Source organism: Ambystoma mexicanum, chromosome 4q (genome assembly GCF_040938575.1).
Source record: "Ambystoma mexicanum isolate Mex_15411 chromosome 4q, UKY_AmexF1_1, whole genome shotgun sequence".
Taxonomy (NCBI): Eukaryota; Metazoa; Chordata; class Amphibia; order Caudata; family Ambystomatidae; genus Ambystoma; species Ambystoma mexicanum.
The window spans coordinates 293,855,430-293,999,608 of NC_090928.1; positions in this window are offsets into that span (position 1 = coordinate 293,855,430).

Here is a 144,179-nt window from a genome sequence, read left to right on the forward strand (position 1 = left end):
AATACCAATCCAATAGATGAAAGTCACCAACAGTGCACAGGAACATTAATGCTTTGCTATTAAAAATGCTATGCGATTATGAAAACATGTCCAACTGGTTGCACAATGTAGACCAGTGTAGACATGTAATAATGTTACAGTAAAGCATGTCAGGCCACATTTAGACATACCTAGACTGGTTGCACCAAAATGCCAATTGAAGCAATTACGATCATCAAGAAGAGAACACAAATTCAAGCCTGTGGCCTCTAACAACATGGCCAAGCTCTTTAAAATCTGCAAGGAACTGGTCAATCCTTTTGCAGTCTTTACCTCTCCTGTTCCCAGGCCCTCTGTATGGCTCTGTCATCTCACTTCTCTGCTAAAACTCAGGACATACTGACCTCCATCTCCTCTTCCTCTCTCGGACCCCCTTAGGCCATCTCTTCCTCTCTTCCTCCTTTCTCCTCTTTCTCTCTGACAACACCTGACGAGGTTTCTAGACAAGTCTGATCTATGAAAGTGTCATCCAAACAGGTGCTCCCCTGCTACTCCAGAACCATCAAGGACCATATTGAAACCCTCGCTCTAGCCTTGGCCGATTTCTGTAATCATTCTTTCGCCACTGAAGTGTTCCCTTCTCCCCTTAAGCACTCTCATATGCACACACTCCACAAGAAGCTGTCTGCCAATCCTGCCTGCCCGGCAAACTATCACCCAATCTCCATCACCCCTTTCCTGGGCACACTGTTGGAAAAGCTGGCCATCTCCCAGCTTACTCTCCACACGGAATCTGTTGGTGGTCTCCATGACCTTCAGTCTGGCTTAAGAGCAGCCAGAGTCACGGAAACTGCTCTCCTGAACACCCGTGAAGATCTACTCTCCAACCATGATTCCAGCATTCCTTCTGTCCTCATCCTCCTTGATCTTTCCTCTGCTTTCGAAATGGTGAACCACGCCATCCTGATAAATCGACTCCATGAGTACCTGGGCATCACGGATCAGGCCCTTGAGTGGCTGACCTCTTTCCTCTTGGACAGCCCCTCCCAGGTCCAACATGGTGCCTTTCTCTCTGCTCCATCCTCTCACCCTGGTTTTTCAACCTCTACTTGGCCCCTTTGGCCCACGTGATCTCTACATTATCCTCTAACTTTCAGTGTTATGCAGATGACACTCTGCTTTCCTTCAGGCTCCCCTCACACTCCTCTCCTCTCTCGCTCATTCCTGACTGTCTATCTGCGATTCAGGATTGGTGTGCCTCCAACGATCTCTGCCTAAATGTCAGTAAAATGGAGATCCTTCTCATTTGGACTCCTGCAGCTGCTTTCCCTCAGCTGCTTTCCCTCTCTCACTCTGGCCGCCCGCCTTGGGCCCTCTACCTTTTCCATCCTGTGAGGCAAACCACCTGGGTGTCCTCTTTGACTCCACTCTCTATTTCTCTCCTCGCATCTCAGATGTGGCCAAGATGTTCCACTACCAGCTGCTCCTCCTCAAAGGGACTCTTCCCTTTCTCACTTTCCCCCAGAAGCTCACTGTCTCCAGAGCCATGGTTCTCTCTAGGCTAGACTACTGCAACAGCCTCTTTCTCAATCTGCCTTCCCCTAATCTCCACCTCCTGCAACTAATCCAGAACAGGACTGCGAGACTTATCCTTGGCCTCAAGCCTAGGGATCCTATCTCTCCAGCCCTGAAATCTCTCCACTGGCTCATACTTGCTGCAAGGATCAAGTGCAAGACCCTTTGCATTGTCCACATGGCTTTCTGGGCCTGGGGCCCGCACTACATCCAACGCTCTCTTCCAAAATATCTTCCTTCTCGAGCCCTTCGCTCAGCTACCTACAACTCTCTAAAGGTTAGACGCTTCTCCAGGCAGAGAGTGGGGGGGGTGGATCTCTCTCCTCTGTAGGTGCCTCCCTCTGGAATAGCCTCCCTGCCACTCTTAAACTTGAGCCGGACCACCTGAAGGTCAGGAAGCAGCTCAAAACATTCCTCTTCTCCTCTGCTTTCTCTCCCCCCCACCCCTGCTGGCCTACCTGACCTACCTGTCTGCTGTACCGACTGGTTGCTTGGCTACCCTCAGAGTCTCACTGAGTCCATACTCTTTCTTAATCAGTCACCCTTGCACTGCCTCTGGGCCTACCATGCACTTAGGGGCTGTAACTGTAACCCTACAGTCCCTTGTTCTCCTTGCACTACCTAGAGCCGCGCTGCCCTGGCTGCACTTAGTCAGAGCATTGCTGCCCTGTTTTTCCCTCCCCTCTCCCTTGCACTTCTCCCCTCCCTTTCCCCTTGCACGTCTCGTTCTCGCACTTGCACGATCCGAAAGACACAAGGCCTAGTAAGATCGTTTGTCTTGTCCTCCCTCTATCATCCCTCCCTCGAACACTTGTGTACTGGCGCATTATAAATGACATATCATATCATTTGATCACAGATGCCCAGAAAAATATACAATGCTGCAGTAAGAAACGGCTAGACTGGCAGCACCCAATTGGCAGTCTAGCCAGGTAATTCACTTAGCAGGACTACTTTATCAGAAATGCCCAGTTAAAAAAAAGTCATACCAAACTGAGGAATGACTAGACTAGCTGCACCAAACTGCCTCTCTAGCCATTAATACCACATATCATGCCTGCTTAGCCTGGACATGGACAGCCATTAAAATTTGTTGCACACTCCTGCCCTCCCATACCTCCCCTCTCCCTCCCAACCCTACCCCAACTTCAAAAATCAGCTCCTGGGCCCAGAATTACCTTCACGTCCCTCTTCCTTGTCCCAGAGTTTACGTATGAGGCTCTTTGCCTCATAAGTAAGTACTGGGATGAGGAAGAGTGGGACTAGGAGTAATGAATATTACAGGTAGCTAAATCAGGCATTACCTCCATGTACCTCTACCTCATCCCAGTTCTTGTGTAGGAGGCAGAGGGCCTTATACATAAGTATTGTCTCATACACACTGGGACGAGGAAGAATAGGGCTAGGAGTAATGAGTAATCAAGGCAATAAACACAAGTATTGGTGCAACACCATTGAGTTGACTGGGATTCAGCACTCCCGTTCCCCCCCGCACCCCTCCTGAAATTTTGGGCAATGTTGACTCGACCTGACTGACCTTCAAGCAGTTGCCATACAGAACAGGACACAGATGTTAAATGGCACCTGGGTTTCTCTGTTAACAAGAGCCCAGCAATTACTAACATAAAGCATTTAACTGTTAGTACCTGCATTCAAATCCCACATTTTTTAGGCAATTAAAATCTTGATGTGGGTTTAATACTTGTATGCCAGGGGAGGGATTGGAAGGGTAGAGGGGGAACAGGAGACCACTCATTCTTACAGCAGTCCATAAGTGGGTGCTTTCAACCTTAAAGGAGAGAGTTAACTGCTTGTAACATTGAAGCTACACTAGAATAGTATCATTAAAATGCGTAAAGAAATGAAATGCCCCCAAACAAATACGTTTGCCCCTCCCCCGCCACCCATGAAGTTAGTGCCTCTCCCAACATTTGAAGGGTTAGCCCCCCGAATGTAGGTTATGTTGCACCCCTGAACGCAAGCACACACACCATTCACCATACACACACACGCACACCCAGCCATCCATACATTTAAGTGTGCATTCTTTCACCATACAGGCACACCCAGAGAGCCGTCCATACATTTAAGTGTGCACCCTTCCACCGTACAGGCACACCCAGGCAGCCACTTGTACATTTAAGTGTGCACCCTTTCACCATACAGGCACACACACCCAGGAATCCACCCATACATTTAAGTGTGCACCCTTTCACCATACACTCACACAGGCAGCCACGTATAAATTTAAGTGTGCACCCTTTCACCATACAGGCACACCCAGGCAGCCACCTGTACATTTATGCTCTCCGACATTATTTAGGAGTGCATCCTGGGTGGCCTTTCCTGATAACTCGATTAGAGACCAGGAATCTCTTGTTCTCTTTCCACTTAGGCTTCTGAACATGGCCTCAGAATCTTCCTGGTGTAAAGCTAATCTGTTGTGTTTCATCCAAGAATTGTAAGATGTAATCGCCTGTTTTGCAGTAGCCTTTTTTTTTTTCTATCGGCCAAGCTTTTGCAATTCTTCTTTTTGTCTCATAATTCTACTTTATCCCACCAGCGTCTGGTTCCTATTGTGTAAGTGTGGTTTGATTTTGTAGTTTTTCTTCCACCAAGTTTGTTGGTATTGTTGAAGTAGCAGACAGTAATCAATTTTTGCTAAATATAGTTTGTTTGTTGTATCGCATTTTTCTTTGTGATATTGAGCTGCGATGTTCTTTATTGCAGTGCTAGTTAGTTTTAACCTCGAGCCCTGGGTTGCTAATTCGAACTGGTGCTCCATGTGTTGACTTGTTATTTTTGTTGGTACAGCCCAGACTGTAATTAATATATTCTGATCGCTGTTTATTGTGCACCTGACCTCAAGGTTAGTGGTCTCTGCAAGTAGATTCCTGGAGGCAAATATATGATAGATGTTCGCTTTCATGCCTTCCTGTTCCCATGTCGGGATATTTTGGTTGTCTTTTGGCCTTATGGAGATTATGGAGGTCTCTCGAACACGTGAGGTGATTCCATAGTTTGCCGCTGTGGAGGACGTTTTAGCGCTGTATGGGTCGGTTATCACATTACCCAGTGCGTCCTATCCAGTTCCACTTCTTAGGATTGAGCAGCTTGCATTTAGGTCACCACAAATCAGGGTTTGAGAGATGTCATGCTGTGCAGTAGCTTCGTCGATGGTTCAGTTTCAGAAAGGTCTTGTCAGTCTGTGCTTTAGGATTACAGTAGGTGTTAATTAGCAGCAGGAGGGCTTCCTCCTCTCTTCTTCCTGCTCTTGCTATCTGGTTTCCTGAGATCGTCAAGGCTAAGATGAAGGTGTCAGTCCTCAGGATTGCCTCCATCTGGAAACCACTGCCTGACAGTATGGCTGTGAGTAACCCTGCTGCCGGTCGACCTTTGGGACCTTTTGTAGCTGATGAAGTGATAACTTCAAATCCGTCCAAAGTCGGTGGTTCTAATAGCCATGTCTCTTGCAAGCATAGCAAGTCGAAGGCTTCTAAGTTAACGTCTCCTGATTGTGTAAGATGAGAGAAGCCTTGAGTGTTCCAGGATCCCAAGTTCACCGTACTAGGTTTTGATGGGTTTGGAACCTTCATTTATCCAATGTGGTCGTTTCCTGGTTTTATTTTTCGTGGCTAGGATCGTTCAGCGTTTGAGGCCTCGGGAATCCATGCCCATCTTTTCAGCTCTGTATCTTTTGAGCTTGCCGCGTTGTTTTGGCTAGTTTCTTTAGTTCTTAAGTTCTGTTGATCCTGGGTGATGGTGATGTTCCAGTTTGGAGGAGGCCCCTGAGGGAGCTGGTCTTTATCCTTGTCGGATACAGATAATTAGTTTCAGTGTTTCCTTGAGTAGCGCTGCTGGCGTAGGTGTTCCATTCTTGAAACATATTTAGACTTGTACTCCTTTCTTCTGGGAGGGAGGTTGTCCTTTAAAGGTCTGGTGTTGTTGGTTTAGTATTGTCTGTTGTATCGATTCGCAGAGCGTGACTTGTCACCGTTTTCTCGGGTATAATTCTCGTTACTGGATGAAAATCTTTGTTTTGGTCGTGCTTGATTGTCTCAAGTGTACAAGCTGGCCCTTTAGTTGTGAGGATAGTGCTGCTCTCTTCCACTTCTTGGTTCGTGTTGTTTTGATTGTCTCAGAAACTTGCTTTCTGTCGCAGATTCTGGGTTCCGTTTTAGGTTGGGCATTGGGCTCAGATCATAGCCCACTGATCTCAGTTTGTATGTTGCCTCTAGCAACATTAGTCTCACCCTCGATGAGGAGATGTGGAGGTAAACACTGTCCGTGTGGTTGTTGTCCACAAATTCGATAATATCGAGGTCATCCGAGTTAAGGGATTTCAAACTGTGAATATGAGTTAAGAGCTTCATTGCTGTTTTTTCTGTTCAGTATGACGTTATCCCCTTCTGCTAGGAGTTTTTCTAGTTTGAAGGCGCGTTTGCTGGTTGTCCTAGAATTTCTCGTCATTTGGGCTCTTTTGGTCTCTCTATTTTTATTTGATGTTTGTCCGCTCCGATCTTTTTTTGGGTGCCTCTGTGCTGCAGTGGAGATCGAATTACCTTTTTCCGAGATTGAGTGGCTTGTTACTTTTTTTGTATCGGTCCAAGTTTGCAGGCTGTTTCAGCTTTTTGTCATCTTCGATTTCCAATTTGGACTTTCTTTGGCTTCTTTTGTTCCACATGGTTGCCATGTACTTTTCTCTTGGCGGCTATTAGCCTTGTATTCGTCTGGTTTATTTTACTACCTGGTCCTTTTACGCTGGGGATTCAGGTTCCAGGTTTTTCAGTATGTTTTCCGGCGTGGTCCCCAATACTTTTTTAATTATATGGTCCGTCTTTTTGTTTTCCTTTTTAGTCTTGTGTAGTTTGTTTTCAGACGACTTGATGGAGCATTGACTAATGTCTAGTAGGTCGGTGACCGACCCTTTGCTATTGCTTAGAGGCATGTCACTTTCACCAGGTGAGTGGGGTCGTTTAGTACTTTGTTCAGGTTCTCCGAGTGTATGAGTGGATTTTTGAAAAGATCTTTTTCCTCTTTGTGTTTGTGTATTGTGGCCTCCTTCGTTACTGATGTTTTTTCTGCCATTGGATTGTCAGTTGTTTAGCCAATGGAAGAGCCTTGTACCCCTAATTTATCCTATTTGGTTCACATCTTTGGCTACTTTCAAAACCGGTGTTGGATCTGGTGGTGGTGGTTGTGGGGGCCTGACTTCCCGGTACTTTTGCTCGCCTTGAAAGGGGCCCCTAGGGTTCCCTAACGTCTATGGAAACAATGCGAGTCACCACACACGATAGATACGCCAGACACGATGTTGTATTCCCAAAGCCAGGGTTTATTGCAAGTAAATGTCTCAGTTGGCCAACTCGGTCTCACGCCCCGCAACGTGTATCTCTAGACCTCGAGGGACGGAAGAGTGTGAATTACGTACATTAGTTACATATATACAAAATGCATATCAAACAATCAGCTATGACATGTTTAACACCCCCCTTTTATTGGGTTTCTTTGAACTTGGTGTGATGATGGACATCTCCGACAACTATGACACCTTCAAACATCTATTCTAGTAACAGTTTTCAATTTGTGAGTGCGGAGGCATCTTTCAGTTGTTTAATAGAACACAGCGCTTCTGTTCTTAGAAGCGAGCTACATACGGGGGGAAGAGTTGTATTCCAAACCTTGCTATCTATTAGGTGCTATTCATGTCCTGGGAGCCGACACGCTCTAGCGGGGCTCAGCAAAGGGGGGCCGTAAGAAAAGCATAATTCAAGCCTTTAGCTGTATTATTCTAACATATTCTACCATATAACGAGACTGGCTGGCAGCTGCAAAATGATTAAATGCCCAGCAGCTCTGCTTCAAGGCTACATTCGGGAGGGAGCCGGGCATTCTTCCTGCCGCTGCCTACGGTTGTGTTTCAACAAACTCTTGTTATCCTCACGGCCCTGCGGCCTTGTCCTTTTTACGTGCAGACAACAATGTTTTACAGTCGAGCAGTGTAAGCAGAAAATATACTGCGAAGCAATAGGAACAGAAAGCAACAAGTAATGGTTAGAAAACAAAATGGCGATTCTTGTTACATTAAAATGGCCGTTCATTGGCAAACTCGAAAACTTATATTCTGTCATATCGTGCATGAGACGGTTGGCCCACGGCCATCAAAATACGTTTGCGGTCACAAAGTAGAGGTATCCATTTTTCTAGAATGACAAACCCTCCTTTGGCCGTATGCCAAACGTCTCATCTATTTATTGAAACCTCCTCTAGTGATGATGAGTCTGAAGTACTTATGTCTGAATTTTGCATGCTATCGTAAACATCATCGTCTTCATCAATATCTATTGCCATCAACTCTTTTACGGTTTTCATCTCACTTGGGTCTTGGTCAGATCGACCATGAGGTTGTTTTTTCTTCGTCATCATATGCATACATCCTTCCGTACATCCCTCAGTTACCTCAGCGCAAACTATCGGTAGGCAATGTATGCAACAACAGCACGTTAGGAATATTCCAAACACCACTACTAATATTGAAATCAACTTCCATCTCCAAGAACGTAGTATTCCCCAAAACCAAGATCCTATTCCCCAACCCCCTTCTTCAGTAGGCAGTTCAGAGCTTAGGACATGCATTTTCTTTATCGCTTCAAAGATCGTAGGGGAATAGTCATCGACATAAACGCAACACGCTGATCCCACTATTTTGCAAATTCCCCCACGATCAACCAGGATCACATCGAGAGCCATTCTATTTTGCAGCGTCATTAACCTGATTCCTCTTTCTTCCAACGTCATGTTAAATAGTATATCTGTTGTTGTGTTTATGGTATTTTTTAGAATTCTGGACAGCTGCCTTATATTATAGGAGTTCACTATCTGCCTTAAGAATGGAATGAATGATTTCGCTACATCATTTGCTATTAAAACACCCTTGTCAGTCCTTTTGACTCTAGTTCTGGATAGTCTGGCGATGTCTGCTGTTTCTAAGAGGAATACTCCTGGGAACAGTAGACCTAGGTAACATGTACCTCCCCAGTTTCTGGGCAACCAAGGATATGCTTTCTCTCCACATATAAAATAAACTGGATCACCTACATATACTGGTTCTATTTCCCATTTTAATACCACTGTATTCATGCATCCAGTATATGTTCCGACTGAAAAAGAGCCTTTCTTTTTCATACAAAAAAGGACAGTTCTTGGGCTATAATTCACCGTGTAAGATGGGGGGATTGCATCTTTGTCCCCTTCTGTTCTTACACGAAACGTCATTACAGATGTCTTTTCTGATGGGGACAATCTATCTCGTCTATTTTGTCGTGTTATCTTTCGTGTACTTTTCCTCATGGGCTCTGGGGCTATTACTTGTGCTTTATGGAAAATGGAACAACCCACAGGCTTCATTATTATCTCCTCAAACTTATTTATGTTGGTTCTGTCTAATTGACCCGTACTACTCTCATTCCATTTCCCATAAAACATTGCACCTAAAGATGCACTACATGCAGAACTTAATGGTAATGGCTGTACATACCACCCTATTCCTTTCCCAGCATGCTGTGGTAAATGGGCACATACCCAGCAATTTGTTTTCTTCAGAATTGCATGTGTCATGTTCATGATCAACAGTAAAGTGTTATTTCCAAAACCTTCCCTGTGTTTTTCTTCCATTGGGGGCAGGGTATAAGTGATCACCTGAACCGGGCTTTCAGTAGTGGATATATTAATTATTGGTAAAAACATTTCTAATGGGTGTATCGCTTCCACATACCATAATATTAGGGCTGTCGATATTGGTGCTACCACGCTCATAAAGCACATTATTATTGTCAGTGCTAGCATACAATTCGCTTTACCATGCGTTTTTCTTAAGCTTACAGTCTTTATAATTGACTCATTCTCATCAATGGTGGTGTAGGAGGAGGCTGGAACCGGTCCTGGGATGTTTCTCGTCGTCCTTCTTCTTCCTTATCACAGTTCATCGTGGATACCTCTCTTCGTCGCGCTTGCTCTGATGTCAATAAATTCAACGGAATTGTCACAGTTCAGTTCTGCCAGTCCTTTATAGCCTGGATTTGTTTATTCGTTTTTAGGCAAGATCACTTGTCCTTTCTCATACTGCTCAGAGGACCTTTGATCAGTTATCTTATTGCCTTAGTACCATGTGCGCCCAGCTTGTCCGCTCTGGTTCCTGACACATGTACTTTTATGATCGCACCGAGGAGCCGCGAGTCTTGAATTGTCCGGCTTGCACAATTCTCACGCTTCTCTCCTCTACACCTCTAGTTCCTTCTCCGTCCATGAGCTGAACCAGAGGTTGACATAAACACCAAAAAAGAACTGCGGATCACTTTGTCTTTCGAGGCCGCAAGTTGTATCCCCTTACTCCTGGTATCGTGTGATCCGTGAACAGTGCCGATGCATTTCCAGATTCAGGCTCAAAGTCAGCCTGTGGCGCTATTGCAGGTGCTGGTGTGCGCCACGCCAATGACGCAGATCCATTCTTTGGCGTGCTGGCAAGTGCTGGTGGGCGCCAAAGGGGTAGACGATTTGTTTCTGCTGGTATTTGCAAGGCAGATTTCGTGTCGGCCAGCAGTGATGTCGATTCTGTTCTGCTGGGCAACGTTGGGGCACTCTTTGCCCTTCCCCCTCTTTGGCAATCGTCTCAGGCTTCGTTTCGAGTTTCACTTCTCGTTTTGGCAGATTTGGTGGCTGCTTACTGGCAACAGTTTCTTCCGTTTCTGGGACCGCTGTCTCTTTCCGGTCATCAGGGTCAGGCAAGTCTTTCAGTGAAGTTAGAATCTTCTTGGCAAGGGTGGCATGGATCCACGACTTCCTTCCATCCACCCGTATTGCCGTCTGCGTTGCCAAGAGTACTTGATAGGGCGCGCCCGACCTGGGTGCTAACAATGACTTTCTTTCAAAATTCTTTAGCAGCACCCACTCGCCTGGCTCCAGCGCGTGCCCCGGACCGGTGTATCTCACTGGTAATGCCTCCTGCACCTGCTGATGAATCAAACGCAATTTCTGCATTAAAAGGCCACAATAAGTACTAAGCACAGGATGTTCTACTTCACTAAGTCGTTTTGGCTGTGGTGCGCACCACACATTTGCCGGCCTCCCCATTACGATCTCGTACGGGGAGAGCCCAGTTTTAGCCTGTACAGACGTACGCATGCATGATAGTGAAATTGGTAATGCATCCACCCAACTCAACTTGCTTCCCGCACAAATCTTGCTAATCTTTGATTTAAGAATCCCGTTGTGCTTCTCCACAAGACCGGCAGAACTCGGATGCCTTGAACTATGGAATCTCTTATCAATCTGAAGACCAGCACATATCTGTAACACCACTGCGCCCACAAAATGTGGTCCATTATCGGACCATAGGACACGGGGCAAGCCAAATCTGGAAAAGTATTCCTTAAGCATTACTTTTGCTGTGCTCATTGCTGTGCAGTCCTTCAAGGGATATGCCTCCACCCACTTACTGAATGCACAGATCACCACTAAGACGTATTTTAAGTTTTGGCACTCTCCATCTCTATGAAATCAAAATGGATCACCTCAAATGGCAGAGAGGGCGGGCCAAAACTGCCTATTGGAGTCACTGTTCACTTTACTACATTGTGGTGCAAACACGTGCTACAGTTCTGCACCAACCTCTCTGCATTCTTTTTTATGTTTACATTCTGCCATACTGTAGAAAGGTGCTGTATTATCTTTTACGCACAGATGTGAGTAGGGCTGTGGGCCATTGTGACCATTGCAGTCACATACGAATTTGGCAACATCCAGTTTCTAGTTCCCTTGTCCACCCAACAACCTTCAAGATCTAACTCAACAGAGCCCTCTGCCCACCCCTGTATTTCATCAGCCGTAGCTTTGGCCTGCATTTCTTTGACAGTGGCAACTCCATTTTCTATCATACAGGGTACTTCCTCTGTCTGAACCGTCATCATCTTGGTATTTAAATCAGTGGCAGTTTGTTTCGCAATTCTGTCTGCGAATGCGTTTCCCTCTCCTACTTTGCATGTTACCTTTTTGTGTGCCTCGCATTTCACTATTGCTAGGCGCTTTGGAAGCGTGAGTGCAGACAGCAATTGTACGATCAAAGGGCCATGTTGAATTCTGGCGCCATGTGATGTCAAAAACCCTCTCTCAGCCCAGAGTCGACCAAAGTTATGAACCACCCCAAAAGCATACTGGCTATCAGTATATATATTCACATTCAAGTGTTCAGAAATCTCGCAGGCTCTGGTTAATCCTATTATCTCTGCGGCTTGTGCCGAATTGTAGGGAATTCTTTTGCTTTCTACAACGCTCTCTATGGTAGTGATAGCATATGCAGCAGTTGTCGTGCCATCTGGTAATTTAAAACATGAGCCGTCACAAAATAACTCTCCATCCGGCTCTTTCTTTGGGATATCACTTAAATCAACTCTCCCCTTGGTTTCTTCCTCAGTGACCATTAAGCAATCGTGTGGGGTGATTCATCCTCCCCAATTTCTTTAATGGGTAGTGGCATTAATTCTGCAGGATTCAAAGCGCTACACCTCATAATTTGGATATGGGGCGCGAACAAGATAATCTCATAACTTGTCAATCTAGCAGAGGTGAGGTGTTGCGTCTGTGTCCTATTTAATAGAACGTCTATGGCATGTGGCACCATCAAAATTAAAGTGTGCCCCAATACCATCCCTTCCGTTTGTTTCACTGACGCAGCAGCCGCCGCGACAGATCACAAACATCGTGGTAGTGCGCACACTACAGGGTCCAGCGCAGAAGAAAAATAGCTTCATGGCATATTTCTTGCACCTTGTTCCTGTGTCAAAACCGCCAATGCACATCCTTCACTTTCACACACAAACAGTCTAAAAATCTTCTCATAATTTGGCGTACCCCAAACTGGAGCCGAGCATAATGCAGTTTTCAATTCATCAAATGCTTTCTGACATTCCTCATCCCATTGTAAAGGCATAACCGCATCTTTTTTAGTTAAATTCACCATCGGCTTTACAATTAACGCAAAATTAGCAATCCATTGTCGGCAATATGAAGCCATGCCTATTATGGCTCTGACTCCTTTTTGTGTCTTTGGAATAGGCATACAAGAAATACTTTCTATGCGTTCTGGCGTTAGTCTTCTCCCTTCTTTCAAAAGTAGGTAGCCCAAATAGGCCACCTCCTTTCGATTATATTGAAATTTCTTCAAACTAGCTTTATGGTCATGTGCCGCTAAGTGTGACAATAGTAATACAGTGCTTTCTTTACAAATCTCCTCTATGTCTGCAGCTATCAATAGATTGTCTATGTATTACAAGAGTACACAACCCACTGGTAATTCTAGCATGTCTAGCTGCTCTTTTAATGCTCTACTGTAAATACTTGGGCTTTCCGTGTAACCTTGTGGAATGATGTAAATGTAAATGATCGTCCTCCTAATGTGAAAGCGAACAAATATCTGCTGTCCTTGTCCACTGGAATACTGATGAACGCATTTTTCAAATCCACTACACTAAAATATTCTGCTGAAACAGGTATCATTGTCAATATTGTAGTGACATCTGGCACTAGAGGAAATTGTGGATCTACTACCTTGTTCAATGCGCGCAAATCAATTATAAAACGGTATGGTACTTCATTGCCTCCTTTTTTTATAAACTGGAAGAATCAGGCTGTTGCATGCACTGCCTGTAATTTCCTCGATTACCCCTAGTTTCACCAAATCTGTAACAATACTCTTCAATCCTTTCTCACCTTCAGCTGAAATTCTGTATTGGGGAATTTGCGGTAGGGTAACACCTTCTTTCAAAATGATCTTTACTGGCTCTATCTTTAAGCATCCTACATCATTGGCATGCATTGCCCATATACAGGTTGGCACTTTACTTAATTCCCCTGATAAAGTTTGAATTCTGACATAGGGGCATCGTGTGGCCAAATCGTTAGGAACACTCCGTCTGCCGTGCAATGTATAACGGAACCTAATTTTTTCAACAAATTTAATCCCAACAAGTTCTCCCCACAATTTTCTGTTAAAAGGAAAGGACAATGTTCAGTAAATGGTCCTATTGTAACTGGGACTGGTTTGGACACTGGATTTATGACTCGTGTACCTGCAAACCCTACGGAAACATTATTTTGCCCTGACAGTGGTATATCCGGAACCAAGTCTATTGAACACTTCTGCGCTCCTGTATCTACAAGAAAGCGGTGCTCCTCATTCCCGACTCTCATTTCTACGTAGGGTCCTCTCTGATTCACGGGAATAGACACTGGTTCCGACCCCTGTCCTGGGCTGTCCTATTGGGGAAATAACACATCGTCCGATGTGTAATCATTGCTGTTACTGTAATACGTGCTTGGCTGTGTATCGAAAAGATTCCCACTCTTTCCTCTATTTCCCCCACTCTGGTTTCCATACTGTTGGTTTTGCTGTCCCTGACTCTGGTTTGGGGCATTTTGGTTTTGGCCTTGGTTTTGATTACCTCCGTTATTGTGATGCTGCTGCATACTATTCCTATTTGGTCCATTCGCTCCTAGGTGTCCTCTATGCTTTCTCCTCTGTCCAGACCCATTTCTATTCTGCAGATGCGGACATTGCGCTCGCCAATGTCCTTCCTCCTTACAATACGCACACTGATTTGGTCCCACTGTACCCCCATGCATATTCAAATTACTCCTTCCTTGTGCGTTCCCTCGCCCTACATTATGTCCTACTACTTGCTGCAGTAGTACCTGTGTTCTCAATAGACATTCTTTCAAGTCTGCCCCCATCTGTTTTAGCAACGATAATTCGTCCACCATCTCCTTCTGCCTCGGTGATGGTAACTGCTGCCGTTTATTATGTGACCCCTTTTTTTCCTTCCCATGTCTCCCGATATCCTTACTCCTGTACCCAGGTGTAGCAAACATTTCGGCATAATTATTATCTAATTCATCTTTAAGTTCAAAAAGTCCATGTACATGTTCTCTCACTTCTTCATCCCTCTCCCTACAGCGTGCTAATGCATTCAAATCTAACAATCGCTGCGGTGGTAATTTCCCAATTAACTGTTTCCATTTCTCCACCAAATATTCACCCATGCATTCCAACACTACCTGTCTTTCGTTGCTTCTTCGGAAGTCATATATCAAAGCCAATGTTCTCGTCCCATCATTTCCGCCTTTATACAACTCTGCCTGTTGCTGCAATTCCACCTTCCTTTCTTTGCTGATCGCACTGCGAGTTACCCTCGTGCATCCCCGTTGGTCAGTCCCGCCTCCTGCCCCCGCGGTTTCAACTTCAACCCGGGGAGGAACGGACGGTACCGAGTCTGTGTATGAGGCGGAAGGTGCCGATGGGACAATGGGAACAGGGAGTGTCTGTTGTGGGCCTGGTTGGCTAATAGGAAGTGCTGCGTGCGCGGTCTGTGGCTGTGGGAGGGCTTGAGCTACCGGAGGGAGAGCTTGGGCTACGGGCGGGGTTTGGGCAATAGCTACTGACGTGTCTGGCCTCACTTCTGATCTTGGGCCTTGTTTTGTATGGGTCAATATGTTTTCTATCAATTCATCTGCTATGTGTAATTCTCGTTGTGGATATATCTTTTCGATATTCAACTGGTCACGCCTACCTGCTCTTCTTAGACTCTCAGTCCACTCCTCCTCTTCTTTCACTTCCGCTACTTCACCTTTCTATTTATGCCTGCGCGCATGCTTCACTCTGCTTTTAAATCAGAGCATTGCTTCCCTTCTCCAGTCTTTAATAGTTTCAAATCCTGCAGGACGTGCTTTCTTTCTTATCAACACCCTTTCCAAGTGATCTATTCTCGCTTTCTCAAAACTACCATTAATCGGCCACTGATGGTCTTGTTGCTTTCTGGTTTGCCTATGCCAAGTCTCACAGAATATTATCGCACCCACTCCATACTTCACATACATCTCATACGCCGGCGTTCCCCCAGGTGGTACAATTTGGCCATCTTCCAAAGATTGTCTACCAAAGCGGAAAAACCCCGCTACGGTGGACAATACCCCAGGCATGTTTCAACCTTCCCCCTGGTTAATAATCAACCTTACCTAGGGCGTTTGATTTTGCAAAGTCAGCTCTCAACCAATATCAGGATTACTTTGAATCGGGGAATGACTCACCTGATAGATCAAGTCGTCTGTATACTGACGCACCAAATGATGTTGTGTCTGTGTTTCTTGGCTTCCGCCTCGTTTCGGGACCCTCACCTCCTTGTTCTCTAGCCAGGCACGTCGATCAGGGATCAGATGTGTGCAGATCTGCAAAGGAGTCTCTCATCACTTTTACAGGTCGCCTCGAACACCTCTTGATCCCGGTTCGATCGTCCCGTCCTCGCCGTTCTCCGCCGTACTCAATTACAACGTTATGCGATGGAACAAGTGGGGGAGGGTCCCTATTCGGGCGCCATCTTAAAAGGGGCCCCTAGGGGTCCCTAAGGTCTATCGAAACAAGGCGAGTCACCACACACGATAGATATGCCAGACACGAGGTTGTATTCCCAAAGCTAGGGTTTATTGCAAAGCAAAAGTCTCAGTTGGCCAACTCGGTCTCACGCAATGTGTATCTCTAGACCTCGAGGGACTCAAGAGAGTGAATTACGTACATCAGTTACATATATACAAAATGCATATCAAACAATCAGCTATGACATGTTTAACACCCCCCTTTTATTGGGTGTCTTTGTACTTGCTGTGATGGTGGACATCTCCGACAACTATGACACCTTCAAACATCTATTCTAGTAACAATTTGCAATTTGTGAGTGCAGAGGCATCTTTCAGTTGTTGAATAGAACACAGCGCTTCTGTTCTTGGAAGCGAGCTACATACGGGGGAAGAGTTGCATTCCAAACCTTGCTATCTATTAGGTACTATTCGTGTCCTGGGAGCCGCCACGCTCTAGCGGGGCTCAGCAAAGGGGGGCCGTAAGAAAAGCATAATTCAAGCCTTTAGCTGTATTATTCTAACATATTCTACCATATAACGAGACTGGCTGGCAGCTGCGAAATGATTAAATGCCCTGCAGCTTTGCTTCAAGGCTACATTCGGGAGGGAGCCAGGCATTCTTCCTGGCGCTGCCTACGTTTGTGTTTCAACAAACTCTTGTTATCCTCACGGCCCTGCGGCCTTGTCCTTTTTACGTGCAGACAACAATGTTTTACAGTCGAGCAGTGTAAGCAGAAAATATACTGCGAAGCAATAGGAACAGAAAGCAATGAGCAATGGTTAGAAAGCAAAATGGCGATTCTTGTTACATCAAAATGGCCGTTCATTGGCAAACTCGAAAACCTATATTCTGTCATATCGTGCATGAGACGGTTGTCCCACGGCCATCAAAATACGTTTACGGTCACAAAGTAGAGGTATCTATTTTTCTAGACTGACGGCCTTTCAGGCTTTTGTATGTATTAGGTACTATGTCGTGTGTCCCTTTGGGCTGATCCTGCACTAGGATGATCAGCCTAACCTTTGTTGGCTGTGCCATTTTCTGAGATTTATCCACTCTTGTTTGGCTTTTTGTTCCAGTTCTAATTTCTTGGGTTAGGTCTACATATGAGTTAGTGCTGGCCGGTCTTACTGTTTCTTCCTCCCGTGGCCTAGTGTTGTTGTTGAAGGGTAAGTCGGTTTCTGAGGCAACCGTCAAGGCCATTTTGCTATTTTCCTCATATGTGTGAGTCCCACAGTCTCTTGTATTTTGTTTGTAAGCCTCGAGTGACATTAAGTAGCCTTCCAAGTAGATTAGTTTTGTTTGCATGAAGGCAACCATTGTTGAGTGGTCCTTGAGAGTGTCGTTGATCGCTTTGTATAGTTTACTGAAGGGTGCCATTGCTATCGTCACCATAGACATTACCGCCAGCAGGTCTGGTTTTTTGTTAGGGGATTCTTTGGGTACTGAGAGCTGGATTTCACTCATTTGTTTGTTTTTTAAGGGTGTGGTATTAGTATATGGAGGTGTTGTGGTGGTCTCTTTTGACTTTTCATTATGCCATTCCTGGTGGTCCATTTTGGTCCTTTCATGTAGGTCTAAATTGTGCGTGCCAATGTCTCTTTGTTTTATTAGAGTGTTTTGTATTGGTTTGTTCATGCTTGGATTTGGTAAATTCGGATCTTGAGTCTGAGAAGGAACTTTATTGCTTTTGGATTCCTTGTGTTTTCTTCATTTCCTTCTTGTTTTTTTGACTTGGTATATTAGGGTCACCCCTCTAGGTCACTGGGGTGGTCACCAGAATCGGATAGTTGTATGTTACCCACCAGGTCATCTTTGGCAGTGGTGACCAGCACATGGGGTTTCCCAAAATACCATCTGACCATGGTCAAAGTATTTGTTCGTTTTGTGCTGTCATGTTGAGCTATGTTTTTTTGATTTTGCTCCACATCATGGTTGTGTTGAACAGATGGTTTCATTGGGGAGACCATCGCACCTTCAAGGATTTCTGCATCTTCAGCTTGTGTAGAGATGTTGGCGTCTGTTTCATGTGTTTGTAGAAGAAGTTGTCATGAGGCCCAAGTATTCTTCCAGGTGGTTTGGTGAATTTTGTCCAATCACAAGGGTTGCTAGGCCAGTGGCAGATTTCTTTGCACACAATTGGCGAAGGTTCCTGGTTGTGCGCCTGGTCTTCTGCGGCCTTGCTCTGTTTAATTCGTTGGCGTAGGGTTTTGGGCGGTAAGGGGTTTGTTCTGCTGTTCCTTTAGAGGCCCTCCCAGTCTTTAGGCCTCTGTGATTCTTTTTTGGCAGGTGTAAATTATTTTGGCCATGGTCCCTGGAGAGGTGAGCATTTGCTACAGACACCGACACTTATACCTGTTGGGTGGTTCTGGCCATCGAGGTTTCTGATTCTTCTTCAGTGGAGTATGACATGACCATTTCCCCAGTCGATGTTATCGAGTTGTTAGGATCTTGGAGGGGAATGGTCAAGTCTGCCATGGCCAAGACTAGATGAGTTTCAATTGAAGTTTTTGTTGACTTAGGCAATGCGGTTGACAAGTTTTTAGGTCCTTCAGGCTCTGATATGAAAGGAAGTTTCCGATCGTCATTTCGGTTCTCTTCCTTATCACACTGCTGTGGCGGCGGGAGGCTTGATTCCCCTGCCGCTGTAGGCAAAGTGGAATTTCCCAGGCTGACGTTTGTTGGTGGGGTTGGCCCAGGCGGCAGAGGGTTGTACAGCTCTGCCTCCGGGAAAGTGAATATTTCCGCTTGGAGGAGACAGTAAGAAGGGACCAGCGTGGGTTTGTAATGAGGTGAGTAATTAATCTTGTCTCTGTTTCCGGTTGTTATGAGCATTCTGTGCCCCGCCCCCATCCATCTCCTTGTGTGGCTTTTTCTCGCTGAGCGGGTTTAGGAGGGCCATTCGGTCCGCTGCCGGGCTTAGGAAAAGTCCCTCTCGTGTTCCCAGAATAGGTGGAGCTGAGGCAGGTTCTGCCCTCATCAATTCACGTGGCTCGAAGGTTATATGCTGGTTGGAGGATTACTTACCTTGAGGTTTATGGACGATGTTTACGGGGGGCTAGTCTCCATACTAACATTGGTAAATGGTGGTCCGGTTGTTGAGCGTTCTAAGTCCGGCTCCATTATAGGTGATGGGCCCGTCGTATCCTTCCTCAGTTGAACGCTGCATAGGGTGCGCAGGCGGCTCAAGGTATCTTCCTCCTGCAGTGGATCCAAGGCCGGGCCGGGTCCACCGTCCTCGCCGTCGTTGCCGCAGAGACTGCAATGACTGCAGAACTCTGCAGCAACTCCGCTGCTGCTCCGCGGCCTTGTGGGGTTTAAGAAGTGTCCGCCCACAAAAAACAGCACTGGTGAAAAGACTCACGTCCTCAGAGTCTACCAGCTACCAGCACACTGCAATGACTGCAGAACTCTGGCTTACTTTGGAGTTGATTGGTCCCACCAACTCAAGGGGAGAAGTCGTCCTTGAAGGGGCTTCTCTGTCGATGCGAACTTGGCATTTCAGCACAGCAGCAGGGCTTCACCGGGCAAACCAACAGTCCAAGCGTTGAAGCAGGCATCCTCTTCAAGTTCTGTTTCAGTTCCTTCATCCAGTGGTCGACTCTGCCTTCCAAGTCAAAAGACTTGCCCTTTTGGTCCCAGCATATTCCGTGGTTGTTATACGCGGATGACGTTATACTGATGTCGCACACTCCAATTGGTTTGTAGAATCTATTAAATGCACTAACTGACTTTGTTAAAGCAAATTATTTGGATCATTAACTTGGAAAAAAGACAGATTCTTGTCTATACAAATTCTAAAAAACATAGACAGTCTAAGTATGTATGGCATCTGCAAGATGTTCCGCTTAAGGTTGTCAATGAGTACAAATATTTAGGAATTAATGTTTATAATAATCCTTCATACATGTTGTACCATGATACCCTTAACATCAAGATGAATAATTTAATATCTCAAGCCAAGATTCTGAATTACAAATATGGTAAGTTTACATGTAAACATGTGGCATTATTTTACGAGCTGAAAGTTATTCCTATAATGCTATATGGAGCAGAATCAAAATTAAACACGCATACAAAAGTATGAAATACTCTTGAAGGCCGTTTTTGGAAAACACTTTTGCATTTACCCAATTCCACTCCATTGCCAATAATTCGACATGAACTGGGTTTAGTGTCAATGGCAGCTTGCTTAAGCTGGCGCATGTGTAATTTCTTTCGTAAGTGTATATTGGGCCTTGAGGACAACAATATTCTAAGCACAACAGCCCATCACCTTATAACTTCAAAGAATAATTTCCCAAAGAAATGGCGTGTAAATGTCCTAGAAACCATGGCTAAAGCTGACATAACTCTTTCTCTATTACTCGAGAATCCTTCTCGCGCTAAGGTGAAATTGTATCAGTGGGACTGGATTCAAAATCAATCCATCTGTATGACCTACAAAGATTTTGACACTAACTGGTTTGGTCACAAAAAGTTGCGGGCCATGATTTTCTACCTGCTAAAATGCCCTTCCAAAACTCTGAGGCAAAAGTTTCCAAGGTTTAGGCTAAATCTGTGGCCTACACAATAAATTCTAACACGTCGAATGAAAATTCCATCAAACCTGAATTATTGTCGTTTTTGTCACAATTACTAAAAGAAACGCTGCAACATCTAATAATAAGGTGTCCAAAATTACTTTCACAGAGAATGATATACTTTAAGAACTTGGTTTGTATGTATGGTGACAAAAGTGATGATGACATTTGGCGGGTGTTATTTTCAACAGATAGACTAGCACTTATGAAAGCTATAACACAGTTTTTGGATTGTATTTTACCAGTGGAAATCAAAATCTAGTGAAAGAATAATGAAATTATTCATTTCTGTCCTTATTTACTTAATAGTGCTAGTTTTGTTTCATCTCATCATAATCATTTTCCTTTCAATTTATTTTTATATTTTTCCTTCCTTTTAGAGAATATTAACTGTTTTAATTATGAATGAACTAAATGTTTGTAAAATGTTTTGTATTTGAAAAGTTGTTTAATTTCAACTAAATCAAATTAAAAAAAATTAAAAATAAAAAAACTTGCCCTTTATATAGTTCTCTCCCTTTCATTCCAGCCTAGCTGTCAGTCACCCAGCAGGGTGGCTGTCCTTGCCGGACAGTCAGCTGACCAATCATCACAGAGTGCATTTGGGTCTCCTAGGAGACTAATCACATGGAGTTTCGGGCACCTCCCTCACTTACTACCTACCCCAGACAACCTGGAGCCAGAGGCGGGCTTCACTCTTGATTCCCGCTAAAAACAAAATGAACAAAGGGACCAAACCTGGTTTGGCGCGCAGAGTAAATCTCAAGAAGGACCTTTCCACAAAGAAATGGCAAAAAAAGAAGACCGGTGGCATTTTGACAACAATTTTACCCTTGGGTGCTTTACTGCAGCTGAGAACGCAGCCCGCGGTAAAAGCCCACCACGGTAGTAAAAACAAAACCACTTCTACAAGCCATACATTGAGGAAAGGGTAACATAAAAATGTAACATGAGAAGCTAGGCAAAACGGGGATACTAGGTAACCCTCCAGCAGCCTATTGTAAGATAGTGCGTGCTGGGTCTAGAAAGTTACAAATGTAAGTAAAGTCAATTTCACTTTACTGCTCTGGGAAAGGTATTACCCAAATTGGTCGTTTACAATTGTTCGAATGAACAATTGACCGAATTTAAAGGGTCACAATTGACCTTTTCACAATTGACCGAATATATATATATATATATATATATATATATATATATATGGGTTTTGGGGGGGTTTGGCATTGGGTGGGGGGTTGTGGGGGCTTTCCCCCCACATATATGGTACAATTGACCTTCACAATTCGGTCAATTGTGAAAAGGTCAATTGTCATTTGAGCAGTTGTAAAACGATCAATTTGTATACAACCCTGGGAAACAGTAGTTTAAACCATGGGGAAATGTAAGAGACTACCCTGTGTCACTGCACTAAAGGTGCTGTGTGCCACAATGTAAAAGATGATGCCTATGGAGTTTGTCAGACTCCGCAACCAAAAGAATCACAGAGTTCAGAAATCACATTAAAATACATGAGAGAGTGGGAAAAGGGTCTCACTCTCTCCAGGTTAAAAAAATCAAGTCCTCAAAATCCAGCAAAGTTGCTGGGGGTCTTTAAGATAGAGGAAATTGGCACATTTCTGAGAATTCTCCCCAACACTCGTGCCCCTCAGACTAAGGAACCGGAGGATTTAATCCACCCCTTGATGAATCTCCTTACTCCAGTCGGTCATACTTGCTGGAGAGACTATCAGCATTTTGGTGATTACACCTTGACCTGTGTTCAATGGTAAAATCAAGCCCCTGTAGGCTGATTGACCATCTTAACAATATAGGATTCTCCACCTTCATTTGCATTAACCATCTCAAGGGTTGGTGGTCTGTTTGAATTACAAAAGTAGATCCATGCAAGTATAGTCTAAACTTCTTCAAAGACCACACAATGGCAAAACACTCATGTTCTATGGTTGCCCACCTTGTTCCAGGGTCCTTCAGTTTCCTACTGATGAAGCAGATTCAGTGTTCCCTTCCTTTCCCATCCAGTTGACTCAGAACTGCACCTATACCTGCATTGGAAGCATCTGTTGTAACAATAAAGGATTGGTTGTAGTCAGGAGCTCTAAAGACTGGAGCTTGACAAAGGGCTTTCTTAAGTCCTTTAAATGCCTTGGTGCATTCTTCATTCCACCTGACCTGCTTGGGGAATTTGGCTGAGGAGATAACATTGAATGGAGAAGCTATGGTCCCATAGTTCTCAATGAAGTTCCTATAGTAACCTGTGAGACCTAAAAGGCTCTCACTTGGGTTTGAGTAGTAGGGGTGGCACAGTCATTTACAATGTGTACCTTGCAAGGAAATGGCCTTATTTCACCTCCTCATACCTCATGTCCAAGCTAGACCACTTTAGTCTGACCTATTTGACATGTACTTGACTTTATGGTCAGAGTGGCCTGCTCAAGAGCCTGTAACACATATCCTAGGTGATCAATATGTTCCTTCTAAGTAGGGCTGAACACTGCAATGTCATCCAAGTATGCCATGCAGAAGTCCTCCATCCCATTCAGAACATGATTGACCATCCTTTGGAATGTAGCAGGTGCATTCTTTAGTCCAAAAGGCATAACCTTAAACTGGTAGAGGCCTTCTGTGGTTGAAAATGCAGTTTTCTCCTTGGCATTGTCTGTCAGAGCTGTTTGCCAATAGCCTGATGTTAGGTCAAATGTACTGAGGTACTTGGCTGAACCAGGTTTGTCCACCAGCTGATCTGTCCTGGGTAAAGTAAGGGCATCAGTTGTGGTGACTGCATTAAGAGCTCTATAGTCCACACAGAATCTCAACTCTTTGGATCCAGCCTTTGGCACTAGCACAATTGGACTAGCCCATGGACTGGTAGAGGGTTCTATTACCCCAAGATCAAGCATATTCTTGACCTCTTCCTTTATGTGGGTTCTTACATGGTCTGACATCCTGTAACCTCTGCTTTTAACAGGTAAACAGTCACCAGTGAGAATCTCATGCTGGCCCCAAGGGGTTAAGCCTGGTGTCAGTGAAAACAGGGAGGAAAACTGATTTAACAGAGATTTGCCCTCCTCCTGCTGTTCCAGTGTCAGATCAGAAGAGAGATTAACTCCTTCAATCTTCCCATCTAAAGGTTTTCCCCTGAGGAGATCAGGTAGAGGTTCACTCGCCTTCTCTTCTCTTGAGCAGAGGCTAAGTGCAAAGCTCCCAGTTCTGGTCTAGGCGGTTGGTGTGAAAGACCCTGGGGGCCTCCTTAGGGTTGCCTAAGTCCACCAAATAATTGACCTCTACAAGTTTTCCCACAACCTTGAAGGGTCCAATCCATTTGTCCTGCAAGGCCCTCTGCCTTGCAAGCACCATAACAAGATCTAGCTGGTCTTGCGTAAACTCAATCATGTTGGCCTTCTGGTCATGCCAATGCTTTACAAGAGCCTGATCTGCTTTCAAGTTATCTGAAGCTTCTGTCTTAATGTGTGTCATCCTTCTTCGGAGACCTAACACATAGTTAGTGACTCTCACTGGCTTGTGGGAAGGAGCACTCTCCAATCCCTCCTTGATTAGGGCCAATGGACCTCTAACCGGATGAACATAGTGAAGCTCAAAGGGACTGAATCCAACCAATTCCTGAGGGACTTCTCTATAAGCAAATAGAAGGCATGGCAGTCGAAGGTCCCACTTTCTTCTAAGGGGTTCTTCTAAAGAACCTATCATGCTCTTCATAGTTCTGTTAAACCTCTCCACCAATCCATTTGTTTGTGGGTGGTAGGCAGTAGAGAACTTGTAAGTGACTCCACAGGAATATCATACTATTTAATAAAAGGCCAGAATTATGCCTGTCCAAATCTGTCCTGCCCGCTTTCCCTGTTATCACTGGTGGAGGGAGATGTTGCCTTATGAATACAAAAAAAGACTTCAAGTTCATTTTCCAGGCAAACAAAAAGTGTATTTCATGTTATCACCACTAAAGAGAGGTGTTGCATTACACATACAATAATAAGACTTCCAGTGTCTCTTCCAGGCGAACAAAATGTGTATTTAAACTATGATAACATACAATTAGCTGCAGAAAAGGTGCAAGACAGGGATTCCACTTTAACAGCACACTTCAAGTTGCATACACTAAGAAAATGTATACATTTAAAAAAACATACATACAGAAACTCATTTGATTAAGCACTATTTATCGAACAAAATGTACTGTATTATGTAATTATTCATTGTAATATTTATTGGTATGTATTATTAGATCAATAATATTCTTCATGTAAGTTTTAAACTTTATTTGACTTCAATTTACTTTATTGTATGATATCATGTCTACTTCGAATCATGCTGCATGTGAATTGTATTGCTCTGACATCCCTCAACATTATATATTCGAGTCCAAAACCCGTAAGTGGAATCCAAGACAATGAAGAGCAGATAAAACAATTGGCCATATGTACTATGTTTCGCCGATATTCGCAGCTTTATTCGAGACTAGAAAGCACTACCTATAACCGCGGGTATGAGTAGTTCCGTGCCCATGGCTATACATTTTGGGGTGTTAATTTTTATTTCTTTTTTAAAGTTATTTTTATAGTTTTAGTGTTGTTGGGGGTGAAAAATCTTTGGCCGTGGCCAGTGACATGGTAGATATTTGGGAGTCTTATCTATTTTGGCTGTGTGTTTACAGACTTTTGTACATGCACGCCTGTTGAGAAAAACAGAAGAAAATAGTTTATAAAAATTAAAACAAAAAGGAGCCACGCTACTCTAGTTTTAGATGCCCCATACACTGTATTTTAGTCTCTGTATTGTCACTCATGCTATTATATCTTGTGCCTATTAAATGTTTCCCTACCTAGTTTATTGTCATGTATTATTCTCCGCTTTCATTATCTTCAGCTACCTCAGATACATACATGAGCAGTGTTGTACTGTATTGATCTTTTAAGTTCTATTGTGTTATAAAACCTGAAGTGAGCCCCTCCCCCTTTAACTAATAATTTCCAACCACAGTTATAATAAAAGTCAATAAACAGTAGCCGTGGATATAATAAAACATGTTTCTGGTTATTATTTTATTGTATTTGTGTATTGATATGTGATAATAAGTCCTTAAAAGTACTGTTTTGGGGTACACTTAGTGTAGTATTTTAGCACATTTGGAGTACTGTTTTCATGTTATGAAGGAACACAGCATTTCCTTCATCAGTTAAGTGTACTGCATCATGTCTATAGAAATATGCCATGTAGAACTGTATTTTGTTGGTTGAAATCCAATATTGGTTGTGGTCTCTCATGAATGCTGAAACTACTTTATTAACATTTCTGCGTGATTTCTCAATTTTACCATTAAATCTGGTGATCCATCTCCGCTTTTGCCTCTGAGTCAAATTGGCAAAGATAAAGACGGTGTGAGGAAACAGTTACACTAGTTTTCCCATGTCTTGTTTCATCATTAAAATAATGGACACACCTCATACAGTCCCCAAATAATTGCCTCCGCAATGAATTGCTATGACGTCTGGCTGCCCTGTACTTCTCAGACTTAACAATTTTGGAGAAACTTTGAACCAACGCATTCCCCGCAATCCAAACCATTTAATTATAAAATCTCTCAAACCTAGGTCCATGTTAATATCTAGTTTCTCAAAGAAAGCCAGTAAACAAAACAGCCAACTGTCTCTGATCAGCCACACAGTTTTTAAACCAGCCATGATATCTGCAGTCTTTCTCTGTTTTCAGAAAAATGATTCCTAGGTTGAATTTCTAGTAGTTTGCATGGGCAGGGTATGTATGATGTGTGTGTTTTCGAGTTTGTAATTGGTTGATGGTGCTGTTGTAATTATGTGCGGCTATCCAGCAAGCACTCAGTGAGCAGCATTGCTACTGTGGGATGATGCGGTACCCTGTGCAGCCGTGGCTGTATTGTGTCAAATGGCACGTTGTGTGTTTGTGGACGTGTGGTAGCCGCAGCTATCCAACATTTTGGGTGGAGTAGCATCATAGATGCATTGAGTGTTGTGGAGGATTGGGGGAGACCAGGGGAGTGGACGAGGACCATGGGCAGTGGAGAGGAGCTGGTAGGCATGTTAGGGACACTTGTTTGGAGTTTGGGGGAGTGGAAATACATATTTACATTTGTAGTTTTTTAAGTATAGCCTCGGCTAACAGCAAACGGACCTGCAGGGCTTATCAATAACCGCGTCTATTGAAAAGCACCTGCTTAGGCAGTCAATGCTTGTCGTCATTTTATTGGTTGTACAGGTAATGTGCATTGTGGGTGCATTGTTCAAAGGGACCTCCTCAATAGTGTTAGTACTGTGATGATGAAGTGTGAGTGCAAGGGCAATGTGGATTGGTGGTACATAACTGTGAGTGAGCACATTGTTAGTGCAAGTACTGTGATGAGGAAGTGTTGATATAGGAGTAATGTACATGACTGTTTGAGCATATTGATAGTATAAGTACTTTGACAAGGAGGGGTGCCTGTAGGGGTGACGTGGATTGGGGGTACATAACTGTGAGTGACCACCTTGATAGTGTAAGTACTGTGAAGAGGAAGGGTGTGTGTAGGGTTAATGTTCACTAGGTGTGCATGGCAGTGAGTGAGTGAGTGCATTGATAGTGTGAGCAGTGTGATGAGTAAGAGCAGGTGTCGAGGTAATGTGGATTGGGGTGCATGACTATGAGTGAGTGCATTAATAGTGTAACTACTGTGATGAGCAAGAGTGGGTCTAGAGATAATGTTAATTGGGTGTGCATAACTGTGAGTGAGTGCATTGATGGTGTAAGTACTGTAATGAGGAAGAGCGGGCATAGGGTAATGTGGATTGCGGGTGCATGACTGCACCGGAGCACCTTAATATTGTAAGTACTGTGGCGAGGAAGCGTGAGTGTAGGGATAATGTGATTGTGTGTGCATGATTGTGAGGGAACGCACTGATAGTGTAAGTACGGTGACCAGGAAGAGTGAGCATAGGGGTAATGTGGACTGCCGGGTTTATGACTGTAAAGGAGCGCCTTGATAGTGTAAGTCATATGCTGCAAAAGAGTGGCTGTTGGGGTAAAGTCGATTGGGGTAAATGACCGAGTAGGAGCTTTAATAGTATAAGTACTGTGACGAAAAAGAGTGGGTCTTGGGGTAATGTGGATTGGGGTGCATGATTGGCATTGCTGGTTTAAGTACTGTGATATGGAAGTGTGGGACTGGAAATAATGGATATTACCCAAAGTAATCCAGTCATTCCTTCTTTATGATAACTTCACGGAGCAATGCGCTTCCACAGCCTAATCTTGTGTTGAGAGCGTTCCTTGTGCAACAGATTTTCCTTTCTGCTGTTGGTTTCTGGGCAGCATTACTTCTGTAAATCAGCTCTGCGCACAATGCGTTTGCGCGGCACAATCTTAGGACTTGCGCAAACACTTTGAGCAGAGCTTGTGCTTTTTCTGTGAATCAGGCCCTCTGCGTACACATTTTATTTCCAACCACGTATCACTACTTGCCATATGTCTGTATACAAAAAAATGAACACCACACATCTTTCCTCTGATTATAAGCTTCTCCATCATATTTTAAAGGGAAATATGGAATTATCTGTCTTAGGTGAAATAATGTTCAGAGGCATACACCTACTGAAGATGTAATTAGTAAATGCGCCAGTCACTTAATATTGCGTTATTCTGTTGGGAAAACAATATCTATATTTGACCACTTCATTGCGAGAAGGTGAACTGCCCAGTCTATAAAAATGGGTTTGTAGATAAAGGAACACTGAATTCTCAAGCAGTGTCACTGGTGATGTCTGTCAAGGTACCTTTCCTAAAGTATTAGCAGAAATCTGATTTAACATAGAAAAAATTGGTAAAAGTTAATTCAACTTCAGTTAAGTGCACTTTTCGTAAAAACGGCGGATCACCCCATACCGTGTAATGCACGAGTTCATAGAAATGACTAGCCCAGGAGGGCACAGGCCTTTCGTACACTGCCTTATCTGCAACATCTCCAATAAACCGTGTGCTGCGGAGGGGAACGTGTTTTCTACTGATGGGCTAGCTGGATGTTTATGGAACCATTTATCCTGTCAGCTGGGGTCAGGCTCGTCAGCACAGAAGGACACGGGCATGATGATGGCATTACTGGCTGAAGATTTGATCTTACATCAATGCCACGCTGGACAGCCGCTGCTTGCAAACTAAGTGCCTGCTGCGCTCTTCATTAAACCCCGGGACCTCGAACCTGTCTCTAGAAATCCACAAAGCACTAAAACCTCTGGCGATGGCAGAGCTTCTTAAAGGTATATACGCAGGTGCAGCTTTCTTGAATTACCACATGATTTAGAAATGCATAAAATCAACACTGCACTATTTCCCAGCATTCAAAATGATACATACAAGAAAAAGACAGCCAGAAATAAAGTTGAGATATTTAAAATGGTGTGTGTCATAATTAAGCACTACTGTCCAGAGCTGCGGTTAATACACGAGATCTTATGAGACTATGGGCCCGATTCATAGAATTATCTGCGTGGAAAAAAGGGTAGTTGCGCGCCAAACTGCGCACAAATCCGCATTCGTCAATTGATGGAATAGAATGTGCGGTGCTTTTCCTGGACTTGCGTGGAGTTCGCGCAGGTTCGGCACATATCTGCGAGCCGTCGAGGGTCATGCAGTAGACCACACGCAGAGCATGGCCGTGGCTTGCGCAGAGGGCTCGGAAGGGGGCGCAACACCAAAAATTGGGAAGAACTTGCAAAAAAGTGGGTATTCCGAGAGACGGCCTGCAGGCAGTCTCTAGCACGCCCAGAATTGCATAGCAGAGACGTATTCATGGATCCAATCGTGCAATGTCTCGGTTCGGAAATGGCAACGCAAGTCCATCATACTATCTGCCACCCGAAGGCAGCCTTAAGTACACTTGTGTGTAGGATTCGCAGCGTGGAGCCGAGGTTGCATGTTGGATTTCGGGTGGTGTGTATGCAGTTCAGCTAGGTGCAGGAATGGTTTACAGGGGTTTGCACCCAGATTTCCTGAGCAATTACAGAGTTAATTTTTTTATATACATGTTGTCGGGGTGCCAGATACAGTTACAGGGGACCCCATGCGGTTGCCCGAGATGCAAGCCTACTTGCTGGGGACCCCACACACTGTTTGAGGGGTGCGTGTATTCGCACCCACGGGAGTGTGCAAAGGTAGCTGTTCTGGCTGTTTTTGTTTTTCGTGTGGGCGTGTCGTGGGGCGTTCCGCTGCGACTTGCGATTACTTTTACTTTACACTGTAAATTCCATGAATATGCAGGGTGTGCATTTTCCTTTCTGCGCGCAGGTTCACGCAGTGTCCTGCTCTAAGCAGGCCCATGAAAGATTTCTGTGCACATTTCCATGAATCGGGTCCTTTAAATCCAGCTTATGGACCTGAGAGAATTGACGGCAAACATGGAGGTTTAAGGTATCATATGGTCCGGCATTGCTCCACAATTCCATGGCAATAAGAGCTTTCAATCCCTCTCTTTTACGATTGAAAAAAAGAAAAAATACTGTGATATGGCCACAGAGTGTCCGTTGCTCAGCGGCCTTTGGGTGGTAGTCATCTTTGTGGTGGTACAGCAGGCAGGGCAAGGAGAGGACAGAATGACTGTCCAGTGGCAGTGTGGTGTGCGGGTCCAGCAGGATGCAGTACAGGAAGCCGGTCAGACACAGGGGAGAAGGGAAGGCAGAAAGGGGGCTGTCAGTGAATGGAGACATGAGTGGGAGTGTAAAGGGATAGTGTTTGGCACCTGAGGTGTGAGAAGGTAACCTGCATCCCAAGAGGAACAAGGATAACACTGCTCATTATTGCCCAGAAGCCCTGATCCTGATTGACTTCTGGCATTCCATTATAGCACTCCAAGTGCTAATAGCCATTATAAACCAAAATATCACACCATCATTTAAGTACCAGGATCACCACAGGGCATCATAAGTAGATTGTCACTTTCTGTCATTGGCGTGGACAGTATTTATTCACAGTAAGGAAAAATATGGCATGGCACCAGCAAAACATGGGATCATGGAAGAGCAATGCTCATGTTTAGGAATGGGTGACAGCACATTGTGTCATGAGAAGGGATAGCCCAGAGGTTCAGAAAAAGGGGGATGATGCACAGGTCCAGGGTTGGGGAAGAGCACCGAGGCTCAGAAAGGGGTGCGAAAGTGTGCAAGCTCAGGTAGGGTGAACGGTGCACATGCTCAGGAAGGTGGGAGAGCATGCAGGCCCAGGAAAGAGGGACCAGTGAACACATTCATTAAGATGAGAGATATAATGGCGAGGTCCATTAGAATGAGATGTCCACCCCCATTGCATTAACGCTCAATGAAGATCATGACCTTAAGAGAAGATTGCTGCACGGGCTTATGCATTAGTCAGGGCCCTGAAATGATTGGATCACTGTTGGTGCATTAACACTAACAGGAAATATAATCCAATTTGAGTTCAAGTGACAACATGGTTAATGATACAATTGTGCAGCGTAGGGTTGAATGTCACAGGAAAGAAAACATTTCCTTAAACAAGGAAGGGTGCATTGCTTGAAACACGATGTTCAGTGAAATGTGTGACTGGGTAAGGAGGTGACAGATTCTTTACTTTGCCGTTCCATACTTGAATGATGAGGGACACGTTCAGTGTTGCAATAAGGAACGAATACGTGGTACAGGGAGCTGAAGAGGATAAGGCAAGAAGAGAGCGTGTAACGCAGATGCAGACAAGTTCAGGGTAATTTTTTTTTTTTTCTTTGCGTTTTGGGATTTGGGGATTTGGGACTTTTGGTTTATGGAAGTGGCTCTTCTGATTGTGGGCTTTTTACTGGTTCTTTTCCTGGTTTGCGGGACGTATACGTTGTTTGCTTGGAGGGCAGTGTACACAATGATGAGCGGGCCCATGCGTGCCTGGACAGGCCCCGCACTCGACAGTGAGCAGAGGGACAGGTCACTGATGCAGGACCTGTGACACACGCATACTGCAAACTGCCCATTTGAAAGTTGGATGTTAAGCCATTTCTTGCAGCTAGTATATCCATGCCCCTTTTTCAATTGGTGAAATATAATATTCCCTACAGATTGACATGACCACTGATTATTCAGCTGGTACCTCGGCACGATCCATTTTACCATGTTTGCTATATTTATTTGAGAGGAACGTTTTCTGCCTAAAAATGAAAAAGCATGCAATGTGGCTTTCCGTTTCAAGCATGAGCTTCATTCACAAGAGAAACAAAGAACTGCATTTCTGCGCTCCTGTGAACAGAGGCAAATATGCGTGTACTCATGTTGGTATCCAGCCCCTTTTTTATTTCTAGCAGCAGTGAAGTAATCAGTGACATGTGGTATAATGTTGCTTTTGTTCTATGCATCGAAACGGTTTAATGCAGGGATCTGCAACCTGCGACTCTCCAGGTGTTTTAGACTACATTTCCCATGATGTCTCACTGCTGGCTATGCTAGGTTGGGATGATGGGAGTTCTAGTCCAAAACATCAGGAGAGCCAAAAGGTGCAGTCTCCTGGTTTAATGTGGCATTAATCTAGTGAGAAAAAATATTGAATGCTTCTGTTAATTCAGGCTCCGTGGTACTCTTCAAGTTATCCTCCATTTGTAAGGCTGCATTATTATAATCAGTCATTTTTTTATTGTGCATTTTGGTTAACAAACACCTTAGCACAACACTTTATCATACAATATAAAAAGAAACCACAATTCCTTCATTTCCACAATGTCATATTATAAACAGAAAATGCAAATGCAACATCTGCTGATTTTATTACATGTTTCTGTTGTTTTGCTAACATCAACATTGCTTCATTTGACAATTTAAGAAGATATTGTTTATACCAATTGATTGAGTGTGATTTTTGGGTATCTCTGCGGGTTCGTTTTGCGCTATGAAGGGAACATAAAATGCGATATGGATTATGAGGCCGAGCCATAAGGCCTGAATGTACCAAAAGCTGAGGGAATTCATTTTGGTGAAAACAAGGGAGGGCTACATTTCCATACAGGGCACAGACCCAAACGTGGGAGAGTGAACAGGCCCAGATTAGGGGACACGATATAAACACTCAGAGTGGGGGAAAGTGCACAGGCCTGGTGGGGAGGAAAGCAAAACAGGCTCGGAATGGAAGTACTTTACAAGTTCAGAATGGCGGCAACATAGGCTGTAAATGGGGTGTACCACACAGGCGCAGGACGGTTGTGCAGAATGACAGCAGTAAGGAGTGGGGTTGACGGTTCTGAGGGAAACTGACAGCTCCTGGGAAGAATGACAGCTTCAGGTGAGAATCACAACTCCAGGCCAGAATGACAGCCGTGGTGTTAAACAAAAGGTCCTGGGAATAATGAAAGTTCCTTGGGTGCAGGGAGACGACAGTTCTGGGGAAGGATAGCCATTTGAAGTGGCGAATGGTAGTTGCAGGGGGAGAAAAACAGCTCCACATGGCAGTAGATTAAGGAACTGAAAATCCAGAGGGCATCAACATAAATGTCCAAGAAGATGGACAACCAGTTCAGGGGGGAGAGTGTGAGGGCGAGATGGAGGCCTTTGGGAAGATTCTTCCAAAAGGATTCTGGGATTCCTATGCTTAGAACAAAAAAGCACATTCTGGAAAGAGCAGTGAACTTGACAGTCAGGATTTAGCATGAAACAAAATGGATGCAGATCAGATGAAGGTTGCTGGGGTGGGCCCCTAGATCCATTTCCCAAAACCTCTGCATTCAAAACCCATGGCCCTTGCTTCACAAGCCCTGGCGGATCCTCTTTTCCATAGGTACACAGTCACCTACATGAGTCAATGTATTGCCAATTGACTTACAGGAAATGAGCATTCACAATGCCCTAGACCAGAACTTCTCTGGAAGCTGTAGACTGCTGCCTCACTCGTTAACATCCATCGTCTTTTGTTGGGGTACTGTATGAGAACTGGGCATATCGGGGTTAGCAGGTAGTGTCACGAGGCCCGAGTTGTGGGTAGCAGATGTGCAGTTGTACAGATGCATCCTCACACACGCTTTCCAGCCACCCTACAGCGGGTAACTCACTCGCTACAATTTAATGGCACTGAAGCCTCTTCCAACAGTGCTCAGTCCCAAATTAACTCCCAGCACATGGTTGTGGCGGAAGAAAATAATGTAAAAGAATGCAAAAAAGATTTAATGACACGTGTCATGTAGTAGAATCATCCTTCAGTATTCAATTGCATGTGGGGACAAAGGGGATACTTCTACGCTAGCCAGGATTGTCCCCCGGTTCCAAGAACGAATGGAGTCCTCTAGTGGCTGGAAGCCCTTTATTCCACTGCAATCAGCACAGGTGCTTTGGTATGGGACCAATAAGCCACCAGCAGATGCTGCTGAGCAGTGGTGGCATGTGAAGGCAGGCTGCAATGGCTGCTGTAGAAAGGAATGGACAGGAACTTTGAAGACTTCATCTCTGCTATTTGGCACCCAATGTGCCATGTTATGAATGTCTCCCTGCTACGTCACTACTGCCTGCAAATTGATTGACCACCGGAACCGGAAGTCTAGGAGAGACAGAAAAGTAACACTGCACTAGCAGCCTCCCCTCAGCGTCTCCCTGCTCCCTTTGGAAATATTCTCTTCTGTTCTGTGCAGAGCTAACAGAATGTTGCAGAAAACCTCTCTGCAAGGTGTCAGGCAGTAAGCTGAAATGCTGATAGATGAGGTTAATGGCATTGCTTGCAGTCCAATTTAGTATAAATCAAGTCATTGAATGCAACATTTGGTCTATTGTGTGACCAAAAGTACAACCAAAAAAGTGATGGGTGCAATCTGAAACACTGGCACTGCTCTGTGTACCGTTCCACACCCCGTTTCTTAGCCCAACTGCACCATTGCAAAAGGGATCCAGCCATCTGCAAAAGGGATCCAGCCATCTGCAGAGTTAATTTTTTTTATATACATGTTGTCGGTGTGCCAGATACAGTTACAGGGGACCCCATGCGGTTCCCCGAGATGCAAGCCTACTTGCTGGGGACCCCACACACTGTTTGAGGGGTGCGTGTATTCGCACCCACGGGAGTGTGCAAAGGTAGCTGTTCTGGCTGTTTTTGTTTTTCGTGTGGGTGTGTCGTGGGGCGTTCCGCTGCGACTTGCGATTACTTTTACTTTGCACTGTAAATTCCATGAATATGCAGGGTGTGCATTTTCCTTTCTGCGCACAGCCCGAATTGCTAGGCCATGTCTGGGTATACCCTCTCTCAAATGGAGACAAACTACAACCAGAAGAGTGATGGGTATAAGATTTTGAATGAATCTGAACAACACGCACTGCTCTGGCCAATCTTCCACGCCACGTTTTTTTAGCCCATCTGTGCCATTGGAAAAGGGGTCCAGCCATATATGCTAGGCTAGACCCCCTCTGCATGGAAATACAAGCAACCCCAGACATGTTTCGGTCTTGTTGGACCTCCACAGTGAGATGCAGCTCAGTATGGGTGGTTGATCTTATCAGTGGAAAAATATGGAAAAGGTGAGATAACACTTTTTCAATATGGTGGATAGGGTTACATTAGAGCCAAAGATTCAAATCAACCAGTAGTAGTAGAATTCCATATTTAATCTGGAAGACAATACTAGGTCACAGAATATTACAAAACTAATAATGAGTGATTTGTGTGCCAATAAATAAGGAGCACGTCATATTATTCAGGGCTATACACAGAGCAAGGTGCATGGGGAGGTGGCTTTGCAAATTGCAAAGAGAAAATGAATGACACAACAACTGTGATTTAAATATCAGTATCAAGCCTCCTCTATTTGATGGTCTATTGCAAAACACAGACCTATAATTTGCAGAAACAACATCAGTTAGAAGAGGGCTAGATGGCACTCATGCTATGTTCCTGCAATAAAACGATATCTGAATTAGTGTTGATAATATGAACTTGGATTGATGTCTCATTTTCTGGTGAAACATCCATTAAAATATACTGATTCTGTGGCCTACCCGAATGAAATGTGATCTTTCTGGGACTTGGAATGCAAACATTTACTCAGCATAGTCGAGTCTTCTGGCTCACCAAAAAATATCTGTCCAAATAAAACAACAAAATGAATAATTCAAATAATATCTTATTATAGTAAATACTTTTAAATAAATATTTAGTGGTTGGGATGTTCTAGATAAACCAAAACTTGCTATCATGCTCCCCATGGGAGTTGCTAGGTTTGGAAAAGACCCGGGGCTTAGCTGATGACGGAACTGTTTGGACTGGGGGCTAGCTACCCTTTTGGTTGTAGCTCCTGAGATTCTATCCGGGGCTACAACCAAATGATCAGGGGCTATAGCCCCTTTAGCCCCCCCTAGCAACGCCCCTGATGCTCCTCCTTCTCAAATCGAAACAAGGAGCTCCAGAGTATATAGCAAATTCCCCCAGCATTTCTAGACCTCCTTGCATTGGGAAATTGCTAAGATCAGCTGTTCCATGTCATTTCTTAACTCATGTTGAAACAGCAAACATTCTTGAACATGGGCAGGCTGGATTCTGCCCAGGCTTCAGTATGGAACTGTTGGTCATCTCAATGATAGATGGATATCAGATCTGGGGGATGGGTGATGGTGGCAGTGTTAGTGTATTGTCTTGTGGAATTTGTCGGCTGCCTTTCGACACCGCCGGCACCTTCATCCTTCTATGGAGAAGTGAGCCTTTTTACTATGTCAGGTGCAGTGCTTGGTTTGCTTAGATGTTCTTTTCTGGAACATACTCAATCTATGATGATCAATAGCTTTGAATATTCTCATACACAGTTGCCTTACAGAGACAGTTATTTCCCCAATGCTTTTCAACCTGAATCTGCAGCCACTCTCCAAATTCCTTCATTCTTTTAGTGTGAGATTTTATATATGTGCTGATGATAACTAGATACTTAAACATCTGAAGGAGCTTCCCATCACTGATTCCAATTGTTCTCGGAGTACAGCGGCAGTCAGAGGCTGGGTGCATAAAGCAGGATGACATTTAATACAATAAAAGGTGGGATTCTTTGAAGTGGAGTCACAGGCAATATTGGTGATCCCCCTGTTTGTCCTTCTGCCCTTTGCCAAAGTCCATTATCTACTGACCAGGTGCATAATCTGGATGTCACAGCTGACAATGAATTTGCACTGTTGCCCCAGATTAAAAGGGGATTGGAGTCTTGCTTCGGTAGTTTATGCCCCATTAAGAAGCAGTTGTCTCTTTTTACATTTATCACGTTCAAATGACTAATGCTTTTGTGTCCTCAAGTTTGGATTTCAGTATTGCGGTATGTATTGGATTGCCCAATTGGTTACTGGAATGCCTTCAAATAGTACAAAATGCACTTGCCTATATGCCACTCAAGAACCCTAGACAGGACATTCTGCATGCTTCTTCAGTTACATTGGTTGCCATTCAATGAGTGCATTACATTTAAGGAGTTGTGTATTGCTCACAATGGGTATTATTCCAGAGGACAAAAGGTTTAAAAGGAATACATTAAAAAAATATGTCCCTACTAGATTCTTGCACTCTACTAACGTAAATCTCCTTAAAGCATTCAAGCAAGACCTTATAAAATGGGGGACACAATCATTTTCCCATCAGGCCTCACAGATGAGTCATTCTATTCCTATGTCGTTCTGGAAAATTGGCAACCATTATCATTTGAAGAAAACATTTAAAAATGTGTGCCCTGGTGACCTTTGGGACATGATTTGCCCTGTACAAATGAAATGATATAAACTAATGTATGCAACAGAGTCAAGGACGTCATTTGGGGTTCGCCAGAGGTTGCAAGAGCGACCTCTGCTGTTTCCAGCGACCTCTGGAATAATTTTGTGACCTCTGGCCTGGACTGGAGCCTGGAGCTTGCGTTTTTTATAAATAGTTTGTTAAACTATTTATAAAAAACAAGCAAGCTCCTGACACCACCCCAGGCCTGGCCAGTGGAAGCACTAAGCAGCGAGGGACCGCGCGCTGCCGCCGGTGCCTTCATGTCGATTACGCAAGCTATGGTTGCTTAGCACCATAGCTCATCCGGGCCAGGGCAGGGAAGAGCAGAGCTGAAGAGCAGAGCGATGACTGCAGCAGCAGCTGAGGACAGTGCGCGGGCATGACAGAGTGAGCTGAGCTTCGAAGCAGTGTGGCAGGACTGGTGCAGCAGGTAAGGTTGGAATGTCCTGTAAGAGAACAGAGATCGAGCCCTGAACTACAGAAACCTGGCACAAATTCAGGTTCAGCTTTGCATGGCATTTGCACTAGGGTAAACATTGCTCTACTGCAAATACATGTTACTTTCGTGTAGTACTTTTGCACTTTGTACAATATCATGCTAGCCTGGCGCCAGTGCTAAGTTACCAAAATCACGTAGGATCATGAACATTAAGGCACTGACTAGGTGGAGTATGCACAGTGGTGTTGAGCAAACATGCAGAAATACTATTTTTATTCATAACCTCGTTGCCCTCCCGTTAATAGTTTTTTCCAACCAGCATATGGTAGCGCCCAGCAGTGACTCACAATGCTCGAACAGTCCAACCCAGGCAGAACTACCAGCTGTGCTGCATTAGTCATTTCCAGCATATTCGTTAAACACACCTGGTGCCAATTACTAATCTTTCATTTCAAGCCGGTGAGAGCTTTGCACTTAAGGTCTCCGTGGAATGTTGAAGTGGGACTGTGTGCTTTGGAGCACCACAAGGGGCTATGCATCTGGGTACGAGTTTGTTTATTAATTGCTTCTGGTTTCCGGAAAGGGGCCTTTTGCTTGATGTTAAGAACTTTTGCTCACAGCCTTCTATTGGCAGGACTGCAGTAGGTCGTTTGGGGTGCCCTGGGTGTGGTGGTTGCCCACAAGTGCTGTGAAGTGCTATCCGGGGGAGATATGCAGCTTGAGTCCATCCCTAATGCCCACCCTCTTGTGCTCAGTGCCCATGAGAAAAACACAGAACCAAGAAGGGAGGCCTTTTACCCCACTGCCATCACCTCAAAGAGGGCCTTAGCAGTAGAGGTATCCTCAGCCCGCCAAGCAGTACGACCACCATAGTTCTGGAAGCTCTGGCAACACACAAGCAGAGCTGACCTGAACATAGGCAGATCAATGCCACTAAGAAGCCGGTACGATAGCTCATTGGGTTGAGTGCAATGTATGTGTGATCTGCAGGTTGCAGGTGCAACTCCCAGCAAGGTCAAGTCAGCCTTTCATCCTGCTAAGTTTGATAAATGAGTACCAACACAGGTGGGGTGATATTGAATGTTTATTTGTTCTATAGGAAGCGCTTAAGCGTAAGTGCTATATTATAGCACATAATTTTCGTTTGGCCTGGGACGTCTGCTTGCATTCACAGTGATTTGGTAATATGGGCCTGTACGCACTGATATTAATGACACATATGGTGATCCATTTTTGTATTAAATGTATATCACTTTACAGTGATATCGTGACACAACACTGAAGGTACCTTGTCGAATCAGAAGAAAATGGGGTAAGTGCCAAAATCATTGCTGTGGAGGCCATCGAATTGAAGAATATATGTTCTCTGGTGAAATATTCTCCCTCTCCCCTTTTATGCTGGCTTTCCCCTATCCCTATACCCGCCTATCCACCCCTTCCCTCCCAGAATGTGATTTTGCTATCTAGTCCTGTTGAAATAACAGGGCGTATCCACACAAAAAGGGTATTTGGGTTCATACAGTTCCCATGGCAACATGGGCCTTGACACACTGCTACATATGATGATCCATTATTTTATGAAATGTCACAATACAGTGATATCGTACCCATATTTTTCTTAGTGCACTGAGGGGTAATGCTTTATAGCCAAATGAAATCACGCCCTGTGATATCACACGGGGTCGGGCTCACATGACATCACTACCTGTGATGTCACTCTTGGGGCGTGGCATTGTGATGTCACTTCCGCTACCCCTGGAATTTTGATGAAATGACGTCCCTGCACAGAGTGGCGATCAGGATGAGTTATTTGAGACAAATTGCATTGCATGGTACATTAAATATTTTCTGCTGGGAGTGTCAGACCGATTAGTGATTTTGCCTGGAAGCGTACTGGTGCGACGGATAAGACCGGCCTTCCTCACTGAGCGGCTTCTACATGCACCACTTAAATATCCATCCAGGAACCATCTGCAATCCATCTTTCCAAGATGGGCCATGGCAATAAAAGAAATTAAACAAACTTGACCCATTACCATCATCATGTTAGGGTATAAACAGTGAGATTTAAATGTGCATAACGCCTGGGTGTATCTCTTTTATCCCAGACTTAAAGCGGAATAAATGTGCTATCTACTGGTAAAATAAATTGCAATAGTGAGTAAAACTTTAAAGGTTAAAAGAGAAAATTGTGCAACTGAATTTCGATGGCTGGAAAGTTATGAATGAACCATAACCACTGGAAATTGCTCTGGGTAACCCCCAGGCCATTGTTTTCCAGCCTGCCATGCCATTGCAGAAGGGGAAAGACAATATATAAATCAGGTCAGATCCCATGCTAAAAGAGGCAATGCAGCCTGAAATGCTAGGTCACATCCCTTCTATGGGTAACCCCAAACCACCCAAGGCGTGTTTCAACCTCATTGGGCATCATCAACGAGGTGAAGACAGTCTCTGGAAGAAGCAGGCGCGGGAGCCATGTCTGGCCATGCTTCCACATTCAAGGTGACAAATGCAAAACTGCCCCTTATGGGTGAGAGCAAGCCCAGTTTGCAATTCTCATTCTGTAAAGGCATGGCGGCTTCACAAACGATGGTCTGGAAGGCTGTTTAAAGCAATGCCAAAGATTTTGATTAATTCGAGACTTCCAGTGACACTCTTCAGATGTTTTACCAGAGAAATTGACCAGTTATGCTCGTTCGGTTACACAACAGCACAGGAGTTGGTAATAACCTGCAGGTCATTCCATGCTTATATTCTGTCTACTGCACAGATGCCATGGGGAACAAACCTCCGTTTTCAGGTAGATTAGTACCAGGTCTGGGCTTTCATTTGATAGTGGTTTTACCTCAATACCTTCTATACATGTGCTTCAGTCTTGCAGAGAGATGGCTCCTTTTATAGCAGTTTGAGCTCATGGATGTGAACTTATATTTTTTCTGTCTTCCCAACCATCGACCATGATATGATATGATGTGATAAGTCATTTATAACGCAAATGTTTCTAGGCGCGACAAGACTAGGAGGAGGAAGCAGAAGGAGGACAATCAACAATCTTACTAGGCCTTGTGTCATTCAGATCGGGCAAGTGTGGGGGAGATGGGAGGCAGGGGAGTTGCTAGGTCTGGAAAAGACCCGGGGCTAAGCTGATGTCGGAACTGTTGGGACTGGGGGCTAGCTAGTCTTTTGGCTGTAGCTCCTGAGATTCTATCCGGGGCTACAACCAAAAGATCAGGGGCTATAGCCCCCTTAGCCCCCCCCTAGCAACGCCCCTGATGGGAGGAGTGACGCATCAAGGGGGGATGGGAGTTTAGGAGAAGTGCAGGTGACTCAATAAGTGCTGCCAGAGGGTGGCTTTTAAGTGCAAAGAGAAGGTACTCTAGGGTTACAGCTACAGACTCTTAAGTGCTGAGGGAGCCCGGAGGCAGTGCAAGGGCAACTGGACATCCCAGGGTCTGGGCTCGAGTTCAAGGGTGGCCAGGTGACCAGTGGATGGAGCTATCAGGGACATTAGCAGGGGAGAGGAAGCGAGAAGGTGGAAGCGAAAAGGAAGGTCTTGACTTGCTTCCGAACCAGCTGTGGTTCTGCTCAAGTTTGAGAGAGGCTGGGAGGCTGTTCCAGAGGGAGGCCCCAGCTGAGAAAAGGGATCTGCCCCCCATTCTCTGTTTGCAAAAGCCTCTGACCCTCAGAGAATTGGAGGTGGATGAGCTGAGAGCTTGAGAAGGAAGATGTTTAGGAAGAGAAAGTTGGAGGTAATGCGGTCCCAGGCCTCAGAAAGCCTTGTGGCTGATGCAAAGTGTCTTGAGTTTGATCCTTGCAGCCACAGCGAGACAGTTCAGAGATTTCAGAGCAGGAGAGATACAATCCCTGGGCTTGCAGTCAAGGAGAAGTTGCGCTTTCCTGTTCTGGATGAGTTTTACAGGTCAAAGAGTAGAGACAGGCAGATTTAGAAAAAGCCTGTTGCAATAGTCCGCCTGGAGAGGACCAGGGGTATAGAGACAGTGAGCTTCTGGACGAAAGTGAGAAAAGGCAGAATGCCTCTGAGTAGGTGCTGCTGAAAGTCTGACTTCTTAGAGATATCAGGAGAGATGTGAGGAGAGAAGGAGAGGGTGGAGTTGAAGATGACACCAAGGTTCTTAGCCTCACAGGAAGGAGCAGGAAGAGGGCCCAGGGTGGGCGGCCACAGAGAGAGAGGTAAGGAGGAAGTCGGTGTCCCAATGAGGAGGATCTCGGTCTTACGGGCATTAAGGCAGAGATCATTGGCATCACAACATTCCTGAATTGCGGGCAGACTCTCTGGTATAAGAGAAGGAGCAGAGGTGGCTGCGGGGAGCCCGAAGGGGAGCTGGGTGTTATCCGCATAACACTGAAAGATAGAACAGAATGTAGTAATGCAGTGGGCCAGAGGTGCCTAGTTAGCGTTTGAATAGCCAGGGAGAAAGGTTAGACTCCTGGGGAACACCACAAGTAGAGAGAGAGATAGAAGAGAGGGCAGACCTCATTTGGACCTGGGAGGGTCGGTCAGGGAGAAAGGAGGTCAACTAGGACAGGGCCTGACCAGTGATACTGAGGTTGTCATGGAGGGGATTGAGCAGGGTGGCATGGTTGACCGTGTCAAAAGCAGAGGATAGATTGAGGAGAATGATGACAGAAGTAAGATTAGAGTCAAGATTAGAGAGAAAGTCTTCACTGGTGTTCAGGAGAGCAGTTTCCATGCTTCTAACAACTCTGAAGCCAGACTGGTGGTTGTGGAGACAACCAACAGATTCAGTATGCAGATTAAGCTGGGAGATGGCCAACTTTTCTAGGAGTTTTCCCAGGAAAAGAGTTATGAAGATCCGGTGATAGTTAGCCGAAGAGGATGGATCAGTGGAGGGCTTCTTAAGAAGAGCGTGCACAAGGGTAAAAAAATGGCAATTAAACATTCATGCATGATTTTAATGATCCGGGGGGATTTTCGATGTTTTGCCTGGTGGAACGTGGGCACAGATCGGAATTACAGATTCTTCTACCCTATCAGGTCCACCATACAAAACCTTATGCATTTCTATCTGCTTTTTATTTAACAGAAATACATTGGATTCATATGGAATCTGCCAGCTTTCATCACCAGTTAGGCGGATTTGATAGGAATGCATTTAAATGCTCCCGCCATGCACTTAAATGGTGGGAGGCATTTGCATTTCTTTTCAGAAAAAGGTGCAAAGTGACACGTAGATGTGGGTCTGCCCAGATGTACGTATTACTTCTGCCTCCTTGCTGGAAACTAATCAAAACTGCACAGAGTAGAGCATCTACAGAACTGTTAATGGAGGTGGTGTCTACCATGCATTTAGCGCAGACTTGCAGCATGGCCTCTGTATGGTTTTAATACGCTTTTGCCCTACTATGCAAAATAACAATACAACAATATAAATGGCCTCATTACAAGTTTGGCCGTAAATCGGTGGTAAATGGGATGATTTGCCACCAAAATCATTTACTGTTACCACCACTCAGTCCAGTGGCATTACCACAGGATTATAAATGCCGGCACTGTTGTGTAAACCTCCATTTTTGGAGGCCAAAGGACTCTATTAGGTATGCTGAAGTATTTATCACAAGTGGTAATTCTGTGCGGTAAATCCACAGACTGTTGGAGGCCAATTGGAGGATCTCCTTCAGCTTTTCTGCCAGAGGGGAATCCACCCCTTGATCTTCAAACTCGGAATTCGGCAGTGAGGGAATTCTTTGGTAAAGTGGTCGGTCATGGAATTTTCCTGCCATTTTTAAGCACTGCCGCACTTTTAATGTGGCCCAAATTCCTAAAATGAGAGCCCTACCGTTGCCCTCATATCAAGCACTCGCCACACATCTACGTCGTAGATAAAAAGCATCCGTGAAATCAGGAACGGCTACCAGTGTATTTCTTCTCCTTGAGGTAATCTGCATTGAGGGAGAACATGCGCGTGCAGTGGAATCCTCCGCTGTGTGTTTTGCGCGTTATTTTTCAAAGATCTTCGCTGTCACCAGCAGATAAGGATAGAAGCTTTAATGAAGTGCTGCCAGTGACAGAGCAGACAGACAATCTACGCAAAGCGTAGGCCCATCTCTCGCAAAGTGACATTGAGAGCCTTGCGCGCTGCGTGCGGTGCTCACGCTAGAGAGACCCTTCATGCGTGTGATAATCCCCCAGCCCCGGCCTTGAACATTTCTTAGTTCTGCCCTCGTCTGATGCCGCTTTCTAGTTCATGAGGGATAAAGCAGAACGAGACGGTGGGCGCTCCACCGAGATTTGCGAGATCCTGTGATTATGAGGGAGAGGAAAACAGGTTTTTCTTCTCTTTTTTCGTATTAACGGATATCCGATAGTTGTCGGTATCCTCTAGAAGGGCCGTGTATCGTCCGCGCGGCCGTCGCCTATGCATAATTCATGCAATCATTACCCGGCCACTGTGTGCATTTGTATGCCCACCCCATCCCGCGCCTCTGAATTGGCTTTACATAAACTGTCAGAAGTTACAGCCATGTGGATGGCTCAGTGGCAATAAACAGGCGCGCTAATGACGCTGCCGCAACTGCGCTGCAGAGAGAGCTTTAATCAGGCTCCTGTTTTAATTTTGATCAGCTGGCAGGTGTCCCATAATATTGAAAAACATTTTAAAAGAAATTAAGCCGTTGACTAGAAAAATGCACTCGAGCGCTGTGACGTTGTGGAGGTTTGGCTAGGGTTAATTCAAGGTCAAAGCATTTGAAAGAGGGGCTGGGAATTAATTGCCGCGCTGAGACTGCGTGGGATGAGTTCACGCAGAAATACGCCTTACAATGTTCATATTCTGTCACAAAAATAACATGTATGTAATTGAAATAATGCACGTTCGGTTTGCGTTGTGCTGAGTGGGAGTTGTTTGCCGGCCCTTCGACATGAGGCCAGGGCAAGGCTTCAGTCATACAGCCTCCATCTCACAGGTTGAATACTTGATGTGGCTTTGCGGTGTACACATCTTAGAGTATATGCAGTCATCGAAGTGAGCGGGAACGGTCGAGAGCGGTGTTCCACTATTGTTAATTGTGTCTGTTTACCACTCCTCTACTTTTTAGGACCACATTCACCATTCTATATAGAAAATGTGTCCGTTCTTGTCCTGTGCAATTGTAAAGTTGTAATAGAAGCCTCAGTTACTAGTCACTTAGACTATTGCAATGCCCCGGCTGCAACACATTGTCACATGTTGCACTGTGCTTCTGCCAACCCTCTCCCCTGCCGAGACCACAGTCCCACTACTTTTTTCGGTGCACTTCTACCACTGAGTGTATGTCTGCCAATGTAATCAATCATGTTTGCCAACATGCAGTACACTAATAGCTTATTACTTTCAGAAATAGGATATTCGAATATTTTTAAGGCACATTCAATTCCTACAAAAGAGGAGTGTGTGCAAAATTCACGACCACCTCGAGTTGTGATTGGAAGCTTAGACCTTAACGGGTTTTTGGTATTTATTATGTGCACCTGAGGGGACCGAATCTGCAGGGATTTGAACCTGTGGCTTTGAGGCCCAACACAGGTACCGGATGCATTTGTCTCCCAATCCACAGATTCAGTACGAACAAGGAACGATTTATTGAGAAAACAGTCAGTCGCAGTTGTTGACTTGGACCGCAGCTGGAGATTGCATGCAGTTTTGCTGATATCTTTGCCAGTTTCCATTTTTGAGGGGGAAAATCTTTACAAGACGCATGGAAAAATATCACTGCGTAAAACACAATATAGTACCAGAGCGTATCGTAGTTACATAGATAGTATAACAGCATTCCAGCATCTGAAACGTAAAAACAATGTAAGAATGTATGTGTAGACGCCATTGCTTCTTAATCTGTGAAGGTGGAGGTGGGGATCTCACTTAATGACATGCTGTGCTTGACACTGACATTTGGACACATCGCTCCTGTCAAGGACACATACATGTTGTCATACATGAGGGACACAGCCTTCCAAGTTGCTGTTTATCATTTGGCCACTAAATGGGGGCAACACATTGGCCACAGCACACAAGTGATAGCACACAAGTAATAGCACACAAGTGATAGGCAGTTTCAATGATTATCATGATCCTATGGCTATGCTCAAGATATGGGGCGCAGGTAACTGTACTTAACGGTCCTGATGGTCCAGTTAAGGATAGAATTGCATTCCAAACTCTAGCTCTCACCCATAAATGCCTTTCGAACACAGCTCCCAAATATCTGGCCCGAGAATTAACAAGAAACCTATCCGACCGGCCTACCAGGTCCTGTCAGCTACACTGCCTCAAAGTTCCCAGATTTAAGCTACAGAAAGAGGGAGGTAGTAGTTTCCCTGTATTAGCACTCCTTGCCCGTAGCCCTTAGAGTAGAACCATCATGTCATTGCTTCAGGAACAATGCAAATAATTCACGCTTAAATCAGGAGGCACCATAATTCCACTATTATCCTGGCAACCTGTATATATTTGTTAACTTCCCTGATCTGTGAAGTGTCTGTATCTATTCTATGTATTGCTTCTTTTGCCTGTCATGTATTCTATGTGTAACTATATGCAATGCGACCAGATACCTCAGGGTTAGATGCGCTATATAAACGAGCCAATAAATAAATAAATAATGGTATTAGTAATCTTGATGTATTACCCACTGATACACCGTCCCTGACCTGGGTAAAGAAAGTGGAGTTCACTGAGCCATCCCGTTACACTGCTAATCACTATGACATTCATGCAGAAGTTGCTACATTTGCATGGAGCAGCGTTCTTCTAGGAGGTGAGCACCATCTGTCTAGGTAGGAATCATTGGTTTTTGATATAAGAAAGTATGATTATATATGGCGTTAGAATGTGTCCCCCTTTTTGTCATTCATGCAAGTCTGCTATTAATTACGAGGACTTCCCATTGTTGCTCATAAACTTCCACATCTTCACATAGCAGTCTTCCGGTAGGAGGTGAGCATTATCTGTAGAATTAATACATTTTGATGAAAGAAAGCATTAGTACAGTAGGGGTTACAATATGCCCCTTTCCCTTTCTCTTATGTGTGTAGGTGCGTTATTAAGTAGTCAGATCTTGCCATGTTGCCCATAAACACTCAACTAAAGAGGGGCAGTGTAAACAGAAGGTATGAAGCTCACTTCAGACATTGTTGAGTTTGCAGATTTATTTGACCGATTAACTCTGTATATTAGTAAATATTAGACAGACCACTTTGCCCTAAAACATGGATCTATGTTTTCATCACAGACAACTGTGAACACAGTATCTCATCGATGGGTTTGAAATTAAGTACCGTTTTTGTCCTGTGAGAGGCCGCATATAGCTGGAGCATTACATCTGCTCGTAGATCGCTTGAAACGCGTATTGACTAGATATCATGTATAAGCAATACACGCACTGTGAAACAGGTGCAGGTGCTGTAAAACAACCGTAAATGAGTGTTGATTCCCCCAAGCTGAGAGGAGTGTTAATTTTATATTTGAATGTTTGTCTTACCATTTTTTGTGATGATATGAGTTGTGTTATTTTTTCCCGTGATCTACATATGTTTCAGACTGAAGTTTTTTCATGTTAATGTTGGTGTAAAGACTGGAGTGAGGTATCTGTACTCCTGCCCTCTATATGGAAGAGTAGAAGCACAGAGCACCCCAGCCAAGGTTCTCTATTGAGTAGCAATGGACGAGCAACCAAAGCTTAAGCTCTCAGGAGGTGATTCGGGCTGGTTCTTAAGTACAGTGTAGTCCGCAAGCCCCCCACTAAGGATTTTCCACACAATATGTTATGTGCTAACACAGTTCTTCATATATAAATAAGGTTCAAGATATGCACACACATTAATAACACACTTTGTACTTTGGCAAATCTAATATGGCAAATATATACAATGTCTATGTGGCACCAAACTTAACTATTGGCTCCTTTAAAATGCATCAACAGCTGACAGTTCTAATGGCATACATATAAAACAGTAATGTGTATCAGCATAGGACATGGGAAGGAAGACAAGTTAGTTTAAACAATGGCAGAATACTTTGTCCAACTACCAAGACACAGTTTTGTGTGAGGATCCCCCACCTGGGCAACCTGCAATAAAGTGTATTAACAAGTCCAGTCCATTAATGCTTAAAATAGTCTTGTATCCTCATCAAAAATGTTCCACTACCCCAATGTACCTGAGTTAGGAGAGTTTCTTCAATGGTTCATCGACCGATCTCTCGAGGGTGGAGTCCCTTTAAAGCAGAAGCCACAGGGTGTTGAGAGTCCTCGAAGAAATGTGAACCTCAGCGTCGAGAATCGTTGAAGAAAAGAGTTTGGTGCCACAAAGAAGACTTCATGAAGAATGTAAGCCCGGCAGTGGGTGTCAAGTGTCAGTGTTGGCGTCGACAATCAGGACTCGACCATGGCTGGATTTCAGATCTTCACTTGTCAGTGTCTTTGTGGACTTCGGGTGGCGGGAAACCCACCAGCGGATTCTCCTCGGTCGCCGACGACCTTGACTTTCTCCGGCATTACAAACCGGTCGACACTGATGGAAAGGGAACCCTTCTTTCAATGATCTTAGGCAAAGGTGGGGCGTTGCGGCTCCGGTCATCAAGCAGCACAGTGTCGAGCTGTCCCTGCTTCTGGGCAACAAGACTGGCTTCCAGTGATTATGGAAACCCTCCGAATCCCAGTCGACGTTGATAAACTTTGATGGCTGCACTGTCCGGGTGTTTTGCTTCAAGATTTCTCGGCCGACCGCACCTCCGGTCATCAGCATTTCTGGACTGACTTCCAGGGTGCCTCGATGAAGATCAGCTTTTGCATGATGTAGCTCAGGTAGAGGTCTCCTAGCCAGGTCCTCTCTCGGATCAGCCCTCAACAGACTCAACAGCTTTCAGATTTGGTCAAAGGAAAACAGCAGCAAACCTTCTTCTTCCAGCTGGGCTTCAAGGATAAGCAGCTTCAAGTTTCAACTTCAGTTTCTAAACAACTTGGTGAGAGGTCCCCCAGATATACACATCTGTCCCTCATTCACACTGCTGAGGTAAACTCAGACACCCAATCAGACAGAAGGGCATTCATGCAGGCAGGCAGCCAATCAGGCTCACAGTGCATTCAGGACATTCACTTCCGCCCAGACACCCATAACACGGAATGTGGATTGAGTCAAGAGTTTCGGGCAGGGCTGTCTCATTCATTGTGTCACACACACAGAAACCAGACACCCATAACATGGAATGCATATTGGTCACACACTCCATTCACCCAGGTCCCACCCCAAGGGTGGACCCACAACATACCGTCTCTGGGAAGGCTCCAGCCAGTCTTGCCTGGACCTCCCACCAATACTTTATATGGTTCTTCCACCCAACTGTCAACCAGGAGAAGGGACAACGTCAGGGCTTCCTAGGACTTTGGGAAAACAAGGTAACAGGTAATAGAAACCAAGAGGCCACAGGGACCATGTTGCCTTCTATCAGGAATCCATTGATTCATATGGCAGGGGCCTAAGTATCCCAAATTGGAGGATACCCAGAGTACCTGTCAAATTCAGCATGGAACTGCCACCAGCCCATACCCTGCTCTATGGGCCACACATATGTGCCCAAGAAAATACACTAGGATTACAGGGTTGTAGCCCCATCCATTGGTGCCATAAGGGTATCCCAAGGGTCTCTCTTCACCACAATCAAAAAGAGGAAGAGCTGCACTGCCAGGAGCCCCAACCGGGCTCCTTTTCAGAAAACAACACAGAACACACATGATAAGGGAGTACAGGACAAGGACATGGAGGCCCTGTTCCTCCAATGCATTTCCAGCATCACAGTTGTGTGTCACTAGATTAAGTATAGGTGTTACTATGTATTAGTTTTGTCAGCCTGCAGATGTCTGATAATTTCAGTGTTGCGTCTCTATTTGGTTGAAATTTATTCAGAAATCTACACTTTTCATTTTTAACTGTTGATATAGAAAAATAACATTGGTGGCTGCATAGCGAGGATGGTCTGGTTTGTCTGACATATAGGCCTTGATTATTTTTTGGAGTAGAGCAAAATATACAATGACACACTTTTAGGGATGGGAGAGTGTGACAATAGCTAGACATTCAAGCCCATAGGTTTTCAGGTACCCTCCATCCATATCATCAGTGAATGTGAGGTTGAGCAACTACTCAGTGACTGCAATAGTTACAGATCGAGGGTTCAATCCTGGTGAACCCCTGTTCAACTGGGTGGACCACCACAATCAACTGGACACCAGGTTTCGATCCGCTCCACCAATATATTTGTTTTACTGTATACAGTTGGTGCAAATCCCCCATTCCTGCCCCTGTTTTTTTTGCTTTTAAAAACGACATTTCTAAATAATGAAATTGTGGGCGAGAAAGGTCCCCAAATGGCCAATTTCACTCCATGGGCAAAATTGGCAGATTAGGTGAAATTTGCCAGGAATGTACTATTTTCCCCACAGAATGGAATTAGCCTTTTTTGCCGACCCCTACCGTTGACACAATATATTGTATGCTGTTATTTATTTGTTATTGCTTGTTTGTATGGGACACAACACAGCATCATGTAAAGTTAATTCTGTATACAGTACTCTATTGCCAGTGTCATTGCAAAAATAAATAAAAACAGTAACATTCCATAGAGGCACCTTGCTAAGACAACTTTCATATTGCAGCAAAATGAGCATCATGTGTCAGCCAATGTTACGAATATCAATTATAAGAACTGAACAGCATATAGCTGCAGTAAAGTAAGTAAATTAAAAAATAAAAGAGAGGGAGTCAAGCCAACGTGCTATATGGTAGGATTACTTATTTGTTTGAACATCATGGTGCATCGGTTTAAAGGTGACCACCACTGGCAGGTAATTGAAGTTGGAGTCAAAACATCCAAGCTGGACAATCAAGACCTGATCATGTTGTCTCTTGGGGCATTGCTTTAGCTCCCTTTTTTATAGACTCCTGAAGCAGCCCTCATGGTTATTCACTGCAGCAGTAGTGAATCTCCCAGCTCCAACAGGCATCAGTGGCACTTCATACTGCTCAAGGCATCTGCAACCTTTGGCTCTCCAGATGATTTGGAATATAACTTCCACCAACTTTTAATGGAGCCCTGTGCCATTTATTTTTTTTGGTTTTTTTTTTGTTTATTTGTTTATAATCTCTACAGATTTTTTAACAAAACACTGAAGTAGCAGAAGCACGTCGACAGTCCAAAAGTCCGGTATGCTTGGAAGTCGAAAGGTAACGCAGATTAGTTTGAAGATGCAAGTGGAACAATGGTTTGGGTCTGCAAAGGGAGAATCACGTTGAAGATGTGTTGCATGATGTTTATTGTGGCTAAATGCCATGTCTGTTTACACCACCAAGCAGTTTGGTCCAGCAAATGTCCTCGTCTTGAAGAGTACAATTTGAAAAAATGTCTTTCAGGTAAGTAAGACGAATGTCTTGCGTCGCAGGACAGTTCAGTAGGAGATGGCAAATGGTTTCCTTTACAGTGGGAGATTTACAGATTCGGGAGCAGTTAGATGAAGATAATAAGATAATTGTCTGATTGCTAAAACTTCGTTAGTTTCTAGAAGGTTCAGACGGGTTTTTAAGAAGTAATTTCGCACCGACCTATTCGGAAAATGTTTTAAGGAAGGTTGAACTGAATCCAGTTTCTTAAAAAAGGGAGGGAGGTGGCTGGTGAGTTTATATTTGGCTGCGGTCTCATTGGTGTTGATCCAATCCAGCTCTCTAATCTTTTTGATGACTCTAACTGGGTTAGTTATAAGCTCTTCTGTGTCGCATGTTACTGAGTTTAAGATGGTCAGATTCTTAGTTTCCCATCTTGACAGCATTTGGCAGGTTCCAATCCGAATTTCCTCACTTATCAAGTGTTAAGCATAAGGGGAGTCTTTCTGTATACATTTTTGGCATAACAAAACGCTGTTACAGTCTATAGTTGTTTTTAAAGATGAGAGGGTAAGTTCGCGTCTGATTAATGTTATCAGTGTTGATTTTGGGAGGCCAAAGATTGATCTCCAAAAAATTGCTTCAAGTTTTGGCCACAGTTCTGGAGGGAGATGTGGCATAGCGTCCGCACCATAGATCAAAGATGGTATGACCTTCTTTTTGTAGAAGTCTCGCACAGGAATGATTGAAAATCTGCCGAATTTGGTGTCAATCGCTTTTCCTTGGGTTGCCAATTTAGTAGTTTTTGCATACAGGGCCGATTGGATCGCTTTTTCTCTGGGCGTGCTATCTAATATAACGCCAAGGTACTTAAAGTTAGTAACTCTCTCGATTGTGGTCGTGCCCAATTTGAGGAGAATTTTATCTTTCTTTTTCACAGACTTTTCAATGACCATCATTTTTGTTTTCGATTCATTGATTTACAGGTTGTTTACTGTCATATATTGTTGCAGGTTAGTGAGTTGGCGTTGTAGGCCTATAGGAGTGTTGTCCAATAGAATTAGATCATCTGCGTAAAGAAGGCGACTAATCAGATCACCTCCAAGTTTTGGAGGGAAAGTTCGTACTGATTTTTCAGATTCCTGAAGGTCACCTAAGTAGGACCAAAACAAGGCCGGAGCCAAGGGACAACCCTGTTTGATACCTCTGACCGTTGTTATTTCCTCCGATAAGGCCCCTTGTTGATTGAGGCGGACCCGCATAGACGTATTAGAGTAGAGAGCTTTGATTGGATGAAGAATGTCAGGTGGGCATTTCCATTGGATAAGTTTCTGCCACAATCTTGCGCGATCCACTTTATCAAACGTCTGGGTAAAGTCGACAAAAGTGATGAATAAACGGGGTCGGCCTTCCAAAATTTTACTTTTGAGCGAGCTCAGTATTAAGATGTTAGCGTTTGTGCCCAAGTTCTTTTTGAAGCCAGTTTGCAGTTCGTCTTGGCAAGGGGCTTTGCTAGCCCAAGAGGTAAAGTGCTTTAGGAGAAGAGACCCGAACAGTTTGCCTATGGGGTCAAGAAGGGTGATGGGGCGGTAGCTGGCTGGATCTGACCTGTTTCCTTTTTTGTAGATGGGCACTACATTTGCACATGTCCACGATGGAGGGATGGACTTGGTGGAGGAACAGCGTCTGAAGATTTGGCTCAGGAGAGATTACCAGGCTTCAGGGTGTGATTTCAGGTCGAAGTTGGTAATTCCATCAGGACCTGGAGCACGTGATGGTTTCAATTTTTTTATCAAGTCTTGAATATCTTCAGTGTTGTCCAAACGGATACAAGGAATTTCGCTGTTACCCGTCATTTGTTCGGTGGTTGTGGGGCTCTGGAAGAGAGTTTCGAAATAAAATTCCCAAGCCGATTGACCAATTCCATTTAGTTGGCACGGACGAGCACCTGGTGTTGTCGAATGGAGCAGGGAACAAAAGTCTCTGGCATGGTTACCAGTAATAGCCTTGAGGATGTCTTCAGCGTCTTGTTGGTAAAGCTTATGTAGATGGCCCCGCAGCCATGATTTGTAAGGTTTTGAGGATGCTTTAATGATGACAGAAGACTGCTGAAAGTCTAGTTTCTGTGCCTGCCTTTTTGTTTTTCTCAGATCTCTCTTTTTTTCAGTGATCAATTTGTCGTAAATATGTTTTTGGTCTGCCATTGTTGACTTTTTTTTCCTCTGTGGGACTCTAAAGGTGTTCAATAGTGGGGTATAGTCCACATCCGTCCTGGGTAGTTGATTACTACAGTCTTTGTATAGAGCTGTTATAGAGTCTTGTTCCCTGCGAAGTTACTTCAATATTTGCACTCATTGTTTGATTTATGGGTGGGCTCGAAGTCCAGGTTGTGTCTAGGAGGTCGTGGTCGCTTTCCAATGTTTTGACCACCTTATATGAGGTGATGAGCGGTAGTAGGGAGCGTGACGCAAAAATGTGGTCAACTGTTGAGTTTGAGTTCCCTCTTTCCCAAGTTGGTAATCTGTTTGGGTCGAAAAAGACTTGATCAAGGTTGTCAAATGATCTAGATTTCATCAGGTTTAGCCATTTAGTTAACCTCTGATCTGTTGGTAGTTTTTTTAGTTTAGTCGCCGTAGCTTTGGCAGGAGGTTGGCAGTTAATGTTAAGGTCTCCACATACCACTACGTGGTCCGGCTGATAGATGACTTGGGCTTGGTCCAGGTCTTGTTCGATCGTATTGATGAATTTTGAGCAGTCTATGGTAGCTGGGTTCCAATAGATTGTGACGACTATTATTATCTTCGTCAATGTTTTGTTCGTTTTTCCATCCATTGTTAGCCAATTTAATTTCACGATCAGCATGAAGTGATTTTCCTTCAGTTTTTGTATTTCAGTTAAACCACGTTCACTGCGGATTGCAATGAGAAGGCCCGCTATTGGACGACCTGAAGGGCCTTTCTTGACCAACACTATATTGGTCTCATAGCCGTCGAGAATTGGAGGTCGGAGAAGCCATGTCTCTTGTAAGCAGATAATATCATAGTCATTCAGGTTTATGGAACCAGGCGCAGTCAGGTGGAGAAATCCTCGTGTGTTCCATGAACACATTTTTATTCGGACTTGGTCGTTGGATTTCTGAGTGTCACTTGTGCTGCTGTAGATCTTGTTCTTGAGTGGCTATTTTTGTTGATTTATCTTTAGGGCTTTTGGCAGACATGACCAAATAGAGTGCAGTGACAAACTTGTGGGGAGTGTGGGTACCTCAGAGCAAAGCTCGTTCTGCACTTTCCTTTGAATTTTCAGGTCTTCTTTTGGATATTTGGTCCTGGCGTGTAAGTCGGGGACTTTTGGGTTTTTATACACCGATTTTAAGAGGATGTCGGGACGTTTTGAAGACGATGTTGATTCTTTTTTCTGGGAAGCTTTGTTGGAGCTTTCTTTAGATTCTGAGGTAGTATTGGGGTTGTTTTCCTTCGGTAAAGAACGAAGTATTTGGCGCAGTGTGCCCTGTTGGTCGGTTACTTTTGCATGTTCTTGCATCTCTTTATGTTCCCAGTAATTGCGTGGTTTTATTTTCCTCGAGGATTCAGTAAGATCGTAACCCATTATTAGTAGTTGCTCTAGAGCGGATTTTAGGAGAATGTTTGTTGTTAGTGACTCTATATACAGATGTGAGATCGCCTTAGAGCCCTGATGACTTGGATCGACTATCTGGAGGTCGGCTGATTTCACTGAACATAGTTTCGGAATATGGCTGAATAAGTCAATGACTGCTCTTCTGTTTAGTATTACTATGTTGTGGTTCCCAGGAATTTGCTCTAGTTTTAATATCCATTGAATTTGAGGTTTCGTATGGTATTTGTCAGTTTTTGATTTGTAGACCGTCCTCGGAGCTTGCTTTGTATAGTCTCTTAATGGGGGTTTCTCTTGCTGAGCTTTTGAGCGGTGTACCCGGGGGCTTCTATGTGTTCTGTCTTCCTTTCCCGTGGACAGCCGATGTGTATGGCTGCCACGCTTGTTTCTCTCTTGTTTTCGAAGGTTAGATCTGGGTTGAGGTGTAGTGCAAGGCTCCACGGGTAGATGTTCTTTTGAACCGTAACTGTTCTTGATCGCTCAATGTCTTCGTTCTTCAAAGGCAAAGAATGGAGATTCATTGGTCTCCGTTTCTTTGTTGGTGTGTCGTTGTAAATGTGAAAGAATTACGGTGGAGTCTGGGATTTCTGGAAACTCCGAATGAGAAGTTGTTGTTTTATCCGTAATGTGTTGAGTGATGTTCATCATATCCTCATTATTTAAGAAGGCTTCGACCCCTCTCGGGGATTGGTTGAGTATCTCAGGTTCATCCTTGTTTGGGTCACGTGTATCTTTTACTTGCACCTTCGATTTCAGGGGATTCGGAAGGCGTTTTTGGGGAATTATCGCCTTAGGTCTGGCTGGCTCTTGCTGATGGAAAATTGGTTCCAATAGTGAAGTTGTTTTACGTTTGGAATTAACTTCTTTATTTCCTTTAGGTGACCTGAACTTTTCGGTAGGAAGAGATGACGGGACTGTTAGGTCGATAAATGGTAGAGTTTGTGTGCCTTCTGATTTTGTAAGTGGCTTTCCTGGGGCCGTAGATCTCGTGGGCAGGACTAGGTCTTGGGTTGGAGGCGTAGGAAGGTCTTGAATGGATTTGTTAACAGTCGGTAATTTCTTTGCCTCTAAAGCCATGATGTAGCCTTCCAGAAAAGTCAATTCATTTAGCATTGACGCTTGGATCGATGTGTGATCTTTCATCGTATCTCTGATAGTTTTGTACAGTTTGACGAATGGATTAAGGGCTATCGTTAAGGCTGGCATCATTGTGCAGGTGTCAAATTTTTTTGCTTGTGGGTCGTTTGAAGATGTGGAACAATGAGGGGCAGGTCTACCCCTTATTGGAGACTGTCGGCGCGTAATTGGCATGTTTACAGACGACAGCCTTCTAGGTGGGTGATCTGAAGAGTGTCTTCTTTGGTTATTGTAGTTGTTTAAGTTTGAATAAAAGGAATCTAAAGTTTTCTCAAATTGAAGTCTATTTTTAGATTTCAGAGGGTACTTGTTTCCGAGGTCCTTTTCTAAAGTTTGTATGTTGGGTCTGCAAGGCTCACTTAAGGGCGAAGTTGAAGTGTCAAGTACCTGGCCTTTATAGTTGTCAGTGTCACTTGATCAGTGTTTTGGATCGCAATCGGGCGACAAATCTTGTGCCGAAGGTTGAATTGGTCTGGCTGTATCAAGACACCCGCGCGTTGGTAGAATCGGGCTGTTTGAAGGGGGTATGGACCTCTCCGCCTCTGCTACCTCTTGAAGGTTGTTCCAACTTTGATTTTGTGATTCATGATCGTTAATGTTGCAGTTTTGTAGAGCTTCTGGAGTGGGGACAGAGGGTTTGTCCTTTTCCTTGGTGGCTTTAGGCGTGGCTGTTGTTGGAGAAGACGATAAGGGAGAATTCAGATTTCCGGCAGGCTGAGCCCCCAACTCCGCTGTTGTTTGTGCACTTACAGGAGTTGCATTTCCTGTGAAGTGCCAGTTAGCCCTGTCTATGTTAGGTGCAAACCTGTTGTCTTCTTTTGATGAGGGTAGAGAAGGTTTTCGTTGTGCTAGTATCAGCCTACGATACTTGTGGGGTGGTGTGATTTCGTCTGCAGCCTCAAGAATGTCAACATCTGTCAGCGCTTTACATTTCTCTTGGATGGCTTTTGAGTGTTTGTGGGAAAAGTCTGATAGTAGTTTTAATGGACGTTGGGGCTTTTTAATACCCTTCCTTGTGCCTTTGGGGCCAACACGGACCGTTTTGATGGATTTGTCCTGTTTTTCTGTGATCTTGTGGGTAGACGAAGATTTTACTTGTTTGGTTGGTTTCCTTGAACATGGTTTTCCTTAATTAAATCTCCAGTAGGTCAAATTGATTTTTTTTGGTTTTCAAGTGGGGATTCCCTTTTTCATGGATCATTGGTTGTAGTGATGGGATGACAGAACTTTCATCCGAACTCACATTTTCAGAGGATAGATTTGAGGAATTGTCCCTGTGGATCGTTGCTATTACCGTTAATACGGTAATAGGTGGAGCTTTCATGTTTTCGCTTACAGGTGCCAGCGTTGAACACACGGCTCCCGGCACACACGGGCGTCCTTGCTCTCTCGCTCCGGGCTGGATCTCCTCGATGGAATCAGGACCCTGGGCCTCTCTCCTCCCAGGCCGAAGACCAGGCATGCCGCTCTCCTGAGCGACAACCACCTCCGGCCCCAGCACGTCGAATTCACGCCTCGCCAGTACCGGCCCCACCTGCAAGCTCAACGCTGCCTCCCCTCCGGGAGACCGTGGAGTGCCGGCCGCTGCGGCAACCATCACGGCCGGCTCAGGGGAGGCACCAGTATGCAACAGCGCAGGACTCAAAGTGGGCCCCCTTCCGGGGGACCGCTGAGCGCTGGCCGCGGCTAAAGTCACCACTGCACACTCTAATGGGGCGCCGGTCATCCCGACCGGAGTGCTCGACGCAGCCCCCCCTCCGAGGGGCCGCGGAGCTCCGGTGAGGACCAAGCCGGCGTGCAGGGATTCAGCAGTCGCTGCAGGCGTAGAGGAGGAGCGAGTCTTGTCGCGGCAGCCATCCTGGGCTATGATGCCTCCACAAAGTAAGTCAGCTTCACTTTGGAGTAAAGAAAGTTTATCGTTGGAGAAGCATAGATGATTTTCACTGCCTATTTTGTGGGGAAAAAGAACGCTGGCTCCGTTTCCATTTCCGTGGTGTAATGGTTGATTAAGACCTGAAATCGGGTGGATAACCATGTCATCGGTGGTTTGAGTAGGAGTAGGAAAAGATTGCTTAAGGTCTTGTGTAAAGATTTTAGTTGAAGTTTTTATTCAACTTCGAGTAGCTTCTTAGGCAGCGTCCTGTAGTATCTTCTGGATCCAGGAGCAGCATCGAAGAAGGAGAAGAGGCAGCGTTGGCCGTCTTGCCTGGCATGACTGCAAGACTGCCACTCGCCGCCACTCCGCGTCTGCTCCGTGGAGTAAGTGAGCCTTTGTAGGGTCAGGTGTAACAGGAAACACACCTCCAACAGTAGAACTGGAAAAAAGACCAGTGGTGGGAGTAAGCTGCAAGACTGCCACTCGCCGCCACTCTGTTACAATTATCAGGAACTGTTTACACAGGACTGGAACACATGGAGCCGAGATATTTTGGAGCCTCTCTAGATCGTGAAGCCAAGATTCATTTGCTGGCTCTGATGGTGGACTCACGCGCAGTGGGTGAAAGTACAGTAGTCCGAGCAATCTTTAGTGATTGCAACCAAGGCGATCCATGGGAGCAATCTATACACAGTGCAAGGGCCACGGAGCCCTGCTCTAATAGGATGCACTCAAGAGGGACTTTGACAGGATGTCTGAGACACAGTCTATTCTCTCTTGCCTGTACAGGGTCTGTGCCATTTGGGAAAACGTTAATTTAGTCTGGGGATGAGCAAACTGTTTTCATGCACAACCCATGAACTGTGGAGTGCTACAAGAATCCATGTTCTCCGCTGTGATCCTCAGTCTTTACGTGGAACTGATTGGAACCCTGCCCTTCTCCACACAATAACCACATTCATCAATACACAGATGACACACATCTTGTCCTCAAGGTATCCTCCATTGATGACATCCAGTGGCTCAAGGCATTCCCTCACATTGATCCAGGCTTGGTTGCCCAGTGCTTACCTGAAGCTTGACCACTCCAAGACTGAATTCCCACTCCTGACCAACAACACCAAACACCCTGACATCCAGTCTCTTGCAATGGTTTAGAGCCAAGGCCATGGACTACAGCCACGTTGCTTGCCCTGCCAGGTAATCTACAGTAGAAACTGGGCAGGGAAACATAATCAGCATTCTATTACATCACTGTATGTTAAATATTACAAAATCATCTTTAAAATATATGAAATAACTATGTTTCTTTAACCAAACTTGCCATGTCTCACTTTGATCAACACATGCTTGGAATGCATGTTATGGCTGAACGTCCTGTGGCATGAGGTTTTACCATGCGCAAAGCCACATCAAACCTCCCACAATAGCCACTGGACCAGGTCTGCGGCATGGTCCAGTGGCCACTATACCCCCTGGCCACTGTCTATGTCTTGCACATGGACAATGTATGTAATCCTGGGGTCATGGGCATCCGCCATACTTTAGGTCCCAGCCAGAAATGCACCGTAGGCATTTGCAGGGCAGCTTAACCGTAATGACCCTGTAACAAAGTTTTTTCAGTGCTTTTATTTTTCCAAGTTGTCTTTTTATTGAAATCTCGATGAACAATTTAAACATTTTTTATGACTGAAGACGTTTCATGTAGTTGCAGAACTTCATGCTACTTATTAAAAATTCCTCTTTTTACATATCTGAAAGAACTGTAATATTTCTTTAACAAACATAGTTTTTGCAGCACACTTTGATGCTTTTCACTGTGTGCCGTGCATTCTGGGCATACACGTTAGGGTAGAATTGCTTAGAACATGAGGCTCATTCATACCCCAGGCCCTACAAACACATGCACATTAGCCACTGGCCCAGGCCTGCAGCCTGCTCCAGAGACCACTGTACCCCTAAAATATCCTTAGGCTTGCACAACATAGTGAGGTAAACTGGATGCCATTTTGACATAATTTACTTCAGTGGTGCAACATTTGTTTCTAGCAGGAAGCCATTGGCTCTAAATTTCAGTAAGCTTTTCTGTATTTAATGAAACAAAAGTGATATTAGAGTTTATGTTTGATCATGTATGCAAGTTTATTGAATACAGAAAGATTTTTTAAGAAACAGAAGTACAAGTGCATGCCATTTTCAGTTTTCAAAACACTTTTTGAAATCACTTAATGACATTGGGCCTCATTACGACCCTGGCGGAGTGGGTTTACGCCAGCGGTATTCGCGGCGGACCCTTCCGCCCTACTACGAGTTCCCGTAGCGCCATGGAGCCGTTTTCCGCCTGGTTTTTCCGGGCGGAGAAATCCATGGCTCTACGGGACCTTGTTGTTAATTACGCCACCGTGTTTTACGGTGGCGTAATTAACGCCTTCCCCACTCCCATTATACCCTATGGGGCAAAAATGGGAATGGGGAAGGGTAAAATGGGGAATGGGGATTTACCGCCCCGCCAAGGTCGGAATGGGGCGGTAAATCCGCCAACCCCCATGGCGGTATTGGCAGCTTTCCGCCGTGCTCCATGGTGCATATTGCACCACGATCTCCGCCAGGGTCGTAATGAGGGCCATTATATAAAAAAATGTACTGCATATCTAGTCAGTTTGCAAATTCACCATGTGGTAGAGTTCGTAGAGTATTGTGTGACAGTGACTGAGGGCCTAACATTTCATGCCAGCATTTGAAGACCAGCAAGAGCTCTTTTCTATGTACGCAGCTCTATGGTGCAAGCCGGAGTCTCATTGATGGTTTCATGAGTAGTCAAAATAGCTCATGTTATGTTGTGTTATTTTATTTGGCATTCGCATATCGCCTACATATGGCCTCAGTGAGTTTGAGCGCCCTTTGGAAGATTGTGGTCTGAGTTAAAAAGTAGTGAGAGGAGTGGTAAAAAGTGTGTTTGCATTTGTAGCCTAATTGAAAGTAGGTAAGGACTGACTAGGTCCCTAAAACAGCACATATCATCAGATGTGAGGGCTAGTGCTGTCTCAAATTGTCAATAGAGTCAGGCTATGAGAACAGCAGGACTGAATTTTGCATCAGACTCAGCTGTATTGTATGGGTGTTGGCGCTCAGGCCGAAGGTGATGAATGTTTTGGGTGGGGTACAAGTGTGACAAATTATAAACAGCAGCGAGATTCACAGTGGAAGAATTGCAGATCGGAAAACACTGGCAATTGCTATGCAAGTGTGGCAAAATATAGACAGTGGCGAGACTCGGAGCAGCACGCCTACACCTGGAACATTCTGAGTTTCAGAACATAAGGTTGGCAAATGGATAAACAGTGGCGATACTCAAATTGGCGGACCGCAAATAGCACTGCCCTGGGAGGCGTTATGCAGTACTGGCAAAATACAGCAGTAAAAACTCAAATAGGGGCACACTCAGGGAACCAGGATGAAAACACATTGGTAAAACTGGGGGAAAAAATGCAAATGTGGCAAAATAAAATAACTGAATGCACTTGTGGGAAAATACAGATGTGTCGAAATTCAGAGTGATCTACCTGGGAAGCAAAATGCAAGGGGGGCCAAATACAATCACTAAATGCAATTGAGTTAAGTAGAGCGGTGGTAAGAATTGGAGAAACCAACCCAAACAGGGACACTCAGGGAAGCAGAATGCAAATGTGGCAAGCACCACAGTGGCGAGATTCCACATAGTAACAACACTGGGAAGTGAAATGCGAGTGGGGTCAAATGCAATCAAACATATAAGGGTGACAAATATAAACAGAGGCAAGATTCACATCAACGTCCCTCACCTGGGAGTTGCTGTAGGGGGAGGGCATCCTGATTGGCAGGGCTAGGGCACCAGCCGTACAGGCAAACAGGGCTGGTAGGGGCACTCCCCTGGCAGCCTGGGCAAGGCTGCCCTGGGGTTGAGCTTTAAATATGATGTTACGGGTCTCGTGACCTAGAACACCAATCAGATGTGGTAAAGGATGGTCAGGAGGAGAGGGGAGCTGGAGTTGGGTCTCCGGGTCAGGGAGTGCAGAGAAGCACTAATGGTGCTGAAAAATAAAGCCAATCACTGGAAATACTTCTCAAGGGCTGAGCTGGGATGACTCCTCTTGGTCATGGAGGCTGGGAAATGTGCAAATTTCAAGCACTGTCACCCAGTCATTTTGGTGTTCTGAGTCTTGCAACCTGGAACACCAATCGGATGCAGCAAGGGCGATCAGGAGGAGGGAGAGGTGGAGCTGGGTCTCTGGGCTGGGGAGTACAAAGAAGCACTAATGGCACTAAAAATGCCCAGAATAACTGGAAATACCTCTGAAGGGCTGCTCACACCCTAGGATGATGCTTCTTGGTCGCAGAGTTGGGAAATGTCACAAAATAATAAAATGATGGTCGCATTCAAATCTAGACTAGTGATTGGCTTCTACGTTATGGAGCTTCACTGCCTTGATCCCATTTCACTGCTAAATAAATTGGTATAGGGATGTGTTCGCGTTCACATTTGTTGTATGCTTCCATCCACTCTACTCTTCTCTAATGTGGGTGGTCCACTAAAATATAAACAATTTGACTCCTGCTAGTCCTCTTCCTGAAGGTAGGGCCTGGAGAGATAGCCCCAGTGATGTGTCCATTAAATGTGCTTACTGCTGATCTAAACAGAATCTGAGCTGTCTCAATCGCATGCTTCTATTTTTGTGGGCTCCAAAGTAGTAATATCCCACATTTTAATCTTCTTCCAAGAAATCATACATTTCGTTTAGGGGTTCATATTACAAATTGAAATCGCCTACACTAATGATGATCAGTCTTTTCTCAATACCACCTGCCAAATTGTCTAACGGATTTTCATGACCAGTGTGGGTGCCTTTTACTTCTCCACTTGAGCAAGCACAGTGCAACATGTTGTGTTCTTGCTCGGTAGCATGGCATTTGTCTTCCATTGCACAATTGTTTGAGTTTTGCTTCTCCGCTCCTGAAAGATTCCCCGAGCCAATGTTACCTACAGTTGGGCTATAATACACAATTGTTTGAGCAGTGGGTGGGAATAAGTGTGCACTCTCACAGGATACATTAGTGTATGCCCTGAAGGGACTCCCTAGAGGTTAGAACTGCAGAGTTGGTAGAGACCATATTTCTTTCCACAGGATGATTTATGGCCTTAAGGTGGTTACATAGTTTCCACACCAAGTGATCATGGAGTCTAGGTTAACTGCAGAGCATTGCTAAAGCAGATTTTGGGCAGGTATCACTAGGTCAAAAAGGCTTCATAGGAGGAGCAGCTCTGGGGAATCCTCCATGTATTGGTGGCAGGTAGCTCTTTACATGGGCGGGGGGCACAATAACCCTGCTCCCTAGAGCTCCATTGCTTCTCTTAGCTAGGTCAACACTCAATAAATACCATAATAATACCATAATAACAGAGTGCCACTGAACCCAGAATCAGGATTGTACAATATGATTTCAACACATACCCTAGAGAAACACTCACTTAAATAGTTTCCAGGCAAATGTCCATTTCCTTCTTGATTGTTTTTTTTACTCAGAGGATCTCTTGGTTGGACTTTGCACAGGTCATGACTATGAAGACAGACCGCAGTTCTGAAGCTGACCTTGATTAGGAAGTAGTTTGTCCTTCTATGGAATTCAATTCACTGGGCTATTGGGGAATACTTTCAATTTCCTATGGATACCAATCTTGCAAACAGATTTAGAATGGCTTATCCTGTTCTAGAGGGAGAGAAGCTTGCCTGGGATAGGTTTCTCTGAGATCCTAGCAAGGTTGTGAATAATGAATCAATAAAATTAAAGCAGCTTGGACCAGCACTGTATTTCTATCAACCTCTTGATCTTGATGGGCCAACAGTGACCTTTTCTAATCCCTGTGTGCACAAATGATGTGAACATTTTATTCCTGATTACATGTTGAGGGAGCACTAAATCTGACCTGATAAATGCACCAGTCTACTAACACACCTGTCATCTTCAGCAGATCCCAATCCACTTGTACGGCCATAGCCCAGAGGCTCTCCTCACTATGTCTCATGCACTTGGTGTCCTTAGAGTCTTCCCCTTTTCAATTTGGGACATATCCTTGTGATGTGACAGGTATTCCCATAGGAGAATCTTTTGGAAAATATGTTTTCAGCTGGGATCAAGACAGATTTTGAGGTTCACTTCCAGACTACTTATTGACATAGCTATAAAAGACTTGCTGGGTGTGAGGCTGGGTCTAAACCATGACTGAATACTTTGGTGAAGTCAGAACTCGGTGAATATGGGAGATGATACCTCCTTTGGAGTACCAGCATTGGATGCATGTATAGTGGTACTGAAAGCAACAGCTTGCGGCGCAGAGGGATAAGCCCTTTGATTGAAACTTTCTACTGTTGTATCATGTAATGTGGGACTGTATAGATGCCTTACCACTCTCTTTAGAAAAGTTGGCATGGAGTTGGGAAAACGTTCTGAGGTAAGGGCATTCTTCACCTCTTCCAGAGTATGATCTTCTAATCATTTATTAATCATATCCTTGATCCACTGAAATATTTTTCAGGGGACCTCTGTTGATTTAAAATAGACCTATCTGAGTTACTGCCAAAGATGTTCCCATACTTTCTAGTCCCCCCAATGGCTTCCATATAGGACATGTTCCATCTGGATTCAGCTCTGGATAAGCCTCAAAAAGGGCCTCATTACAAGTAGGGCAGTGAATTGGGTGGTAATTCTGCCAGACTAAATTACCATTACAGCCGTGGTGTCTGGCAAAATGACATCCAAATCACAGTTTGATGGGAGCGTGCACAAACTATCGGCGGTAACAGTAATTCCGCCTGGCAGAATGACTGCTGAAAATCATTTACAATGGTAATTCCACCAAATTTCTGAGGAATTAAAATTACCACTGAAAAAATTGAGAAATTACCGAACAGTAATTCCGCTGTTGGAATTACTGAGTGGTAATTCTGCCTGTGGAATTACAGCTGGACAAAAATAACATTATTGCTCAAACAGGAAAGTCAGTGGCGGCCATCTTTAAAAACACAACCAATCTTCAATCCACCATTTCCCTTGCCACCCAGCTACCAAACATAGTAGAAACGTGCTAGGAGACAAGGGCAAGACAATGAGGACAGAATTGAGAGGCCACAAACTCAAATTCATTGCGGCAGAGCTGCAGGTATTGGCAGATGAGCTAGTGGCCAAAGCTGATGATCTGTTTGCCGCAAATAAGCGCAAAACATCTGTCTGCCACAAGTGCACAATATGGGCAAACATAACAGACAAGGTAGTGGCAGTGGCCACTGTGCAGCAGGACATGGAATACTACAGGAAGAGGTGGAATGGCCTCAATGTGCATGTCCGCAGTCTTCTCACCACTCAACATTGTGAGATGACTACCACTAGAGGAGGCACAGTAGAGCCACTGCACCTTACCCCAGGGAGGAGAGAGTGGCAAGCATCCTTCACATAGAAGGGATAGAGGGAATTGGTGCATCAGAGGTGGGAGCAGGAAGCCAACCAGAACTCAATGAGTACAAATGCACACCATTGGGTCAGGGAAATGTGAAAGCAGTGCATGTGTCCCAGCCAGCATTAGGATAACACAAAAGTAACAATGTTGATGTTCAGTTCCTTGCTGGCTCACCGTCAACACTGCCACAGGAATATTTATGTCGATATATTCCATGTGTCCACCTGAAAGCGACATCATGTGGAAAAAAAATGTAAACAAGCTCTCTGCCCCCACATCTGCTGCTGCACCCATCTACACCTCAGCTGCAGTTCCATTGTCGGTTGTACCTTCCATCACATCATATGCCAGCAGTGTGCATGGGTTAAGTCAAGCATGATTACCACTGATGACCACTACTACAGGCACACTTTATCTGTCTCCAGATCAACTCATGGTCACTGGTCATGGGGTGGGCTGGAGTGCACCTGCCCCCATCCAGGCCATGCCCTGGTTCTCCTGTGATCAGTCCTCCCCAACCCCTGTTGCAGTAGGCCTGCAGTCATTCAAACAGCCTGATGGCACTGATGATGCTTTGGATGGTGGTGATGCAGCAATCTTTTAGAGTGATGTCACCCCAACCACCTCACATGTTCGGGCACCTGCTGCCCTTCCCGGTGATACCTTATCTGCCATCTGGAAGAGACTCACAAGAATGGAGCAGCAACAGGAGAAGATGGAAGAGCTCACATAGATCCAACTGCAGCAAGCACAGGCAGTGAGTGATGCCATGCAAGGGCCCACAGGGAGAATATCCAGGGAAATGACACATCAGTCCCAATGCCTATCTGAGTCTAGAGTAGTGAATACTGTGGTGAGCCAGAGGGTGTGGGAACTTACTGAGGCACTGTCATCTGACCAGGAAAATATTCAGAGGGCACTTCTCATGACGCAACACATGTGTGGCTTGGAGTCTGTCATCTCTGCCTCCATTGCCCCCATGAATAGTTTGCAAGCAGGGAGTCCCTGTAGGAGGTTGTTCGAAACCACCACTCACACACCAAAAGCGCCATCTGGCCAAGGGAAGCACTGTAAGAAATAATTGCCTGACACCAAGATGATATTGGGGATTGAGGGAGGTTGGAGGGCATGGGTGTTGAAGATTGAGGGGGGTGGAATGGCATGGGTGTTGGGGATTGATGGAGGTGGGAGGGCATGGGTGTTGGGGATTGAGGGAGGTGGGAGTGCATGGGGTTCACAGAACTAGTAAATGGGGTTTGCATCACAAGTAAAGAATGGTAGTCTTTTGGGTCATGTCATAGAATCAATACAGTAATTAACTATTTGCAATGTGTATTGTGGACATTGTTTTCTGAAAAAAATGTCTATCAATTCTTGACGCTCTATGCACCCATCCAATCCTACTGCACAGACACCCTGAACTGGCCTGCTTGCCCATGTCTCGTCACCCTCCTTCTCTGAGTCTGCCTGTGCTATGTTCCCCTCAGAAGGCAATGGCACATTACTCTTGATGCAGATGTTATGCAGCATCACACATAAAATAACTATATTCCCAACCTTCTCTGGACTGTAAATAAGTGCCCCTCCAGTCCAGTGGAGGCAACAGAATCTACCTTACAAGAGTCCAAATGTGCATTCTATGCCTACCCTGTTCCCTTGTGTGTGCCTCGTTGTAGGCAATTTCATGTTGCTAGGCCATAAAGACCACATAAGGAAACTAAGGCACAATAACCATATACTAAAGTGAAACGTCAGACACGAGGTTCGTTTTCCAAACAAGTCCGGTCTATTTCAAAATATTCCCAGTCGGCCTTACGGCGTGTGTTCCCAAACACTGTGAGATGCGAGAGAGAGCGAACAGTGCTCAAGCACCAATATATATACATTAGATATTATCTTTGTGAAGGCAATTCGATCCGCCCACATACATGTTGTACAGGCTAGGGTTCACTGATTGACAATTATGACACATTATGACAAGTCTTCATTCAGCCTAAACATAGTTATTCTAGCAAAGGAGAGACAGCTTTCTGTTATGGGGAACATGGAGCTTCTGGCTCAGCAAGGATATCGTGTTCTTAGCAGGGAAACATTTCTTACTACGTTATCTGTGTGACTTGGGTCATGAGCTAAGGGTCAGATAGTTCTGAAGCAGAAAATACCATTCTACACGAAGGAGCACCACTAGAAGACTATAATTCATGTTTTAACTGCCTTTTACTACAGCGTTTGCAAGACAACCCGGTACCTGGTCTGCTGATTAGATGCGACTTCTGCTCGCCTTCAAGGAATTAGTGAGAGAGAAAAACAATGTATTTCTGCACAGTCTGACATTCCTGTCTGTGTTAGTATTTCAGCATTCAGGCCGTGGCCTCGCACTGTGTGTGAGTTTGAAGCATAGAATATATTTGCAAAGCGTGTTGACAGAAAGGAAAAAAGAAAATGGCTGACATTATACAAAATGGACGTCCTTTGGTTACATTGACGATTCTTTGATCGCGATGTTTGACACATGATGCAATTGGTTTCTGGCCAACATGTTTTACGTATCATTTGACTATAGGGTTACTTTTCTGATCTAACAATGTGGCATCCCGGGGTTCCTTATTGGGGTCATGTGCCATGGTAGTTGTGTGTAGCCAGAGTCAGCTGCAAGTGGAATGAAACTGTGTTACTTTCGGGTAGTGAATAAACATACTTCCCAGTCCTAAATAACTTGTGAATGCTTTTCAATTCCATGTAGTTATTTGAGTACACTCAAGTGCCATCGGGTGTGTTTCCCTTGCATTTGAAAATGCACAATGGCTAGTGCACATCCTGTACTGCAGTATATGTATGTATCCATATCGTCTGGAATCCCCAATTTCCCCTGCACAACCCAATGGTTACTTTGCATTTTGCATCCTATGCTGCATTTCGTTCTTGGTCATTGTGGTGTATTTGATGTGAGCCTGTGGCAGTGTGTTTGCTTGTCATTTTGTATGTCTCTGTACTCTTGTGTGCCCCAGTGTATGGTAGGGTGCTTTCCTTTCTGCTTCCATGGGTGGCCACCTGGCCCGGCATCCTTACTGAGAGGTTGGGAGGGGGCACTCTACCACAAAAACGTATTTTGAGTTATGGTGTCCTATGAATTCTGGGTATTGTGGTCCCTTCAACCCAACTACTTTTGTGTGAAGGGGGCATGGCATGGGGTGTTTGTGAGGCCATACAGATCATGCCCCCGGAGGGGGCATGTTAAAGGTGCTACATGTGCACCTTTAACCCCCCGCCCCGCCTTCACTTACACATTCACCTATGTGGATACATACCTGTGATCTACCTCTGTGGGTCTTCATGAATACAGGAAGGGTGCTCTTTCTTAGAACCATAGCATCATGACTTGAAACTGGGAGCTGCAGTGGGTCACAGTGTAGCCAGCGTCAAATGTACATAGAACATTCAGAGAATAGTACTGTTTTCAGGACAGATGCTCTGATACATGGGGTGCCAGCAATGCAATGCATGCAGTCTGGAGCTGCTATTACATTGGGGAAGTGGGCATTGGCATCACATCTGGCCTTCAAGGCATATATATTTGCAGGGGCTCTGGGCTGAGAGATGTGCTGGTGCAATGGTTTCAGTAGTGTATCTAGCACTTGTATCAGCACTTTGGAAAATGTTGGTTGTGACATGCCATTCAGAAGTGCAGTACTGATACCTGCTTCAGCAGTGGTGGTATGGCTGTTTGTATGTTAATGGTATCCTCAATTTCCGACTGAATAAGAGTGAGTAGATCTGCAATTATTTGATGTTTGACAGATGCACAGTTCATAACACGGTAATGCTTCACAGGGTGTTGGTCTAACTCTGGGTATGTCCACTCTCCTCCTCCTCTGCCTTGTCCCTTGTGGGTGCAATTGTTGCAGCTGGTGTGCTATCCTCTGTAGGTCAATATAAAGTCAGTGTCCATGGATATCATACTTTGCAACTGCCATGGGCTGCATGGTGCTTGGAAATTAGTTTGGGGATGGTGTGTCCCTTACATTGACCAAGTTGGGTGCAACAGTGGGTTAATTTTCTTCACCTCGATGCATTTATCTCCACCTATTTGGTGGAGGTAGCTGCACCCAATTTTTGGCAGAATTACTGCCCATTTTTGCCAGTATTTCGTCAGTATTTCCATTTGTATTATGGTGGAATTCTGCCAGCGGAATTAGCACTGGGGCTAATTCCGTGGGATTCCAGCAGTAATATCACTGGTGCTAATTCCACTGGTGCCTATTCCGCTGTTGGAATTAGTGCCCCTTTTCTGGAATGCTTAATTCAGCAGAGTGATAAAAGTGGCAGTTATAGAATTACTGCTACTTGCAATGAGGCCTAAAGTTCCTCTACCAATAGTGGCGTTACATAGTGACTCCATCAGTCTTGGAGCCACCACGCTGCCTCAGCAATTCCCTCGAAGGTCACAACAAATTACTTGAGATTCTCTCCTAGTATATAGCTTGGTAAGTTTGTGCTGTGTGTGGAACCGCTATGTAACTTAATGGACTAATGGTAGTATCTTTCATCTCTTCAAAGGCATCTGCCGGGTGCTTTCCTGTGTCAATTCGGCTCTTGACATGTTGCTTCAGTCAATATTTTAGGACCATTTTCTGAAGGGAGAGTTCCTTCTGGCTAATCTCCAGTCAATCTAGGGGAATAATTCTACCGTGGGTATTTCCCTTGTTCTTTAACAATTTGTAACAGTGTGGATCTATCCACCCAACCAGGAGATTCTAATAAAAGCAGTAGGGATATGTATTATTCTTTTTTTCCCATGGATCCAGTGAGCTGGTAACTGATCCTGGAATGCTCCCAAAATAGGTATAATAAGGAGGTTTTAATCCTGACAATGGCTGATGTTCAGGAGGCACATGGAATGTTAATCTCAACACATCTTCCCTGTGTGGAAACCATTTTTCTCCCCCAGTAATTTTGTCCTGCGTCTCTCGAACTTGCTTCAGCTTCTTAGTGTCATTTGTCACGGTTTTATTTCACGGCACACTCCAACCAGGGACTCCTTCCCCGACAATGAATGTGGCGTACAGTAAATCGCTTTTTATTTTTAATGAACCGCAGGTTATTTTTTTTTTAGTAGGCCTCCAACCCGCACCCACCTCTGCAAACACCCTGCGTCACAATGGACCAGGAATCAGGCCGGTGTGTATCAATAATATATTTATTAATTAATTATTTAATGAAAAAGGAAAATCAAACAATTTCATAACCACTAATGTTGTAACACAATTGCACTAATGTCTACAAAACAATTAGATTAAGATATCCTATTACAATTCACACAATTTTCAATGTCAACACAGTAAAAGAGCAATTTTTTGAAAGAGATAACACCAATGGTTTACCACTCCCCCCTGCAACACTCACCCCCAAACATCAGCTAACTTGATTCCTTTGCATGGAAGGCAGTGGCAATGAGTATGGATAGAGAGAGAAAATCAGATTTCGGTTAAAGCTTGCGACCCCAAGATGGGAAGCCAGCAAAGAAAGTGAAAACCTGTTTTTGGAGAAAATTGACAGAAAGGGATTTTGATTATTACTCACAACTGCTATGGGACAGAATGAAAGGAAATTCGTGTTGCTTAAACTTGAGGAGATAGGGAAGCTTAGAGACTACTAATCAGCACACCAGGGCAACAATCGAAAGAAAGTAGGAAAATCAGTTATGGGAGGAAACAAATGCAAAAAGGAAAAATACAATGGAAATGGACATTTGTTTTGCACTGGATTTACAATGACAGGCAGCTCAGGGAAGGGGTATAGTTCAGAATAGGAAAATCGGTTTCCAGTGACAAGGATTGAGACACATAACAGATAGACTTGTAGGTAAAAAGGGATTGCTCTCAATGGGACTTCGGTTTGTGTTTTTACTAGGACAGATGAAAATAGGAATTTGTGGGGTGATGCACACAATACACGGACAAGCTCGGTTTTCAGTTACAAGGAGACTCATTCTTTTGAGGCAACACTTTAATGACTAAAATAATTAAAGAAAGACACCAGGGACAAGGTGGTTCATTTTGAATTTCAACCAACTTGTACCATGAAATTCAATTCAATTGAGAGATTTACCAAAGGGAATATGCTAACAGACACAGGCTAAACACAGATTCTTCTATGGCAGGTGACTGAATTACACTGGCAATTTGGGGGTTTCAATGGGGTTTAATGCTACAAAAGGGAAGGGATTATGTAATTTAGGGCTGAGGTATTTGTTTACTTACAAAGCAAGCCTTGGTTTGGAATTCCTGAAAGCCAGCTGGATCTCAGGACACTCTGGACAGCTAGGCAAGGGGTCTAGTCACTGCACTCTGCCTTGGCTTGGGCTTCTGGACAGCCAGATGGATCTCAGGACCCTCTGGACAGCTAGGCAAGTGTCATGATCATAGTCAGAACACATAGTCTTGACTCAGACATTCAGGCTAGGCGGTACACATTACCTCATTTAACAGGTCAAAGGTGGGTGTTAGCCTGGCACATATGGCATTTGCACCATTCACAGCATCCAATTTCATAGACTTCCATGGGTTACAATAGTAATTCCATACTCATAAGATGACCACCTAGAGGATCCATTTACAAGCAGCAGCACGGTACTAATCATTTGTCATAGTGAGCTACTTAAGCCCCGCCTCCGCTGGAACGCGTGCTTTGTGTCTGCTCTGCTGACAACAGTGTACCTCTACTGGTGTTTCTCCTCACATGAAATCACTCACTTTATAATCTAGAGGGAGTACTCTGTAATTACACCTACCGCTCGGATAGCACAGTTTACTATTCCTCTCTCCACCCCCTGTCTTGATTGGTTCAAGGAAAGAGAGCACCGTCTGTTTGCATTTATTACCCTTTGTTGTTCTCTTGGCCACTTTTTGACAAAAAACAGTTATGTCTCATAACTTCATAATTCTACTAGCCCCTGACATATGAATTAGATATGTGGTTTTAGTTGGTCATAGGGAATTAGGTAAGCCAATCACCAACTCTGTATGATGTAACATGGTCCAGTGGCACATTTTTGTCCTTTTCACAAAATGTATAACAGTTACAACTCTGCAAATGATAAAGCATGTTCATAATTTAATTTTCCATCTTTCCACCAATTATCATATTTGTCACATGTTCCGAGCACCCAGAAACTAGTCTTAACTGGCCATTTCAGTCCCCAAAGTCCTAGGGAAATGCAATTAGTCTCTTCAAAACTGACTGTAAATTCCATGAAAAAATATAATAAAACAAACTTAATTCTTATTCTGAGTGCTGCGAAAAAATTCCTAAAAATGAAATCAGTCCTTTAATGTCAATTGGGAGGATCTGTACCCCTCTCTGAGAGGAGCGCTTCATCCCCTACAGCCAACTGTCTTCCCCTGGCTCAGCCGGTGACCAAAGATCTTTATGACCCCCTTTGAAGTTGTCAGTTTGTTCTTTGTAGTGGGTGCAGGAAGGAGCTCAGACCCCCTAGTCAAACTTTAGCCACACTTGCTTTCTTTGAAATCCCTGAGCACCTGCCTTCAAGTCTGGCAGAGCAGGGAATTGTGACACCCTTAGTAACCTCATATTTGACTGTGGGATGGTTCACTGGTAGTTGCGACTTCCAGTGGAAAGCGGGGCTTTTATTTGTGAAGTTTTCTTCCTTAGCCCAAACAGTTTTTTCCGGTGTAATGAGCTGCTTAAAAAGGTGATTGAAGTCTTGTGGGTGGAAACATAATCTACATTATTTTAGTCAACCACCACAGCATACTTCCATGAAATTTTTCTTTTGCAAGCAGTGCTATCTTTTCACTGTGTTTTTTTAAAGTCATTTTTCTTTTTCACACGTATGCAAGCCGTTATTCGTTTTCAGTATTTGAAGAGCTGCTGTTCGAGTGAAATGGAAAGCAAAATCCGTTTCTGATTGTAGTGTTGAAATTCTTGCCCCTCATGTGAATTAAAAGTAAAGCAAGGCCGTTTTTGGATGCAATGCATAACTTCATGTCATTCAGGTGAAATAGAAGCAATGCAGTGTCATTTTTGAATGCAGTGGATAACTTCTTGTCATTCAGATGAAATAAAAGCGAAGCAGGGCCGTTTTTGGATGCAGTGTTCACATACTTGCCACTCATGTGACAGGGAAAGCAAAGCACGGCTGTTTTTGGTGGCAGTGTTTAAAAGCGGGGTTTCAGGTGAAGGGGATTTTTGTTTAGGGCCTTAAATGCACCCGACACATCCTGAGTCTTTAACTCAACCCAGAGATAATCCATATAGCAATTGACTTAAGGGCCATTTATCTAGGAGAAAGACAGGAGATTGATGCAAGTATATCTAAGCCTGGCTCCAAAATTGTGCGTTGTTTACGATGGGGAATGGGTTGAATCACATAGTTCAAGTTATGTTAATCCCACTACTTCCAACACTATGCATGAAAACAGATCCACAGATCCTATAGGAATCATCTGTGAAGTTCAAAGTTCACCACTTTTATTAGATGTTAGAGGATCAGTCTGGCTAACTTATTTAGGATCTAGGGAAGCACTCTAGAAACAATACACATACTGCAACTAAAGTCAGAATGAGTTAAACACATTTTCCTCAAAGGCTTGTTATGGGAATAAGGATCTTTCCCAGACTTCCTTAACTAATATACAGTGTCAGGGTGCATAGCTCCCAGAATACATTTTGGAGCCAACTTACAGTCTCAGATTTATAGAGACCAGCACACTTCTTGAAACACAGTTTCAGGGCTATAGCACACTGATTGTGTCTTGACTTCCCCTACTAGCAGGATTTGCTTGCTCCTTGATTCGAGATATGGATCAGGCTCAGACATTTTATTTCCCACTAGCCACACCTCATACCAACTTGTGTATCTCCCCCCTTGATTATGCTTTTACTCAGGCTGTGATTTTAACACACCTGCACGGGTCACCAACCTGGGCCACAGTCCCCTCACAGAGTTTGTGAGCCATACTGTTGAAAGTTTGATGGCTTTCTCTCCTCCTCTCCGTCTGACCTCTGCCAGTGTCTAACAAATATCCCTTATCAGGCATTTGACTTCCTCTATCTTTGTCTATGTTTTATGCCAGTGCCTCAGACATAGCTCTTAGTATGCTCTTTACTTTCTCTTCTTCTTCAGGCTTAGTCTGTGTCAGTGTCTGAGTTACAGCCATCAGCAGGCACCTGGCTATATATCTCTAGTCTCCTTCTTCCAGGTTCTCGGTCTCTGTCTGATACTAGTTGCCTCTTTCTGCTCTCCAGTTGGTGCCCCTGCTAGTAATTAATGCATACTGGCAAGAGAAATACTTTGAAGGGCTGCCAAGGGCAGTGGTGGCAGGGGAGACTGACGGTGCTAATCTAACTTTTGACATGTGACTGGTACTTGCACTACAAACGTTTGCTTTTCCATCTACTACACCCAAAACTACTGGAAGTCCTTTATTTGTGTCTGCAGCAACGTGGAGCAGGAGGGGAAGTGGCATTCTAACTTTCCCATTGAACCTGCTACTGGCCGTGAAACGCAGTGAAGGACTGTGAAGGGCAGTTGTGGCAATTGAGGCCGTTGTAGCCTTGTTGCCTCCAGTAACTGCTTGCTTACCCTCAATTTGGCTTGCAAGGAGAACTAGTGAAAAAGGATTGTGACATTGACTATTTACAAGTGGCGACCTCTGGGTGAGTATCTTCTTCAACAACTGCTCCCTTTGTCTGACAAACTTATATTGTAGTGCCAAGGTATGTTGCTTCTCATAAAATGAAACCAATGAGCAAGATTAACATTGTACTTAGAAGAACCAAGCGTACCAATAAATCACTGGGCTGTGCTCTTAAACAAGTGGTGCCTATTGAGAAAATAACATCTCGTAATAACAGATCTAGTAAGATGATAAGCAAAAATGCGAGTGATTTACAATCCAAAATAACTGGCTTTTTACTGGTTATCTCGGTGGCATCAATATCTCAGGGAAACGATGTGGGCTCTTGGTTAGCATCTCCAAGGCTTGTAAATGATCAGCCAGTAAACGTGCACAGCTCACCACTTATCGACAATAACAATTTGCTATTGAATTTGTGCCTCAACCTCCAAAGGGACAAGGTAGGATGTTCCGCGGTTATGTGCCCCCTCGTAGGAATTCGATAATATAATAGGCACAAATTCACAGGCGTCCCCCGACCTATCCAGGTTAAGAGAGGATACTGTTTCTACACCAACTACGGATAGCGACATGGAAACTACAATACAATCAACATTGTTGAATAGCATTGAAGGGGTATCTACCATGCATTTGAGCATGGTTGCAGCCACAGTGGATGCAGTGTTTGCGCTTTGGTCTACCATTGCTAAAGAACAGAGGAATCTTAAAATGGTTCTTGCAAGACCAGTGGATATTATTTTAGCCCACAGCGCAACCCCAGCTCAAATTAACTTGAGTAACGCATCCTTGGACTGTTATTCAATCCCCTCATCCACTCCGTGCTCACAAAAAAGTTTGAGATGGGGAACAACTGAGTGACAATGCAGTACAACAGTAAGAGAATACAGAGACCAAAGGAAAGCTCACCCACCATTATAGGAAAGCCTGGAGACTGCACTCAGTTTGCCTAAAATGTGACAACATTGACCAGGAATAACAAGTGGCTGAGGTTGAGAAAGTGGCCACAAAACAAAAGAAAGCAAGACGACAGATGATGTGGTACCTGATGTGGGAGCTGTTTCGGATGCTTGGGTTCTGATTTTACTGCTCGAGCCACTACTCAAGCCTCTACTCCAGGCCTGGCAACTGCCTGCAGTGGTCTTATGGAGGTCTCGGGGTCAAGGCTTGCAACTGATAAGGACTCCATTGCACCCCTCAACCCTGTTGTTGAACTTTCGTCGAGAGCTTTGGTGGAGGCATTAGAACGTTCCATAGATCGCTATTATGCTGAGAACTGCTTTCCTGGGCTGCTTGGCTCTAAGGACAATGTGTTGGAGGCAGGGGATGGTGTGCCTTAGTCTGTCATTGTTGTTGCTGATGCAGATTCTTCCTGCTCCGCACTGTCAGGGGGAACCGGGGGTCATAGTTCCCCCCGAGCAGATTCCCTGCTAAGCATGCCAAGTATGCAGGGCTGCCTGGCTAACAGCATTGGTCATGCTGGCATCTAGGGGAGCAGCCGGTTTAGTGAACTACTGTGTATTCCATCAGTTATAAGGGAACAATGCAGCCTTCTACCCGAACAGTCACAGGCTGGTTAAAAGCCTTTGCCCTCCATTCCTTTGAATCCTGGAGCCTCTGAGCTGTTGGCGACGGATGTCTCGCCCACTGAGGCGCTGACGAGATCCTGTTGAGCTCAAGTGCCAATCATGTTTCTTTCTTTGCTCAACATTTTAACAGACTTGTTACAGTCTTTATGGAACTGAGGGAGGCGTTTAGGCTGCTTACCGATCAGCGTGAAAGAAATGTAGGGCGACTGGACTCCTGTTTGGGGGTGATCAATATGCACATGAAATCCTTGTCTGACTTTGCGGAAACAGTGCCTAGAGCTCCTGAAGCTTTGAATGCTGCAAAGGCATGTTTTGATCAGGTTACTATTTGCAAGGCAATTTGGAGAGCTACAGTGCCTGGCTCGACCTGTACCCATATAAAGGCTGGAAAGGATTGCACAGCATGTGCTGGGGTTGTCATCTCATCTTTGGCCCAGAGGTCTATGAGGAGGCAGAGGTCTATCACAACACAGTTTGATGGCTTAGGGTAGTCTTATAATGGGCTCCCATGCCCTGGCCCAGGACCGGTTGTTTTCAAGTCTGACTCTGATACTTCAACATCGGTGGTTCCCCAGGCCTATCAGGATGCCATGTGCAATGTTATCGGACAAGGAACTGTAAATGATGATCCCCTAGGGGGCTGCCAAAATGTATTTGCTGTTTTAAGGCCTTACTCATGCCAATAAAAAGGCCTAGAACAGACTACTAGCATGGGCCCTGTCCGAAGTGTTGGAGGTGAATGACATCTCTCTCAAAATGTTCCCTGTTGCTCACATTTTTATCTGACTGATGTTCTGTAAGGGGTGCAATGTTTGTTTTCCTTTTGTCAGTGCCAACTTCCGCAAGTATATTTGGAATTGGCGTTAGGTTCTGGCCTCTAAGGGGATTAAGGTTTTTGAAAATACAAAGTCTGAGCTCTGTCATGTCCATGACTCTTGGTATGATTGGCAAGAGGTGGGACGAGCCAAGAAAGGCCTTCTTTCTAAGTATCCTGTTATGGGCTCACGGATTCCTGGGCCTGTAAACAATTCTGAGACTTTCATTGATCCCAATCGTCCTATCATCAAATTAGCTAGATCTGAATTAGACCAGAGTCTGAGGCAGATTTCCTCAGCTCCCTTTCAAGTCTCACAGGAGGCCCAGGATAAGGTGTACTCCTTTGCCTTTCAGGTCCCTCTTATGATGCAAGTGGGGTGTTAATGAAACGGGATGCCCTGTATGGCCCTACTGAGTGTTTTGTGGCCAATAGTCATCCTTTTTTGATTTCTTGTGTGTGCAATGCCCTCGCTTGAAGCCTGGGGAAGTGTTGGTGTGCGTGTCCTGGAACGTGGTGGGTATTACATCTAGATTAGATTGCTCAGAGTCTCTGTCACTTCTTGAAGGGGACAATATTATCTTAATGCAGGAGTCCTGGGCTTTGGACAATGTGGCTGTGGAAGGGTTTATGCCTTATTCTTTCATGGCGCAGATAAGTCCCAAGGGGCCTTGTCATGGAGGGTTGTGTATTTTTTTCAAGTCCCTCTATGTGATCGAATCCTTCCAACTGGAGTTTTCCACACCTTTTATATAGGTTGTGAGCATCCACAGGGTGGGTGGTTGTGACATTTTGGTGGTCAATTTTTATAATAGCCGCCATGCCTATTTTGGTAAGAACTGTCTTTCTATTTTATCCACCGTGAGTGAGCATCTGGTCAGATAGGTGGCTGCAAATGATTGATTTCTTAATTTCGGGCGACTTTAATGACAAATTGGGCACTGGGCTGTACGTGACTTTGTTTGACCCCATTGAAGATGATCTGGCTGTTATTTTTCCCCATACTATGAAAGATGTTAGAATGTGCAGAGAGGGGCCTGGGCTATGGAAGTTCCTCTTTTCTTGGGGTATGCAGCGGTCAATGGTTGCTTCCCCGAAGATGTTCCAGGGAACTTTGCCTTTTTCACCGATTATTTTTGTGTGGCAGTAAAATTCTGGGATAGTGTTATCGGGTTTAGGGTGCTAAGTGATATATGTAGCGATCATTTCTCAATTTGAGTGGAGCTTTAGCTTTAGGTCCAGGGTCTATATTTCTTCCCACGCTTTTTTAATGGGGCCCCTGGTGGCTTGAAGAGTCGGATAAAATGGCAGTCAGAGGACCGTGAGAGCCTGCAGGAGGATATTGTCTTAAATTATTGGCAGGTTTTTTATAGTCTTTTCTCTGGTAACTAGGGTGACATTTGGTCTGACTTCTCGCTACTCCACACTAATCTTTCAGCCTCATTTTCTTTAGGGGTGGGCAGAAGGAAGAGCAGTCCTCATCACAGATGGTTTAACGCAGAGTGTGCAAAATTGAAGTCTTGCCTGCTGAGAACTTTGAAGAGTCCCTCGTCTACCAGGCTTGATATTATTACGGCTCAAACTATTTATAAGAAAGCCATAGCTCATAAAAAGCATGACATTGAAATAGATTCTTGGGAGGAATGGCTTAATGCTTCTGTCACCAATGATGTCAACATTTTTGGGAACATTGTTAACAGTATGCCCCTTTTATAAATGTAAGCTTGGTGGTTCTTCTGCAATGGTTTCTGACCAAGACTGGTTAGCCCATTACTCCTCGTTATTTATCAATGGTCTGGGGCATGGGACTATTAAGTGGCCCTCTGTTTTGGATTCTAATCAGTTATTAAGTACTGCAGAAGACAAAATTATGTTCACTGTTGAGGAAATCGAATTATCTATCAAGATTCAGGTAGGAAAAAGGACCTACAGATTTGTTTTTGGAGGAACCAGTTCTACAGTCCTCTATTCTGGCACAGGGGTTCAATGTTGTATGTGCTGGACGTGCCCAACCTGCTTCTTGGTCAGGTGCTGTGATTCATTCAATTTATAAGAAGGGGGTAAGGGCCCTACCAGCGTCATACAAACCAATCTCTCTTTTACATTTTGTATTTAATTTATTGGGGGAGGGTCTTCTAGGGAGATTGGAGTCCTGGGTTGAGAGTAGAAACATCTTCTCCCCTATCCAGTTGGGTTTTAGACTTGGTCTGGGAACCACAGAGCAGGTCTTGAATCTCTATCTGGTGGTGGCACACTCATTATTCATCGAGGATGAACCTATCTTCTTGGCTTTGATGGATCTGAGCACTGTGTTTGACAAGGTTAATCATGCCAGGTTGTGGAGCATGCTCAGATGCTTGAATTGGCCTGCTGCCTTGGTGGATCTCCTGGTGAGATTACATCTTTCAACTGTGGCTTGTGTGAGGAGCAGAGCTGCGGGACACTGTACCTAATCTTTTTGGGTTGAATGTGGGGTGTATCAAGGCTGTGACTTGCCCCCTTTGCTGTTTTGTCTTCATGTAAATGGCCTATATGACCATTTGCTTAAATCCAACTCTTTTTCAAAGCTGGGTAATAGGGGTCTGCTTTTACTTGCTTATCCAAATGACACGGTTTTATTAGCTTGCACCCGCAGATCTCTACAGTGCCTTGTTGATGAGTATGCCCGATTTATGGATACTCTGGGGCTGAAGTTCAATGCCCAGAAATAGGCAGTCATGAGGTGCTTTAGGGAGAAGCATTCCCCGAGGTTTTCAGCTATCTTCTGTAAGGGGGAGTTAATCCCTATAGTGAATTATTTTTATTACCTCAGGGTGAGATTTTCATCAAACTTTGGGGTGGAGGCACATGTTGAGAAGCAGACCCTAAGATTCAAACATAAGATTGGGGGGAGTGGGTGGCCAGAACTTTTGGGTCATTCAAAACAAAGCTGATCGAGCTGGTGCTCAAATATTTTCATCGCAAAACCTCTTCAGTGGCAAGAAATGGTATGAGCTGTGGGGATTTGGCAAAACTGAACCTATCCAGGTGATTGAGAACCCCTTTTTAAGAGGATTTTGGCTGGGTCTGCTCCCAATTTTGCAGTCCATCAAGAACTGAGTTGATGGTTTCTTGGCGATCTGGTTTCATCTTTACCTGCCAGACATTAGTTTAGTATCTGGGGGAATGCTAAAGCTATTCTGACCCAGGAATTAATTAGCTATCTTGTGCATAGAGATCCCCATTTGAAGTTCCCATCGCTTAGTTATGTAAAAGCTTTGTTAGTGGATGTGTTGTGGGTCAATGTTTTTCTACTACTGTTTTTCCATCTATTGGGGTCTTAAAATTTGCAAAGAAAAAAGTACTCCAATTTATTTGGGATAAGAGAGAGTCCCTGGAGTTTATGAGACCAGCCAATAGGAAACATTCAATCATCACATCCCCTGGTTTGCAGAAGTATCTGAGCTGGGCTCAGCAGTCGTCTCAGCGCATTCTTGTTTCCAGGGCACCTTTTAACTGTATTCATTTAAGAGATGTGGTGTCGGCTTGGTCTAAGGGGAACATGGATCATTTATGTGTACTGTGTGGGGTGCTTAAAGAAGACCTGGCACACCTTTATTTTCTGCCCCATTTTCTCAGCGATAAGGGAGCACACATTGAAACCTGTTCTGCAGGGATTAGGCTGTCGACCACCAGTTCATACGCTTTATACCAATTGGAACACAGGGTCACCAAGCCCGTCAAAAGGATCTCTTCTGAAACCCCTCTGGGCGGCCCTATAGAAACTTCTAAAACCATCGAACCTGACTTTTTCCATAAGCCAGGTTTCCTGAAGTAACACAATGTCTGCCACCCACAGAGATGCAAAGGAGCCATTTTCACTAAACAGATGCCGATGGCCTCTGGTATTCCCAATTGTTACCATCTGTCGTGTCTCAGGACTGATGTAGAGCCTGTGGCATCAAAGACAATAACCATTCCCAGTGAACCTTGGTGGTGTCATCCACTAACAGCACGGTACCATCTTTCTTCTTTGCAAACCCGTTTCTCTGCTGTGACTCAATTACCCCCCCCACAGGCAAATTAAAACATTCCTGCCTAGACTTCTTGACCTTTATACGACCATGAGCATTAAGTGGGCCTACCTGGCCTATGTCAAAACCCCATTTCCGGGACGAGGAGGCATTAGTTAGAATCAAAGCCACCACCTCTCAGGTGAAGCACTGGACCTTGGTTACAGGGGAACAGTAGCCCTCTCGTTGATAAAAAATAAAAAACTGAAGTCTGATATAAAGGACTAAATAACTGTAAACACCCCCCTTTTTTTTAATAGTGATCGAAGTAGAGGGTATGGTAACCGTTACAGGAGCATATGATCCATCACACACATCCTTAGCTTCTTCATAATCCTCTTGCGTACTAAATTCCATCAAACTGACTCATTAGTCATTACCATGTCTGTCTAACTCTGGACACACTTCTAACACCATCGTTTGAGCAACATTTTGACCACATTCTGACATGCCCTACCATCCTCAGATCTTCCATTGTTCATTTTTGTGTTCTGATCACAGGTTAATAACCAATTTGTCAAAATGTTGCCCTTTTTATTATTGCATTTGAGCTTTCACACATCCCTCTTCTGGCCCTTTGTTTGGCGAGCTGTACATTTAGGCGTTTATCCAGCCCTGATTTGATTAAATCCCCAGTATTTAGTGCCACACTATGAGCTAGATTCTCGCTCCTCGCCTTCTGAGATTTCTGCAACTTTTTCCTTTCTTTCTGTGTAGCTCAACCATGGCTGATTACATAACATTAGTAACCCGGCGAGAGACAATCGGAATGCAACAAGCATTCTGATTGGCTCTCGCTAGGTCCCTAACCGGCCGGAAATCCCTCCGTCGGGATGCCACGGCCTTTGTCCCCGGCGGGGGGCGTGGCAACCCCTCAGCCAATCAGGAGGCTCAAAGCGGGGCCATCCCCGCTCCAAGCCTCCCCGCGGCTGAGAGGCTGCCTTCGCCCCCGCCGGGGACTCGGGTAAGTTTTTTATATTTTTTTAAAATTCCCTTCCCTCCCATCCAACCCGCCCCCCCAACTTACCTCCTTGGTCCTGCGGCCATTTCCGCTCTGCGCCTGGGATGCAGGTATGTTTTCTTTTTTCCCTCTTCCCCCGTCCCACCCCCGCCTTCCCAACCCCACTTACCTTCTTTTTGATCCTTTTTCGGGAGCGGACGCGCTGGGAACACTTGTGTTCCCAGCGCGTCCCCTCCGATTGGTGCCATGGAAAGGGAAAATAGACTCTGTTTTCCCTTTCCATGGCGGCGGGCATTTTCTTTTTTTTCTCCCGAAAGCCGCAGCGCCCGAAACGCTGCAGCGTTTCAGGACAAAAAAAAACTTTTAGTGCTCCGGTCACGCAATTTTTGCGGCCCGGGGTACTAATAGCAATAGAACCCTCGCGTCGGGGGCATTACCGACTCTGCTAGTGCCCCGGGGCCCATAGGTAAGGACCCGAGCGAAGCGAGTCGGTAATGCCCCCGACGCTCGGGTTCTATTGCTTAATTAGAACTTAGAACTCGTCTTCCAATATGAGAATTTATTTCTAACTTGTTCAATGTGGGCTTAATAGAGGCCTTGCTAGTATGGAATGTATCTTGTGAATTCCTCATAGGAGCACTGGATGCAGATTTACTCTGTTTTTGAACTAACTATGAATGTTTATTTGATTGGTTAACCAGATGATTACACATCTTTAAAAGAATCTTCAGAGTGAAATTGATAGCTTTGTTGCAAACACTGTTGTCTCTGTAAACCATGGCTGTATTAGTTGCCCCAAACATATGGGTGTGCACTGCAAGTTTCATCCTGATTGGGGATGTCTGATCCACAGTAGTTATGTCGGCGATCCCAGTTAAGCGAGGTGTACAGGACAGACGTTGGCTAGAGAGACAGCTCTGCAAACCCCCATGCTGTAGGTGGATGTCCACTGCCAACCCTGTTCCTGGCTTCTCTGCATTTGTTATGGGTGACCTCTGGGCTTCATTTTGAAGCGAGTAGCAGAGGTTAAGGAGAGTGTTGTCGTTATCAAACTCTGCTGCAATAAAGGCAGATTCCCAAGTTTGGGTCTACGTACAGATTTACTGGCTCGCAATCCAAACCTTTGCATGCTTTTCTGATTATAGTAAGGACTTGATGATTTTCCCATGAAGACGGCTTGCAGCTTCATGATTAACTCCAGCCGCAACGCCTGGGTTACCCGCATTGCCGGGTCCACAGTCACCCGCCGTGCTAGGCGTACCCCAATCTTTATCTGATATTTATATTCTTCCACGTGTTGTAACAGGCTCTCATGCAGTGACCAGTGCTACTTCTCTGTGTTATTTTTCTTTTTTTCTTGGAAGGTGACAACCTTCATTTTATTCAAGTTAATTCTTAGATCATGGTTTTTAGAAAATATGATCAATAGATCTTATAATTCGTGTAGCCCTTTGGGGTGAGATTGAGTAACACAAGGTCATCAACACAGCCTAGCCATGCTTTGTCAACTGGTTCCATTTTGGGAGGATGTGTTGTCTTAGTTAACAATGAGAGGTCCGCCATATATAGATTGAAAAAGAGCAGCAAAAGGACACAAACCTATTTTAAACCAGTCATGGTGCTGATGGAAGTGATTAGATTGCCATTGTTGTTAATTTTTACTCTTACTGTTGTGTTCGAGTATAGTGAGCAGATGATATTCAGTAGCCCACGCAGTATTGTCCCAGGCATCCAATATTGACCAGAGCATCACCGGATTCACTGTGTTAAATGCTACACTGAAGCAGACAAAAGCCACGTAAATGGATTGGTTGTGGAGGCACCACACGCTCTTCACTATAAAGGTGAGGAACATCAGGGTGTCTATGGTCAAGCAGCGCTTGTGAAACCCAGTTGGTTATAGGGTAGTATTTGACTCTGGTCTGTCCATTCCGCTAACTCAGCCAGCAATACTGTATGAAAAATGTTTGCAGGGGCATGTAGTATCACTAGAATGTGGTAGCTGTTTGGAACATGATGGGGACCACAATACATTTATTCCAGGTGCCAGGAAAGTGGCCAGTGTCGCTAATGGATACGAATAGCCAGTGAACTACCTCACTTCTTCTGCGAGGGTTGCATTTCATCAAGGCACTACAAATGCCATCCGGCCCAGGAGCTCTTGAGTCTTTTCTGTTTCTTATGTAATTAGGAATCTCCATTTCATTGCATTTTGATGTCCATTTTGGTGTCTCCAAGGCTGTCTCTACACCTAATCCGGCGGAATGCTCAAGTGTGTTCTTAATGTGCTTCACTCAAGATTTGCGCAAGCCTCCAATTGTGAAATTGGTGTTTTACGGATGCTGGTTTACAAGTTTCCAAAAAAGCTCTTGTATTGCTATCTTGCAACGTACTGGTAGATGTTGCCAGTGGATGAGCTTTTACTTAGTTCTGTAGGACCACAAGCAATTTCAAAACTGTGTTTTAATGATTTACAGCAAGTTTTAATCAACAGAGTATCCACATTCACTCACAGATCCAGTGTCACAGATCTCCTCTAAGTATTCTTTTCCTGCCATGAACATGACAGTCAAAAGAATGTGTATGGATTCTGGTCTTCAGTTTCACATGAGTAATCTGCCTATTGTTTGGGTTGGTTTTTACTTTTCTGTTTGGGTTGCTGCTGGATCACATTCACACCCCTTCTAACAGCATAGCCTTCCCTCGGCCCACATTACCATAAAATGCGAAAGAGGTATATTGTTACAGACTTGATGGTCGTGCAGAGTATGGATACCTCCGTCCCCAAGTACCGCACAGACAACACCAGAAATACTGCCTGTGTGGTCTTTGAGGCCACAGGTGAAGTGGTTCGTAGGCCTGGACTCGGGAACCGCCGGAAAAGGACCCCTCGAAAGCTGCAAGGCAATAGGTTATAGGATAAGCACAAAACAGTAGGCAAGAGTGGAACCCCAGGGTAATGATCCTAAATGGCTTACCTAATGTGTTGGTATAGATGTCCAATAACAGCAGGGAGGCGTTGGGAATCCCCCAAGTGATTGAGGGCAGATGGTGGGTATGCAGACAGGCAAGCGCCCAGCGTGAAGGCCAGAGGCCAAGAATCCAGGACAAGAAACAAATCCGTGAGGCAAACCAGGGACAGTCCAAGGGTCAGGCAGCGAGAAAACCAACAGTTCCAAAACGAGGTAACAAGGGGCAAAGGCACTAGGAGTCCAATGTAGTAAGGTAGTCCGGCACTGGTGATCCAAAGTCAATACTTGGGCAAGGCAAAGGCAATCCGTGGTACAGGAAACGTGGTCGAGAAACAATCCGTAGTGTCCACAATGAAACGAGCGTCACGGAATCCAGGTGGAAACAGCTGTGAAGCGACGCTCATTCACTTCCGGACTCTTTTATCCAAGGAAGGCGTATCACGTGATGGGGATGCCAGAGATCACGTGATACGGAAGTATTGCTGCAATGGAAATGGAGAGTCACGTGACGCGGGACGCGCGGATCCTCCGAGGTCCATTCAGGGCACCCTGGTGACATGGAAGCCTCCAGTGTAGCTGCCAGGAGCGGGAGGGAAGGTAAGTGCCAGGTGTATGGGAAAACCCCCGGGTATGATGACTGAATGGGCGCCTGAATATGTGTGCAATCGGGTGTGTATGTGAGCGAGTGGGACGGCAAGAGGCCGAGGATGGGGGCGTGGTAACCGCGGAGGGGTTGTTAGGTGTAGGAGACGTAACAGAGTCCCCCCTCAACGGCCCACGACCTTGTGGGCAGGCAGGGCAGTCCCTATGAAATCGAGCAACAAGGAGAGGGGCATGGACATCAGAGGAGGGAACCCAGGAGCGATCCTCAGGGCCATAACCCACCCAGTCAACGAGATACTGAAGGCGCCCCCTGTGAAGACGAGAACCCATGATGGCATTGACCTCAAACTCATCAGGGGAGGATAGTAAAACAGGAGCAGGAGGTGTAGTGATACGGGTAGGAGCAAGACAGGGCTTGAGGAGGAAAGTATGAAAAACCGGGTGGAGCCGCCAGGCAGAAGGGACCCCAAGGCGAAAAGCAACAGGGTTCAGAACGTGAGTGATTCTGTAGGGACCAACAAAGCGAGGCAACAGTTTACGACAACCGGGGATGCGTAAATGCCTGGTCGACAACCATACCCGATCACCCACGTGATAGTCAGGGGCCGCCGCCCGCTTCCTATCAGCCTTTGATTTCATAACCGCCTGTGCCTCATGAAGATGGACAAGGGTTTGAGCATGGACATCGGCCAGATCGCGAACACAGGCGTTAGCAGCAGGAGTGGCACTAGTGAGATCAGGTAATGGGAGAGTGCGGGGATGTTGGCCGTACATAGAATAAAAGGGAGAGAAACCCGTAGCAGAATGTCGGGCATTATTATATGCAAACTCAGCGAGATGGAGTAGGTTATACCAGGAATCCTGGTACTGGAGGGTCAAACAACGCAGGTACTGTTCCAGGGCTTGATTTACTCTCTCCGTCTGCCCGTCGCTTTCTGCGTGATAGGCAGAGGAAAAGTGAGCATCAATGCCTAAGAGCTTGGTGAGGGCACGCCAGAAGCAGGAAGTAAACTGTGACCCACGGTCCGATACAATAACCTGCGGAAGACCGAAAAGACAAAAAACAGCCTTAAAGAACAGACGGGCGAGGGTCGGGGCTGAGGGAATGCCGGTACAGGGGACGAAGCGGGCCATTTTGGTGTAGGAATCTACTATACCCAAATGGTATCATAGCCCTGTCTGCGTGGTAGGTCTGTGATAAGATCCATGGAGATGGTATGCCAGGGCCTGGGGGGAACAGGTAGTGGTTGGAGTAAACCCAAGGGACGTCCTCTACGAGCCTTACATTGAGCACATACTGAGCAGGTGTTAACATAGTTATCTATGTCTCGTCTCATGGATGGCCACCAACACCATCGGTGTAACAACTCAAGGGTACGTTGCTGCCCTGGATGGCCGTTGATAGCCGCGTCGTGGGACCAAGCAAGCGCCTGATTGCGGACGTCGCTCGTGGGAAGGTACAACCTACCCTGGACGAATGGTAACCCCTCCTGCAGTACTATATCCCATTCATTGAGTATATGTGGATGTTGGGAAACCCATTGCTTGATGGTAGTAAGCATGTGCGGGGATGGCGTACATAGACATATGACATGGCCCTTTCCTAAAACCGTGTCCGGGAACAGAGGCAGTGTTTCCCCCCCAGGGGAGCGAGAAAGAGCGTCAGCTTTGCCATGGACCGAACCCGGTCTGTGCTTAACCACAAAGTCAAAAGCAGCAAAAAACAAGTGCCAACGCACCTGTCTGCTATTTGCGCATTTGAGCGAGGCCAAGTCCTGGAGGTTCTTATGGTCTGTGTACACTATCGTCTGGTGCCTTGCCCCTATGAGGTGGTGCCGCCATACCTGGAGGGCATCCTTTATGGCCAAGAGTTCCTTCTCAGTCACCGTGTAGTGGGATTCGGCTGCGGAGAACTTCCGTGAATGGTAAGCAACCGGATGTAAACAGCCCGTGGCAGGGCATGGTTGGGACAGCACGGCACCTAGGGCAAACGAGGAGGCATCCGCTTCTAGTACATACGGTAAGTCTGGGTCAGGGTGCTGCAGCACCGGGGCTGAGACAAACCTGGATTTGAGAGTGTCAAACGCTTTCTGGTGTATGGAGGTCCAGAAAAAGGGGACAAGAGGGCTAGTTAATGCTGTCAAGGGAGATACAATGGAGGAAAACCCAACTATAAATCGTCGGTAGAAATTAGCAAAGCCGATAAAAGATTGTAATTGTTTGGTGTTGCCAGGGATTGGCCATTCCGTGACAGCACGGGCCTTGGATTGATTCATCGATAGCCCCCCAGGAGTAATATGGAAACCCAGGAAGTCCACCTCTCTGACATGGAACGAGCATTTTTCGGGTTTGGCAAACAATGTGTTCTTCTTTAGGCGTGATAGGACTTCCCTGACATGAGAGACATGGTCCTCCAAAGAGGAAGAAAAAATCAGGATGTCGTCTAGATAGACCACCACATACATATCCAAGATATCAGAAAAAATGTCATCGATGAAACGTTGAAACGTTGCAGGTGCATTACAAAGCCCGAAGGGCATTACGGTGTACTCGAACAATCCCTGTCGGGAACAAAACGCGGTTTTCCATTTGTCACCGCGCCGTATACGGACCAGGTTGTATGCCCCTCTTAGGTCTAGTTTGGTATAGATCGATGCCTTAGTCAGTCTATCCAGGAGCGTGGAAATAAGAGGGATAGGATATCTGTTCTTTATTGTGATGGAATTCAATCGCCTATAATCCACGCATGGGCGCAAATCACCCTCCTTTTTTGGTACAAAGAATATAGGACTAGCAGCCGGAGAGCAAGACGGCCGGATATGACCCAAAGGCAAAGCCTGTTGTATATAGTCCTTTAGGGTTTGTTCCTCGATGGTGATAGCGAGTAAAGCCTTCCCTTGGGTATGGGAGCTTCTGGAAGGAGGTCGATAGGGCAATCATAGGGCCTATGCGGAGGTAGGCCTTCCGCTACGGTTTTATCAAAGACCATGTGGTAATCTTGGTATTCCTTGGGAATGCCTGCCATAACGGCTCCCACGGTGTGTGCTGACGTGCCGTCAGGTGCCGTGTCACTGATATGGGAGGAAGCCATAGCACCGAGAATAGAGGCAGGAGATGAGGGTGATTCAGGTTCTATGAGACAGAAATGTTGGCATTCTTCTGACTCGAATAGCACTTGTCCCGTACCCCAGTTGATTACCGGATTATGGTGTTTCAACCAGGGTATTCCCAATATGACCCCGAACAGGGGTGTGGTAATGAGGTCGAACGTCAGGTTTTCTTTGTGGGTACCTTGTATGAGCACCTCCAATGGTGCGGTTTGATGCTTGATCGGACCGGAGGCTAAAGAAGTGCCATCAACAGCCTGTACCGGTTCGGGGTGATCCTTTTGGATCAGAGGTAGGTTAAGACGATGTGCTAGCGCAATGTCCATAAAACAACCCGTGGCTCCGGAGTCTATCACTATCTGAACAACGTGAATGATGTCTTTGGTGGGTTTCAATAGGGCTTGTACCGTAATAGGTCTGATAGGACCAAATGCAGGGTCAGCGGGGGTCGTGAATGGGCTCGCCGGTGCCCCCGGTATCATGGGTGAGCCTTCTGAAAACCCAGCACTTTGTTTCTCGGTCTGCGGGGGCATTCTTTTACATAATGTCCGTTTAGACCACAATAGAAACAAGCGTTGTTGGTTCTCCGACGTTCACGTTCTGACTGTGTTATGGGACTGCGGATTCCGCCTATTTGCATGGGCTCGGACCCGCCGGAAGGAGGTGCTAGAGATGGCTGCCCAAACGTGGATTCCATCCTTCGTTCGGATTTGCGGGCGTCCACCTCTAGGGCAAGGTCTACAAGGTCTGTGAAAACAGAAGGAAGGGCAGGGACCACTGAAAGGGCGTCTTTCATAGCACTACTGAGTCCTCGGTAAAACACGATCGCCTTCTTTTCCTCAGGCCAAGAGGTTTCAGCGGCGAGTTGGTTATACCGGGTGATGTACTCGATCAATGTTTGTTTACCCTGTGTAAGGTCCAATAGTTCCAGGTCTCTTGCCTGGGCCTTGTAGCGGGTATCAAACACTTTAGCCATCTCTGTGACTAGAAGCTCGAAGTCATACAATACGGGATGGTTGCCCTCTAAGAATGGATTCGCCCAAGTGGCCGCTATACCTGATAGATGAGATAAGAGAAAAGCGGCTTTCGTAACCGAATCAGGGAAGGCCTGAGGTCTGCACAAGAAATGGAGCCTGCATTGATTTATGAAGGTGCGGTAGGTCCGTGGGTCTCCCTGAAAGCGTTCTGGGGCAGCAAGAGGAGAGGAGGTTGGGATCAATACAGGGGCAGGAGCGGGAGCAGGTGTGGCCTGGACAGGAGGGGTGTCATCCCTAAGCTCGATGTCCGCAGATGGGGAATGATGTGCACTGTGTAGGAGGTCTAGGCGGTGATGAATGGCGGCTGTGGCTGTGGCCATGTCAGTCCTGAGAGCCGCTACGGCCTGCATTAAAGCGGTCACGGGGTCCCCGGCGGAGGGATCCATACTCCAACGGCCAGAGGCTTCACAGTCTGTTACAGACTTGATGGTCGTGCAGAGTATGGATACCTCCGTCCCCAAGTACCGCACAGACAACACCAGAAATACTGCCTGTGTGGTCTTTGAGGCCACAGGTGAAGTGGTTCGTAGGCCTGGACTCGGGAACCGCCGGAAAAGGACCCCTCGAACGCTGCAAGGCAATAGGTTATAGGATAAGCACAAAACAGTTGGCAAGAGTAGAACCCCAGGGTGATGATCCTAAATGGCTTACCTAATGTGTTGGTATAGATGTCCAATAACAGCAGGGAGGCGTTGGGAATCCCCCAAGTGATTGAGGGCAGATGGTGGGTATGCAGACAGGCAAGCGCCCAGCGTGAAGGCCAGAGGCCAAGAATCCAGGACAAGAAACAAATCCGTGAGGCAAACCAGGGACAGTCCAAGGGTCAGGCAGCGAGAAAACCAACAGTTCCAAAACGAGGTAACAAGGGGCAAAGGCACTAGGAGTCCAATGTAGTAAGGTAGTCCGGCAACTGGTGATCCAAAGTCAATACTTGGGCAAGGCAAAGGCAATCCGTGGTTCAGGAAACGTGGTCGAGAAACAATCCGTAGTGTCCACAATGAAACGAGCGTCACGGAATCCAGGTGGAAACAGCTGTGAAGCGACGCTCATTAACTTCCGGACTCTTTTATCCAAGGAAGGCGTATCACGTGATGGGGATGCCAGAGATCACGTGATACGGAAGTATTGCTGCAATGGAAATGGAGAGTCACGTGACGTGCGACGCGCGGATCCTCCGAGGTCCATTCAGGGCACCCTGGTGACATGGAAGCCTCCAGTGTAGCTGCCAGGAGCGGGAGGGAAGGTAAGTGCCAGGTGTATGGGAAAACCCCCGGGTATGATGACTGAATGGGCGCCTGAATATGTGTGCAATCGGGTGTGTATGTGAGCGAGTGGGACGGCAAGAGGCCGAGGGTGGGGGCGTGGTAACCGCGGAGGGGTTGTTAGGTGTAGGAGACGTAACATATATCTCTTTGCTGTGACTGTTTTACCTTTATGATTAGAATTACTGTTGTTTTGTAGAAGTGTGGGGGCTGAGAAGGCGGTTAAGCCACTGCCCAACCTTATATTCCTGCAGAGTAAAAGTAATTTTGTCACACCCCATTCCCCAACAAAATCACGATTACCAACTTGACATCCAGATGTTTGCTATGACACACAGATTGATCTAAGCCTGGAAAGGTAGTGGAGATCGAGGGCAACATCACAAAATTAAAACCTCCTCTGCCTCAATGGATCTACATCACAGATTCTCATTTTAGGATATAAAGCTACCAACATCCTGTATTTGAATAGAAATTGTACAATGTCACCATCCTATCCAACAATGTAAAAGGGTTTGGATTCATTTTTGACAAAAGATGCTTATTCATCTCTTAAAACAAAACATTCAAGCGATGAAGGTACTAATTTTCCTATGTAAATTCTTAACACATCTTGCCTTTCCCACAAAAAGCACCTTATTGAAATTATTAGCTTCTCTGTGCTGGCACCCTTACACTACTACCATTTAGTATATTTTGGCCTCCCAAAACAAAGGAGAGAGAGACTTTACAGAGTACAAAATCGAGTCAGTAAATTGGGCCACATCCTAAAAAATTGGATTGCATCGAACCTGCCTTAAAAGACCTTCACTTGTTCTCTGTGTCAGAGGGAATAATGTTCAAAGTTATTTGTATTGTGTACAAGTCCTTCTTGAACAAAGGCCCACAATGCCTCCTGAAACTGTCCTGCACAATACTCCAGTCAGACATCTCTGGTATTGCAAGTCAACAACCATTGGCAGAAATAAAATCTAAAAGAAACAGCACATGGCAAAAATGCTGCAGTTCAAGATCCCAAATCTTGTAATGTTTAACTTCAAACCTTGAGAGATCAGTCAAATTATCTTTCCTTCAGTAAGATGCTGATGACCAATTATTTTGTAATAAAGCTGATGGACACCACTGGTTGAGGGTAAGCATGTTTATTGTCCCCTTACGTCTTCTAGCTCAATGTCCCCAGGAGTCCATTCCTCCACATGTCTGACAATCGGCACTCTGGAACCCTTCTACCTCACTCATTTCCATGATGACCTCCACAAATTCACCACCCTTCCTTCCTCACTATCCTTTATACTTTTGTGTTCCCTCAGCTTTGTCACCCTACATAAATTCCACACTTGACAGCCATCTATCCTCACAGCTCCTCTCAACACCCTTTCCACCCATACTACATCACTGTTCAGGGGATCACCTTTTCTCTTCACTAACCCCTTTTTTAGCCTCACCCAATTGCCAACCTGGATACCCAAACTCCTGCTAGCCCATTTTTCATTTGCACAACACATGGATTTCTCTTTCTTCTGATTCACTTTCCTTCTCACATCCTCCACATTGACCTTGGTCCTTCTTGTCCTCTTTAACTACAGAGGACATACTTTGGTATCTCTGTTCCTCCATCTCATAATCTCAAACGGGCTCACACCAGTCACCTCATGTGGAGACATCTGTAGAGCACATAACGTCTCTCTCACCACTACAGAGGACATACTTTGGTATCTCTGTTCCTCCATCTCATAATCTCAAACGGGCTCACACCAGTCACCTCATGTGGAGACATCTGTAGAGCACATAATGTCTCTCTCACCGCCATCTTCCTATTCCGTCCACGCACATCTGCCCATCATATACCATCTATAATTCTCCTATTTACCCTTTTGACAGCCCCATTACACTCTGGATGATATAGAACTGTCCATTTATGCACTATCCCACGCTTTCTGAAATATTCTTTCATTACTTTCATTACAATCTGATTTCCATTATAGATAAGTATACTTCCTGTGTATCCTTAACTCTGAGAAATGTTTTTAAAGAATTCTGACACCGTCATCGCGTCCAATTCCCTCACAAGCCTAAATTCAATCCACCTTTACAACAAATCCACAAAGACAATAATGCACTTACTATGGCTACCTCCGACACCTACAGGCCCCAATAAATCCAGAGCCAATTTGTTCAAAACCTCTTTCTGAATGCCATTTCCTGCTATCCCACACTGTACACAACTCACTAATCTTCTCTCAATTGCTATATCCAACCCACCACCAGTAATCTTCTCTAAACCCAGCTTTGGTCCTAGTTATTCCTCTATGCCTCGAATGAGCAATGTCCATTAATTTATCCCTCAACCTTCTGGGAACAAATACTCTGTGTCACCGATATAGCAATACTTTCTCAACACGTAGTTCATCACTCACCTACCAATAAACCCTTTCTTCTCTCACCAGTCTCCATTTGTGTTCACATCCTTACTCCACATCTTGTATTGCACACATCCTTTCCTTATCTTTCTTGATAGCATGTTTCCACTCAACAAGTCTGATAACACCATCATGAGTCATAAAGATTTGCTCTGTTACCTGTCACATGATCTTCTTTTCCAACTAATCATGATAAATGATCAGCCAAAATGTTATTGCAACCCAGTGTTACTTCAATTTGAAATGCATGACCTTGCATTCTTGCCATCCAACTGGCAACCCCTCTTGATACTTTATCTAATGCTTTCGAATCAAAAATTGCTTTCAAAGTCTTATGTTTCAGCCCCTGACACAAAGTTTTGAAACTTTTCTGTGGCCCAATGACACGCCAATGCTTCCTTCTCCAGTACAGAAAAACGCTTCTATGGATTTTGCAAAGCCCCAGAAACATGAGCTATTAACTTCTCCTCTCCACATCTACCAATCTGCATCAAAACTGCTCCAGTGCCAACCTCGCTCGCATCTACTGTTATTTTTGACTTCCTACTGTTATGAAGCTCTTATAACACCTTCACCATATCTATCACCTTCTTTATCATTCAGAATTCCCTTTTAGATTTGCTACTTCAAACAAATTCCTCTCCTTTTTTTAACAACTTCCTCATTTCATTCATTTTGTCAGCAAAACATTTCACAAACTTTTGGTAGAATGCAATCATACCCAGAAAAGAATGCCACTCCCTTTTCGTCTACAGCAATTCTATTTTTCTAATGCTATCAACCATGTCCTACTTCAGTTTCACCCCATCAACCGAAATCTTGTGGCCTAACTACTGAACAAATTCCTTTTCTTTCCTCACAGTCATTCCCTTTTCCTCAGTATATGCAATACCCTTGCTAATATAATTTTGTGATCTTGCACTGTCTCAGCACATATCAATATGTAATCCTGAAAACAGTGGACATCTTTTATCCCACTGAACAATTTGTACATATCCTTTTGGAATTCTGACAAGGCAGAAACTAAAGCAAATGGCATTCTTCCAAACTGAAATATTCCTTCATGTGAGACAAAAGCTGTTAAATTCTGTAATTACTGTTCCAGTTCTACCTGGTGGTAGACTGAAGCAAGATCCAATTTTGTAAATATCTTTCTCTTGCCTATCATAGATAACATTTCAGACATATTTGGTATGGGATTTCTTTCCACAACAACACACTTGTTAAGCTGTCTGAGATCTAAACAAAGGCAAATCTCACCACTATGATTTTTAACTACAACTAAGGGTTAAACCCACTCAACACCACTAAGTCTCTAAATGATCCACATCCTGCAGAGCGTATCCAATTCTTCCTTTACACTATCTCGCAACAACAAAGGAACTGGTCATAGTTTATCCGCCACTGGCACACTCCCTTCTTTTAGAACAATTTGATGTCTCATTCCTTAAATTATTTTCACATCTTTCGTGAACACTCGATCATAGGTCTCCATGTCTCCCCTGAGATAGCTTTGTCCCACATGCAACACTTGATCAACTGTGTTAGGATCTAAATGGATATATAACTTATTATGTTAACACCATCACAACAGTATCACTCCCTTCTTGGCCCTGTACACCTCCCCTCTTGCCTTTCTTCCCCCAAACTCCAAACCTGTTACAAAATACCCTAACAACTCTATTTTATAGATGTTGCACCCACCCAATCTTTTGTCTTCTGGTAATAGAGCATCTACACTACCTTGCAACACCTTTTTCAACTAACTCCCTTGATATAAGAGATACTTTTGCTCCTGAATCTGACATCACATTTATTTTCACTCCATTCATCATAATTTCAGCTTATGGACTCTCACAATCTTCCTCGCATTCCTCAGATCCAATCACATTTCCCGTTGTCAATTCTATATTTTCTTCTTCTTCCTCTTCAGTGTACATACAACCCTCTCCACTCACAAACTGTACACTTTTTCTATTGGCATTGCAATTCACCTGGAGGTTTTTACAACAACTTGCAAAATGTCTCCATCTCTTGCACTTTTAACATGCTACTTTCTTTCCAGGGCATATTGAGGCACCTGCCAAATGGTTTATGTGCCACATCAGAAACACAGATGTTCAATGCCCTTAGATACCTTCCACCCTTTGAGTAGCACTTTGTTGCTCCTATGTTCCATGCTTCCCTTTTGGCAAGCACCGTCCTGTTTGTACTTTTGTTTGTGTTTGTCTTCATCAACAATCCTGAGCACTCGGTTTTGGCCATCTTTGCTAAACACGCACCATTGAATGTGCAACCCGCTTCATAATCCCAAATACTTCATCCAGGTTTGGGTCATCCTTTAACCATAGCTCCTCACATATCCTGTTGTTGGTGCAATTAATCATTTGTTGATTGTGGATGTGTCCATCCAAGGAACTCCCAACGTTACACAATGAAGCCAAATGACACAGAGCAGGGATGTATTCTCTCAAGCTTTAATTAGCCTCCTGATAACATACACCAAAGTTATAACATTCTAATAATGTACTTGTCTTTGGATTGAAATGAGCATCAAGTTTTATCAAATTCAAATTCATTAATTTCTTCTGTGGCAACATGCTCCGGTAATTCAGGTAGAGTTTCAAAGATTGACTGATCGTCATACACTAGAAAGTGCATCAGCAAAGATACATTCCTATGCACAGGAAATCCGCTGCCACAGGCAGCCTTACTTTAGTGTACAAATCCCTTCTTCCATTGGGACCTTTTAACTTTTGTGGGCTAGGAGATGCTATAAATATAACAAGGCCAGGCACATATTGCATAGCCATCCTTCATTATCGGCTGATCATTCAAGATCAAAAAAATCAGATGGTCAAATACTTTGTGTGTTGTGCTACTGTGCTCTCCTGTGTATGTACAAGCCTCCTTTGCTCTCATGCAGCCATTCCTTGAGGTGCTATGAGTTGTTTAGTGGTTGCTAAGCATTCATTGCATTCCTGCATATGTACACGACATGCAAGCGCCCTTTGGTTTCTGTTGCACAGGCGTTCCTTGAGTTGTTTAGTGGTTCCTAGGCAACTCGTTGGACCCATGAAATCCAATTACCTGGCCACCACGGCACACAACAGCGCCCCAGCAGCTACAGCGGGGACTGCCAAGGTGAGAATCGCAGAGATTCTCCTCAATGACTTGTCTTGCTGACACACGACATGTCCCGTCCCAGCCTGCCCCAACTAGAGGACACGGACATGCCCAGAGAGGTGATGGCAGGGGCTGCTTTGAGCTTCTCACCAATGTAATAAAGCTGCTGGACACCACTGATTGAGGGAAAATGTGTTAATTTTACCAATTAAATCTTATGGCTATAAGCCACCCCCAGCCATCCTTTCCTGGATACGCCTGGCAATCGACTCATCAGAACCCTCCCAACTCACTCACTTCCATGATGACCTATACACACTCCACATTCCACGAAGACCTCATACATGCACACAAACAAAGAACACTAATATATATATATATATATATATATATATATATATATATATATATATATATATATATATATATATATACATATATATATATATATATATATATATATTGGATTATTGCAACGTCCTCTTTGCGGGTACTGCCAAAAGGAACCTAAACAGACTACAAATAATGCAGGAAAATGCCCTCAGAGCAGCACTAAAAATCCCAGAAAAGAACCACATCACAGCTGCCAGAAAAAAAGGTGCAAAAAAGGTGCATTAGGGAAAGGATTATCTTCAAGGCTCTCTCTATCACCCACAAATGTCTGAGTAAGACTTCCCCACAATACCTGTCCCAGAAAATTGAAAGAGCAAATTCCACCAGGTAAATAAGATCCATCCATGCCCACAAACTAGCCATTCCAAGTGTGAAAAGAGTCCAAGGAGGGGGGATAAGCTTGCAAAACAGACACAGCGAATCAGTGTAACTCCTTTCCAGCAGATCGAAGAGCAGAGAACTCTTACTGGGTCTTCCGAAAAACTCTGAAAACCTGTCTTTTTGCCTGATATATTTTCTACCAAGACAGTGATTTGCATGCAATCCACGTCTTTTCCCATTTGATTGTTGATATATTTACTGTTATGACTTAAGCCTGTCTATAAATGTAACTGTCTAATACAGCGCCCTGGTGCGTCAGGGTTTAGGCACTTTACAAATGAAAATGCCTGGTGTGATAAACCTAGGGAATAAGTGTGCTGTCGCCAAGAAGGACCCATACCCTTTGGGACTAAGGAGGTGAGCCCTCTACAACTAACACCGTTAGTGGAGAGTAAAAGTGGGATCCCACTGGGGGTGACCCGGTTGAGGACAGGCAATCCCTACATAGGGATATGTATTATCCTCCCTTATTCCAGGAGTCTGCTAGTTTTGTTGGTTACATAGGAGGCAACTTGTATAATGACTTCCCACTTCCCACACCAAGGGCTGGTATAATTTCTGAACTCTTTCAGGCACCATATTCAACCTGGGACAACGAATGGGAGGACATCCCACCCCATTGGTGCATGGAAAATAAGAGACCAGTTAGCAGGGAACCAATGGAAGGGAGTATCCTGCAGAACTACAGACCAGAGCAACGCTCATGGAATGGGACAGGAACAGAGACCTCCTCCAGGGAGGTGTGGTCGAGAGAGGTGAGCACATGCCTGGCCCTGCAGACTGCCTCCCACTTTAGGACTAGGGAGGGGAGTCTGCTACACCTAACACCCCCTAGGAGATAGGGTAAATTGGATCCGACAGGGAGTGAACCCCTTTTAGAGGATGGGCAATCCCTAAGAAAGGATATGTACTATCCACCTTTATCCCAGGAATCTGCTAACTTTTTTGGTTACATGGGTGTTCATGTGTCTAATGACTTCCCACTTCCCACAACAATGGCTGGTAAGGTTTCTGACACATTTAAGGGATTATCTTCAACCCAGGAAATAGAATGAGAGGAAATCCCACCCCCTCAGCCATCATCATCATCTTCATTGCATTCTTATAGCGCAGCTAATCACCAACAGAATCAAGGTGCTGCATGGAAGATAAGAGGCCAATCACTAGTGAACCAGAGGAGGAGACTAGCTTGTGGGACTACAGATGAGAAGGATGCTCCAAAGGAGGGACAGCAAGAGAAACCTCCTCCTGGGAGGCGTGCAGAGAGAGGTGAGCACACACATGGCCTGGCAGACGAAGCACTGATAAGCCCACAGGGCACCTGGCTCTCCTGCATATCAAGAATTAGAAAAGCCAAGATGGTCTCCAGCAGTCGGGAACACCAGAGCAGCAACTGAACAGTGCCACGACAAAGCAAGGCCAAAACCCTGCGAGAAAGCAGCATGACAGCTCTGACATGCAGAACTCCCAGAAGAAGCCTGAGTAGAGAAGCTGGATTCAATTACCTGAACTCCTACACAGAGCCAAAAGGTACTTGGTTGCACCTGCGAGCCAGGTCCAGGGGAGAAAGGTCAAAACAGACCCTGAGATGGGGCACAAGTAACCAGACTCATCAGGACCCTAGCCAAGGAATTAGCAACCGGACCCAGAGGCACAGTGTATAAAAAGTATGAAAAGAAGTAGCAGAACTATGTTCCCTGCTAGCATGTCCACTCTCCACAAACCCCATTGCCACACCCCCTACCACACACAATTAAAAAACCCCAAACAAATGCACCTGCTGTTTAAGGGAACGTTAAGTGCAGTGTACTGAAGTGCAAGTTTCAACTGCTTCCTACACTTTTATTTTAGAACAAAACCATTCTGGAATGGTTTCTATTTGAAATAACTAGAGGAGCACTACTAACAACCACTCTTGTCCACTTCGACCAATGCTGAGGCGGGGTGAGAGAAACCAGACCTCTAGGTGGGTTAGGAGCTACGAGGCTTCAAGGCAGAGTGAGCGCAAACAGGCCCCAATGCATTGTGTGAGCATTCAGACCCCAATGAGGGGTGGGAGCAAACAAAGCCCAAGGCAGTTGAGAGCAAACAGACCCTAAGGTGGGTTGAGAGCAGCCAGACCCCAAGGCCCAGTACAATAAACCAGGCCCCAAGGTGGGTTGAGAGAAACTAAAACCCAGGATGGGGCATGAAACCCGAGAGCCGGGGGAGGGTTAAAAACCTGAGGCAGTTGGGTGGAGAAGACACCAAGAGGTTCCCTGAAGAGCAACCTAAGGAGAATGCCTGGTCTAGATTTGCATACAGGAGGTGCCCAAAAGGGGAAGAGACCTGAGAAAAAGCCAAAGTCTTGGACCATCCAAGGAAAAAGAGAAACAGAGTGAAGACTGATACATAGTCCAGGAGGGGAGGTTGGAAGAGACACTTGCTGACGCCTTAGCAGGAACTGTGTATTTGGCACAGAGACATTGCAATTGGGTCAGAAACCTATTCTATCATTTGGGTACAAGGCCCCTATGCTACTTTTGGCTATGTTAGGTCCTTTTTATTTGTAGAGGTAGGACAGATATTAGGTTAGGACATGTTTTCTGGATGGCAGACTTGGATTGTTTTTAAGACATCTGACAAGGATTCTTTTAGACTCTTTAGGGCTGAGAATCATAGGGATAGTATGGGTGTTTGTGTTCAAATAAAGAACTACATTACTCAAAATGCCATCTTGTCTGTCTCCGGATTCCGACTTACCACACTGGCCTCTTACCATAATTTAGCTGAGGCTGCTGCCTGATTCTCTTTACACCTGCCGTAAACAAATCCACTGACTAATTAATCTGCTCCATATCCACTTGCCCACATTTCTATATATTATCCCCCATAATCATATACTAAGTCCATGTGTATGAAATTTTCCCTTAAACCGTATTTTAGGTCCAAATTTAATCTGCTGACCCCCGAACTACCCCGAACTACCAGATTTGTGTGGTGATTTTGGTGGATCCCCAAACATTTACAAAGTCTGAGGGAGGTAATTTGGGTCTTCTTTTTTTTTTTAAGCATAGTGGGGTGAGGCCCTCCCCCAAGGGCGGATAACATTTTTTGAATATATAAAATACATCCACCCCACCCCGAGCCATGCTAGCGTATCAAACAGTCGACATAAGTGGCCAGTCACAGACCCGATCACAGAGGGTAAACATAGAATAAGGACTACTGCCTTCAATGTACTAGCGAGAGGTAATCTTTCTCCTTTGTTTGCCCCAAAAATCTCATCAGCAATTGTATAAAGCTTGATAAGTAAGCCACATGGGTTGAGTGGGCATGTTTTAAACATAATGCACTGATAAAAAACAACTCAAGTGCTGATGTGTGCTGGTGGAATATTAGGTATAACAGCCACTCGTGAATATTTGCATGTCGTCCACATTTTGAGGGTCAGACCCAAAAATAGTTGTCAATGCCTTTTCACAAGATTCAACTAGGCCTGGTGTCTATGCACTCTTCTTACCATGCATTTTACCCTCTCTAAATATTTGTATCTTACATGCTTAGAAATACCCAAAAGGCAAACATAATGCTACTGTATAAAACATGGTAAATATATCACTCTGGTGTGCATGATAAAGTCATACATGGTCAGGTATTTTAGCTGGAGGAGGGGGTTCAGTCCAATGTCTCTCGGGCAGATGGGGCAGAGGTACATACAGGGCATTATGGGAAGCAACACACAGTGTGGGATAGGGAATGGATGGTTACTGATCTCCATCACCATCAGCATGCACAGATGATTCAGAAAAGAAAGTATGATGATGATGACGAAGATGAGCAAGATCATGATTATGAAACATCCATGTTTGGGCTGCAATACATGATTCTGGAAACCCCTAATACCTGGCACGAATAAGAGGACAATGTCACATAAGTGTCAGATAAAAGGCAGGGATAGACAAAGCTACATATCCACTTGTGTAAGGTGTCTTTGTTTTCCTTGTGTAAGGGAAACATCAGTAATCTCGGCTAAGCATGTGCGCTCCTCATTTAAGCATTGTGAAAGCCAACAGTTTTGGATTATGTGCAGGTGTATGATAGGCATTTGCCGGGCACTGCCATTATGGTACCACTTGGCGATAAGATGACAACAGCTGATAAATGGTGAGAGTACCTGGGCAAATAATGGCAGTTCCTGGTAAATGCTATGTTGTGTCTATAAAATAGTTAAGCTGTTGGCTTTACTAAAGCTCTTTCTAACAGGAATTGAATGCAAGCACACATATTGGTTAAAAATCAAGTGCCAAAAGTCCCACTTGGTTATGACATTTTTGTTATGTTAGGATCTAATTTACAACTGCTATCAAGTCAATGTCATTGACATTGGTGTCAAGTGAAACTCAAGGTAATTTGAGTATCTGAGCGAGAAAGCGAGAAAGAGAGAGAGAGAGAGAGAATGAGAGAGAGAGAGAGAGAGAGAGAGAGAGAGAGAGAGAGGAATCAACATGATGCTCTCAGACTAGGTGGGTGGGTGCCCCTTCAGTCTGAAATGTCTTTAATGATCGCTGATTGAAAGAAAGGGTACTGGTAGTTGAGTTTGTGCTCCCATGCAGCACTAGGCCTCTCTATGAGGAGGGTTATCTCTTGTGTGATTAGGTTGCTTAATCTCTGTGCCTTTATGACATTGGTGTCGGGAGTGTATGATGGGGCAGATATGGCTCTATCCCATGGATGAAAGGGAGTTTGGACTCCAGGTACATTTAGTCATCCACCTGTAAATGGTTTCAACCCAGCACTCCACCTAAGTCAATGCCTAGCGTATGATGCCCAGCTGGAACCCTTATTCATATATTTTTATGTCTAAAGTTCTTTTATTTCTGAATGATGTACCCTTATATCACCCCCTCTCTCCTGATTTGAGAAGTAAACAGAGCGTCATGATGTGTCATGATGTGTCATGATGATGTTGTGTTTATGGTCCAGGGAAAAAACCTCCCCTTTGTTTTTACAAAGAAAATATATTTTTCATATAAAGCATATTTACAATATCACCAACTTGCTAATAATACATATTTACATCCCAGATTAAATAAGGTACGTATCTGTCCAAGTCCCATCTTCTTAAGAGTTTCGGTTCACAAGTGACAGTTTTTCGCGCTTTTTGTTGGTTACCCAGTGTCAGATCTGTACACATTTTTCCACATACATGCGCATAACACCTGGGCACCATCCTGTAAATTTTCATATTCCTAGCATTATCAAAATTGCTACAAAATAACAATTTTCGTGGTTCAGTCTCTGAACATCACACAAATTCCAGAGTAGTTTCTCTTTTTCTTAAAAATATATTTTCTACTGCTCCAGATACACATTTCAGTCTAGCCCCGCCCCCAAGGTTTTGGCTGGGCCAGAGCAACCTGAGCCTCTTCCTGCCAGAAGCTGGTTTCTGTTGATGCCCACATTTGCATTTCCTTTCATTCAAGGGAGTCTTTTGTTTCCTGTCAGAGCAACAGGCCAAAGTCCTCCTCCCACCTCCATTAACACCTTCCTGCCAGTTCTTCAGCAGAGAGCAGGTGGGAACATTCCTTTGTTTGGGAGAAGCTGTGGAATGTCTTTGAAGCTCAGTGTGGCTGGCTTTAACTCACTTTTAAAAAAATGTTTAAAATAGTCTTTTCCTAAAATACAATTAACATTTTTAACAAATATAGCCACAAATCTCTTAATTCCAGCCTTTCTAAAACATGGTGAATGAATTGTACAACCTGTATTGCTTTTGATAGGAAGTCTCTTCTTTTCCATACTTTGATTTTAATGTACCATTTTTAAATGACAGTATAAGTAAATGCCAGCTTCTGACACAGGCGAGTGGCGGTACTGCGCCTATATCTGACATATTTTTCCAAGCAAGCACCTTTGAATGTGGATTTTCTTATGATGAAATGTGCTTCTCATGACATTGTGCTTAGGTAGATTCTTTAAATAAAGTGATGTTTCACATCCTGTTGGGTCTTTTGTGATGTTTGGGAACCATGATTTTTGCACTTTGCATAGCCAAGGAAAAACGGATTTTTTAAAGCAGTTCTGGGTTTCCCTTGCAAAGCAGCACTGCTTTTTCAAGTAGTTTTATTTTACTCTGTGGGCAGCCCAATGATACATTTTGGCAGTGGTCTCCTGTGTTATCACTGACATAGGCAAAATGGATTGGCGGCCTATTTTTCAGTTTTCCCTGCACCCTTCTCAGATTTCTAGCGCACATAAGGCTTTTCGGCGGCCATTCTGATGTTTCTGATGCAAGCAACACACCGTAATGGTGCAGGGCATAGACTAGTGGGTTAGAACATCCCACAAGCCCCCCTCTTGCGATTTGGAGTTGACCGTCCATCAATGGGAAGCCGCAAGACTGGGATGTCAGTCTCTTTTCTTTTGGTTCCAAAATGTCAAAGTTCATCATCTTTTCTTCCATCAGGGCTGGATCGACCAGTTCTCCTCGCCCAGTCCTGATGTGAGTATTGAGCGATACTCCGGGCCCCTTGGATTTTTGCTCCCGGTCCCTGGGTATTCCTCCTTGGTTTTAGTCTCCATAGTTTCCAATCCTAGGATGACAAAGCAAAAACATATTTGTAGACATTTCCCCACCACTTTTAATGTAGTGGGGCAGACACATACATTTTGATAAATCAGGACACATTTTTCTTATTGTAAGTTATGGACTATATAGGGAATATTTTATAGTTGGAGTCTAGGGAGCTGGAGTAACCCCCTCTTGGGTTCCAGAAGACTCCTCCAGTTGCTGCAGAGTGTGCCTAGGATGGCAACACTTTAGTTGGTTGATATGGACCCACTTATCTTCCCCTCTGCGAAACTGCCTTTGGGGATGCAGATTTTGTTGGCGACTTGTGATATTTTGTCTACAATTTCAAAAGGACCCCTCCAGGTAGGCAAAAATGTGTGCTGTTTGCCTGGTTCCTTTGGAAATTGTATAAATAGACCCGATCTCCTACATTGCATTCTTTTCTGGTAGTCTTTAAGTCATAGTGGGTCTTCATGCTGTCGGCTGATCTCTCTAGATTTCGCTGAACATAGGCAAAAGGATGTTGAAGGTGTTTTCTTAGATTTTCAACATACTCATGAGTTGTGGAGGCATTGATCAATGTCTGCTCTTGGGTTCTGTAGAGCAGATGCTGGGGAAGCACCATCATGCGTCCAGTCATCAACTCAAACAGTGACATTTTAGTTGCAGATGAAGGGGTAGATCTGATGGCCATTAGGACAAGAGGTAATCAAATATCCCAACTTGGCCCAGAATCAGCCACAAACTTTTTTAATATGCTCACAATTGTTTTGTTGTATCTCTCTACTGCACCACTAGAGGCTGGCTGTTACTCACCGCACCGTAAATAGGTCAGGAAGATAGATAGATGACCTTGGAGAGGATATGTACACAGGAATCGATATTCAGCCTCCAACTCCAGCTCCCCTGAGGTCAAGACTCAGGCTTCCTCAAGAGAGGGGCTCTTCTTTACAACGTACCTCTCAACTGTTTCAATTGGAACAGGCAGAGGTGTCAGTTGAATAAAAGAGCGTGGAGAACACAAACCACCAATACCCAATCTGTAAAGGAATACAAAGATATTAGACAGTGCTGAGAAACCAAGTAAGCAATCAACCACAGTATGGAACAGGAAATACCTAGGCAGTGATTGGAATGGTACTTTCCCTGGAATGGACCTACAAGTAAAGAAGTAAACCCAAATGAATGAACTAATCAAATGGATTATTCCTGTAGAGAGTTTTAGTTTTAGTAAAAACTACAGACCTGAATTGTGGGACTCTCAAGGGTTAATGAAATCCAGGATTGGAGAAATCGACAGGAAAAAATAATAAACGGAGAAGTTAGTACAGGGAAGTAAACCCGGGCGGCACGAGGGTCGCGCTAGAGGAGGGTTGGTGCAGGATCAGGAGAGCGTCAATATGCACTTTGAAAATAAGTTTGTTGAGTTGGAGTTCAATAAATGTCCCAAATCCAGTAGAGTGGAATACCAACAGAGCAGTAGTAGTTAAAGATGGCGCTTGCAGAAATATAAGAAAATAAACATAGTTGGTTACCTGAAACACAGACTTCTCAAACGAGAGCTGGAGCTGAAGTGTTCCGAATAACTGCTGACGAAGGTGTTGCAAAGACAGCAGGAGCAGGAGCAGGGAAGAATAATCCAAGTAATGTTCCGTGTCAAGTACCAGAAGATCACAACAATGATAAGGGCATAGAGGAGACAGTCCAGGGGCAATCCGGGTTCATACTGTAGTGGTCTATGAAGTGTCAATGGAATAGGAGATGTAAGAATCCAAAAGTTCAGGCGTGGTCGAAACCAGGAGATCAAGTTGGGATTTCGTGACAAGATTTCACGAAGGAAAACGGACGTAACCGCAAATAGTAAGAAACACTAATTAGCAGCAACAAGCCCGCTGGAAGATGCTGGTTTTAAACCCGTAAGGGTGGCGTGCCTTGTTGTACGTCCTTCACGTATGAGCCGTGTAAGCTGACACGGTTTCCGCCGTAGCTTTTACAGATGCCATGGCAACCTGTATATGCTCCAGAAAGGAGCCTGTGAACGGGACGTACACCGCAGGGAAGTTTTTGTCTGTCGAAGTGTAACAGCATCCTCCCCCAAAAACACCGTCAACCCCTGGGCGGAATTAAATTCTTTCAAAAGATCAGGGCAATGCAAGTTGGACAAAGGTTGCCAGGTACGATCCTCAGGCCCGAAACCCTTCCAATCCACCAGACAGAACGCCGTGCCCTTACAGACTTTGCAGTCCAAAATGCGTGAGACCTCGTACTCCTCTTCGCAGTCCACCAAAATCAGTGAAGGACGTGTTGGTAGTCGAGTAGACTGGACAAAGGGTTTGATCAGAGAGACATGAAAGACCGGGTGAATTCACCAAGAATGCGGCAATGACAACTTGACCGCTGCAGTGTTAATAACATCAGAAATGGTAAAGGGCCCCACAAATTTAGGCAGAAGAGAGCGTTTACCAGCAATCCGTAAGTTACGGGAGGACAACCACACTTTCATGCCAATCCGATAAACTGGTGCCTGCGAACGATGAACATCTGCATACTCCTTTGCACGATCTTGAGCCCGAAGCAAGTGACAGCGAACATCCCGATGAACTTGTTCCAGATCTCTTACGCAATCTCTTGCGGCCGGGTTGGCATTCGGCAAGGTCCGATCAAGCGGGAGTGTCCTAGGGTGGCAACCATATAAGGCAAAGAAGGGGGACACCCCTGTGGACGTGTGCATAGAATTATTGTATGAAAACTCAGCATAAGGCAAAGAAGTGAACCATGACTGTTGAAACTGAAGGCATAAGCAGCGTAGGAACTGTTCGATAGTGGCATTGGTTCTTTCAGTCTGCCCATCAGTCTGAGGATGGTATGCCGAGGAATACCTATCCTCAATACCGAGAGAAGCCGTGAGAGACTTTCAGAATCGTGAGGTAAACTGCGTCCCACGATCGGAGACAATGACAGATGGCAAGCAAAAGAAACGAAATACGTTCGCCATGAACAATCTAGCCAGACCAGGAGCTGAAGGCAAACCGGAACAAGGAATGAACAAAGCACATTTTGTGAAGTAGTCCACAATCAACCAAATGGTGTTGTGTCCCTGTATGTCAGGCAAATCAACAATAAAATCCATCGACACCATCTGCCAAGGTTTGTATGAGATTGGCAGGGGCTGTAACAAACCCACAGGTTTGGCTCTGGAGATCTTACATTGGGTGCAAATGGCACAGGTTATGATGTAATCCTTTACGTCGTGTGCCATGGAAGGCCACCAAGCACAACTACGTAATGCCTCGAGGGTTTTCTGACTTCCTGGATGTGCAGCAACCAGAGAATCATGGGACCACTGGAGAGCCAAGGACCGGGCCTGGCCCGGCGGAACGAAGATGCGTCCTTGAATGAATGGCAGACCTTGAACTAGTTCCAGGTTGAAATCAGCAATTTCCGCGGGATGGGTTGAGACCCAATCAATGATGATTGAACGTAAGGACGGTTGAACAGAACATCCACAAACAACTTTGTTTGGTAGGAGAGGTAGCACTTCATTTCGCTGGAACTGGTTCCCTGCATTGAGGTGGGAGAGAGTGTCGGCTGACACTTGGGCCTTGGCAGGACGGTAGGTGATAATAAACTGATATTGTGAAAAGAATAAGTGCCACCGCGCCTGTCTGGCAGTAAGACATTTCATTGATTTGAAAGCTAACAGCCTTCTGTGATCCGAGTATACTGATACTGGATGTTTTGCCCCCAAGAGGTGATGTCTCCATTCCATGAAAGCGTCTCTGATGGCTAGGAGTTCACGTTCCGTAATGGAATAATTCCTCTCGTAAGGTGTCAGCTTGTGAGAAAAGTAGGCAACTGGATGTATATCACCGGAAAGAGGACAATGTTGAGACAAGACAGCTTCAACAGCATAACCCAAGGCATCAGCCTCCACAAAAAACGGGAGATCAGGATCAGGATGTTTGAGAGGACAGGCGCAGAAGTGAAAGCGGCTTTTAGTTGGTCAAAAACCTTTTGGGTTTCAGATAACCATACATATGGCACCTTGGCACTGGTCAAAGAGGTAAGAGACGCAGAAATCTCCGAAAAGCCGTTGATAAAACGCCTATAAAAATTTGAAAAAGCCAGAAATGATTCTAGTGATTTGATAGTTTTGGGCTCTGGCCATTCTAAAATGGCACTGACTTTAGATTGACTCATATGAACCCCACTGCTAGTGAGATCGTAACCTAAGAATTCCACCTCTGAGGCATGAAAGATGCATTTTTTGGCTTTTACAAATAAATTGTGATCCCTCAGCCATTGAAGCACCGTTTTGACATGTAGTACATGATCCATCTGGTTTTGCGAATAGATCAGAATATCATCCAGGTAAACTACCACATACTGATCAAGGATGTCATGGAATATATCATTTGTAAATGCCTGGAAGGTGGCCGGTGCGTTACAGAGCCCAAAGGGCATCACCAAGTACTCAAATAAACCGTAACGTGTCTTGAACGCAGTTTTCCACTCATCCCCTCTTCTCATACGGACTAGGTTGTAGGCCCCTCTGAGATCGAGTTTAGTGAATATTTTTGAGGAACCCAACTGATCAAGGAGAACAGAGATCAGGGGAAGGGGTTACTGGTTCTTTATGGTAGTTGCATTCAAGGCGCGATAGTCAATACAGGGATGTAAATCCCCTTCTTCCTTTGGAACAAAAAAGAGCGGGGACGCAACTGGGGATTTTGAAGGACGAATGAACCCCATGGCAAGAGCCTTATTTATGTACTCTTTGAGTACTGCATCTTCCTTGAGAGTGAGTGAATAGACCCTCTCAGCCGGTATCTTTATCCCTGGTATCAAGTCTATCGGACAATCATAGGCCTGATGTGGAGGTAGAGATTCTGCCATGCCTTTGTCGAAAACGTCCAAATATTCTGCATAATGAGAAGGAACCATGGAAGTGAGGTTGTTTGATATTGCTCCAATATGCATGGTAGAGGATACCAGTGCCTTGGCAAGGCTATCCTGGCTGATTCCAAGCAAGGAAGTGCATTGACTATTGCAAACGTTGGAAGGAAACTGGATCTGATATGTCGACCAATCAATGACAGGGTTGTGGAACTGCAGCCATGGAATACCCAGGATGACTTCGTAGGCCGGAGCTTTGATAATATCGAATGATATCATTTCTGTATGGCCTTCATCAGTGCTCATATGCAATGGAACCGTTTGATGAGTTACCTTTCCAGAGACAAGGATTGAACCATCCACCGCATTAACAATTTCAGGTATAGTTTTACAAATTAGCGGTATGCCTGACATAGAGGCAAAGCATTGGTCAACATAGTTACTGGTTGCTCCCGAATCTATCACTGCCATTGCCTGAAACGAACGATCTTGATTCAAAGAAAATGTAACAGGAAGGCGGACCAGCTGAACCGGATTCTGTATCCGAGAGTCCAAAGGTGATCCTCCCGACGTAGGGACTCCATCTACTGTCGGGATTTGGCGTTTCCCGCCTTTCTCTTAGGTTTTTTGGGACATTCGGGCAGCAGATGATCAGAGGTCCCCACAATGCATGCAACGATTGTGCGATCTGCGATATTCTCTTTGAGCAGGCGTGAGTGGACCCCTAACCACACCGATCTGCATAGGTTCTGGTGCAGGAAGTGTTGAGGATGAAGCATCCGTAGGAGCTGAGGCGAATAGAGCAGGTTTCTTCTCCCCACACCTTTCAGCTTTATGGGCATCAATCTGAAGGACGAAACCAAGCATTTCCCCAAATGCTGTGGGAACCACTGGGACAGTGGAGAGAATATCCTTTAGTTCGTCAGAGAGACCTTGATAGAAGACTGCAGTCTTCTTTTCTTCGGGCCAATCTGTTTCCGCTGCCAGCTGATTAAAGCGAGCCAGATAAACCAATAGAGAATTGTTCCCTTGTCGATGCTTCAGTATTTCCAAGTCGGTAGCTTGAGTAGTATAACGTGTATCAAATACTTTACTCATCATACCTAAAAGGGCATCGCAATTATAGAGAACATGACTATTTGATTCTAACAATGGATTTGCCCAGGCGGCAGCGGTGCCACCCAAATGTGATAACACAAAAGCCGCCTTAGTCGTGGAAGTAGGGAACGAAGCAGGATGACACAAGAAGTGCAACTTGCACTGATTAATGAAAGTCCTGTATTGTTAAGGATCACCCAGGAAGTGGAAACTGAGTGGTAAGCATGATAGGATTTGATTCCTGTGAGGGAGCTGGAAAGCCAGATCCCGAAGCAGTAGCACCAGTGCCTGAGGCTGGGGTAGTCACCAAGGCTTGGATAGCATCCATACATCGACGAAATGCCTCTTGTGCATTGGTCAAGTCAGTTCGTAGATCCGTGACCATTTGCACAATCTGATTCAACACCTCACTGGTCTCTATGGACATTTTTAGGCTTCTAATTCTGTTACTCACCGCTCCGTAAATAGGTCAGGAAGATAGATAGATGACCTTGGAGAGGATATGTACACAGGAATCGATATTCAGCCTCCAACTCCAGCTCCCCTGAGTTCAAGACTCAGGCTTCCTCAAGAGAGGGGCTCTTCTTTACAACATAACTCTCTGCTGTTTCAATTGGAACAGGCAGAGGTGTCAGTTGAATAAAAGAGCGGGGAGAACACACACCGCCAATACCCAAGCTGCAAAGGAATACAAAGATATTAGATAGTGCTGAGAAACAAAGTAAGCAATCAACCACAGTATGGAAAAGGAAATACCTAGGCAGTGATTGGAATGGTACTTTCCCCGGAATAGACCGACATAAAGAAGTAAACCCAAATTGGTGAACTAATCTAATGGATTATTCCTGTAGAGAGTTTTAGTTTTAGTCAAATCTACAGACCTGAATTGTGGGACTCTCAAGGGTTAATGAAATGCAGGATTGGAGAAAACGACAGGAAAAAATAATAAACGGGGAAGTTAGTACAGGGAAGTAAACCAGGGCGGCACGAGGGTCGCGCTAGAGCCGGGTTGGTGCAGGATCATGAGAGCGTCAATATGCACTTTGAAAATAAGTTTGTTGAGTTGGAGTTCCATAAATGTCCCAAATCCAGTAGAGAGGAATACCAACAGAGCAGTAGTAGTCAAAGATGGCGCTTGCAGAAATATAAGAAAATAAACATAGTTGGTTACCTGAAACACAGACCTCTCAAATGAGAGTTGGAGCTTAAGTGTTCCGAAGAACTGCTGACGAAGGTGTTGCGAAGAGAACAGGAGCAGGAGCAGGGAAGAATAATCCAAGTAACGTTCCGTGTCAAGTACCAGAAGATCACAACAATGATAAGGGCGTAGAGGAGGCAGTCCAGGGGCAGTCCGGGTCGATACCATAGTGGTCTATGAAGTGTCAATGGAATAGGAGACGTAAGAATCCAAAAGTTCGGGCGTGGGTCGAAACCATGAGATCAAGTTGGGATTTCGTGACAAGATTTCACGAAGGAAAACGGACATAACCGCAAATAGTAAGAAACACTAATTAGCAGCAACAAGCCCGCTGGAAGACACTGGTTTTAAACCCATAAGGGTGGCGTGCCTTGTTGTACGTCCTTCACGTACAAGCCGTGTCAGCTGACACGGGTTCCGCCGTAGCTTTTACAGATGCCATGGCAACCTGTATATGCTCCAGAAAGGAGCCTGTGAATGGGACGCACACCGCAGGGAAGTTTTTGTCTGTCGAAGTGTAACAATGGCCAGTAAGCAATGTTTTGCTTCCTTTTGACCCCAAGTATCTCCCACATCTTTGTCATTACTTCGCTGGTGAAATGGCTACCTCGGTCTGACTCGATCCTTTGAGGTAATCCAAAAGGTGAAAAGATGTGGTTGATCATCAGGGCAGCTGCTCTTTCTGCCTTACAATTTGGGGCCGGGAGACATTCCACCCATTTAGTAAACAAGCATGTCACTGTCAACATGTACTTGTTCCCCCTAGACGAGTGAATCACGGGCCCAATATAGTCGACTTGTAAATCTGCCCAAGGAAGTGTCATCTTGGCTGAAATTGTGCACACACAAGACACCCCTTCAAATATTGGTCGAGGTCCTGCCCCATGTGTGGCCAGTATGCAAGTGTTGTATGAAACCCCCTATGGCCGGCCGTGGCCGCGTCATGGGCATGTCTTAACATCAGGCTTCGGAATGAGGTAAGGACCACCCACTGATCATGGCCTGCTAGGGATCTCCTTACCAACAAACCGTATTGGATTCAGAACATTTTTGGACATTTCATCAACACTCTTTCCCAATGTAATCTGTATCCTTCAGGGGAAAGTTCTCAGGGTCCTCAATGTGTTGATAAAACTTACCAATTATTGGATCCCCTTTTTGAGCCGTAATCAAATCAGCATCTGGGGTCTCCTTACTCCATTGTGCAGTTGAGAGTTCATTGTGAGCATTTGTCTGGGACCAGTGATAGCAGTGGCCTGGATTTCCCCCAACAGGGATTCGATCACTAGTAGATCCCCTTAGATGGCTCCAGTTTTGGCCAGCTGACCAGCTAAGTCATTTCCAGTTTTGTCTGGTCCCTCTACTTTGGAATTACCCTTTATCTTTTTCCAGTAGATGGTCATCCCATTTGAGGTGACCAGATCATCAATGTTTTGAATAAATTTCCCATGTTTCAATGGTTTGTTATTAGCACATAACATGCCTCTGGTTTTCCAGTTAACCAGGTGCTCCACGAACCTGTTAGGTACATAATCTGAATCAGTGATTATGACCAGTTCATGGAGTGGATGTTGGACAGCAGTGAGGATGGCTTGATGCACAGCCATCAACTCTGCCACTTGACTACTTCGGGGACCAATCTTGTACCCAGCGGAGGGTTCTGCGGTCTCATTCACCCATGCATTCCCTACGCCGGCCACAAGTTCTTTTTCCCCATTGTTGTCAACATGGTAAGAGCATCGATCCACATAGACAGGGGGCATTCCCTCACACTTGTCTTCCTCAAAGACTTTGTGTGGGGAATTGAGGTATGCCTCCATGTTGTCCTTGATTTTTAGACTCTCGTCCTTGAGACAGTTTTCTCTGGCACAATCATGCAAGTCAGCCAGACCTTGCGCGAGGGGACTCTTCTTGTTTTGGCCATATCTGACCTCCACAGGAAAGCCTTGCATTGACAGAATCCAGGAAGTAATTCAGGAATTACTTACAATACCGTCCCAGATTCTGTAACTTTGGAGATATTGCAGAGGCTGGTGTGGAGTCTCCACTGTGATGTGTTCCCCCTGGATAAACGGGTGGTAATTCTTCAATGCCCACACCGTTGCCAGGAGTGCCTTCTCACAATCGTTGAATTTTTCCTCCACCGCTCACATAGGAGATTACTTTATTGACCTTGTCATGCTTTTGATATAATACTGCAGTCACGCATGTATTTGAGAACCCTGTCTCCAAGAAGAACTCCTTGTTTTGACAGGGTAAGCTAGGCAAGACGCTTGTGAGAGGCTTCTTTTGAGTTGTCTTACTGCCTCGGCTTGTTCTGGACCCCATTCCCACTCGACCCCCCTTCAAAAGATGAATCAGGGACCTTGTGATCTCTGAATATTCCTCAGTGAACTTTCTGCTGTAATTAGTCAGTCCAAGGAGGCTCCTTAGTTCCCGCAGAGTTGTGGGGTCGTTTAATTTCTGGAGTGCTTCCACTTTCTTTTCCTGGGGACAGAGACCCTGAGGAGTAATCTCATGCCCCAAGAAATGTACACAGGTTCTACACCATTGTGCCTTTTGAAAGGAAAGTTTTGCTTCGGCGGCCCTCAACTGTGTTAGAACATAATGGATCTCCGCTATGTGTTCCTCCACAGTTGAGCTTTTGATGAGAACATCATCTACATAAGCCAGGTTACCCCTATCACCCAGGTTGGGCATGGTCTTATGTAGAAACATGTTGAATTCATTGCTGGAGTTGATGTATCCGAAGGGAGTGTGGGTCCATGTGTACTGCTGCCCCCCAAAGATAAAGACAAAAGGTAAAGACCAGCTTGCATTGGTCCTCCCTACTGACAGGTACGGTCCGGTATCCATTGGTCAGGTCTATTGCAGTGAATGCCTGTGACCCCTGGATCTGGGCCAGTCCTTGGTCAATGTAGGGAAGAGGCCATCGGGAAGTATGGAGCCGTTTGTTGATCTCCCTAAGGTCGGCGCAGAGTCTCCACTGGCCTTTTGGCTTCAATATCCCCAGCACTGGATTATTGAAGACGCTGTGGACTGGACAGATTTTCCCACTGGACTCAAGGTTCTTAATTATTTCAGTAAGGGACTCCATTGATGCGAGAGGCAAGCGATATTGCTTCACAAACACTGGAGTCATAACAGGATTCGTGGGAATTGTTGTTGTGTGGATGTCGGTGCGACCACAGTCATATGAGTCCACCGCAAATAGATCTTGAAAATCCAAGAAAACTTGTTTCAATGTTTGCCTTTGCTCCAGAGTCTCACAGGCATCAGCTAGGTTGACTCTCTTTTCAACCATTTGCCTGAAGCCTGGAAAGACTTCCAGTTTTGCTATCTCAGCGGCCTCCTCCAGCTGGGTGGAGAGGTCCCTGGTCAAAGTGCTGATTTTGACTGGTGGCTTCAGGTGGGGAAGGCAGCCCTCATGGACTTGGAAAATCACCTCATCCCTCCTGAAGTCACAGGTCACATCTTCCTTACCATAAGGGCAGGAGGTGTACACCAGGAAGTTCCCCCCATGCCAGGTAAAGATCCTCTCAGGTGTTGTGTTGTCATCACTGTCACTGTCAAAACAGTCCTTGGGGATAGGTCCTAACAGTTCATTTCCTAAATCTATGAAAAAATGTCGGTCATCAACGCCATTCCAATAATGGTGCCTGCGGCTAGAGTGATACTCTTTGAGTCGCTGTTATCCAACTCTATTGTAATGGTGCCATGCTCTATATTAACAAGTGGGGTTGGGTTTACCCCCAACCCTTGTTGTTGGAGTGAAGCATTTAGATGAATATAGGCATCAGGGGTTTTCAATTTCTGTCCTCTTTTAACTTTCACTTCCAGGGAGATTTGTCGGGTCTTTTCTAGGATGGTGACTTCCTCTCCAATCTGAATTTCACCTGCATAAGGCAGCAGTTGAGCTGACCTAAATGCTTTCTCTGGATCATCAAAGCCAATGGGATTATCCGCTAATCGGGACCAAACTTTGAAGTTTATTAGGTCCAAACTAATGGCAAAGCGATTGAGAATGTCACTGCATAAGTAAAAGGTGGCAGTGACGTCCCGCACGACCCAACAATTATGGACTATGCTCTTGTTGCCTATGGAGATTTTGAGCATACACCTGCTTGGCAGGAGATGTTTAGAATTGGGTGTTTCCAGATCCATTTCCCATTTGTCTATGAGTCTAAATGTGGGAATGGCTGGATCTTTTGGTGGAACATGGCTTCGCTGATGGAGCTCTTACCATTGTTCACACACACTCGGGTGAGAACAGAGTCCTTCCCTTCATTTAACTGAACAGGGATGAACAATTTCTCTCCAATTTGCTGAATATCAGCCAGGCTCTGAGCTGATTTCTCATCTTCTTGAACTATAGAAGTGGGAATGTCTGATTGTGGATTGGTAATAAATTTCAGAGTTTTTCCTTCCAGTGTGGAATGCCACCTTAAACTGGAAGGAAGGTTGATTTTCAGAAATAGAGAGGACCCCGCATCACCAGTTTGTTGTCCTACTGCTATTACTGTCACGTCTGGTATTTGGTTGTTCTTGAAGTGAAATTCTACTTGGTCAGATTTTTGTCCAAGCATGTGGTAGGTGCCGTTTAAACTAACATGGTTGACACTCTGTTTTAATTTTATTGGTCGGCTAGTCTGGGTCCAGAGTACCTTATTTACACAACCTATTAGGGGTGACAACCTTCGCAGGAGGTCATTCCCTAGTAAACAAGGGGTGCCCTCTGGAGTTACAACTATGACCAGGTGCTTCACCTTGTGTCACCCAATTTTAATGTCCAAATCCGCTGTCCCCTCAACGGGAATTTCCTTCCTGTCAAAGTTCTGAAGTTGTCCAGGAAGAAGGGTGAGATGAATTCGGTAATTCTCCCCCCTTCCTGAATTCAGTTTATCAAAGGCCCTTTTTGACAGAAGGGTAGCTTGGGATCCAGTGTCCACCAGTACCAAAATTGTACCCTGCCCGTTTATTTGGACCAGGGCATAGAATCTTCCCTCCTTCTCCGCAAGGGGGCACAGATAATGTACATTTTTGGACAACTGGTGGGTTAGTTTTTTAGTTTTGGACACTGAGAGAGAAGAGATTTGGGCACAATTCTGTGGGGAGTCTTGGCAATCTGCAAAGAAAAGGTGGCAAGTAGATATGGGAGAAATTTTGGGTTCCCCTGGCTCCGGTTGTGGGCCGCCCCCCCTTTTTTGGCAGTCACCAGGATGGGTTTGAACCAGGGGATTTTCATGCTGTTGGTTCTGGGGTTGGATGATGGGCGGCGCTAGCTCGGTCCCCATATCTGCCCAGTCTGGATTTGACTCCTTTGGGACCCGCTTTTCTTTGGGAGGAGTTCCCCCATCTCTGAAGGAAAAGATCCGTTTCCCAGGATCCTCTGAGGATCCCTCTCCTTCAAATTGAAGATTTGTACCTCCTCCTCAAAATGGGTCTGTTTGGGTTCTTTGTTTCTCCTGCCCCCCCTCTGCTCCTTGGGTGGCAGACTTTCAGGAGCAGGAGATTTTGGTTCCAGTTCCTGGGTTTTCAGGGGCTTTTTACATGTGGGGAAGGATGCTTCCTCCAAGGCTTTACACTCCCTTCCCTTTGTCCTTGTGCCTCCTCCCTGGGAACCGGTGGGTTGTCAGGGTTCTGCCCCCGTCATAGCTCTGGAGCACCAGGTCCGGAGTTTGAGGCATTCTGTGTCGGCATGCTCATCTGAGGGTTCTGTTGAGCCCTCAGCATGCGACCCAGATCCTGTGCCATGTTTTGGACCTGGCGCTCTAGCTGTGACACCCGCTCAGGCTGATAAGGGGTTTTCTTGTCTCCCCTGGGTTGATCCCGGGAAGGGTAGCTATCCCTTCTCTGAAAATACCCCGGGTTTGGAAAATGTGGGTACCCCTCCACCCTTGGCCTCCACTCTCCCAGATTGGGTTGTCTGGGCTCAGGAAAGTGGGGAAAGTAGGATGGATTGTTCTGGGATTGAAAGTTTTGTGGGTACCTCGGGAAAAATTTCTGTCCAGGATTTGGGGAATTTCTGCTCTCCTGGGGGAAGTGAGGAGGGAAGTTCCCTGGGTTAGCTGGTGCTTGGTTGGATACCCCCCTTGAGCTGGAGGAGTCCACACATAACCCAGGATGGGTCTGTTCCCCTTGTAGTGGGGACCTATGTAGTCAGGGGAGTGAGGGATCCCATTTGTGGGGCTACCTCCTTGGCTCCCTGTCTGTGACTGGCCGGAGGGCCTTCTGGGCTTGGGATTGCTCTGATTTTGTGCAGTCAGGTTTTTAGGCCCCCCCATCTCCAAATCTAAAATGGGGGCAACCTTCACCTCTGCCACCTTAGCAGCAGCAGGGGTGTTGGTTGTTTTGGGGCTTTTAGCAGTATTCTTGTTTTCTATGGGCTTTTGCACTTATAAACGGCCTGTTCAATGACCCAGTCTAGTGATCTTTTCTCATGAAAATCTCTCACTAGCTGGTACATGATGTACTTTGGTAGAGCGTGGAAAAAAGTATTGACAAATCCTTTGCTGTCCCTGCGCATCCTTTTAGTGGTCTGCGCAAAGGCACACTTTAATTCCTGCACAAATTCTTGTGGGGACTGATCCTCCCCACATTGCAAGTTGTAAGCTGCCTTGCGAGCCTCCTGAGGATTTCTATGTGCAGAAAAATGCTTCAAGATGGCCGCCCTATAGGTGGACCATCTAGAATAATTTTGGTCCTCCAGCCCTGCAAAGAAGCTGGAGTATTCTGGTGAGAAGGTCCATTTCACATACTGAATACAGCTACTGCTGTCCTTCGAATGGAAAGTTTCCATCATCTGCTCAAAGCGCTCTAAGTGCTCCCAAACAGAATACTTAGCATTCTTATGATAAGGCGTGATGACGATCCTTAACACTTTGATCTGTTTTAAGGGGTCCTTAAGCAAGGCCCTTTGTGTCTTACTGGCCTTCTTAGTTCGGGTAACCCTGGTCCATTCCTCCTCTGACTCAGAGGCCCTGCTCCCAGAGGTGCCCGTCTGGTCTTCTAGGGTTTCCGGATTCTGCGAGCTCTGGGAATGGCTGGCAGAATGTGGGGACCTAGTCTCCTGTGTCCTGGGGTGCTCATAGGAGTCTTCTGATTCCTCCTTGCTCCCAGAATTTGATGGGTACACCCTCACTGTCCTAGCTGGGCAGAGGTTTTCAGGATCCCCTTAGTGGGCAAACTCTCCTGGAGTTCCCCACTAAATTTCACACAACTTGGGTACCCATACCCAGATGCCCGCCCATCCATTCGTGGGAGGTGCTGGTCTATGAGCCCCATATTTCTAATTGGATTGCAATCTGACATCCCCGTGGCACTGGGCTCATCTGCGCCAGTGGACATGGTGTGGCAGAGTCCAGGGACTGGGAGAGGTGAAGGCATCTGGTACTAGGGTTCCTGACGTTATGCTCAGGTGTTTCCCTTTCCCAGCGAACCTGTCATTGTTCTCACAGAGAGCCTCATTTTCTCTCTGTGCTTCCTGGGTTGTTTTTGAGTACTGGGCCAGTCTTTGCTGCAGAGGGTTACCTCCTGAGTCCTGTCCATACTGGCCTGGTCCTTCCTTGCTAGAGCCTCTTCCACCCTCCTGGTGTGCTCTAACGATTTTTGATGGTCTTTTTGGAGGTCATCAGTCCCTGGAGGGCCAGGTGATTTTCTTCCAGTTTCTCTTTTAAATAGCAGACTTCCTGGCCTAAGGTGTCCCTTTCCTGAGTAAGAGCCTGCCTTTGTGCCACCAGGTCGTCCCTCTGTCTTTGAAGTGCACCAGCTTTCTGGTGCTCTTTGTCAAATTCTGCCTGGGTGTCCAAGTCTTTCAGGAATCATGTATTGCTCTCCTCTTTCTCTCTGTCTAGTGTTTTTGCATGGTGGCTAGCTGCTCTGTGCATGCCCTGTTGAAATGTATCTGTTGCTCCAGCTTTTTCTGGCTCTGCAGTAGAGAGTCCAAACTACTAGGTACTCCTTCTGCAAGGCCAGAATTCTGGTATCCTGTTCTGCCTTTTCCTGCTGCTGGATACCCATGTCCTCTTTTATTTTGACTATATACTGCCTACTTTCATTTTCTGACTCCTGGCTCCTCTTCAGCCTCTGCTCAGAAGAGTCCAGGTCAATTTGGGCCTTTTCTAATGCCTGCAGTTGCCTGTTTGCCAGATCTTGGCCCTCGGCATATTTATCCTGTATGGCTCCAATATACAGGTATAGATATGCCGCTATTTTGGCAATTTTTTTTTGTTCTTCCTTTGCCTTAGGGGCCATATACAGTTCACTCAGGGCCATATGTAAGGGACCCTGATTTTGCCATATATCTAATCCTGTTGCAGTGATCTGATCTGTGATTGCCTGCAACCACACATTCTGATCCTGCTCTGTCATTCACCTCTCACAAATAACTAATGCAATAGGTGTTCTCTAGCCATATTGATCTCTACCAATGTCGCCATGCTGGAAATATTAATGTCCTTCCTGACTTACAGAAATGTTCTTTTATTTTTGCAAAACAGACCGTTTCCTTAGAGCGTTCCCTTTTGAGGCGTAGCCCAACAGGATTTATGTACCCTGTCAGTTAGCACACTGTATTAGACTGTCACAAGTGGTATGTCTAATTCAGAAATCCCTCATCGAACCCCCAATCTGTAAGTGGTTTCAACCCAGCACTCCACCCATGCCTAGCGTGTGATGCCCAGCTGGAACCCTTATTTATATATTTTTATTTCTAAAGTTCTTTTATTTCTGAATGATGTACCCTTATATCATGCCCCTCTCTCCTGATTTGAGAAGTAAACAAAGTGTCATGATGTGTAATGGTGATGCTGTGTTTACGGTCCAGGGAAAAAACCTATATAAAGCATATTTACAATATCACCAACTTGCTAATAATACATATTTACATCCCAGATTAAATAAGGCACGTATCTGTCCAAGTCCCACCTTCTTAAGTGTTTTGGTTCACAAGTGATAGTTTTTCGCGCTTTTGGTTGGTTACCCAGTGTCAGATCTGTACACATTTTTCCATATACATGTGCATAACACCTGGGCACCATCCTGTAAATTTTCATATTCCTAGCATTATCACAATTGCTACAATATCACCATTTTCGTGGTTGAGTCTCTGAACATCGCACAAATTCCAGAGTAGTTTCTACTTGTGAGCAACATTTTTATTTTAAAAACCCATACATTTCAGATTTTTACCAGTTTGTCACAGTTTTCTATGAGTCTTTTTCTCAAAAATATATTTTCTACTGCTCCAGATACACATTTCAGTCTAGCCCCGCCCCCAAGATTTTGGCTGGGCCAGAGCAACCAGAGCCTATTCCTACCAGCAGCTTGTTTCTGTTGACGCCCAAATTTGCATTTCGTTTCATTCAAGTGGGTCTTTTTTTTCCCGTCAGAGCAACAGGCCAAAGTCCTCCTCCCACCTCCATTAACACCTTCCTGCCAGTTCCTCAGCAGAGAGCAGGTGGGAACATTCCTTTGTTTGGGAGAAGCTGTGGAATGTCTTTGAAGCTCAGTGTGGCTGGCTTTAACTCACTTTTAAAACAATGTTTAAAATAGTCTTTTCCTAAAATACAATTAACATTTTTAACAAACATAGCCACAAATCTCTTAATTTCAGCCTTTCTAAAACATGGAGTTTGAATTGTGCAACCTATATTGCTTTTGATAGGAAGTCTCTTCTTTTCCATACCTTGATTTTAATGTACAAGTTTTAAATGACAGTATAAGTAAATGCCAGCTTCTGACACAGGCGAGCGGCGGTACTGCGTCCATATCTGACATATTTTTCCAAGCAAGTACCTTTGAATGTGGATTTTCTTATGATGAAATGTGCTTCTCATGACATTGTGCTTAGGTAGATTCTTTAAATAAAGTGATGTTTAACACCCAACAAGGATGTTGGATCTTTTGTGATTTTTGGGAACCATGATTTTTGCACTTTCCACAGCCAAGGAAAAACAGATTTTTAAAGCAGTTCTGGGTTTCCCTTGCAATGCAGCACTGCTTTTTGAAGTAGTTTCATGTTACTCTGTGGGCAGTCCAATGATAGGTTTTGGCAGCGGTCTCCTGTGTTATCACTGACATAAGCAAAATGGATTGGCGGCCTATTTTTCAGGTTTCCCTGCGCACTTCTCAGATTTCTAGAGCACATAAGGCTTTTCGGTGGCCATTCTGATGTTTCTGATGCAAGCAATGCACAGTAATGTTGCAGGGCATAGACTAGTGGGTTAGAACATCCCACACACCTGCAAAGAATTTACAAGTAAGAGCATGGCGGAGTGTGTGTGTGTGTGCTAGGACAGACGTATGTGGAATCCGTGATGGGAGACAGATAAATAAGTCTAAGGGAGAATTAGGGAGGTTGTCAGAGAGAGAACGAGGCATGGTAAAAGCCTAGACCCACAATATGTGCATTTGTTGGGGATATTAGGCTGAAGGCACCACCCTGAGCTCTTGTGACCTGCTGCATGTGCGTTATAACTCACAACATATCTCTGCTGTCATGTAGGTCCTCTGGCTTCAGGATTCTGGCCCAGCTAGAGCTTTCTGTTGCAATGCACTAGAATCAGATGGCCTAATCTATTTCCCACTCCTGCCTTTTAAACATGCAGTCAGTATGAGCACCCAAAATGCACACAATCCACATACAACATAGTGGAACACGCCCTGCTTAATAATCCAGCACCACAAGCAATTTAGCAGTGCTGCTCCAAAATATTGCAAACATGCCATTGTAATGCAACAATTCTGTGAATAAGTTGGAATGCAGACAACATCACAAATGGTGCCGCATGGGGGATAAGCGGCACGTTGTAAAGGTATGCTGATTGATGTGACAATTTAAATTGGTGGTTTTAAAAGGTGGGCACTTTTTAGATTTTGCCAGCATAGTTATTGGAAATTCTCCTCTCTCAGTTTATTTTTCCAGCGTGGATTACTTTTTGTGAAAAGCAAAAACTCATTTATTTATTTATTTTCACATTTATATAGCACACTAAGCCCAAGGCATCAAGGCGATGTTAGATACATGTTACTTGCAAGGCTTTAAGGTTTAGAAAGGCAGGGATAAGGGAGTAGGAGGAGGACATCAACAGCAAAAAGTAAAAATTACACAAACAGCCAAGTTTTAAGAGCTCTCTGGAAAACACAGTAGAAGGGTTTGGCCGCCAGGGTGGGAGGCAGCGAGTTCAATGTTTAGCTGCCATGCAGGGGAAGCTAGAGCTTCATTAAAAAGTGGGCTGGGTGATGTGTTGCCAGTGCCCATTTCTTCTGGCAGTGGAGATGTGGTCCCTTCTGGGGATATTGAGTGCTGCGCAAAGAGTTTTGTTCTGTATGATTTGCATTTTATGAATGTTAGTAGTTGAGGTGCCTGCAAATGGTACATTGCAGTAGTCAAGCCTTGATCCTATGACTGCTTGGGCAATTGTCAGACAGCTATCCGGATAGAGTAAGGCTCTAGAGCATACCTGCCTACATTTGAAAAACAAAATTCCTTGGATTTATGCCCCGCCCAAAGTATTTTCACATGACTCTGCCCACATGTCAAAAAGGTAAACTCTGCTGTAAAAAAGTTATGTGTCGTCAGAAATTTGCAGTTCAAATTGAAATATGCGCATTTCATTAAATTGCCTTTTCACAACAACCCACATTGCATAGGACAAAAGGCATTTGCCTTCCATAAAATCAACACGTTAAAATGTGCACATGTAAACTCCAAGAACCAATACAAAGGTTTTCCCTGAATTTTGCAGTACCGAAATTGGACATTTTACCTTAGTTGTTTTTCATCAGGTTATGTAGTGCATTGGTGATTTGTTCAGCCTGCAAACCTGATGGCTGTGGTTCAATGGGACTGAGTCCACCCTAACATGGGCAAAAAGAACAAAAGCAAAAGAAACGCTTGTTCACATTGAAAGTCGGCAAAAAAGAATGAAAGGTGAAGCAAAATAAACACACGTTATTTTGCTTCACCTGCATGCTTTTTTCCAATGTGCTGGAAGCGTTACAGTCATTGCTGCAGAGACAAAGCTACACTCAGGCAGGGAGTCCGATGCGGTGCAGTCCTGCAAGCATAACAAAACAAAAAAAAGCAATCAGTGAAAGCTGTCCCCCACCAAAATACCTGAGATTCCAGGATCTTTCCCGGAGACCCGGAGAAATGGTTACAATTCCCGAGTCTCCGGTAAAAATCTGGAGGTTAGGCAGGTATGGTCTAGAGGAGTTAATAAGCTTTATCATGTTAGCAGCAGAGGAAGCAATGGAGTTGATTTTTTGGGTGAGGGATAGGGTGGCATCCAGGTAGACTACCAATGTCTTCACAGAAGGGGATACCGGTTTTGTGCTGCCATCGATGTTGAAAGAGGTGTAACAGGGTTTGAGCTTTTTGATAAATAGCTCGTAAGATAGCTCAGTGGGTTAAGTGCTCACTGCTGGTATCTATGTGCATTCTGCTAGTCTTAGGTTTGAATCCTAGCAAGGTCTACTCAATTGTATATGCCACTGACCATAGAACTTAGACATGTATTGTTAATAACATATAAGGTCAGCGGCATGTAGGTGTACAATGCCATGTTGTCAGCCTCTTGGACTGCCTGATGATGAACCAAACATCTTCAACTGCACTCTTGTCTAGTTATTTATGACTGACCAATGCCCTGCAATGCAGGCAATGTGTCCCTGGATGACAGAACTATGGGAGTGTGCTGGTTTCCCCCACATGTAGACGCAGCATTCCTTCCCACCACTGGTTGGTAGGAAGCTGACACAAGCCTGATAGCTGCAGCGACAACCACTGTATGCTGTACCCGAATGGATGTGCATGGGACTGCTGGTCATGCTGTCATGCTGTATGATAAGTTTGGGAATGCTCAACATGTCTGCATTCTGGCAAACACATCCTCCACACCACTGGAGGATACTGTGGAGGTCAGTTTATGTCAAATGTTGTTATAGGTCTCACTGCTGAATGTGGCTATGCAATGCAGTCATGCCCAATGCATTGTACCCATTCTTCTAGCACCATCTCACTATTCTGTTGCAGTGCTTTCAAAGAATTTTGCATTCCTCTGCTTACGTCTTCCCATGGGTCATTGCAAAGTGCTATCGTAGCCTACAGAAGCACATTGCACGCATGGACCGAGATGTTACTTGTCATTTGTGTGCGGTTTGCAATCTTCACAGGTTTGGAGACATCAGCGTGACAAGCCTCCCTGTCCTACTTGTGATGCTCTTCCTCCTGCCCCATGTTAATGTCCTCATCTTTTTTCATCATCTCTTGCTTAGGCCTCCTACTGTTTCACTTAATGCTGCCCACCATCCACCCACGTAGTTCCAGCTCTTGAGACCCCTCCTCATGTTTCTGCATATCCACATCTTCATGTTCTTACTCCTTTAACAAATCTGCCTATTTGTTATCCACCCCTTCTCTCCTTCTTGTCCCTGCATCACCTCCTCCTTCTCCGCAAGTACCTCATTATGTTCCATCTCCTATTGCTACTATTTCCACCTTCTTTTGCCCTGGATCCATTGAATGTGTGTCCTTCTCCTGCTTCCTCTCAATCTCAGGTTCCTGCAATAAAATCTCTAAATCTGCTTTTACCACATCTGTGTGCCCCACAGCCACATTCTCCTCCATCAGTCTTTGTAAATACTGGGGGGGGTGTCTGTACTTCTGCTCTCTATTTGGTAGAGGAGAGGCACAAAGGACCCCAGCCAAGATTCTCTATTTTGTAGCTATGATCGAGCAATCAAGGCCTAGCTTCTCAGGAGGTGATGCAGGCTGGTTCTTAATTACAGTGTAGTCCCCGAGCCCCCACAAAGGAATGTCCACACACTGTATTAGTTAAAACACAGTCTTTATATAATTAATATTCAAGGTTATGTACACTATCACAATAACTCACTTTGTGCTCAGAAAATCAATAATGGTAAATGTATACAGTTCTAAAGTGGTACCACAAGTATTATCAGATCTCATTAAAGTGCATCAACTATACTATCAAAATGTCACACAGATCAATAACAAGGAAACCAGCAATAGAAATAGGAAGGAAAGCAAGATGGTTGAAACAATAGGCAGAATACTGGCCTCTACCGTTAAGCACAGTTCTGTGTGGAGATCCCCCCACCTGGGCAACCTGTAAAGCAAAGATGTATCACAAGCCCAGGCCATATATTGTTCTATGAGTCTTATTTCCCTCTACAATAGTTCTACAGCCCCAATGTACCTGGAATTGTAGCGTTTGTCGAAGGGAAATCGATGGCCCTTCTTGAGTGCCCTCCCTTCAAGGCAGGAGTCACGGGTCATCGAACGTCCAACGGAGAACAGGGTGAACTACGGCGGTGAAGTAGCAGTTTCTTTCCTAGCAGTGCTTGCCAATGACGGAGCGTTGGCGTCCTGCAAGGAGGAGGTGTGCGGGGCACCTCAGTGACGATAGTTCTGGACCGCAAAGAGATGAAGAACTGTGGCCCAGCAAGGGCATCGAGTCGTCGACGTCTCTATGGTCTTTAAGTGGCGGGAAACCCACCGGCGGATGCTCCTCGGCGCGTCAACGGTCGGGCCTTCTCCAGCGGGATAAAGCGGGCGTCGATGCAGACGAGAGCGTCCTTGGCTCAAATTAAGTTCTTAGGTCAACGGGAGCACGGCGGCTCCAGTCGGCGACAGCAGTCGTCGACAGTGGCGGACAACAGTCTGGGCGCTTCTCTTTGGGATTCCGCAGCAGTCCCTGTCTCCGGTCGGCAGCCTGTCGTAGCTCTCTCTATCAGGGAGCTTTGACAAAGATCAGCTGGTGCATGATGGTCCCTCGTAGCTTGGGAAGAGGGTGCCTTACCAGGTCCTCTCTGGGTCAGTTCCTGGAGACACAGCAGCTTTCAGATTGTGAAGGAGAGCAACAGAAATTCTTCTCTTCCAGCAGGGCTTCAAGGTTAAGCTTCAGTTTCACTCCAGTTACTCTTCAGCTTCTGAACACGAATTCTACTAGTGAGAGGCCCCCAGATATACTAGTTCATCTCCCATTCATTCTGCTGGGTCACACTCAGGCAATCAATCCGTCAGAAGGGCATTCATGCAGGCAGGCAGCCAATCAGGTGCATAGTGCATTCAGGCCATTCACTTCTCTCCAGACACTTACAACAAGTTATGTGTATTGGGACAAGTACCCAGCCATTCAGAATTCCACACTGCATTCATACCAGTTTCGGGCAGGTCTGTCTCGGTCATTGTGTCAAACACCAGATCCTAGACACCCACAACACAGAATGCATATTCGTCATACACTCCATTCACCCAGGTCCCACCCACAGGCGTACCCACAACATACAGTCATTGGGAAGGCTCCAGCCAGTCTGGCCTGGACTTCACAACAACACCATATATGGAATTTCCACCCAACAGCCGGTCAGAAGGAAGGGACAGAGTCAGGGCTTCCCAGGACTTTGGGAAAATAAGGTAATAGGTAAAAGAAAGCAAGAGGCCACAGGGGCCATCTTGTTTCCTACCAGGAATCAACTGATTCCAATGGCAGGGCCTGAGTATCCCAAAATGGAGGATGCTCAGGGCACCTGTCAAATTCAGCATGGAGCTGCCACCAGCCCATACCCTGCTCTGTGGGCCACACACAGGTGCCCAAAAACATACACTAGGGGCAAAGGGTTGTACCCCCACCCATGGGTGCCATAAGGGTATCCGATGCGTCTGTACACCAAACCAAAAGAGAGCTGCACCGCCAGAAGTCCCACATGAACTCCTGTGTGGAAAACACGACAGAACACACGATAAAAAGGAGTAATGGACAAGGATACGGAGGCCCTGTCCCTCCGATGCATTTCCAGCATCACAGTCACCTCCTCCCACATCAGCTGAGGGTGTTCCCCATAACTATCTAGCTAATCTAGAATAAAGCAGCAAGATTTATCCTTGGGATTAAGCACAGGCACTGCATCTCATCTGCCCTAAAAACCCTTCACTGGCTCCAGATTGCAGCAAAAATTAAATCAAAATTCCTCTGTTTCATCCACAAGGCTGTCTGGGGCCTGGGAGCAGGCTATCTGCAACTTTCTCTCACGTAATCTCTCCCTTTAGACCTCTGCGGTCCTTGGCACCAACTCTCTGTGTGAAAAATATTTCACTAAACAGAGGGCCGGAGGCTGATCACTTTCTTCAGCTGGCTCCCTCTCATGGAACAGCCTCCCCCTTCCTCTTCGTGTTGAGCAGGAATTCCTCAAGACTTTCCTCTTCACCTCTTCCTTCCCTTCTTCCCTCCTCTGCTGATTTCCCAGTCGCTGTGATTGGTGGCCAGGGCCCTTATGTATCCTTCGGGGACCTGGCCTCCCATATCCAATCGCCCCAGCCTCTGCATACCTCTCAGCACTTGCCTCCGCACCCACTGGCTTCAATCCTGTATGCTTGCACTTTCAACCCAATGCGGCTCCAGTTCGCATAGCACTTACCATATTAAGCACTTCAACTGCTGCTCACCCATGAGAACAGACATACCAGCACTTACCCCCACCACTACTTCCCCTCTTCTCTCTGCACTTGCACGTTCTGAAGACTCACAAGGCATAGTAGGTCTGTCTTTATCTTCTACTGTATTTGTTGTTTCCAATCCTATGTTCTCTCTCTGTTTCCCTGTGTGTGCTTTGAAACAGAATTGCCTTACTGTATAAGCTCCTAACAAATGCACAATAAATTTAAAAAATGACCTTAAATCTGATGCTACTGTGAGCTGCCACACTTTCCGCTGATGCTGTCTATTTCTTCCGTCTATTTATTGGCAGCTCTCCAACTTGTCCCAGGCACATTATCCAGGCCTCAAGCGGGTACATAGTACTTTCATCATCCCGTAAGGCTATCACATATACATTCTCAGATGATGTTCTAGCCCCAATCTTGATGAGGGACTCTGCACCATTCTGTGCCAATATCCTGATTAAGCATGACATTTTACAATCCATCTCTAATGAAAATCTCACAATAACCTCAGCAGGGTAGTAGTGAACACAAGTTCAGAATGAGGGCAAGTGTTTGAAATGTAATTCACAAAAAGTGTCACAATGGTGTTAGTATTTTTCAGTAGAGTGGGGAAGAGGAAGCAAAATGTTTTTTTCTTTTTTTTAATGACACAAAATAGAGTGGACACTTAAAACGCTTTGCAAAACTGCCAACATCAAAAATACAGTTTTGCAAAAGGAAATTAAATGGCTCAAGACACAAAAAAAATCTCAAATGGCCATAGCACAAGTTGTCCTGTTATCCCCTAGTGTGGATTAATCTTCTCCCTCCCTCTAGCATCCCGACACAACGCAAAGAGAAACCGGAAGTGAGCTGGGCCTTTACATGGCCACCAAACCTCCCTGAAATGGCAGGCCTCTCCCAGGCCCTCCATATCATCCCAGGACTCTCAACATTTCAGTTTGAGCCCTATTTGAGAGAGCTGGTAATTCTTGCCAGAATATTCAAGTCGACCCAACTCAGAATTTTTAGTTCTGTCCAAAGCATGAGTTTGACAAAGGTCAGTACCACTTGTGACAGCAACAGAAAGTATCTGGGCCCACTCAAAGAGGCGTTCCAAAGGCCAAAGGCATGGCAAAAAGCAGGGGTACTGGGAATGTACACCTTTTCTTCTGCTTCATATCAGCCAAAAGATGGGAAAAGATGAGATGGCCCAAGGTGCTGAAAAAAAAAAAAGACAACGATTTGTTTGATATTGAAGAGGGCGCGGACTACATGGTGTGTCAATTTCGCTACAGGGTCCGGACATATGTAATTTTGACTTCTTGTGTAAATGTACATGTCACTAGAAAATTACGTATCCGGTGACCAATTCCTATACATTAATGTTTGTCTTTTCTCTTTGTAATGTGCTCTGGCACATTACAAAGTCTCGTCTAAACAGGTTCACCCCTGTTCCTCCAAAACTATCAAGGACCACATCGACTCCCTGGCTCCGGCCCTGGCTGACTTTTGCAACCACTCCTTCGCCTCTGGAGTCTTCCCATCCCCCCTTAAGCACTCCCTTGTGCACCCTCTTCTTAAGAAACCCTCTTCTGACCCCTCCTGCCCGGCTAACTATCGCCCAATCTCCATCACTCCCTTCCTCGGCAAGCTCCTGGAGAAACTGGCTATCTCCCAGCTTAACCTCCATGCTGAATCTGTTGGAAGTCTTCATGACCATCAATCTGGCTTCAGAGCCGCCAGAAGCACGGAAACTGCTCTCCTGAACATCCGTGAGGACCTGCTCTTGAATCTCGACTCCAACACTCCGTGTGTTCTCATCCTGCTCGATCTCTCTTCTGCCTTTGACACTGTCAACCATGCCACCCTGCTCAACCGTCTCCGTGATAACCTGGGCATCACTGGTCAGGCTCTGGCGTGGCTGACCTCTTTCCTCTCCAATTGACCCTCCCAGGTCCAACTGGGGTCCTTCCTCTCTGACATCTTTTTCTCCACCTGTGGTGTCCCCCAGGGATCTAATCTTTCCCCCTGGCTATTCAACCAGTATCTGGCACTCCTTGCCCACTGCATCGCCGCTCTCTGCCCCAACTTTCAGTGCTATGCGGACGATACCCAGCTCATTTTCAGGCTACCCTCGGCCTCCTCCTCTCCTTCCCTCATCTCTGACTGTCTGTCTGCTATCCAGGAATGGTGTGCCGCCAATGACCTCTGCCTTAATGCCAGTAAGACTGAGATTCTACTCATCGGCACACCCACCCCCTCCTTCCCTGCAGCTCTCTGGCCGGCCTCTCTTGGCCCTCTTCCTGCTCCTACCTGCAAGGCAAAAAACCTCGGGGTTATCTTCGACTCCACACTCTCCTTCTCTCCTCATATATCTGACGTCTCTAAGAAGTCACACTACCAGCTGCACCTCCTCAGAGGTATTCTTCCCTTCCTCTCCTTCCCCCAGAAGCTCACTGTCTCCCGAGCCCTGGTTCTCTCAAAGCTGGACTACTGTAACAGCCTCTATCTTAATCTGCCTGCCTCCACTCTCCGCCCTCTGCAACTCATCCAGAACAGAACTGCGACACTTGTCCTTGGCCTCAAGCCCAGGGACCGTATCTCTCCAGGATTGAAATCTCTACACTGGCTCCCAGTGGCTGCGAGGATAAAGTTCAAAACCCTCTGCATTGTCCACAAGGCCTTCTGGGGCCTGGGGCCTAAATACCTTCAACTCTCTGTTCCTAAATACCTTCCTTCCCGAGCCCTTCGCTCATCCGTCTCCAACTCCCTCAGGGTCAGCCGCTTCTCGAAGCTACGAGCTGGGGGTAGATCTCTCTCCGCGGCAGGGGCCTCCCTCTGGAACTTGAGGAGAACCATCTCCGGTTCCGGAAGCACCTCAAAACCTTCCTCTTTGCTTCTGCTTTCTCTCTCCCTCTCCCCTGCTAATGCTTAAACTGCACTGAATCTGCAACTGGGCCACTCTCACCGACCCCGGTCCTGGGCCCAGCCACTCTCCACTTGCACTGCCTCCCTGGCAACCCCTGCACTGCGGGACTGTCTCTGTATCCCTACAGCCCCCCCTTCCCAGCACTTGTCTGCACTTACCTTGCACTTGCCACCAGCTGGCCCTCTTTATTTATTTATTTTATTTTATTCTTCTTATCTTGTACTGCACTTCCCCCCCTCCTCATGCACTTTCTCCCTTCCCCTACCCCTGCACTTGCGCGATCTGAATGACACCTGGCCTATTAGGATCGTTGTCTGTCGTCCCCTTGTTTCCCCCTCCCTGCCTCGTCGCGCCTTGAAACACTTGTGTATAGGCGCGTTACAAATGCCATATCATATCATATCATAGCATATTGTATTTTGAAGTACATGTGATGCTATAGTGTATGGATGCATATAAGGTGTTAATTAGCAACGTACCTTGTGGAACGAATCCTTCCAAATATGTTTTGCTTCACATCCTTGTAAGTTCTATAAGGTCCAGCACCATCCACGCTTACATTCAAGAGCAATGCCTGGGAACTGGCTCATTGCATGTTTTTGGCAAAGATTACTGTCTTTAGCTCCCATTTTTTAAGATAGCAACATTCAACCTTGTACCCCTGCACCCTGGATACAGCTTTCCCCTTCTCACTGTGATGGACATGTTTTGACCTCAAAGGGAAGGATTTCCGGTGAGATTGCCCTCTTACACAGGCAGCTGTGCCGAGAATAGGGGTGTGTGAACTTCCACAAACGTGAATAAAAAAACCTTGTGGATCAGTTTTGGGGTTGCAAAACAGTGCCCCTGAACACCCACACTCATTCCAATGGCCTCTGTCCACTACTCTAGCTCCCCAAGAAATGTCCAAACCATGTGTGCACCTTGTTGTTTTATTTCCAGCACCAGACTGCTGAAAATACAAAAAAAGCGTCACATGCCTCAATACCATGCAGGGACCTGACAGGCGCCAATGGGGCGGTGGGGCATGGTATAGGGCCCTGTGTGGATGAAATGTGCCTGCCAACCCTCTCTCAGGGCTTTACTTATCTGCCCCTGTGTCTTCTTGGCCTTTCTGGAAATATCTCCCAAAAATGCTCCAAAAATGGGTGGGGCTTGAACCAGCAAAACATCCAGTGGTTCAGGCTTGCTCCAATTTGCTTGCTCATCCCTACTTCAGGTCTTAATTATGCATATCACAGCTGCTGGTGCAGGGTTAAAAGGTGTAGGCCTGCCTCTGTTCAATCTTCTCTTTTACATAAGTGCAAACTTGTGAAAGCGCTTTACTGCAACACTGCACTGCTCTGACTTGTGTCCAGATATGAGTACCCTTGCCCATGTAGCAAGCTACACTGCAATAATGTTCTTCTGTGGTATGAAATGGGAGTTGATTGGACACTTGACTGCACATGCTGCAGTTATTATTGTGCATTAATGGCCTCAGTAAACATAGAAGGGCAAGTGTATTGCACTGATGTGCACATTCGAACAAGAAGCAACAAAGGTATGCCATGAGTGCTTTAAGGATCATAGACATCGACACAAACTGGCGTGAGATAAGACTTCGTTAGGACACTTTACAAAGGTTGACAGCATACACCTGCTGACATTTGCTGTGTACGGTATTGCCCTATGTGCAGTCAGTGGAACTAGTGTATTGCACTGATGAGCACATTGCGACAAGAAGAAGGTGCGATGTGCAGTGTGGGCAAGGCAACTGTAACTTTTGTTCACTAAATATGATGTACTCGAAGATCGTTTTTTTTTTCCTCTATTACTTGCATCTCACTGAAATGGTCTTCAAGGACATGTTTAAATCAGTGTTCCTTTGGCACACCCCTTTTTCGCAAACATCATCTGAAATGCATTTTAAATGCGCAAGAAAGCCAAAACTGTATTTTAAAATACAATAGGCAAAGGAAAGTATCCAGCATTGCAATAGTGGGGGAAGGGGGTCGGTCCACTCTTACCCCCAATTCAGTGCGCGCGATTCCATATGGTATAATTTGCATCCTCCCAATCAACATTTTTGGCAACATTGGTGGCAGATGGCATTTTTACACATGACAACAAACTGCAGGACTATTACAGATGCAGAAAAATCATCTATTAGAGCTCTGTGGGGGAAACTATAGGGAAACCTCCTAATTTCTCAGGGCACAAACCAAAAACGCATAACTGTGGAACAGAAATGCCAAACAGGGCAGATGGAAACACCCACCGAAACCTGTAATCCACCTCCAAAAACATAGACTAAGATAACCCCAAGACTCCAAACAGCACAATGGCACAGGAAGCACGCAAGGCCAAAATAGCAAACACCAACCCTCAAAACCAACTAACGCCAAAACCCAAAACTTTGGAACCACTAGCGCATGTCACATCCTTGTGCCACGGCCCCCAACAATACCCAAAACATTGGAACCACTGCCGCATGTGCCACGGCCACCAGCAACCTGGCAACAGCACCGGAAACAGCATACAACACAAACACTGCCCAAAACACACCCAACGCTAACCAAATCCAATACCCCAAAACTTGGACACCAGGCACACAACACATCCTTGTGCCGCAGCCAAACCAAAACACTACTTGTGAATAAGTACCGAAAACATCTAGTACAAAACATATCCTTCTAGTAAAATCCTTAAACCCATGCATGCAGAAGCTGGAACCACCCTAGTCTCCCCTAAATATCCCTGAAGGGAGCAGCACATAAGACCAATACATGCAAAATTTGGAAGCATGTAACCCAAACACACAAAACACGTAAATTCAGAATAATGTCAGCACACGGAAATGCTGATGACCAACGCTGCACCCTCATGCCCGTCCAGAAAATACCAGCAGGGGGAAACTACCCCAAAATCCTCAAAGGCACCCAAAAACATTTGCCCAATAACACCTGAGGAAAGAAAATCAGAAACCAACTTTACCATAAGAATCCCCACCTTTGCATATGATCATGTCCAACCCACCAGCCCAAAACGCCTGCGAAAGGAAAACAGCAATACAATTTGCAAAGTAAAAGACACGTAAAAGACATTAACATTTGAAAAACAAAAGCATCAACATTTGCTATTACACTCCAGTAGAAACGTCCTCCCCAATGCTCCAAAGTCACGACAGGGACCCCGCAAAACATAATACCCTAACAAAGATCATACATATACAAAACAGAAACGCACCACAAAGGCCTCATCACCTAAACAACCACCCCAAGGGACACTAAACCTCACCCCTAGTAACGGAAATGGAAATGAAAATGTGCCACTGCATAAACACAAGCACACAAACAACACATGCCCCACCCAGATATTACTACCTACTAATCCTAGACACAGTCAAATATACTTGGGTCTCTGAACCTCAGCCAGAGATCTACATCCAGTTCCTTTATCCCTGTTGCAACACATTGACACTTCTCACATACCACAGCGGGCAACCAATCTTCCTCGAGGTACACGGCACATCCCAGGAAGGACCGCTGTGAGAAAAGTTGTTTTTGATGTTCCTGCTCCTGTGGGGAATGCTGTTCATTCTCCCCGACCTCCAACCACTCTCGGAAAACTGATGTCAGAGTAAGCAGAGTGTTTTGTGTTTGGCTCAAAGACTTTGCAAATTACCTGGCGAATTTTGCTTCCATTTATTGGAGGGAGTGGCCTATCTCCTGCACCGTTGCTGTTTCCCCTCATAAGCCTCACTCCGTGTCGAGCAGGTCGAGAGAGCAGAGTGTTTTCTGTTTGGCTCAAAGACTTTGCAAACTACCCAGTGAATTTTAGAAGGAGTCTTTTCTTGCTGCTGATTATTGGAGGGAGTGGCCTATCTCTTGCGCCATTGCTGTTTCCACTCATAAGCCTTACTACACACGGAGCGCACAGAGTGAGCCGAGTTTTTTGTGTCTGGCTTAAAGACTTTGCAAGTTACCTGGCAAATTTTGAAACAAGTCTTTTCTTGCTGCTAATCATTGGAGGGAGTGGCCTATCTCCTGTACCGTTGCTGTTTCCACTCATAAGCCTCACTCCATGCGTAAAGAAAAGGGTGAGCAGAGTGCTTTGTGTTTGGCTCAAAGACTTTGCAAATTACCTGGTGAATTTTGGCAGGAGTCTTTTCTTGCTGCGAATTATTGGAGGGAGTGGCCTGTCTTCTACACCCTTGCTGTTTCCAGTCATATGCCTCACTCCACGCAGAGCACGCAGAGTAACCAGACTGTTTTGTGTTTGGCTGAAAGACTTTGCAAATTACCTGGCGAATTCTGGAAGAAGTATTTTCTTGCTGCCACTTATAGGAGGGAGTGGCCTATCTCCTACACCGTTGCTGTTTCCACTCATAAGCCTCATTCCATGCAGAGTATATGGAGTGAGCAGAGTGTTTTGTGTTTGGTGCTTGGCACTGCAGCTGCAAAGTACTCATGGAGATTTAGCACTAACATCAGTAACAACAGTAGTGATCACTCTTTCTGGAAAGCAACACCAAAACGTGGTACAGTATTAAGTGTGAAAGCTCTCCTTCCCTCTTACTTCCTATTCCTTCTGGTGAAACGACGAAGCACCGAGCTAGCCAATGGGGACTCGTAGCAATACCATTGCCGCAGCTTCAATAAATCTCACTCACCAGGTCAGCTCTAACAGACGTTTGGATCAAAGAGTGATCCCGTCAACTATGAGCCAGGCACTGAGACTTTGAATAATGACTTGACTCACTAGGGTGATTCGTTGGACATCGAATGTATTACTAGTTTGGAAACCGCTCGTGAAATTGCCCCTGAAATTTCAGTGGTCAGAGTGGACGGGGCCATTACTGAAGTTGAACTAGCCTGGGTTGTTTCACCCTTAGAAGCGGCTCTCAGATCCTGTCCACAGAAGACCTTTCGCATTGGGAAACCAGCGATAAAGTTGGCTAAATCACTGTCTAAAATCACTGATTTTTACACTGCCTCTAATACCTCAGTTTCTAATGAAACTTCACCGGGAAATGGGGTGCTTGATGACACTATTAATCCTGCACTAACTGACATTAGGTCCCTATTAATGGTGGAGCTGGCAGCCTCAGCCCCCTGTCTTGGCTCCAAACTGATTGAATCTGATTTCTGTTTCACTTGCGTTGGCAGGAGTGGTTTCTACGATTGAACTCCTTACTAATGATGACACTATGGATGGGGATGGATTAAATGGTGCAGTGATCTCCGGGACTGCTGGAGATTTGGGCTTCGCCACAAACACCTCTTCTCTTGCAATCAAAGAGATGTTTCGGGCATGTGAGATCCATCAAGCTCATAGTGCGTGGGATAATCGAGTTATTGATATTCATCTCTATCCTGCTGCTTATCTGGCTACAGTGTCTGATGTCACTTTTTCAAACCCGGTGGAATCACACGTTGAAGGCACATAATAAAACCGAGTTTGATGAGTTTATTGATTTCAACAATCTCGGTATGCCCAAGACCCCGAGAAAACTAGCTGATCCCTTGCTGACTCACTTGCAAACACACCTAATTTATTAAATTCATAATTTGTCCGCAATGTAAGCATCTCAATTGGCGATATACCACTATGTTTGGGGTTTTATAAAATGTACAAATGCAGCGCCAAGCCGAATCTGATGTAATTTCGACCCAACTAAAAAAAAACAGGAAAATGTTATCATTAAACATACTGGGACTCTAATAACACTGGAGTCCATTCTTCATGGCCATTCTAACTGCCTAGAGAGAACTGGGGCAAACATTGAGTTAATGTCATCTAAAGTAGCCCCTGAGGTTTTTATGACTAAATTGACCAAGGCAGCTGTGGTTTTGATAACTCCTCGTCGGACTCTATTCCTGCTGCTGAGCCTGTTGCCTGGTTCACAAGGAAAAAGAGAAAATATATACACCAGGCTAAAATGTACTCAGACAATAAAAGATCCAATAAAGAGCCCAGGGTTCCTCTAAATAAAACCACTGCTAGCAAGCGTCCAGTTCTTGCTCAGACTACATCTAAGGGTATCCGCTCCATCGATAATGAACTAACCAGTGCTTCCCATGCAGCGGTGACAGACAACTCTGTCCTCCTGGGCAAGCAGGATCAGATTAGGACTACACGTCAGAATGAATGTGCTGTGTATACCTCTTTCACCATAGAGCTTGAGAGTGAATCCCAGAATTGTAATCAAGTGATCCCCACGTCTGTCCCCCAAAGAATAACTTATCAAAGGAATGAGGTGGAAACAGCAGGCTTATCTACTGTGGGGAAGAAGAAGGGACAAGACCGGCCCAACACATTGGGAGGAGACTGGCAGCTCCAAACACAAGCATGCTGCAGCCCTCGTGTATAATCTTATGCAATTATTCAGTACTCCTGTTGTCTCTCCAATCTCAATGCCTTCCTCTGTATTGGAATAGAAAAAAAAGGCATCCAAACGGAGGCATGTTTTTCTACTGAATGCCCCCTCACTTTGACGTCTGCCTCTGTATTGGAACGGACATCTGTTCTGACTGCTGAATCCCAACTAGAAGTATAAATCTCCATTAAATGCCCAAGTGAGCATTCTTCTGATAAAGGCACTGATCCTTTGGTGAAGGTACTATTGGTGAGAAATCTCTTCTGTAAGGGTCGGGATGAATATTTGAATCACTCACAAGTAGTGGACTTGTTTCAATCAATTATTCCATTATGTATTGTTAGGAGCAGCGACATCCGAATAGTTCACCAATGTGAAGAGGAGCAGTTTGTTACATCAATAGTCTACTTCTTCACACATGCAATGACTGATTATATTGCTGATTACTGTCAACTATTCTTTCAAGTTGGTTATGAGAGCACAGTTGTGAAACGTAGAGTGATTCTTAATCTGGGGAATCCTGGCAGTTCTAGTTGATCACATGACATAACCATTGCTCAAAAGGGAAATTCTGTTAATCCGTCCAGTGCCCCCGGGCAGGCAGTTATTCCATCTGGTGTGAGATTTATGAATGATCATTTATCTCCACAAGGTTTGGTGGGCAGCAGGCATGCCACCAATGGTGAAGAACATCATTGGGAATGGCTTGATGAGATAGAAAGACAAAATAAGCATCAGTCTTCCTAGCTTCTCTTTTCTGCTGATGTGTTGGAACACTAAAGGTCACCTGAGCAGGATGGTCTTTTTGATCACATTGATAATTTAGTCATTTCCCTACAGGAAACATGGCTCATTGAACCCATGGTATTGCATTGGGTGGAGTACCATTAATAAACTGGCTGTCAAAGGAAAGGTTGGTTGGCCTAAGGGTGGCTTGGTATTGTGTTACCGCCGAACCCGCTGGCTCTATTAGCGCCGGATCATGGGTTTGGCAGAAAGGTAATTTCCCATTCTCCATTGGGCCCATTCAGGAATTCCACATTCCCCATTGGGCCCCATGGGAATTTTCAGCGCAACTACCGTCAGTGGTATTACCGCATGGTAGTTGCACCAAAAATCAGCAAATTCCTGGCGCATTTACCCCTGCTCAGAGCTGGGGGTAAATGCAGCCACACCCGTGATTTGGCAGACCCTTCAATGCAGCAGTAATAGCATTACCACCACATTTAAGGGTTACCGCCATTCTCGTGATGAGGCTGTAAGTCTTAATATTGAGGGGACTGAGTCTCAGATTTATACTTCTGCCACTATTGTTATTAACTCTGCGTCTAGCCAAGTTATTTAGGCATCGAGTAAAATTAAAGTAGCTGCTGCCGTTGTGCAGAAGGTATTTAAGGAATTCATACCAGCTGAGAGCACACTCGAGATAAAGTCTAATCTCCAATTAGGTGATTTTATTCTGAAGAAGTGTGTAATATGATTATCATTTTTTTAGGAGACTATCTTACCTAAAAGATGAGTATGAGCAGGAGTGCCATGGGCCAAAATAAAAAGTGAGAGCATGGATTTGACAAAGAGATTCAGGAAAAAAGGGCTAACCACAAAGAGATACGTGCCTTGGCCGACTTGGAATCTAACTCTTTACAATACGCCACCGGCCGAAAGCTCATTATGGCCAAATACACTAGATGGCTGAAACTCTGGCGCAATTCGGTAGAGTGCCAATGGTGGAGAGACTTAGTCAAGATACCTATGATCAATGATTCTAGCACATTTTGGAGCATAATTCATGGGACTCATACACGCCTCAGCGATATGGGGGTTCCAGAGTTAGAATGGATTGCCTATATTAGTAGCACATTGGGAGGACAGGTATTGGGAGAGCCGAGGGTAGATTCTACACCTGGGGTTTAGAATTATACTAAAAACAGAGAGGAGGTGGAAACAATGACTAATTTCATTAAATCTTTCTGAGCTCCAGGTCCAATTTGTTACTGAGAAATGATTCCAAGCTATGGGCAAACATTCTGCATCAGCTTTTCATCTGCATAGCAACCACTCAGTCCATTCCTCAATCCTGGCGTGACAGCATTTTAGTCCCAGTATTGAAGAAAGGGTCAGACGCTGACCCCCTTAACTACTGTCTTCTAGAGCTGCTTGATGTTTCAGTCAAGGTCTTTGCACGTGTTCTCCTTGCAGAGCTCAGTCTATTGGCTGAGGCTGAAAACATCATTCCTTTTACCAAACTGGTTACCGCAAAGGTTGCAGCACCACTACCAATATTCTTACTCTTACGACAGTGATACCGCAGGCATGGCTCATACGCAATAGACTGGTCTATGTGGCATTCATAGACTATTGTGCCACCTTTGAAACTGTCCATAGAGCAAGAGTCTGTGGGAAGCTACTTAGTTGTGGGGATTCCTCTGGGTTTATTAAAAATGATTGTGATGCTGCATGATCAGACTAGGGTCAAGGTAAGGCTGGAGGGCAATGGGGGGACTTCCAGTTGGATTCACACGCAAAAGGGAGAAAATCAGGGTTCCACTGTGGCACCCATGCTTTTCAACCTATATTTATCTGATATGGGGAAAGCATTGGTTGGTCAGGCCTGCCTACCACTTAAATTGGGATTGGAGCTGTTACAGTGGGTGGGTTATGCGGGTGATATTGTCCTCCTTGAATTCGCCGTAGGAGGCCTTCAGACTGCATTTAATAGTCTCTATACCCATTTGCCTGCAAATTCTTTTAAGATCAATGCATCCAAAACTAAAATTCAGTTTTTTTACTACAAATATGAAAAAGTTGCATGAACCAACTGGATGATGAATGGGGAGACCATCGAGGCAGTCACACAATATACATATCTGGGCATTACCCTGGACCCTAAGCTTAAAGGGTCTATTCAACTTGACTTCCTTAGGGTAAAAACGGCTCAAATTGTTGGTGATATTAGCTCCCTCTCAAATAAAGGGGGAGGCTATTCAGTAGGAATACTGACACATCTTTGCTCCAACAAAATGTTGCCTCTTTTTGCATATGCAGATGAGGCGTGGGCATTAGGAAGTTTGGAAACAATCTCAAAACTGGAAACAATTACTCTGAAGAAATGATTAAGGCTTCTGTTCCTCACTACATCTGAAATGTTTCATTTGTAGATTAGCATACTTGCAGTCATAGAACGTGTCATGCTCAATTGCCTAACTTTCTATTGGAAGTTGGCTCATGCAGGAAAGAAAACTCTCATGGGCTGGCTATTTGAAGTACTTGGCACCAAAATTGCTTACATGCAGACCAGTGTATTAGCAGTGATAAAAAAGGAAGCTAACAAGTGGATTACGAGAACACAGCGTGATGCTCTTCTGATGTCTTTAACTGCATATAAAGGAATAATGAAATCTGTATTCAAATCTTTTGCCACTTGTGCTTCTAAATCTACTGGTCAATGGTTAATTCCATATATATTAGAACGGCAAGTGGTGCCGGCGTATATAAAGCATTTCATTGAAAATGTTCTGGTTTGGGTCTATATGCATCACAAATTTAACACTGTGAAGGCAAATGAGATTATTTGGGGATGGCAAAACATTCCGAGGAACAAAAGACGATGTCGCCTTTGTGACAAACTCGAATTGGAGTCAATTCCCCATCTTCTCTGCGCTTGACCTGCACTGAATTTATCACGTCATCGAGCAATTTTAGCAGCAGGAGTGGATGTGTGTATTACTGTTGATGATCTTTGGTCACTTTTTATTTCAGGCAGTAATGAAGGTTGTATTATACATTTTACCAAATTCTAGAAAAATGTTTCTCAGATTTTAATAATTTTAGAATAGGTTTCTTTTTTTAAACAGATGATTGTTTAACTGTGATGAATTGATATGTATTATAAGTTATTAATGTTAACTGTATAGTACTAATAAAAACAATAGAAAATTAGAACTGACATCTCCCCCCTCTGCACCCACACCACGGACGTTGAAAACAAACTCCCGAACAAACATTTGAGAGAGTACACGCAATGGCAAACCGACTCATCACCAGAGTCCTCAATGGAATCAGCTGCCACTCCGAGACATAGCTTCAGAGCGCCAACCGCTGTGGAAAGACGGCACACAGCCCAGCGCCATTGACATCCGCTCACTCTGCGCACGTCACCCACGCAGGGCAACATCATCATCCCTGCGGTGGAACTGCTTGGAGATGGATCTCCTGCAGCTGAAACTCGCCAGTCCTCACCTCCCCTGCATGGACACCAGGGGCGTCTGGCCCCCAGCCCGGTACCAGTATCCATCAGGCCGGATCCACCTCTGACCATGACCCCCAAAGCTTCAAAACTGTTCATCGACCTTCGGACCTCCTTCAGCTGGCTCTGACCAGCCAGTCACCACTGGTGAACCCACTGCTCTGGCCCATTGCAGACTGCCTGTCTGCCGCAGACCTCCTTCAGCTGCCTCTGACCAGCCAGCCAGCCACCACGGGTGAGCCTGCTCTTCTGGCCCCTTGCAAACTGTGTCTTCACCACCCGGTCCAAAGTCAGGAAACCTCCTTAGACATAAATTCCTCCCTTAAGACCACCATATGCCCATGGGAGCCACTGGTCTGCACCCGCTGAGTGTAATGTCCTGGGTGTTGGAGAAATGCCTCAGGGGTCAGCGCCAATTTCTGCTTGCAGCTCCACCCACCAGGAGCCTCTAACCCCTGACCGTCCGGACAACTCATTGCCAAAATATAGTGATGTTGCACAGATGACAGCCACCAGGTAAGTCCTTTCAGAGTGTAGATTTATTTCTAGTTAGTCCGCCATTACGATAGGTACACGGAAGACACACTCACAAACAGATGATAGATAGCAGAAAGCACTGGAATCCCCACACCCTTCAATCAGCCAAAACCAATTGACAGACCAACGGTTCCTAATAGAACCCCAAATGCACAAACATCAGCATTCTAGCTGTGATGTCTCCAACTCTCTGACATCAGCACCAATACTCTGAAATCGGCACCAATAAAGAATACTACACCTTGCAAGGAGCATCATCCGTCCTTGATACTTGGAGGTACTATGAAAGTGACTTTAAAATAAGTTGTCATATGTAAGTCAAGTATCAAATAACTTTGTAGTGCAAAATACCTAAATTGCACTATTATACCTATGGAGCAATTCTATAGTCATTAGGCTTGTTTGTATGATAGCATGATATATTAACATGAGCTATGAAGTGAATCACTTACAGAGCTGCACCTAAGACAAAGTGTGATTAAATGATTTGCCCAGGATCACACACGTTGTTTAAATGGTGAAACCAGGATGTGGACAACTTAAGCAACTGAACACATCTTCCCAGGTTTAGTTGATATAGATATTTAGAAAGGTCATGCTTTGCATTTCGTGTGCTTAAATAATACTTTATTTATTGCAATGCCTTGGAAGAAATCCACATTTTGTAATAAACTAGCCTTTCATAATAAACTAACTTTACACTATATACACCGTCATAGAAATATGTTTAGCAATAAGAGTATGCCTTTACTTTTATTCTCACCATTCTGCATGCAAAGTCACAATAGAATTAATGTAGGCCTAACAAATCCCCCCTGGGTTTCAAAGCCATAGTAATTATTTCATAATGCTGCATACTTTATGAAACAATGACCATGGCTTTAAAACCCAAGGGGGATTTGTTAGGCTCACAGTAATGTTCTCATTTTTGCACACTTCTCGCTTCTGATCACCCCCATTCACATTTCCTGAGGGACAATAGTCCCTGCTAATAGTTCCCCTCTCACTCCCATCAGTGCCTAATGGCTCCCACTGTGATGCTCTGTTGACACAGAGCAATGTGTCATGTCCTAGGGAGAGACGCTCTGATGCCCTGAGCTCCGTGGCACATTGTCCTGGCAGAGGGACACCTCTTCCGTTTGGCACCCTCGTTGACAGTAAAGGTACTAAACTAGAAAGGCGTCCTGCTGTCAGGACAATGAGGGTGCTGAACACCTCCTGCTGGGCACCCTCATAGTCCTGCCAGCAGGACACCTCTCCCGTTCGGCACTCCCAAATGTCCTGGTCTGGATAGTGAAAGAGTCACTGGGGGCTGGGGGGGGGGCGAGCTACCCACCCTGCCCCCGTCACCCACTCAGTACGCCACTGAATAGACAGTATATATATTCAATGAAATTACATTAACAACTGGTGAACTACAAAAAACTGTACAAAAAAGTTCTATATTTGTATGTCAGTTTAAATGGTAAATGCAGCTGATGTCTGTCCTTTACCCTTTTAAGCTTGATTCTCAAGACTTGCATTTATTGAGCTCTCTGGTAGAACAAAAGAAACATTATCAATCAGTAACCAATACATTCAGCCAAGCTGGATACACAAATGGAGTTTTCAAAATATATGACTATTCTTAAAAATACAACCAAATAGGGCATTGTATGTGCAAGAAATCAGATTTTTTGTGCTGTCTGAAAATTATAAGGCCAGAGCCCAGTGATAAGGAATTACTCTGGTCCTTAGTAACACAATACATGAAACCTCTAGGTTTCAAGGCAGACAGGCATTCTGACCTGTGGTTCGGCAATAAAAAGATGGCGCATGCCTGTTTGATGGCATGGATCCCACGGGGCCTAAACCAGCCTTTATTTTAATTTTCAGCTTAGACAGAGACCGAAAATACACAGAAATGTAAAAATTAGATGCATGCTTAATTTTACCATTCCACCGCAGTTAAATAGCCTCATCGGCCCTAAATATGAAATGTTTTCCTTATTTCGAAAACCAAAAACAGATTTGAATTCAGTGGACAAACATGAGATAGCAACACCTGTGAATTGTTAAGAAATGCACATATGTCTGTCAATACCTTTTTTATATTACAAGTCCTTGTAATGTGAACCTTTGTGAGCCATAAACATGGTACAGTTCCATAATAAAAGTTTGGGAAAAATGGATTTGAGTCCAAATCTGATCAGGACTCCAGATGGAAGCAGAAAAACCTTAGAGTTTGACATAATAATAAACATTGGACCAA